At 44.4% G+C, this 144179-nt stretch overlaps 9 protein-coding genes, 1 long non-coding RNA gene and 1 pseudogene across 12 annotated transcripts in view; 2 read left to right on the top strand and 9 right to left on the bottom strand.

The window, feature by feature from the left end:
• The window catches only part of LOC120695179, a 4195-nt gene extending 3762 nt beyond the window's left edge, over positions 1–433 (bottom strand). Inside the window, exons 1-3 of the mRNA XM_039978483.1 lie at positions 417–433; positions 212–284; positions 1–121 (exon numbers count right to left, since the gene is read on the bottom strand). The exon at positions 1–121 is cut by the window's left edge and continues 490 nt beyond it. Coding sequence (XP_039834417.1) covers positions 1–121; positions 212–284; positions 417–433 — 211 coding nt within the window. The remainder of the gene's footprint in view (positions 122–211; positions 285–416) is intronic.
• Positions 366–3147, bottom strand: LOC120670077. 2 transcript variants are annotated; one of them, XR_005673049.1, is made up of 7 exons: positions 1693–3141; positions 1463–1612; positions 1335–1391; positions 1197–1247; positions 924–1133; positions 684–830; positions 476–564 (listed from the first exon to the last, which is right to left on the bottom strand). XR_005673049.1 is itself a non-coding variant. In XM_039950068.1 (6 exons), the coding sequence occupies exons 1-5, from the start codon at positions 1909–1911 to the stop codon at positions 1053–1055; spliced, it is 558 nt and encodes a 185-aa protein (XP_039806002.1). In that variant the 5' UTR covers positions 1912–3147; the 3' UTR covers positions 366–830; positions 924–1052. The 2 variants fall into 2 exon arrangements, 1 of the variants encoding a protein (XP_039806002.1); XM_039950068.1 differs by having other exon boundaries at positions 366–830; positions 1693–3147.
• A 36517-nt stretch (positions 3148–39664) lies between these two features.
• Positions 39665–40321, top strand: LOC120695965 (adenylate isopentenyltransferase 1, chloroplastic-like). Its single transcript, XM_039979155.1, has one exon. It carries the CDS (start codon positions 39665–39667, stop codon positions 40319–40321), a length of 657 nt encoding a protein of 218 aa, XP_039835089.1.
• Positions 40322–47689: 7368 nt separating this feature from the next.
• On the top strand, positions 47690–49072 carry LOC120695964. Of its 2 annotated transcripts, none has more exons than XM_039979153.1 (2): positions 47690–47808; positions 48270–49072. In XM_039979153.1, the coding sequence occupies exon 2, from the start codon at positions 48279–48281 to the stop codon at positions 48840–48842; it is 564 nt and encodes a 187-aa protein (XP_039835087.1). In that variant the 5' UTR covers positions 47690–47808; positions 48270–48278; the 3' UTR covers positions 48843–49072. The 2 variants fall into 2 exon arrangements, with proteins under 2 accessions (XP_039835087.1, XP_039835088.1); XM_039979154.1 differs by having other exon boundaries at positions 47692–47808; positions 48241–49072.
• A 6140-nt stretch (positions 49073–55212) lies between these two features.
• Positions 55213–57417, bottom strand: LOC120695178 (annotated as a pseudogene).
• An 87-nt stretch (positions 57418–57504) lies between these two features.
• On the bottom strand, positions 57505–59100 carry LOC120695177 (ATP-dependent DNA helicase pif1-like). Its single transcript, XM_039978481.1, has one exon. It carries the CDS (start codon positions 59098–59100, stop codon positions 57505–57507), a length of 1596 nt encoding a protein of 531 aa, XP_039834415.1.
• A 7985-nt stretch (positions 59101–67085) lies between these two features.
• LOC120670071 (serine carboxypeptidase-like 7) lies at positions 67086–73164 on the bottom strand. The gene is made up of 14 exons (XM_039950061.1): positions 72828–73164; positions 72597–72739; positions 72159–72235; positions 71209–71331; positions 70974–71076; positions 69075–69109; positions 68858–68959; positions 68634–68717; positions 68312–68485; positions 68115–68186; positions 67884–68005; positions 67657–67770; positions 67499–67544; positions 67086–67403 (listed from the first exon to the last, which is right to left on the bottom strand). The coding sequence occupies exons 1-14, from the start codon at positions 73094–73096 to the stop codon at positions 67320–67322; spliced, it is 1548 nt and encodes a 515-aa protein (XP_039805995.1). The 5' UTR covers positions 73097–73164; the 3' UTR covers positions 67086–67319.
• Positions 73165–78106: 4942 nt separating this feature from the next.
• LOC120670065 (oxidation resistance protein 1-like) lies at positions 78107–82295 on the bottom strand. Its single transcript, XM_039950055.1, has 8 exons — positions 81899–82295; positions 80243–80694; positions 80058–80130; positions 79858–79938; positions 79667–79730; positions 79170–79257; positions 79004–79088; positions 78107–78404 (listed from the first exon to the last, which is right to left on the bottom strand). The coding sequence occupies exons 1-8, from the start codon at positions 82160–82162 to the stop codon at positions 78366–78368; spliced, it is 1146 nt and encodes a 381-aa protein (XP_039805989.1). The 5' UTR covers positions 82163–82295; the 3' UTR covers positions 78107–78365.
• Positions 82296–84549: 2254 nt separating this feature from the next.
• Positions 84550–86548, bottom strand: LOC120695963 (subtilisin-like protease 3). Its single transcript, XM_039979152.1, has 3 exons — positions 86125–86548; positions 85901–85998; positions 84550–85102 (listed from the first exon to the last, which is right to left on the bottom strand). The coding sequence occupies exons 1-3, from the start codon at positions 86517–86519 to the stop codon at positions 85029–85031; spliced, it is 567 nt and encodes a 188-aa protein (XP_039835086.1). The 5' UTR covers positions 86520–86548; the 3' UTR covers positions 84550–85028.
• Positions 86549–86919: 371 nt separating this feature from the next.
• LOC120670059 lies at positions 86920–87474 on the bottom strand. Its single transcript, XR_005673039.1, has 2 exons — positions 87413–87474; positions 86920–87262 (listed from the first exon to the last, which is right to left on the bottom strand). It is a non-coding gene; the product is annotated as an uncharacterized LOC120670059 (long non-coding RNA).
• A 172-nt stretch (positions 87475–87646) lies between these two features.
• LOC120670053 lies at positions 87647–101359 on the bottom strand. Its single transcript, XM_039950035.1, has 10 exons — positions 101102–101359; positions 97468–100333; positions 97300–97380; positions 90112–90264; positions 89625–89788; positions 89402–89549; positions 89175–89297; positions 88666–88753; positions 87946–88144; positions 87647–87914 (listed from the first exon to the last, which is right to left on the bottom strand). The coding sequence occupies exons 2-9, from the start codon at positions 100162–100164 to the stop codon at positions 87966–87968; spliced, it is 3633 nt and encodes a 1210-aa protein (XP_039805969.1). The 5' UTR covers positions 100165–100333; positions 101102–101359; the 3' UTR covers positions 87647–87914; positions 87946–87965.
• Between the last annotated feature and the right edge of the window lie 42820 nt (positions 101360–144179).

Genomic DNA, 144179 nt, shown 5'->3' with positions numbered 1-144179 from the left:
CCCCATCCTCATCTTCATCAACTGTAACAACTTCTTTGACTGGGATGACTGCAGGTATTGTGTTCATCCTATGGAAGCGGAGGTCTATAGAAAGCTTCTTTCGGAACTTCAACACCTCTTTCTGCATCAGGGTTGGCTCCTTAAGCTCATTTTTTCTTAAAAAAATTTGATAAGGATAATAGATCAAAAAACCAAAAGGCTCAATGTTTACCTTGTTGAAGTTATATATCTCCATCTCATGTAACCCTTGGATATATAATAATACATGAAAGCCGTAGTCAAAGCTGCAATAATTGCAATAATCAATCAGTGATTGAGGTACGAAAGAACTGATAAGATAGGTAAATAACTAATACGATAGTTTCAGCGCTAAAAATGTCGAACATCTACCACTATTTAGTTAAATAAACACAAACTATGTTTTAAGCGCCATCCACTTACTTGTTATTTGAGGGTAAACCTTTGCCATTTTTTTAGGATATGCAGCAATGTCCATGTTGTGGTTAGTAATCAAATACATCTTCGTTTTATTTACAAAATCAGCTGCCACTGATGTATGTTTCCCTAGCCAGGAGTCAAGGATATATCCTTTCCGGCGAAGTTGAAACAACAATAAAGGACTCGTGATTAGCATAAACTAAAGGAATGAATATTTGGAAAAAAAAATGTACTGCCAAACTCACTGTCCAGTTGAAACAACAACCAAGGACCAGTACATTAAAATAGAAAGATCTGATAAATAATGCACAAATCTTATTCATACCCTTCACTTTATCTGTTGTAAGCTCTCTGTCCAGATAATAAGAAGTTCCTTTGCTCAGCAACTCTCTCTGGAATAATCAACAAGACAACAATCATAGGTAAACAATAATAACAAAAAAAATACATAATGCATACCAAAAGCATTATGTCTGAGTGCTTACAGCAGCATATGTAGTAAGGATGATTGTGTCATTCTAGTCGTTTGACCACATCTCGCATACTAACTCCATTATGTCTGTGTGCATATGACCGCCTCGTTTGAAGCACTCAACATACACAGACTCAACCACCTAGAGGTTACCAAATTGCAGCACAATTCTGTCGCAGGTTCTCTCATCGACGTGCTTTTGGTCCTCACGCTCTACTTCAATCTGCAAACATAGAATCAGTAATTCTGCAATGCTCTCCCTGACCTTGAAAAGAAAGGCACTTACATCACACACCAATGGAAATCTTGCATAACAAGTATCCTCCAGCCGCATAAACTGAAAAGGAAACAAAGAAATACAAAGTGTCAATAAAAATCAGATGCAGTCATGATTATAGAACGATAGAAGATGATTTGAACTTACATTAAAATCCTCTAGCGGCTTCGCACCCTTCCGACCCCTCTTCTGAGGCCCCTTCGGCTGAAAGGCACAAAAAGAAATAAGAAGTTGCACCAACAACTAGGTGTAGTCTTACAGGTTCCTTTTCATACCTTAGTTATTTTTCTTTTCTTCATCCCATCAACTTGTTGAATTGGTTGTTCGCAGAGAAGTTGCTTGAACAACTTGTCATTATACAAGTTGATTCTACCATCTTGTTCCCTATTCAAATCATTCCGCTCAATGCAGTCCATAAAAACAACCTGTGAACCAATGGTTCTACAGTTAGTCACTTTCGTACCCAAAATGAGAGAAGATTGTTGAAGCAGCTCCTAGTACTCACTAGAAATACAGCCATACAACAATTCATATCTCGACTCTTCACAAACTCATCACACGCTTTCTTTAAGCGTTCATATACCACATATGACCAGTCAATGTTTTTAAATTTTTCTAGGTCTTGCAATGACTCAAGTGTAGCTTTCGTTATATAATTACTTTTTCCTGGCATTAGCATTATGTCAAAAACCACCCCCAAGAAAAGCTTCACCAGCATATCCATGTCAATAAGTTTGGCGATATCCTCATCACAATACTTTGTAGCCAACAACGCAATGTTCGGCGCAGAGAAAAACTGTCATATCTCATTGGCTTTCATTCCAGCCACCTCATCAGTAGAAGCATCAGCAGAATCAAGAGCATCAGTAGAAGCAGCGGCACTTTTCTCAGCATGCTCAGCAGAAGCAGCAGCAGAATCAAGAGCATCAGCAGAAGAACCATCATTTTTGTCAGCATGCTCAACAAAAGCAGTAGCATCAGCATCAGCAGAAGTAGCAGCAATTTTCTCAGCATGCTCAGTAGAAGCAGTAGCATCATAAACAGCAGAAGCAGCAGCATCCTCACCATCTTCATCTTGATTTTCCTTGGGAGCTTTACCCGGAAACTTTTCCTTTACTTTCATCAACGCTTTGAAGATCCTTAAGTATTCTTCTTTATCTTTTGCATCTTTTGTTGCTGTCGGGAGCTCCTTATCCTCACTAATTGGCAAGTCGAGAACATGTTGTATTATCTCCTTTGTGATATACATTGACACTCCATCCCTGATGCAGAGCAATTTGATTTAAGTCCGCATGAACAACTGCTTTTTCTATGAGCCTTCCACAAGTTTTACTATTTAAGTTCATATCGCCCCCCAAGTTCAGTAGGTTACTTAAACCTAGTTGTTTAAGCCTGTCAAGTGCTGGTTGTACAAGGACCTTAGCCACCATGTCCACGGTGTTAGGGGCGCACCGTGTTTTTGGTTGTCTCCGTGTTTTTGGTTCACACTGCCTTTTTGACGTTCAATCCTGCTTGTTCTTGTTTGCCATTTTGAAATTGCAAATTATTCTTCACAAGTCTAGTATGTGAAATGTTATTTGAAGAAAAATGCTATTAGAACATCTGAATTGCTTCTAACAGGGAATGGGAATGAAAGCAACGTATACAAAAATTGACAGTAACATACATTAGGTTAGAACATCTCTGTCAATTGCTTCTAACAGGTAATGGGTAATTGACAATAACATACTAACAAAAGCAAATAGAAAGGAGCAACAGGAGTGCATACAGGGGGGACATTTTCTAGGAGCAACATGACCACATATAGGGGGATCAGTTACTAGGCGCAACATGCGTGCATATAGGGGAACATTTTTTAGGAGCAACAGGACCGCATATAGGGGGATCAGTTAATAGGCGCAACATGCGGGCATATAAGGGGAACAGATTCAAAGCCAACAGAACCAACAACAACATATGGCAAGAGAGTTTATGGTACCTGAGGATTTGACTATCCTGCCAGGGAGGGACGAATCTGCCAGCGGTGTAACATGATCAACAAGGGCATGAGGAAGGGTGCGGATCTTGACTCGCCGTCACAAGGGCTCATTGATGTTGCAGCCGGCCGGCACGCAGATTTTCATCGCCGTCGCCATCGCAGGGGCTCGTTGCTATAGGGCGGCGGCCGGTATAGCTCCTCGTCACCGTCGTGGGGGCTCCTACTCTCCGGCGAGGGTGGAGGTTGGTTGCCGGTGATTCATGGGGGAGGCCGCTACATCGGGAGGTGGAGGCCACTGAACCCTATATGCAATCATGATGCTCGCCACTGGGCGCTTCGGCTGCTCGCCACTGGGCCAGCAAGCAACCAAAAGCCCAAGTCAGGTGAAAAATACAGCCCAAGCCCGTATATGCAACACGAGCAACATACCATGTTGCTCGTAATTAATGTTCTCCATATATCCAATCATTTTGCTCTTAACTATTGTTCCCCGAAAAGGCAATCATGTTGCTTGGAAATAACTGTTCCCCTATACTCAACCATGTTCCCCCGTATATTTAAGAATGTTGCACATATTAACTGTTCCCCATATATTCAATCATGTTCATGTTCCCCCTATACTCAATCATGTTGTTCATATTACCAGTTCTCATATATGAAACCATGTTGCTCATAATTAGTGTTCCCCATATATGCACTCATGTTGCTGGTAATTAGTGTTCCCCATATATGCACTCATGTTGTTGGTATTAACCATCCCCCTATATGCAATCATGTTTTCCGTATTAATTGTTCCCCATATATCCAAGCATGTTTCACATATTCACTGTTCCCCCTATATGAAATCATATTTTCCGTATTAACTGTTCCCCATATGTGCAACCATGTTGCTCGTATTTAATGTTCCCCATATATGCAATCCTATTGCTCGTAATTACTATTCCCCATATATGCAATCCTGTTACTCGTAACTAGTGTTCCCCATATATGCCCTCATGTTGCTGGTATTTAGTGTTCCCCATATATGCACTCATGTTGCTGGTATTTACCGTTCCCTCTATATGCAACCATGTTTTCCATATTAATCCCCATATATCCAAGCATGTTTCGCATAATCACTGTTCCCCATATATGCAATCCTGTTTCTCGTAATTACTTTTTCCCATATATGCAATCATGTTGCTCAAAATTAGTCTTCCCCATATATGCAATCATGTTGCCCAAAATTAGTGTTCCCACCATGTTACTTGTATTAAATGTTTCCCTATATGCAATAATGTTGCTCGTATTACTGTTCCCCATATATGCAAGCATGTTGCTTGTATTAAATATTCCCCTTATATGCAATCATGTTTTCCGTATTAACTGTTCCCCATATATCAAGCATGTTGCAAGTATTCACTGTTCCCCATATATGCAATCCTGTTGCTCATAATTACTTTTCCCCATAGGCTTCTTTTTTTAATGACCAGTTCAATGTCGGAACCCACCCTAGAAATAATCTTGTGGATCCGGGACTATGGACCGACCTTGCCAATGGCTCATTTATTTTTAAGGGTTAGTTGGATCCATGCCACTACAACTTCTTGAAATTGGATTTCATGTTGAAATCCATGCCATTGAGTGGCATGATTTTGAACATGAAACCCAATTTCACGGAGTTGTGGTGGCATGAATCGAATTTTCCCTATTTTTAAAGCTAAGAATGTACGCACACCATTTTGGACAAAACCATTCTGCAGTAGTGGCTACCTCGTGCAGGTGCACGGATGGTTAGCTCCTCAGTATCCTTAATTTTTCCTATCACATAGTAGTAACACAAAATACGGTGTGCTCGGGACAAAGATTACAAAATTACAGAAATATTACGAACCTATCCCAACACATCTCAACACGTAGTAGGTAAGCTGTCATCTTGAACTATTTCGATTCTGGTGTGGGCTAAGACCAGTCTCAGTGGGAGTTTCATGGACACATATATTAGACTGAGAACATGGAACCGTGTCAGATGAGTTTCATGGTGATGAAACTCTCCTCACATCTTATGAAACTATATCATTCTCTCTCCTTGCCATGTCAGCAAAATTAATGGTATTTAATATCATAAAACCCTTCATGAAACCCCCACTGAGACTGGCCTAAAATTGTAGAGACGGTTGGCCTTCCTTGTCCCTATTTCCACCATTTCCAAGACAGCTCAATTATAGAGAGGATTGTCTCAGGTTACAAAAAAAAGGGCTTAACTGTGAAGGAGCAATTACTTGAATCAACGTGGAACGAACTACTGCTGCAAGGGCATTAATTCCTCCCTCACCGAGCCCAATATGCTGCAATAGCCTCATCACGTGACTGGCTTCTTTATAAGTTTAGTATCCTCTTTCCGTCAATAGCTCTAGCTACTAGCCCAGGAACACTCGCTACTATATCTTCATATCCAGCATCCCATGGCAAGCACGTCTGCCCTAATGCTCATATGTGTGTATGGTAGCTAATGGCTATAGCTAGGAATGTAAGGTATAGCATGCATGGTTCCAACCACCACATCGAAGCAACAAATAAACAAGGCTCAAGCCCCTCATGTTAGACGCTCTGCTGGTTACCAATGGAATCATTGCCGAACTCTGGCTCCTTTCACCTGGTTCGAGCGGCGGTGGTCAACTTTCTCGGGTATCAGTTCCTGCTTCTGTGCATGCCTTCGCTCTTTTTCGTCCTCCATATCAGGTCATCGTCTGGCGATACTTTGCTGCCCTTCTTCACTGACGGATGCTTTGACGCCATTGTGGTGTTGGTAGTTGATCGCTTCAGGTGGATGCTTTGCTGCCTTTTAGTTTGGAGACTTTATGCATCCTTGACGGTGTTGGTTGGATGGATGCTTTGCCACCTTTTAGTTTGGAGACCTTATACATCCTTGACGGTGTTATATCTTTCAGCAGGTTCATATGCTTGGTCATGTCTAGGTGTGGGGGGTTTATGTCTGTTTCCTCCCCATTGTTCTTGCTTTGTTTTGGTGTTGGGCTCACTTGACACTTGCTTATTAGTAGTGCTTTTAATCACCTTAATAGTCTCTGCATTTGTATTGGTCTTATTGCTTTTTTTTAATGAAATACATGCTTAGGCACGTTTATAGAAAAAAAAAGCTCAGGCCCTTGCTTCAACGGCTTGATGCCACCGTGCTTGTTACCCTGAAATTAATTCCTTGGCCATTACAAATAAGGATGTGTTCCCCTAAAACTAGGGCCAAGACATCTAGTGAACATATAGGTATGTGGCCTTGGCCATTGGCGGTTCGAGAGTGAACCTGCGTCATGCTTCTAGATCCTGTTGTCTGTCTATCCAGCAATTGGAACTTCTCATCCTGGCCAGATTTTTGGGATCCAGATTGCGAAACCCAAACAGAAGGAAAGCTGAAATGTAAGCAAATGTGATGGATCTATAGAACAATGGTAAATAACATTATATTCCAAAGAATCAACACCTTACAAGGTAAATAGGAGGGGTATTTATACCCTCTGACCATAATTACATGATTTCGGAAATGTCCCTACTTGCCCACATCTATTGAGCATCATTCTGGGTATTTGGTCATTTCCAAAGATTGGAATATACAAATTGTCCACCATTACATGATCATGCTTCTCATAGGGGGATTCTAATTTATGGGTGACTATAGGGAGGGTGTCCTACGGTCGATCTTCCGGCCATCTTTTTTTTCCTTTTTTAGTATTTTCTGTCGATTTTTGATAAAAATTTTATAAGAAACTTTTTAAGAAAAATATTTTGAAGAGAAAAAAGGAAAAACCTTAATGACAAAAATTATGGAAGAGAAAGTTTTGAGAAAAATTGAAAACATTTTGAAGAAAAACTTTTGCATCCAAAATAAAAAAATGGGAAAACAAATTTTGTAAAAAAACTTTTGCATCCAAATTCAAAAAAAAAAGAAAGAAAAAAAATCTACTACCCGGGGAGGACCATGCCGCCACCGCGGCGAGCGCCCTCGCCGCCGCCGTCTCCCCCATCCTCCGCATGAGTCGAGGGGAGGGCCCTGCCGCCGCCACCGGCGGCGAGCGCCAAGTGAGCGAGCCGCCGTACTGCTGCGCTGCGCCGCTCACCAACAAAGTTTGGGAGTCAGATCCAGACCAAAAGAGAAAGAGAGAGAAGAAGAGGAAATGGAATGGGAGAGAGGCTAGCCGCTAGAAGAGAGGATGGGGGAGATAATCACGTAGGTGCGGGACCCACCACGTTTGCAGTTGGCGCGACCATGAGTTCCCTTAGTAGTTCCGATCGACTGTAGAAACATTATTGGGCATCTCATGTGATTTCGTCGGCAACCCTCGGGGTTGAATCCTCGCGCAACCTTTGACGCCACCTTCGCACGAGTAATATGCGCTGCTGCAGATCACATTTTCAAACATAGTTACTGATTCCATCAGATCTGATGACTTTGTGGATCCATCAGATTTATTGGCACATAGTTAAACGTTCAGCTTGCTCATTATTTTCTTACCTCGTAGCCACTGCAATGTTCTCATGTTTATATTAGTGTCAAGCAATGACAATGGCGTACATTTACTACTGATGCATTGAAAGAGTGAGGTTAAAATAAATCACATTCATTGCAGCTGTCGCAGGGAGCTAATATAATAGTTTGCTACCACCCCTTCTTGTCTTTCTCACAACACCGGTTACTGCTTACAGCCTCTATATAAGTTTCTCCTCCTATCTGGCCATCTACATGCTGCTTACAGCCTTCAATTTGTTACAGCCTCTATGTTCGCACGAGTAATTTGCTGATGGATCACGGAATATATATTTTAATTATTTCTTATAAGTCGTGGGCAGCAGATACGTTCTGGCTGCAAGAGCAAAGGTCGATCACTTGAGTACTACTTGACCCAACGAGTAATCAAAATGGCAGCGGCCAATTCAATAATTGGCCCATTCAACCATAAAGCCGTGTGGGCGCACATTAATTCTGTATTTTGCAGTTATCTTCCATTCAGGACTTTATCACCAGGCACCAGCAAACAAGCGAAATTCATTCATGTGACTAGCTTCTATATAAGTTTATCCCATTGCTAGCTATAGCTTGCTGCTAGCCCAAGCACCGCACTACTGGTGGCTATTTTATTAACTCCACTGCCTCCTCTAGCACTTTGTAGTAAGCATACGTATGTCTGCCCATATGTGTGCATATATATCCAGGAATGCAAGGCATCAGCGAGTTTTCAGCAACCAAAGTAAATCAACAGGCCACATTTCAGGTCTTCAGGATCAGTGTTCGAGTGGTGCCATCCATGCTCGATGCAACTGCACAAGGCCCGTGCACACACACAAAACTGATACACCTTCATATCCTGTGTAAGGGCGCTAGCGACTTGCAGCCACCATCGAGCTATGGATATTGTTTGTAGGTCTTTGTGTCAATATCACATACCAGAAACCCATGAATTCAGAAACTGAGAAATCGGATCCCTCTCGCGTAAAAGAAGGCCTCATCTTCTTGGAACATGTTTATATCACACTACTACAGAAAGGATCTTTGATCCTCTATATTTGTCCCGGATGATATTGGACCCCTAGGCTAATAAAGACATTAGTCCCAGTTCTAACGCCTAGGAGACGAAAGAGCTCTTTAATCCCAGTTGTAGCCACCAACCGTGACTGAAAGTCTATATTTAGTCCCGGTTGGTGGCTCCAACCGGGACTCAAAGTCTATATTTAGTCCTGTTTGGTGGCTCAAATTGGGACTAAAGAGCTCAACTCTTTATTCTCGGGAGGTACTACCGATCCGGACTAAAGAGTAACCATTTAGTCCTGATTGGTGACACCACCCGGGACTAAAGAGCCCTTCACGGGTTAGTTCAAAAGGAAGGCATCCCATGTAGAGACACATGTGCTGCGTAGGTGGGGTAGTAAGAAAGTTGTACGCGAGGCAAGAGGTCTACAACTGGGACTAAAAGGGGGTTAGAGACTGACTAATTGGTGTTTCTGTAGTAGTGTCAACTAAAAAGGAGGCCTGATCCCTTGGCAGCGTAAAAGAATTCAGAAATAGGGAAATCGGATCATCAGAGATGAATGAGTCAACAAATCATTATTTTCAAATTAAAGATAGAAGTTCGTCAAAATAGGCAACAAATAATTTTGTTTGTGGATAAGAACACTACAAGCAAGGTTGGTGCCCTAATAATTCATATTTAGTTGTGAGCTTCAGGTGCGAGAATAGTAATATATTTGTCTTCTGCCAGTGCCGCCTCGTACGCCGCCTGTTGCGCTTGCATTTGGTGCTACAATAGTTCAGGATAATGTTACAATGCAAAGCAAATATACGTACAAAACAAATGAACTATGAATAAATAAGAAATAACCTGAAGTTCCTGCACTTGGAGCTGCGACGCGGACAGCCGTGGCCGTATGGCCGGGCTATTGGCCGTGCTCCTCGCTCGAATCTGGGAGAGGGTGGGAGTGCTGGCCGTGTCTAAAAGGCCGTCGCCAATGTAGTAGCGCCCATGTTTTTTGCCTCCTCCCACCCTCATAATGACTTCTCCATCAAGGGGCTGGGTCCTCGGATCCCAGTCTGCCCCATGGACCTGTCTTCCCATCTCTGTGTACGCCTGGATACGACTGTGGACGGACGGGTTGTTGTACGCCGAGGGCGGGTCGTCAGGGTTATAGGTGACGTTGGATGTCGCCTTGCCCTTGCGGGCCAGAGCCCATCCCAGGAACGGGGGGCACTCCTGGCCTTCATGTGAGGACGACTGCAAAAAAGGAAGAAGTTGATTACAAATTATGCTGAATTGAACGTTAGATTAGAGAAATGAGTCTGTGTAGTGTGTACCCATCTAGCCCTGTACTCGTCGTTGTTGAGGCTGCCTTGATGGTGCGCTGGACCTGGCATCAGCAATCGCCGCTGCCGGCCAGCGTCGTGCAAAGCCTGCCACTCGGGGTCGAACCACTTGTCCACTATGCGCTCCCAGCACACGGTGTCATTACGACACCACCACGCAGGAACCTACACGTGATCAAATGCATGACATGTAAGAAAAGAGACATTTAACGATGTTTTTCATCTTATAATAAATTTGAACTTACCTGTAAATATTGCTCTCGAGTCAGCTTCAAATCCCTCGCCTCAGACTTCCCGATCTTCTGCTTTAGGAAATGTGCACAATAGTTGATGACGCACTGGACTTGCGCCTCATAATGCATGTCCTTCATGAGTTTAACGCATCGATTGTGAGCCACAATCGCCGCCCGCTCCTCGTATCCCTCATCACACCTGTAAAAATCCTGCATATAAAGACGATGGATCATGTCATCATTAACCAAATGTTCAATAAATGTGATGTATTCACCATTTTTTGCCGGAAAAACTTACCCAGAGCTCGCCCTTTACCCGCTCCGCCTTGTTCTCAAAGGCTCTGCCGCTCCGATCCAACTGATCGTTGTTGGCGGCGATGTAGTGGTCCCACGTCCAGGCCGGCTCGTACCGTCCTTGATAGTGGACCAGGCCTGGGAAGTGCTCCCTGCACAAAAGACCCAGGATGCCGTTGACCTTGCGTTTGTGAGCACCGCCACTGAGGACAGTCCAACTCCTGCAAAAGTGATTAAGAGAAAATATTAGTTTGTACCGTGATTTTCGAGTTAGAAAATGAAAAGGTAGTAATAACATGTCAAATTACTTACATATCCCCGCACAGTTGAATCAGCGGGCGCAAGGCAACAGGTATCGGCCTATCTGGGAGTCGCGAGGGACCTCACAACCAGACAGCCGGCGTAGAGGTATCCTCGGCTGTGTCCTCCTCCTCAGACGACTCCCCCTCCTCCTCCTGCGCGTCCGCCTACCACTCCTCCTCCCGCTCCTGGGCAGGCTCCTCCTCCTCCTCCTCCTCCTCCTCCTCCTCCTCCTCAGACGGCGGTACAGGCGAAGGCTCTCGACGCCTCCTGCCTCCACCCTTCCCTCCCCCCTCTTGGGTCCACCCTTCCCTCGACCCTTGCCTCGCCCCAACTCGGAACCCCTATCGGAGCCCTCACCAGCATTTGAGTGTGGCATCATTCTTCTGTACAGTGAGGCGACCGATCGTTGAAGTCCGCCGCCCGGCATCTTTCTTCAATCACCTGCAATTAAAAATAGTATTTACCGTGTATTAGAAATAAATGCGACATAATTAAAAAGTAACATAATTAAAGAAAATAAATCAATTAGTACGGATCATACATGTATTAGAAATAATCATCTTCATCGGGATTAGCTGGATCATATGTCTCATCATCACTATCACGCAAGTCGAGAAGTTCAAGCCCGTGCTCTAAAGGTGGAATTTCATCCTCATTATCATCGCCTAATTGTAATCGCTCAAGTAATTCTAGGTCCTTCGCATTATGAACCTCCTCACCAGCGTCCTCGTTATCAACCATTTCATCATCGTGTACTTCCATTTCGATCACTCCAGTTAAGTCTATCTCAAAATGCCCTTCAAGCCCATCTTCTTGAAAGAACTCCCCGTCATATGTGTTTGGGTCTATATTGTAATCCTCATTATTTGGAATAGGTACTTTACCGTGTGGTGATACCTTGTACACAACGTCCCAACCCATAAGATGATCGTCGGTTTTGCACGGATATGAGAGATAATAAACTTGCGTGGCTTGTTGAGCCACAATATAGACATCGTCTCCTGGATACACTGATGACTGACGAATTTCGACTAGGCCGAGATGAGGGGTCCGTCGCACTTCGTTAGGATCAAACCAACGGCATTTAAATATGACAGGCTTAAGAGGTTTGCAACCATGAAATGTGAGTTCATAGATTTCTTCAATTATGCCATAATACTCGACCCCATCAAGGGCTGTCGTACAAACTCCGGAATTTGTTGTTCTTCGATTGGGCCGACTCTGCTCGTGGCTTTTTGTGTGAAAGCGATATCCATTTACATCATATCCGGAGTATGATAAGACCCTATAGGCACAACCATTGGCAACCTGTCTCAACTCGGGACACATAGACGCATCATTTTGGGCCTGCAGGTAGAAGCATGATGGTTTGTCATACTATTCGCATGGAAAAGGAACTTCAAATGCCTAACAAGCATGATGGTTTGTTATACCTTGTGTTTGAACCAAGAAATGAAATCGGTGGCTCTTTGTCCCGCACCGACTTAAGAAGGGCGTCAAGTTCCTGCGGGGTTGGAACTCTTCGGCGACGCCAGAATTGTTGAGTAAATTCCCTATATAAACGAGAGGTAAAGAGGGTTGGATACAGAATAGTTAATACTCGAGGAAATAGTTTGTTGAGGACTTACTGTATGTACGGCTCGACTTCCACTAGGTTCGTCAACACATACATCATGATAGTGCGCAACTCTTCATTGACCAAGGCCTTAGGAGTCGCACCACTTGCACTTCCAAGTTGCCCTTTGAAGAGGCTGAGGTCCGTTTCATTTTCGCCTTCATTGTAACGAGTGGGTGGATTATGCACGCTTGGAAGGGTTTCACCATAGTATTTTGTTGTATAGTTGGAGACCTCATCCAGAATGTATGCTTCTGCAATGGAAGCTTCTATTTTGCATTTATTTTTACATTTGGTTCGAAGGATCTTTTGTTGTCTCTCAATTGAGTAGCACCAACGGCCCTGAACAGGCCCTCCCATCCGTGCCTCATACGGGAGGTGCAAAATCATATGCTGCATCGGATTGAAGAAGCCGGGTGGAAAGATTTTCTCCAACTTACAAAGCAACACAGGGGCCAATTGGCACACGGCGAAGAGTAAGGTTTCCCGTGTGTTTTTTCTTTGCCGTGTGTTCTTCTGGCGACACACGGCAAAGGAGGTCTTCGTCGTGTGCCCGAAATAATGCGCACGGCGAAGATTCTGGCACACGGCAAAATACCGTTTTCCGGTAGTGTCTGCACCAAGACCGTGTACACACACGGCAGTTACCTCACCGCTGCTCACCCAAGAACTGCTACACAACTTCATATCCTTTGTAAGGGCGCTAGCTAGCCACTTGCTGTAGACGTTGAGCTGCTATGGATCCTGTTTAGTAGGTCTTTGTGCCCATATGAAAGACCAGCAACTCATACTGTAAAGTTGCTGGGCGTCCAACAGGGGATAAGAACGCCACAAGAAAGGTCGATATGCCAATAATTCATATTTAGTTGTAAACTCCAGATGCAGGAGTAGTAATGTATTTGTTTTTGAAAGATTTTTTTTTTGAAAGATGTAGTAATGTATTTGTTGACAGGAAGGTTTCTCATATAAAGAATAAAATATGTATTTATAGTCGCAAGCCATTAAAATTGTAAATTGAAAATAGCTATATCTCATTAATGTTCTAATTAAATCATTTTTTAAACAATTTCTCGTGAATATTGGTAGCTTGTGCAAAAGCACAGGGCGATGGCCTACCATCTCTAATATTTCCATCACACATGAATATCGTTCACGATACTACAAAAAATATTTCTAGGTACATCAAATTTTTTCGATGACCAATTGCACGTCAGAACCCTGAAAATGGAACATAATGCCGGTTGTAGCTACTCCTACATGTGTATCTCATGATACATGACGTATCTGATCCAACGAAGAGTATGTATGTGAAGTATGTATTCATAAAATATATATGATGATATATATATGTTGGGTATGTGACCATACATAGAGTATATGGATATACTTATTTCATATACTAATACTAAGGTATAATTATAGTATATTTAAAAAATAGGGTTGCTTTTGAAATTTTTCATGTATATACCTTTGAAGTATCTTAGAATAAGTATATGAACATACTCAAAGTGATAAATGAGTATGCAGACATACACACGATAGTATACTGATGATGAGAGTAGCTACACGCGAATATAGAAAAAACTCGTTCTATATATATCCTTAACTTTCCAATCACATATAGGTAAAACAAAACGTGGTGTACTCGGCACAAAGATTACCAAACTACAGCATTACAAACCAATCCCAACATGTAGTAGTTAAGCTGTGCCATCTGACCACATTTCAATTCTGGTGTGGGCCTAAAATACTAGAGACGGTTGGCTTGGTTGCTTGTCTCTATTTCTAACATCTCCAAGGCGCAGCCAGTGGCAGTGGTGTAGCTCAATTCTAAAGAGGTTTGTCTCAGCGTTAGAAAAAAAGGCTGTGTGGATGAGCAATTACTTTAATAAATATGGAACTACTGCTGCAAGGGCATTATTTCCTCGCTCATGGAACCGAGCCCATATATATGCATATATGGTAAGGCTCATGTGACTAGCTTCTTTTTAAGTTTATTATCCTCTTTCTGTTAATGTTATTAGCTCTAGCTACTAGCCCAAGCACTGCAATACTCGCCACTCTAATTGCAATAATTTTACACATTCATCTCCAACACTCCATAGCAAGCACGTCCATCCATACTTAGACATGGTCATAGTAGCCAACGGCTAGCTAGGAATGTGAGGTATCAGCGAGGTTCCAGCCACTCCATACAACCCACAAACAAGGCTCCACAACTCCAACAGCTTGATGCAACCAAAGCCTATGAACTAGCCATGCATCCCTTACTGAAATTGCTAACTTCATCCGTTTCTCATTGCAAAGATCTGTTCTGCTACAAGAGGGGTAGTCGAGACATCTGGTGGAGATGGCGGTAGCTCCAAAGTGACCACACGTCACACTTCTTGATGTTGCTGTGTGTGTAGCAGTCCTCCGACTATTTTGAGCGTTGGATGGTGGTGGGTGTTTGATGCTTGCTAGAACTGATGTCGGGGTCAGCTGCATTGGGATAATGGGATCAGTTTAAGGCTGAGCATGATGTAATTGTAAGCTTTTGTTAGCTCCTTTCAATACTTATTAATGCTGAAAAATTAGTGATTAGTAAGTCCATTCTGAATTGGATTTGTTATTTTGGGGGGCAAAATTTCTTATTTGCGGTTCAAAATGCAATCGCTTTATTCTCCATTGATGTGTCCATGATACATCTAAGGCCCACATATATAGGTCGACAACAGTACTATAAGATGTGAAAAATAGTGATGGCAGAAAAGAAATTATTGTTGCTTTCCAGATAGCCACTGCACTTGTACGTTCTCAAGTTTATATTAGTATCAAGCAATGAAAATGGATACACCTACCACAGAGCAGTGCAATACTGATGCAATTGAAGAGCAAGGTTAAAATGAAATTACATTCATTGCCGCTGCAGCAGGCGTGCTAGTATAATGGCTTGCTACCATTTCGCCTTGCCTTCTCATATCACCGGTTACACACCCTATAACTTTCTCCTCCTATATCTCCCCATCTACAAGCTGCTCGTGCAATGTGCAACTATTCAATTTATAGGCTCTCCTCCAGCATTATTGCATCGTGCACATGATGCATGAGCGTCTTGAGTACTAATGCAAACCAACTAGGAATAGCAAGTATCAGTGAGTTTCCAGCAACATGGAATGTGCCTGTGGCAAAACTACTGACGCTGCAGAAGATTTTGACGAATGTCTGCCAGACTCCAGGACAGACGATGCAACAACTGCTAAATGGCCACTGGCGACAGCTTCCAAAATTTAGGCTACCCCCGGGCCGGTTGGGGCCAATCAATGAATGAATCAGGTGGGGGATTGTCTCCCCTTCCGTTGACCCTTCAAAAAAAATTAGGCTACCATTGTCAAGATGGCTCATGGAGTTAGCGCTGGCCATCTTTGAGTAGTGCTCGTGGAACAAGCAGCAAGCACTAGCTGCATGCACTGTCCTCTGCGCGATGTCTTGCTCGGTAGGGATGCAATTCGTTCAAGCTGCATGATCCAAACACGGGTCTCAGTTCTTTCAGCATTGAAGTGCCAGCAGATCCCGACAGACATGTTGTACTTAAATGGAACGACAGCATTATTACATGGTAATCAATGAGCAAAGCACCTATATAGTGAATTGGTCTATTCAACCATACGGACCCATATTAATTAGTGATTGTACTGTTTTCCCCTTGAGGACTCTGTATAGCAACTAGTTCCACACTACATATCGCCAACAACCGAGCAATATTCATTGGTACGTGTACTGTTACTGTTATGTCCTCGAGCAGCTCATATGACTAGCTCTCTCTCCATATATAAGTTCAGCTCGTTGCTAGCTAGCTCATCCCCCAAGCACTGCATTGCTAGTGGCTATTTCAACTCTGTTGTGTTGTGCTACGTGATTCAGCTTCTCCGATCCTCTAGCATTTTGTACTAAGCATTGATCATGTCTGCCCGTAGCCCCATATATACATCCGTAACAAACAACTAGCTAGAAATGCAAGGTATCAGCGAGTTTTCAGCCACCTAATGAAGGCTATATAGCAAGTTTAGGTCCCGGGTTTGGGTAGTGCGCTTGAAGAATGGTTGCTACTCTCCATGCAACTGCAGTAGGACCATGTACATGCGGGGCTGTGTTGCCTCACAACTACTTGGGGTAAAATTGCTACACCTCCATCTTATTTGGTCACTGCACCAAATTTCTCTCCTGTCGTTCCCTACGAATGAGCCTCTGGTGCGGGCTCTAGAGCTGCAAAGGATGTGTTTTGTATTATCTATGTGATGGGAAAATGTGTAGTAAGTGCAAATTAAAATAGGCTCATTTTTAGTATCATTAATTTTCCCACCACATATCACATGTAGTGATGTAGATTAAACAAAATGTGGTGTACTCTCAACAAAGATTAGAAAATTGCAGAACTACTAACCAATCCCAAAACATTATATGTCAGACGTAACCTTGACCACATTTCGATTCTGGTGCGAGGCTAAAATCCTAGAGACGGTTGGCCTTGGTTGCCTCCATTTTCACCATCTCCAAGGCAGCCAGTGGCAGTGACACAGCTCAATTGTTCAGAGGATTGTCTCAACATCAGAAACAACACTCTATTGCAAATATGTTAAATAGACAAGATTTTAATTTGAGGAAAATTACACAAAACATCGCTACTGCTATGTAATTCAGATCGAAAAACAGACAGATCAAAATAAGATGAAACAAATTCATGTTAAAATCCATCGCCGTGAAGATCATAATTGAGGCAGTGCAGAATGTAGTCGATCGGCCTCCAGTGGTCCCGTGGTTGCGCTGCCTAGAAACCTTATTTCCGCCCCTCATGTAGGCTTCATGACGGCAACAGTTTGGAGATACCACTCACCCTGCTTCTTGATGCACGCCAAGGAGGAGAGCTGGCGAGATTCAGCAGCTCAGTACCACAGCACAGTTCACCAGATGGAAAAAAAATGAGAGGCAGGGGGGAGAGAGAGAGGTTCGTGCATTTCCTGAACGTCTCCAGGACTTCTTATGGACGAGAAAGCAGCCCACCGCGGACTGTTTTTGTTATAAATTGACCACTAATTAGTGGTGGTAATCACGTCTAATGACTATTATCAAAGAACTAATACACGAATGGCAAAAGGCTTACACGGACCTGGCTGCTTGCTGCGTTGTGCAGTTCATCACGCGAAAACATCGACGCATATGCACGTGTGTTGTGTGTAAACTAGCCCCATTCTTTCCTTTATTGTATATTCAAGCACGGGGGAGTGCTCTCTCATTAAGTTGGCTTGCACCAACTCAAACAAGCAGTATGAGACTAATAAGTGTCATGCACTCTTGCTTTATAATTTTTGAAATGGGCCTCTCATGGGCCTATTTTCCAGCACACTCAACTATGGAAGAGCAATTACTTGATTTAGCATGGCACTGCTGCTGCAAGGGCATTATATATTTCCACCCTAACCTGGATTTTTATATGTGCCTCTTTCTATAATCAGCTGGTGGCTGGTGGCAACTAGATAGCCCAATATAATCACTGCACTGCTGACCACTCGAATTGCAATTGATATGTACCTTCTCCTCTAGCATCAAATAGAAAGCACGTCCGCCCATAATTAGATATGCTCATAAGAGTGTATATTAGCTAGTAACGACTACAACTAGGAATGTGAGGTATCAGCAAGGTTTCAGCCATCGCATCGAAGCCACTAGGATCGCTCACGATCCAACTTCGATGGCTTGATGCAACTGTGCCTACAAACTAGCCATCACTCACCCTTGGAATTGCTAAGTTTGTCCCTAGCTTGGCCATTACAATTATGTGTTCGGCTACAGGAGGGGCCAAGACATCTGGTGGTGGCTCCAGAGTGAGGATGTGTCACACTTCTCATCTTGCTTCTGTTTTGGAACAAAGTTAAAGATATATAAAAGAAGAAGTAAAGCGTGATGACAAATAAATGAAAAAAAATAAAAGAGAATAACATAATAAATAAATAAATGTGTTAAATCCAAACAATATGTTCAAAAATGCTGGATTTTTTTAGGCAACATGAAGTTCGATCCCAGACTTCTATTAAAAGCTTAAAAATAAGGCTGAAAACTTAGGAGGGCGTGTTGAAAGACATGGACAAGTTCTGGCTTATATTTAAAAGAAGGCTTCAAACTTAGTGACTGGCAAGTTATTCGTTATGAATTGATAACGGTACAAAGTCCTTGTATAACTCGATTGTTATTACAAAAGCTATTGCATTGCCACTGTGTTTCTTGATCTCATGTTATATTACTATCAAGTAATGGCAAAAGTTATTTCTGGAGTACAACTGCAACAGTTGCTATAAATTGCATGTATTCATGCTCGAGAGATGCTTCAATTAAAAATGATTTTGATTGCCCAAGCCAGCACTTCGGCATTCTAGTTGCAATTTGTATAGCTTCTCCTCCAACATCCCATAGCAAGCACGTCCGACCATACTTAGATATGCTCATAAGAGTATGTATTAGCTAAAACAGCTAGCTAGGAATGTGAGATATTAGCAAGGTTCCAACCACCGCATCGATGCCACAAACAAAGCTCGCTTAGGCTCCTACCCCTATGGCTTGACGCAACCGTTCCTGTTAACTAGCCATCGCTCGCCCCTGCAATTGGTAACTTCATCCCTTGAACATTACAAAGATGTGTTCCGCTACAAGAGGGTCAGGACATCTGGTGGAAACGGCGGTAGCTCCAGAGTGAACACATGTGACACTTTTGATCTTCTTGTCTATCGAGCAGTGGATGGCAACTCCTCATCATGGCCAGTTCATTCTCCTCCACTAGCCTCCGGCAGCTGGTTCGGACCGATGGATAGTAGCGGGCGAATCTAGCTGGGAATGAATGATGTTGGGATCAGATCCATTGGGACAATATGGGGTCAGCCTAAGGATGAACATTGCTTCATGAAGGAATTGCAAAATATTATCGGGCCAGTTGGTCCCCATTCATGAAAGGACCTAGCTCCGCCTTGAATACCATAATGTGGGACCCAAAGTAAGAGAAACAATGGAACATGTCTGTATCAGCGAAAAAGAAGCTCGTGATCTTGCGACATCAATATTTCAGGCACCTAGACATTGATTCACAAACATAGATCCAATTTTTCCCAAAACTTGAATGCTATCAAAATAATGGTAGCAGTACTCTTACTACTCTTCTCGGAGAGATGACCAACAAGAACAACCGAGCAATATTCATTTGTGTGTGTACTATTATTACTATTTCCTTGAAAGGATCGGGTGCTCTAGCCTAAGAGGGGGAGGGGGGTGAATTAGGCACTAATAAAAACTTTGACCTATGGCTCCAACTAGTTTGCACAAAACTTAAACTAAAACATGCTATCTAGATGTGCAACTAGGTTGTTCTAGTGTGAAACCCCTATCCCAAAAGAGTTTAGCAACCTATAGCCTTTCCTATCAAGAAACTATTCTATGAAAGTAAAGGCACACAAATTGCTAGTATGAAATACGGAAGCTTAATGAGCGGGATAGGAGATAGCAAACTCTTGACGCGGGTGTTTATCCCGTGGTTCGGTTAGCCACAAAGGCACACCTACATCCACGTTGTTGTAGCACTCACTAAGAGTATTGCTACTCGGCCACCAAGTCTCTTCCGTGAACACAATCACGGTCACCTTGGCCCCGGGTTCCACTAAGGAGCTTCTCCACAAAGGATGGGGGTCTCCACGTCCCCCGCACAAAGATGTCGTCGCTGCTCCACACCAAGTCGGAGGGTCGATGACGTTGCCGGCGAGCTTCACGCTCCAAGGTGCCGGCGCACCAAGCTTTTGTTTTGGTTCGCTAATGAACCACAGCACAAAGGCTCGAAGCCTTGCAATCTCACTCACTAAGAGCTAATCCTTTACACAACACTCTCAAGTGTCCTAAGGGCTAAGGATATGATCTTGATGCTCTTGTATGGCTTGGAGATGTTCTTGAGTATGTGTGGGAAGTCTAGCAACTCCAGCAAGCTTCAAATGGCCGGGGTGAGGCGTATATATAGGTCACCAAGTCTTGTAGCCGTTGCTCCAACGGTCAGCAGAAAATCTGCGTATCATCGGATGAACCGATGCCTCTAGCTGGGGTAGCGTCGGTTCATCCGGTCACTCATAACCCGAAGTAGTCGTTGAACAACTGACAGCTGACACAGTGACCACCGGTTGAACCGATGCTTAGCCGTCGGTTAAATCGGTCACTCACAGCACTCAACTCTTCTGTTGACGTCATTACACCAATGGTATGCACCGATGCTTCACCGGTTCAACCGGTGCTGAAGACTTGGCTTTTGCGCGACTTGCATCGTCTCTGGAACACAGTATGCCCAATGCACCGATGCCCCTTTTTGAACCATCGGTTCATCCGGTGCCTATAAGTTGACTTGGCTTCGATTCCCTTCTGCACCAAAAAATCATGGCGTCGGTTCTTCCGACAACCATCGGATGCACCGATGCTCATGCGTCGGTTCTTCCGGTGCAACTGACCGAAGAGCTTTCAGGGCGCTGCCCTGAGACCCGCGAGGGGCGGCTCCCCCTCGACCCCCGTCCGCTAACCGGGTAGTGGAACCCCCGTAGGGGCAGCCCTTCGGCCTAGCTACGCCTATCTTCTCTCTCTTTGTCATCACTTGAACCTAAAAGCCTAAGAATGGTCATCTTAACAATCATATTAGTCCCATTGATTGCGTTGTCATTCGATCACCAAAATCACTCGAAATGGCATAAATGATGCCATGTTCGTTTCATTCCTCAAGCAGCTCATATGACGAGCTTCTATATATAACTTTATCCCTTTGCTAACTAGCTGCTAGCCCAAGCACAACACTGCACACTACCGGTGGCTATTTTAACATTGTACAATATTTTTTAGGGCAACTACATTGTACAATCTTTTTTTAGGGTAACTACATTGTACAATCTGCTACAGGTTCTCCCTAGCATTTTTTTTGTACTAAGCATGTATGTCTACGCATATGTGCATATCCATAAGAAATAACTAGCTAGGAATGCAAGGTATCAGCGAGTTTTCAGCCACCAAATGAATCCATGTAGCAAGCTCAGGATCTGTGAACAAGTGGGGTGCACTTGAAGAATGGTTGCTACCCTCCATGCTCGATACAACTGCGCCAGCACTATGTACACACGCGGCTTTTGCTCACTACCGCTTACAGCCTCTATCTAAGTTTCTCCTATCTAGCCATCTACATGCTGCTTGTGCAATGTGCTGCTACTATCCAATTTGTTTTACATTATTGGTTCTTCTCCAGCATTATTGCATCATGTACATGATGCATGAGCGTTTCGAGTATTAATTCAAACCAGCAGAGGAATAGGAAGTATCAGCAAGTTTCAAGCCATCCACACGAATTCTACCTGTGCCACAACTACTACTGACACTATACAATATTTTAAGGAATGGCTGCAAGACTCCAAGATAGATGTAACAACTCCTGAAAGACCACAGCCGACAACTTCTAAAATGAGTCTTTAGGCTGCTATTGTCATGAGTCATGATGGCTCATGGAGTTATTAGTGCTGGCCATCTCTACAGTGCTCGTGGAACAAGAACTAGCTGCGTGCACTATCCTTTACGGTGTCTTGCTGGGCAGGGGTGCAGTTCAAGCTTCATGATCCAGACACGGGTCCTCGGTTTTTTCAGCAAGTGCCAGATTTGCTTTCCTAGCATATTCCGTCAAAATGAAGAGTGTCCGATTAGTTGGACTAGGTCCTTAAATGGAACGGCAGCACTACATGATAATCAAGGACTGAAGACTTGCTCCTGTCGGGTTCGATAAAAGCCGAAAGGAAAAACTTGAACCATTGTTCAATCTACATTTTTCTAGTGGTGTGTCGTGAATCATGTGGAAACTAAGCACCATACATCATATATATGTATGAGTATGACTGAATGAATAGCATGATCTCAAGTTGTTTTCGATGTCATGATCTCACTAGAAAATTCAATTGGCCCATTCAAGTATTCAACCATACCCATGCTAGCCTACATTAATTGGTAATTGTACTGTTTTTCCTTTCAAGACTCTGTGCAGCAACCAATTCCATAAAGAGATACTGCCAACAACCAAGCAATATATATTATATCTATTCATGTGTGTACTGCTACTATTTCCTCGAGCATCTCATATGACTAGTTTCTCTAAATATAAGTTTGTCTCATTGCTAGCTAGCTGCTAGCCCAAGCAATGCACTACTAGTGGCTATTTTAACTCCACAGTGCAATCTGCTATATAGCTTTTCCTCTTGTACTTTGTAACAAGCATACATGTCTGCCCATATGTGCATATATATCTAGGAATGTGAGGAATCAGTGAGTTTTCAGCAAATGAATTCAATCCACAACCCATGTTCAGGATCAGTCATGCATCGAGTGGAGGAGCCGTCTAGCATGCACCATGCTCAATGCAACTACACCAGGATCATGTCCACACGCGGCAGTTACCACACCGCTGCTCACCGCAAAACAGCTACGCCTTCATATGCTGTGTAGGGGCGCTAGCCACTTTCAGTAGCCTTCGAGCTGCTATATGGATCCTGTTTGTAGGTCTTTGTGTCCATATCAAAGACCAGCAACTCATATTGTAGAGCTGCAGGACGTCCAACATGGGACCCGGTCACAGGTAAACTATGGAACATGTCTGTATCAGCTAAAAAGGAAGCCAGATCCCTTGGCAGCATAAAAGAATTCAGAAACCGAGAAATTGGATCATCCGACGAATGTGGTCAACCAATCCACATATCGAAACTAAGATAGAATTTTATCAAAATAGGCATCGAGTAATTAATTTTATCAGTGGATAAAAATGCCACAAAAAAGGTCAATATGCTATATATTTAATTGTGAACTCTAGATGCAGGAGTAGTAATAATATATTTGTTGACAGGAAGGTTTCTCATACAATGACTAAAATCTATATTCATAGTTGCAAGCCATTGAAATTGTAAATTGAAAATAGCTATATCATTAATCATTTTCGTTTTAAACAGTCTCCCATGAATATTGCTAGCTTGTGCAAACACACAGGGTGATGGCCTACCATCCCTAATATTTCCATCACACATGACTATCATTCACTGTGCCATAAAAAACATTTTTAGGTACATCTATTTTATTTCGATGACCAGTTGCACGTCAGAACCCTGAAAATGGCTCATTTATTTCTAAAGCAGAGAATGTAATGCTGATTGCACACACCATTTCCGACAAAACCATTCTGCAGTTGGGGCTATCTCGTGCAGGTGCGTCCACTGGTTAACCTAGTATCATTAACCTAGTAACAAAAATGCTACTATTCAATTTACACTACTAGAAAACGGCCCAAAGGTCCTGGCCAAAGATACCAACTGCTTTTGCAACCGGTACTGATGCGCATCAGTGCCGGTTGCAAAAGCAGCCGGTACCTTTGGCCAGCGGCGATCAAAGGTAAGGGGTTTGGTACCGGGTTAAAACATTATCCGGTACCAAAACCCAGTATAGGTACCGGTTAGTGCCACCAACCGGTACCAAAAGATCAAGGAGGAATAGGTACCGGTTGGTGGCACCAACCGGTGCCTAAAAGACGGACAATGGCACCGGGTTTTGCCATGACCTGGTGCCGCCACGTGCCCACAACAAAGGCACCGGTTGGTAACTTCAACCGGTGCCTATGTCTATTGTTTGGCACCGATTGTTGAGCATCAATCGGTGCCTTTGAGCCACGTCTATAAATACCCCAACCCCTCCCCCCTCCAAGCTGCCATGAACTCTCTGTTCATAGCAGCTGAGTGAGGGGAAGGGAGACGAATTTTTGTTTTTTTCAAAAAAGGTTAGTTATTTTTCTCCATAACTTAGCAATTGGTTTTTAGAAGCAGTTATCACTTAATTTAGTTTATACATGTGATAATTATTTTTAGTTGTAGCATTTTATTGTAGTTATATGTGTTATCAATTTATTTAATATGTGAATACTATCAAATTATTGTATTTATATGTTTTATCAATTTATTTGATAAGTGAATAGTATCTATTTATTATAGTTATATGCATTATCAATTATATATTTGAATTCAAATTTTGTATGGAAATATTATCAATTACATATGCAAGGGTGCTTTATTTAGTTCCCTTCAAAATTCTAAAACTTTACAAGATTCCACATTCGAGATGCATGCTGCGCCAATTCGAGACCCGCAGCTCAGCTAGGCCAGAAGGCCACATGCGTCGTTTCTTGAACAAAAATATAAAGTTTCATATAGAGAAACAAAGTTTTTACACAGTCATACAGTCAGAAGGTCATATGCATCGTTATAATTTTGTAGTTCAGTTTTATTAATAGCGTATTCAATATTAGTTATAAATTGGTAGTATGAATGAACTATTTATACACTACAATGATGTATATAAATGTATTGTGGACCCAGATGAGTCGGCAATAGATGTACATGGCCGACTGGCGTTCAAAGGAGTTCATTGATGGCGTGCATGAATTCATAGAAGTGGCCGAGAAACACAAGTATGGCGGTTTCGTTCATTGTACATGCAAATTTTGTAAGAATGAGAAGGATTACTCATCATCAAGAACCATCCACAGTCACTTGTTCAATAGTGGTTTCATGCCGAACTACTATGTTTGGACCAAGCATGGCGAAAGAGGAATTATGCTGTATAATAATGTAGAAGAAGAGGACAGGATTCCTGACTTTGCAGTCAATTAAATGCCTTTTTCAAAGACACTGCAATGGGTGAGTCTGAAGAAGTACTAAAGGATACGTTGTAGAAGATGATCTTGGTCAGATGTTGCGCGAAACTGAGGAAGGTTGCGAAACAGAAAAGGAATCGAGAGATCTGAAGTGTATGTTGGAGGACTACAGAACATTGTTGTACCCTGATTGCAAACAAGACCAAAAGAAGTTGGGTACGACATTGGAATTGTTGCAATGGCAGGCATCAAATGGTTTGTCTGACAAGGGATTCGAGGAGTTGCTGAAACTTATAAAAAACTTACTCCCTGAGGGTAACACCTTGCCGGCAACAACATATGAGGCAAAAAAAGTTGTTTGTCCTTTAGGATTAGAGGCACAGAAGATACATGCTTGTCCTAATGACTGCATCCTATATCGAGGTGAGTATGAAAATTTGGATTCATGCCCAGTATGCAACGCATGCCGGCATAAGATCCCTCGAGATGATCCAGGCAACGTTGAGGGGATGCGTGTCAAGAAGAGGGTGCCTGCCAAGGTGATGTGGTATTTCCCTCTTATACCACGTCTGAAACATTTGTTCACGAACAAAACGAATGCTAAATTGATGCGATGGCACAAAGAAGAACGTAAGCAAGACAATATGTTGAGACACCCCACTGATGGGTCGCAGTGGAGAAAAGTGGACAGAACATTCCCAACATTTGCAAATGATGTGAGGAATATAAGGTTCGGCTTAAGTACGGATGGCATGAATCCTTTCGGTGAGCAGAGTCGTGGCCATAGTACCTGGCCTGTGACACTCTGTATATACAACCTTTCACCCTGGTTGTGTATGAAGCGGAAATTCAATATGATGTCCGTGCTTATCCCCGGCCCGAAGCAACCCGGTAACGATATAGATGTGTATTTGAAACCACTGATTGAGGATCTTCTATTGTTGTGGAAAGAGGAGGGTGTTCGTATGTGGGATGCGCACATAGAGGATCATTTTAACCTTCGTGCATTACTTTTCGTAACCACCAATGATTGGCCAGCACTAAGTAACCTCTCCGGACAATCCAATAAGGGTTATAGGGCATGCAGCCATTGTTTAGAAGAAACTGACAGCACGTACCTCAAGCATTGTAGGAAGATCGTGTATATGGGTCATCGTCGATTTCTTCCGATCAAGCACCCATTAAGGAGGAGGCATGCTCACTACGATGGAAAGGCAGATCATCGTACCAAGCCTAGGCACCGTTGTGGGAAAATGGTGCTTGAAATGGTCAAAGATATAAAAGTAGTATTTGGAAAAGGACCCGGCAGCAGATCAGTGCAGAGTGATGACGGACGTGCACCTATGTGGAAGAAGAAGAGTATTTTTTGGGAGTTACCTTATTGGGAAGTCTTAGACGTCCGCCACGCAATTGATGTGATGCACCTAACAAAAAATCTTTGTGTAAACCTTCTAGGCTTCCTTGGTGTCTATGGTAAGCCAAAGGATACATTGGAAGCGCGGCAAGATCTTCAACGTATGAAACAACGGGCCGTCCTACATCCAGAAAAAAGGGATAAAGGACGTCATTATCTAGGTCCTGTGTGCTACACTCTTAGTAAGGAAGAGAAGCAAAGTATGTTCGATTGTTTGAACAGTATCAAGGTCCCATCAGGCTACTCTTCGAATATAAAGAGGCTACTGAACTTGAAAGAGAAGAAATTCGCACACGTAAAGTCCCATGACTGTCACGTGTTGATGACGCAATTGATTCTAGTTGCACTTAGAGGTATTCTACCTACCAGCTAATGTTCGAGCAACAATTATAAAGCTATGCGCCTTTCTCAACATAATTTCTCAGAAGGCAATCGATCCATCGAGTTTAAGCAGTCTACAAGAGGATGTTGTCCAAAGTTTAGTCAGTCTTGAAATGATATTTCCTCCATCACTCTTCAATATTATGACGCATCTTCTAGTTCACCTGGTCAAAGAGATTGGTATTCTCGGTCCTATTTTCCTTCATAATATGTTACCTTTTGAACGATACTTTGCAGTCCTAAAGTAATACGTTCGTAATCGGGCTCGTCCAGAAGGAAGCATTGCGAAGGGTTACGTCACAGAGGAGGTCATTGAGTTTTGTGTTGACTATGTGGAAGAACTTTGCTCAATTGGGATTCCAGTATCACGTCATGAGGGGCGGCTGATTGGAAAGGGCACACTTGGAAGAAAATCAGTAAATGCCACAGATCATGCCACGTTGAGCAAAGCACATCTCACAGTTCTGCAACAATCAGCCTTGGTGGCTCCATACATGGAGGAGCACATGCAAATTGTGTGAAGCATATACCCTTTGAAGTCTGAGACATGGATTACAAAACATCATAACGATACATTCGCCACCTGGTTGCAGAAGGAAGTCATGGCCAACGATCAAATTCATGAGCAGCTAGCTTGGCTGGCCAGGGGTCCAGCAAATTCAATCCTGATGTACCAAGGATATGAAATTAATGGTTACACATTTTATACAAGAGCCCAAGATAACAAGAGCACCAATCAAAATAGTGGTGTCCGTATAGATGCCACCGACTCTAGTGGCCAAACGAACTCATATTTTGGTTACATTGAAGAGATCTGGGAACTCGACTATGGGCCGTTGAAGATACCTCTATTTCGTTGTCAATGGGTTAAACTCACAGGAAAATATGTCGATATCGACGAGTACGAAATGACAACGGTAGACCTCAAAGAGCTTGGCTATCGAGACGAACCATTCGTCCTAACTAAAAATGTCACTCAAGTTTTCTATGTGCAGGACATGTCTAGCAAACCGAGAAAGGACAAGTCTAGAAATAAATCAAGTTTTGTAGGTGCCGGAGATGAGCCAAAGTGCCATATTGTTCTGGCAGGAAAATGGAAAATTGTGGGAGTCGACGATGTCACAGATGAAGAAGAATACAATAAGGTTGAATATATGACTCCGTTCGCAGTGGAGGTTGACATAAGTATTCTTTTAGCCGAAGAGGAGGCTCCGTACGCACGTCATGATCATAATGATGGGACGATTGTAAAGCGAACCATCGTTAATATTTCCTTAGTTGAATGATTATGTCTTGTAATATTTTCTGTGAATATTATCAGATTTCTTATGCAATGAATTGATTTATTGGGCAATTAAATGATTTATTATGCAATTATTTGATCTATTATGATTTATTATGCAATTAAAATGATTTGTTATGCACCTAAATGATTTATCATGTAGTAATTAGAATTATTATGCATTTAAATGATTTATTATGCAATTATTTGATTTATTATGCAATTAAAAAATTAGTTATGCACCTAAATGATTTATTATGTAGTAATTAAAATTATTGGCATTTAAATGATTTATTATGCAATTATTTGATTTATTATGCAATCAAAATGATTACATATGCTACTAAATGATTTATCATGTAGTAATTAGAATTATTGTGCATTTAATTGATTTATTATGCAATTATTTGATTTACTATGATTTATTATGCAATTAAAATGATTTATTATGTCTTTAAATGATTTATTAGGCAATTAGTAGAAAAATATATCATTTATGTGGCAATTAAGAGAAAACTCCTTTGGTACCGGTTGGTAGTTTCAACCGGTACCAAAGGCTTTTTTGTCAAAAAAAAAGGTGCTCTGGGCGGGAGTCGAACCTAGGCTCCCGTGCTCAAAACAAGTTGAGTTACCATTGCGCTATTTAGAGATTTCAAACATTACAGGGCCACCAGTCTAGATAAAGCAAAAGAGGCCTTAGTCACCGGTTTGTTTTCCTCACCCGGTGCAAAAGTGTATTTCATTTCCCGCCTGTTGGGATCCTAAGGCACCGGGTGAAACAGAAACCGGTGCCTAAGGCTTCATAAAGGCACCGGGTGATACAGAAACCGGTGCCTAAGGCAGCCATTGGCACCGGGTGATGTTTTCATCCGGTACTAAAGGCCCTGCCTATATAATCCATCCCCTTCTTCTTCCTCAGCTAAGTCCTCCCCGATCTTGTTCGTTGCCACCACCGCCACTGCGTCGACCCCAATCCTCGTGCTGCCGTCGCCGTCCTTCGCCGCGCACCACCGCATCGTCGTGCCGCCGTCTCCGGTGGCCTCCTCCGCACACGCTCCTCCTCCGCCCTCGCCCGCGCCGGTGGCCCGCCCCTCCTCCGCCCTCGCCCGTGCCGACGTCTTCGTCGACGTCGACTCCGGGTGACTCCACGCGCCCGGTCCGGCTGGGAAACGCCCTCGTGCCGCCGTCCTCGACCTCGCCGGTGCTCGCCCCATCCTTGATCGCCCTCCCGGCCCACCTCGACTATGTATATTAGTATTTAGATAGAATAATGCTTTTAACTATTACTATTAGTATTAGATACAATAATGATTTTTAGAATTTTATTACTTTATGTATAATTTTATTACACTGCATAATGTAATGACGACGACGAGTAATGACAACGACAATGAGTAATGACGACGACGAGTAATGACGACATTTGTGTACTTGTATTCAAAGAATTCAATTTACCAAGTATTGATTATTTTATTTTGTAATTCTTGATTTCATGTATTGCATTTGTAATTTAGATTGATTTAAATTAATTCTCGAGCTCGAACCCGTTCATATTCGCTCTCTAACTCACACACACATTCGCCGTGCCTCGACCCTCGACCCCGTCCCTCGACCCTCGACCTCGACCCTGTTATTCGACCCGGTTTCTCGACCCCGTTCCTTGACCCGGATCCATGACACACACACACACTAACTCTCTCTCACACACACACACTCACTCTCTCTCACACACACCCCCTCACTCTCTCTCTCTCACACACACACACCCTCTCGCTCTCTCAAAGACACACACACTCACACTAACACACACACAGAGAGAGACACACACACACACACTCTAACACACACACAAACACACCCTAACACACTCTAACACATTTATATAAAGTATCGACCCTCGACCCTTGACACACACACTCACTCACACACACTCACACACTAACTCACACACACACTAACTCTCTCTCTCTATTTCTCTATCCCACTAACACACAAACACACAGACACACACACCCACACACACACTGACTCACACACACTCACTAACTCTCTCTCTCTCTCTTTCTCTGTCCCTCTAGCATACGCACACACTCTCTCTCTCAAACATGCATATTTGTTCAAAGAATTTAATTCTCCTACTTCATTTAAGGATGGACACATACTCTAACACATTTTTACGGTTTCAGTTAAGGATGGACCCCTTCGGTGATGACAAGGTCACCAAGCAATACATGTTGGATGCAATAAACGAAGATACGAGGGCCAACACCACCCAGCCAATCGCTGAAGAAGATGCTCGGATAGCTGATTCGTTACTGAATATGTCTGGAGATGCCGATGAAGAAGATGATGACTTTGCGCCGCCGCCCAATCAACAGCAGCATGTTCCAGTACGAATCTTAAAATTATATGCATGGTGACTTCGGTAGATTAGTTTTACGATTAACATATCTTTTCTGTAATTTAGTCGACCTCCGCATCGACTTCGTTGAGCCAGTCAAAAGGGAGACGCCGGCCAACCAAGAAAATGGAGGGAAGATAGGTCGTCACAGAAGTGGACGTAGAGGGCTGTCCAAGTGCTCCAGAGGCTGCTAGCACAAAATTTGTCAACCAATGTGGGGTTATTGTTCGGGCAAGAATTCCGATCACCACAAGACTATGGAAAACGAGCAAACCCGAAGAACAGCAATATGTCGTGCTTGCACATCAGAAGGAAATGCTATGGGCAGAACTCAAGGATATGTTCACTCTTCCTGAAGGAGTTGACCAAGAACTTGTGAAGAAATGTGCCTTGAAAAAGATGGCCCTTGCCTTTGCAACTTTCAAGAAGAAGTTGTACATCAATTACATCAAGAAGGATAAGGAGCCGAACTGGGACGATCTTCCTCAGGTTAAACCATACTGGGAGGAGTTCAAACAATACAAACTATCAGAGGAAGCCCAAGAAAAATCCAAATAGGCCAAGGTGAATGCAGCAAATAAGAAGTACAGCCACCACCTTGGGGCTGCCGGGTACAAGAAGTCAGCTAAAAAATGGCAGAAGATGGAGCAGGACCTTATGGATAGAGGCATCAGGCCGACGACTTGGGATTGGCCGGATAGATCCAAGTGGTGGTTATTTACTAATGGCATGACATTAAACCAGTTGGATGGAAGTTTGGTCGTGCCCGAACATATGCAAGAAGTGTCCCGCGATCTAGTCGCTGCAATAGATGAGACCCAACAAGGAACATTCCAGACTCAAAGGGAGAATGATGAGCTGACAAGGGCATTAAAGAATCCGGAACACCCTGGACGAGCCCGCGGCATCGGCGTGATCCCATGGAAAGTTGCTTGGGCCGGAGATTCCTCTTACAAGACTCACTGAAAGAGCAAAGCCGAACAGGAAGAGAAATTTCAAGCCATACAAGAAGAGATGAACAGGAGGGTTACGTCCTTGGAATCTCAGATGGACGCCAGGGTCAATGAGGCAGTGCAGCTAGCTCTGAGCCAAAGGGGCACGCTGGGTCGCACCCAGATGTTGTGATAAGCCCGGCCTCTCAGCGACGCAGCAACTGTGCATCCACGGCGGCGCCCGACGTACAAGCGGAACAACAACCCCAAATTGAGCCAACGGCGGTAGATGACCAGAGGTATCTAGTGGATGATGTCACCATGCCGACACCGTGCGAGCTTCATGTGCGAGCAAGAAATATATCCATTCATGTCGCATACGGGTCAGCCCTGCCCGTAAATCCTTCTACTACAATTCATGGAAGGCCGATACCCCCTGGATACACCTCCATCACAGTCGAGCAGATAGTTGGAAACAATGAGGATCTTGAGCTCGACTTTGTTGGAGGGGATGGAGAGAAGACATTGGGAGACGCACTGCACGGGGCCGTTCTATGGTGCAAGGCCGACATCAAACTTACTGCAAGCACAACAGCTCCCGTGCAGACCGATGGCCCGTCTCCGCGTCCTCCCTCACTGCCGTCCCCACAACCACCTCGTTCACCACCGTCTCCGCCGGCGCAAAGGGCCACGAGTACTCCAACTCTTCCTGCACCAGAAAAAGGAAAGAAAAAGACAGCATCCCTCCCAGCGGCTGGACCCTCAAAGAAGAAGCAGAAAACGGTCGAAAGAAAATTAACCTACGAGAAAACCGCTGAGGAGTTGGAAGAGGAGACTGCTCGATATATAAAAGAACAATTGAAGCCTAAAGTCCCCCCGCCGAGGGAAAAGGTACCTCTAGAACTAGGGAAAAACCTTCTCGCAAATCTAGACAACCCACCAAAACAGAAAAGCTTACCCTCATACTATGATCGTACTCTGAACACAAGGTGAGAAATCTGAAGAAAAAATGTGGCAAGACAATTCCTCAGCTTGGCACACAACAAAAAGAACTCGAGCCCCTCCAGGTGGCAGGGTTGCCACTCCTACACCCGACGGACGTACAACTCCAGGCGGACCTACAGGCCGCGATATTTCTTTCTGAAACTGGATTAACGCTAGAGGAGGCAACGGGGCAAGTGGAGGCGGAAATCCCTGTCGCTCCCGTTCTTACTCCATTCCAGCATGGAAAACCTTTTGTCACTGAGGAAGAGGAGAAAAGTCTAGGCACGCAGATGTTCCATTTGCATAGATGGTACCTGCGAATGTCGAATGACGAAGGGAAAATGTTTGGAGTCAAGTATCGTGACCATGATTTCTTCCGCGGGGAGGACGACTTCTGGGTGTACTTCGAAAATTTATATCACATTTACCATCGACAAGCCCTCGACGCCTCTATCATCACCATTTGGGTTTTATAAGTATCACTTACCTCTACATTAATACTTTTTGTTAACAAAAACATAATTATATATGTGCATTATAAAATTTCTATTGTATCATTTAGACAGGAGACCCAAAGAAGCTGAAAACATGGATGGCACCATCAGATCGGCTTCATGTCTCCTTTGCTAGTCAACCAGAAAGTGCTCAACGAAAATTACAAGGAAACGTGCCAAAACATGTATGATTCGTTGACTAGGCAAAATTACAAATCCTATATATTCATACCATACAACTTTGGGTAAGTCTTGGTCGACTCAATCCTATGTTATATTACTAAATAAATACTAAGTCGTCTAATGCATGTATGTATATATCCTATCTATATCTGCAGTTATTATTGGATTTTACTCATACTTTCCGTAGAGACCGGCAATCTTATAGTCTTTGACTCAATGAGAAATCCAAAGTCCGCAATCCAACATATCCTAGACCCCTTGAACAGGTAAGTTCAGTTTGCACAATCAAATCCTTTTTCTGTTAATAACAATTCCTGAATATCAAACTTAACTCTGAGCACAGGGTTTGGAAAAAATTTGTGAAAAATAACAAAGGATGTGGTCAATGGAGACCCGAACTGAACGTTAACATGGATTATCCGGTATGTTGATTCATAAAGATTTGTCTAGTTAAGTATATAATCCCAAATTGTTATAAATTGAGTAATTTATTTGTTTCTCCTTAAGTGTGCGAGACAACAACAAGGAACTGATTGGTGCGGGTACTACGTATGCGACTACTTGCACATCATGACTCCATGCGGGAAGGCTACTGATGAAGACACGAGAGTACATCCAAACCGTTCACTAGTATATTTTCATAATTGTATTAACGCACATGATGTTAATATTTTTTTCCTAAATGATAGATGTCTCAAATGGGGGATGAATGTTACTCTACTGATCGGATCAACGTCGTGTGTGAGCAGCTCGCCGGATTCATTTTGAACGAGATCTTGGATCCTAGAGGTGAGTTCTACCACGACGGTCACATCCATAGAGGACTTCCATCAACCTCATGAGGGGACCAGTAGTTGGACTACAAACATGACTTGTACATTTGTAAATATTTTTAAACATTATGCCTTGATTTTTTATAAATTTGTAAATATATTAGTCCATCTAATTAGCTTAATTATATGCTCGCATTTCACTTTTAGTTAGTTTCAAATATTCTCTAAAAACGAACACGAACGACCAATAAACGTATAGTACTGTAGAGCTTGAGTGCGTTTAGCAATTATAAAAGAATAAATAGTAATAAATATAATAAACAAAACTGGATTTGGGGAAAAAAAGAAAAAGGTCATTGGTACCGGTTGGAAAGACCAATCGGTACCAAAGGGGCTGCCACCTTACGTCAGCGTGGCAGCCTCTTTGGTACCGGTTGGTCTTTCCAACCGGTACCAATGGAAGGCTAAGGCACCGATTGAAAAACCCGGTGTCTAAAGGCGAGGCCATTGGTCTCGGTTTGCGGGAACCGGTTGGAAAACCGGTGCCTAAGGGAGTTTCCAACCGGTTCCCATGGCGTGTTTTCTTGTAGTGTTATAGGCTCTCCTCCAGCATTATTGTATTGTGTACATGATGCATAAGCGTCTTGAGTACTAATTCAAACCAACTAGGAATAGGAAGTATCAGCGAGCTTCCAGCAACATGGAATGTGCCTGTGGCAAAACTACTGACGCTTCAGATGATGTTGACGAATGTCTGACGACAGACTCCACGATAGACGCAACAATGGCTAAAAGGCCACTGCCGACAGCTTTCAAAATGAGCTGTTGAATTGTCAGCATTGAAGTGTCATATTATTAGTTTCCAGCATTGAAGTGTCATATTATTAGTTTCCATTGCTGATTCCAAAAAAAATTAAGTGTCAGATCAGTTGAATGAGGTCGTTAAATGGAGCGGCGGCATTACATGATAATCAAGGGACAAAGCACCTATATCGTGAATGAAATTGGGGAAACTAAGCACCTTGTATCATATATCTTTAAGTATGTGTACTGAATGGGTAAAAGAAGTTACACGGTGTAACCAACAGACAATGAAGATGTGCGCTGAATTGGCCAATATGGCGTTACAGAGGAAAACCATAACAAGTGGTTTCAGTCGCGAAATAGTTCAATTTCTTAGGTCGATAAAAAAGCTGTGCGCAGTAAACATGCTAGCTGCAAGAGCAAGGTCGATCACTTGGCCCCAGCGCAACTCATCTTAATTGAATTGGTCTATTCAACAACCATATGGGCCCATATTCATTGGTGATTGTTGTTTTTCCCTTGATGCCCCTGTAGCAACTAGTTCCACAAGATATCGCCAACAACCGAGCAGTATTCATTTGTACTTGTACTGCTAATGTTATGTCCTCGAGCAACTCATATGAATAGCTCTCTCTCCATATATAAGTTCATCCCGTTTCTAGCTAGCTCGTACCCCAAGCACTGCTTTGCTAGTGGCTATTTTAACTCTATTGTGTTGTGCTACATGCATCAGCTTCTCCGATCCTCTGGCACTTTGTACTAAGCATTGATCATGTCTGCCCATAGCCCCATATACACATCCATAACAAACAACTAGCTAGGAATGCAAGGTATCAGCGAGTTTTCAGCCACCAGATGAAACCAATATAGCAAGTTCAGGTACGGGTGGTGTGCACTTGAAAAATGGTTGCTACTCTCCATGCTCGACGCAACTGCAGGCTGCAGCAGGACTATGTACACGCGCACTGTTGTTGCTTCACAACTGCTCGCGGCACAATTGCTACACCTCCATTATCTCTGGTCACTGCACCAAATTTCTCTCCTGTCATTCCCTACGGGGTGGCACGACTGGAATTTCTGCCGCTGCTGGACGGGCTCTTGCTAGTTGGAGAACTTACACATAGATCTGCGAAGGATGTATTTTGTGTTTTGTATCCTGATGGGAAAATGGGTAGGAAGTGCAAATTAAAATAGGCTTTGTATCGTTAATTTTCCCACCACATATAGATAGAACAAAATGTGGTGTACTGAACAAAAGATTAGAAAATTGCAGGATTACTAGCCAATCCCAACATGTTGTATGTGAGCTGTCACCTTGACCGCATTTCAATTCTGGTGCTGTGCGGGCCTAAAATCTTAGAGACGGTCGGCCTTGGTTGCCTTCATTTCCACCATCTCAAAGGCACAACTCAATTGTTTGGAGGATTGTCTCAACGTCAGAAACAACACTCAACTATGGAGGAGCAATTATTTGATTCAGCATGGCACTGCTGCTGCGAGGGCATTATTTATTTCCACCCTCACCGACTGGCTTATTATATGAGCCCCTTTCAATAATCAGCTGGTAGCTGCTATAAATAGCCCAATCACTGCACTGCTCACCACACTCCAATTGCAATTTATGTACCTTCTCCTCTAGCATCCCACAGAAAATAGGTCCGCCCATACTTAGATACTAGCCACTGATGCCTGCGCTTCGCTGCGGGTGACCAATTGGTATACCACAAAACCCTAAAGGTCATATATATATATATATATATATATATAATCTGAACCTATGTTGGAATGCGGTAGGTTTGGCTAACCCGTATAATACACGAAAGCATCAACTGTCATAACGGTTATCCATTAAGCATGAAGTAGGTGTGAGGCTATTACATTATAGGCAGAAAGATCTTGTTCTACATGGGAGCACATATCCCTTACACGAGGGTTTACACAAAAGTGAAGTAATTTTCACTTCCCTTAGTGTAAAGGAGCTAGCTAAAACTAAATCTAGAATTCTAAATTCGGACAGTAGCTTCATTCCCTTGGATCTTCGAGTGCCTAGCTAGATCATTCATCTAAGGATGAAGGGCCTTCTAATGGGATGAGAGGAAGACCAACTTTGCTCTCTGCCGGTGGCTGATTTTGCTGGAGGACTTCTTCCTTGGTAGGCTCCAGGTCTGAAGCCTCCTCAGTGACCTCTGTAGGCGGAGGTGCTGGCGGGGTCTCACCAAACTTCTTTTTGGCGTTATCCATGGCTACAATTGGGATTCCATCTAGCACATCACACTCTTTGCCACCCAATATGAGAGCCCTTCTTTTCACCCGAGTGACTAAGTAGGCATCTTTTAATTCTTGTGCATGGCGGTCATCGGCTTGCTTTAAGGCTTCAATTGTAGTGATCTCACGACTTTCAGATATGGTCACTTGGGCCTTAGACTCAGCAAGCTGCACACGAAGTTTCCTGATCTGCTTCTCAGCTTCTTCTGCCCTGTGGTTGCACTCCTTGAGCTTGGTTGCTTGTTTATCATATTCCTCATCTAAGGTGAGCAAGTACCTTGCCATGAACACTACAGTTGGGTTATCTTCTCTTAATTCACAACCTTCTAGGGTCTTCATCCGAGTAATCCATATTGGGCGGTTCCTTACCAGAGGCGGAAAATACCGCATTGGCGTACGACAGATTGGCTTCTCATATATCTGGCATAGGTACCTCAGAGCCTTACGGGCAATAGCTTGGTAGGTGTCCTCAAACCGGAACCCTGTGGTGGTAACTGACCATGGCTTTATGTCAGGGAAGTCTTTACTTGCTCCGATATAGATAGTCACTTCACATCGTTCTGTGCCGTACTCCTCGTACTCTCTTCCCATGTATTCCGGGTGGTCCAAAATACCAAGCCTTGCCATGGTGTTGTACAGGAGCTTGGGGAAACCTTCTATGTTCAAGCAATGGCTAGTGACCCATCCTTCTCCTTCCATCTACCACAAAAAGGAGGGGGTAATCATTTCTGGACATGAGAGGAAGGTATGAATTTCTAGGTGGTGCTCACAAGCTACTTACCTTGCTAAGGGTGCTGGCGGAGAGGGAGGCCACCTTTTTCACCAGATCAGAGTTCTCCAAGAAGATTAGATGGATGAAGAAAGTGAAGGGTCATGGATCAATGGGAAGGTAGTGGAGCTATGGGAGCATCAGCGTGGGAAAAAGAGTTCTTTGGTGTCATATTTTATAGGTAAGAGGAGGGAGTAGCCAGCAGCTCCTGGCCCATATTTAATGGCACAACTGTGGGCTCATATGCCAGCTGGTCAAAGGGGCAACAGAGCTAGGGTTGTTGAGGTCACAAGCAGTCTGTGGTGGTCGGATGCAAGTACAACATGCCCCGTGTTTCATGGGCACGCATCTACCTGTGTGCAACATGCACAAGTCGAAATGGAATGAGGCAACAAGAGTGAGGTGGAAATAGAATTGGTGGAGGAAGCCGGGCTACCTTATGCCGACATGCTCTCATGCAGACATCCTCTCATGCGAACTGTCAGTGTGACAGCATGCATAAAGGGGTAGCAGCACGCATAAAAGGGTAGCAGAGATAGGTGCGTCATGTAGTGGTGCAGGACTTTTGAGTCGGCAGGGTGGCGTATGGTGGTCAAATCCAAGCCCGGCATGCCCCGTGTTTCACGGGCACGCCTGTGCCTATGCGCAACATGCATAGAAACGAGGCAAGAAGAGGGAGGTGGAACCAAGACTGGTTGGAGGGAACTGGGCTGGCCTAAGTCGACACTCCCTCATCTTGGATACCATTGCGCCGCATGCTATTAACGGCACAAACTGGTTGCCACTATGGTGCAGACTGCAAAAGACAGTAGGCACGGGTAAAGGAGTAGCATAGTTAGGTGCGTCGTGTAGCGGTGTGCAGGTGTCGAGGTGACAGGGTACCAGTGGTGGTGGGATGCGAGCCTGGCGTGCCCGTGTTTCATGGGCACGCGTGTGTCTGTGTATGTGGTGGAATGGGAAGGAGGCAAGAAAAGGGAGTTGGAACAGAATTGGGCAGAGCAGGTTAGCTGTAGTAAAGAGGCTGGGGCTCAATCAATTTTTCAGAGACCATGCATGCTCTACTGATTTTTGGTGTTTTAGGGTCCAACAAATCTACACAGCTATATCTATGAACTCTATTCTTGACTTCCCTATGTTTCAATCCCCACATCCTACGCAGTAAAAATGTAAAAGACTCCATTTCCTCAATAACTGAACGCCGTTCTAGCAAATCGCTCCATACATCGTTAGTAATTTAAAGTTCAAGGGGTTATTTTGTGGTCCTTTTTTAAAATTTTGTGTAGGCAAAGTGCTATCGGTGTCCATGGTTAACTATGGTTATCTGATTGTTCCATCTCCAAGCTCTCGCGTCACTTGATGCCAACATAATTTTTATTTGGTCCAAAACCTATGTTGAAAAGGTTGGCTATAAACGAAAACTTATCGTATTCATGGGATGAAAGTGCACATAAACTATTTTGAGTTAAACATGAGATAAACAAAACATGCAGTATGTGCCTATATTTATTGTACTTATCTACCTGGTTAGGCAACCGTGTATGAAGTATAAATGCCTACGATGGCATCGCATGCAATAAAATCGGTAGATCTAGTGACCTATTACCGTATACCCGGATTTCTATTATTGCTATTACATCTACCGGTAAACTTAAGGTCCATGGGTCCTAAAACACCTTTCTTTTTCTCATTGCACACACCCTTCACTCTTTGTATAACATGGCCTAGTGAACCCATAGGCACTGTGCTAGAAGCACTTTCTCCTTCCTCTCCCCACTCCATCTCGATATCTGTTTCACCATATATTGTATCTTTGATGTCGATGTTGTCGATTAAGCCAGTGGTGATCATGGGTGCTACTGGTACAGGCAAAACCAAGCTATCAATTGATGTATCCAAGGTGATCAGCGGTGAAGTGGTAAACGCCGACAAGATGCAGATCTATTCTGGCCTTGACATCACCACCAACAAGCTCTGCCTAAATGATCGACATGGTATTCCTCATCACCTCATCGGGGCCATTTCGGAAATTACCGATGATGTTTCTATACCTCTCTTCCGATCTGCTGTGACCAAAATTACTGAGTCTATTGTTAGGCGGGGTCACATACCAGTTCTGGTAGGTGGATCGAACTCACTAATCCATGGATTCCTTGTTGACAAGCTTGATGCCTCCCTCATTGACCCTTTTGCAGTAGAGAGTTACCGACCAACTTTAAGGTTCCAAAGCTGCCTTCTATGGATCCAGTGTGATGAGGTAGTCCTCAAGAAATACCTCAGTCGTCGGGTTGATGATATGGTTGATGCTGGTTTGGTCAAGGAACTGAAAGAATATTTTGATTCTGTATCAATTCATGAGTCTGTTGGTTACAGCGGCCTGGCTAGGACAATCGGTGTGCCCGAACTAAGAGAGTATTTTGCGGGATGCAAGAGCCTCTGTGATTCTATAAAAGAGATGAAATCCAATACATAAGCTCTCGCAGAAGCGCAGATCGCAAAGATTAGACATATTGTGGATATTTGGGGTTGGCCTGTCTATTTCTGCTCAGTTTCCATGGTGGTGAGGGCCTCTAGACTTGGTAATATACACAGGTGAGTTTTACCTATTGTATAAATAGTGGGTGACCCGAATTTTGCCAAATTTTTTATTTGGCTTTGGTAAATCGTGCCAATGCTATCTATGCCAACAAATACAGACAGGGTAAGGCATGGCAGTGCTATGTATGCCATTTCTGAATATATACTTTACTCCCTCCGTCCATGAAAGAAGGCAATTCTAGCATGGTTCACTCAGAACAATACATAGATAAAATGACACATGTGTTCCGAGTATATCCTCTGAAACGATGGCTCGAACACCAAAGCGAATGATTTGAAGTTGTGCACTATAATAAAATACTGCACTAAACAATGACTAAATTAATGCTTCTCCGAAGCATATGTTGCTCTACACAACAATACTTTAAAGAGAAGATAAACTCAAACACCAAATCATCACATCACTATGGGAAGCTACTAAAAATATCCACGAAAAAGAGAACGCAAAATTCAAACTCCCATCAGCTTCCCTTCCTTGTTTGGCCTATAAAAGGGTGCTGGCCATAGTTTGCACGCCAGCCTCTTCTTCCATTTAGCACCCGTGGCTTTAGATCTTAGCCAAGCACCTACGTGATCCATTCATTAGTTGATCCCATGCTACCAAGTCGATATGTATGCTAGAGTTGCATTCTTTTGTGGGCAACTTTCAAATCCTAAAATTGCATTCTTTTGTGGACGAAGGAGTAGGTGCATACAGAAATAAAAGTTCGATTCCATAAACCCTAGGTACCTGGTAGGCATAGGCTGGTCGTCAACACAGCACTAGGAGAATAATATAGTACGTGGGTACATTTGATTCAAAGGCTAACTAATTAACTAAGTCCATATACAGCGGCTGCCTAATGTTTAGCTGGGTATTCAGGCGAGGCAGCGGTAGCTTAAGTTCTTATGTGCACAGATCAGGGATTCGGATTAGAGAGGGAGTGTTTTTTTTCTAGAATGTGCTTGCACTAAATTCCTGAAGCGCCCCGACCCCAAAGATGGAGGCTAAACCATGTATTAATAACCAAAGCAAGTCTCTGGTACAATACATGTTACATCAAGTGGAGTCCAAAGTCATACAGAGCTTTATTCAACCCGTACACGAGGAGTAAAGTGACAACACAAAGTTACTGCAAACAACCACAGGATAACGAGTAGCATAACGACATGCAAGACTAGCTCTTCGTCCATCACGACTCCACTCGATCAGCTTGGGTGCGGACACGATCTACTCGTAATCTTCAGGCACAAAGTCAGGATCCTCTGAAAAAAATAATCAACAAGGGTTGAGTACGAAAGTACTCAGCAAGTCCCACCTCACCCTTACGGGGAGGGAGTTACAGATTAATACGCAAAGGTCCATTAATCAACCAGAATAAATAACAAATGTAGTATTAAAGGTAACCCAAACAGCCATCCATCTCAGGGGCTAGGTGGCTCAACTAGTTGAGATGTCCACACCATAACCTGTCCAAACCGAGGACACGGACCATTCGAATGGATTGTACACTCTGCAGAGGTTGTACGCTTTACCCACACGCACTTCACAGTCCAGAGACGGCTCCGTCATAGCCGACACCCAGCCATGGCTCAACCCCGACTAGTCGCCCACAAACCCCTGGGTCTGGACCAATCCAGGTCTAACCCCAAAACATATCCAGCACGGACGACTACCAGGTTAGCCGGTGGGATTAGACTAAGGTTTGCCCATACAAACTCATGTGGTCGTACTGAAAGTAGGTTAGGTGAGATGGCACCACAACACAAGGTCCTTAAGGTTTATCAGGGCAGTCAACAACCATAACCAACCAAACCCGAGGTGTCACCACGACAACGCTCGGTCGCAAGTCTACCACCACGGTAGCGCATGCTCCAACACATTCCACACTGCCCTAGTCTCATTCCCATTCCAGCTTCATCAATTAACAAGGTATGATAATATGCCAGTCTGACAGTAAATCGTTATGCAACATGGCTTCAATCAATGGTTTCTCTCAATCCCTCAGTGTATCGTCTCATGCAATCCCTAAGTCTAGCAAATTTTATATTTAACCTTACTTGGGATCAATCATAGTCAACGTAAGGGATCGATGAGACTTGCCTTCTCTTTCGTACGCATCAGCGGCGGCGGTTTCCTGATCTCCCGGCTCCTCTGGTTTTTCCTCTGGAATCGGTTCTACTTCGTCATACGCGGCGGAAACAGCACAACCGACAAATAACATAAGCAAGCATAAACATAAAATAAAATGAGCTCAAAAAGATATGAAAATTGGAGGAAAAGATAGTACATGATTTTAGAAGAATTTAGGAAGAAGAATCAAGTCAATCGGAGTTTGGATGGAGAAGTTATTGCAGTTATGGGATTGGGAGCTTTATTAATTCCGAAAAAAAAATACTGATTAAGTGCATGACGTGCTTGTGGCCTATCTTAATGTGTGACCGTGTGGGTAGTGCATCTGGGCCGGTTGGCCCAGCAACGATGTCATTGGTCCATAAAGGACTAAACCCGTTCGTGCTTATAGGAGAACAAACAAGGCAGGCAGAACAGCAGCTCGGGTTCTGCCCCCTGCCGCAATGCCATGGTTGGGCAGCTCGAGCTCGAGCCGGCGGCAGCTCCGGCCACCATTCTCGAATCCGAGATCACGGGGAGAGAGGGGAGGGCGAGGGGGTTCTACTTTGGTGACTCCGGGCATGGGAGACGGGGGTTGGCTACGGCGGCCGCGGCAGCCACGGTTGCGGTGGCCGGGAGCTCGTGGGCAGCTCAGCACAGGCTGCACTAGGGAAAAGCTTGGCTTGAAGTATGTATAGGAGGGTATGGGGGTGCTCAGCGTGTATGGAATTGGACCGAGATGGCCTGAGCGAGGAGATCGACGGGGGTATGCTCTTGGGGAAGAAACAGAGGAACCGACGGAATCGGAGTGAGGAAGACGATGGGTGACGGAGCTGGGCGGCTTGTGGTGGTCGAGGGCGGCGCGCCGGCCTATTTATAGGCGCTGGGAGGTGGTGGAGAGGGCGGGGCAGCGGGGCACGCGGCGGCCGGCGGGGCAAGCTCCGAGGGCGGCGTTAATGGTGTGGGGGCGGGTGCTGCCAGAGCGGTCACGTCGCCGGGGTGGTGCAGCGCTGACGCGGTGAGCATGCCGAGGCGGCCTGGTAGGCAGTGGCGTGGTCGTGCTGCACAGCTCGGCTCTGTGCGAGCTCTATTCGAGCAGTGCGGGCTCGAGCGGCGAGGCGGTGGCGCTATGCTGGTCGACGGGCGGCGCGGCGAGCGCAAGTCGGCGGGACGGGTCAGGCCGCGAGGAGGCGGGGCTGTGCAGAGGCGAGCGGCGCGGCGAGCTTTCCGGGCACGTGGAGCGCGTGGGGGCGGGGCGCGCGCGGCGCGTGCGTCGCGTGGACGCAGGGAAGAAGCACGTTAAGGAGGCCCTGGCTTGGTGAGCTGCCACGGAGTTGTTCAAGAAGAGCGGCAAGGACAATGGTTGTGTGTTGCGGCAGCTCGGCGTCAACATGCACAGTGGTGGGCTTGTAGCTGAGACGACGGCGGTATTGACGGTGTGTGCGACGAGGCGGCAAGGCTGAAGTGGCGTGGGTCCGTGGCGAGGCATGGCGTGCGAGTTTCAGGGGGGGTGGGCGCAGCAGTGAGCTGCTCGAGCACGGGTGCGTGCTGTTGCCATGGCTTGCTTGTGTAGTTGTGTTCGTGTGGTGTAGCAAGTTAGAAAGCTAGCAACATGCATGCTTGCTGCTGCTTGCGTGCATGGGCGCATTGATGGGTTTGCTGTTTCTAGTGCTTAGCTTGCCTCTGCACTGTGTGCGCAAAGGTTAGAGGGAGCGAGCAAGAGATTAGAGAAGCAAGGATGATTAGCTTCAACGATGGGTTTGAACGGCAAAAATAATTGGATGGACATATTAGGTATAAGATAAAGATTAGATAATCAAGGAGTTGAGCTCAAAAGATATATTTTACAATAGGTTTTGAAAATGATTTTAAGCGAGTGAATTTGGTTAGTGAATTTTAGGGATGTTACAATTCCTTACCTAGAGGAACTTTCTTGGTAAAATAACACAAGATAGAGTTGCAATAGGTACTCAGGGAACAACGGATTATCTAGTCAGATTTTATAAGTATACAAAAAAACAAATGCTATGAGTTTTGTAGGAACTATGTATAGAGAGATCCGATGAATGATAACCAAAATATAATGGTGGACACTTACAACGAAAAATAGTGTTATCAGTATTCCATCACATGGAACCACGCAATCCACTAATATCAGCCATTCTGCTATTAAATGTACTAGGACCAGCTGTAATAGTGCTTTAAGTATTACCAATAATAATAATAATAATAATAGTAATATTAGTAATAATAATATCAGCGGAGGTAGCAGGAGGAATAATAATTATAGAGCTTGGACGAATAATAGTAGCATAAGCAACAATAACAACACCAATAACAGTACAAGTATTCAGAGGAATACAGTGTTCAACCTTACATGCTCCCAACATAGATAGGGAGCTGATGTTCTACATACTGGTAAGTACCTAGCACATAGGTCATTGTACGGCTATTACAACACCTAAGAAGTGCCTACATTCATCTCTAAGCATTTAAAGCTTTCCCGTAGGGACATTAGCACGCAGGCGAGAATTTGGTGCATGTCATGAGATAGATGGGAGCAGCATAATCAAAGGATATTATTATGATAGTACTTGGCTTCAAAGGCGCCTCCATTGTTATCCTTGGGTGATTAATAAACCCCTGCAAGATATGTTGCACATAAAAATATTTAGTTATTGCACCATTGCGAGGACAAAGCAAGTAACCAAACGCGGCATACCAAACATGCCTACCATTTAGTCAGTAATTGGACATCCATTGGGGGTGTTTTCCTGCACAATATTGAATAATTCGCAGGCAAGCAGCTCGTGACCCGTCTTTGGTGGCTTCGATCCTGTGTATATGACGGGCTCCATAGATATGCTTGCAGGTTGTGGTGGCGAAGCACAAGACACTAAGGGAAGGATATCACCGTATCTAATACAAATAGAGCTCAAACGCTTCAAAAGTTCCATGTGGGCACTGAATAGTCTGTTTTTCTCTATACGCAAAGTTTCATGTTTCATCTGAAGAATCATGGACCAGCTCTTATAGTGGTACAACTGCCTATATGTTTCCAGGAATGGAGCATGATTCACATCATTAATGGTAACATTCATCTTTGATACGAAATGAGAAATTGCCATTTCAGAAACATTTTCTTGAGCTTCATACTCCATAATGCAAGGGATTCCTTGGAAACCTTCAACCTCTACCACGCCTTCGCCGCCTCTGGGGGGGATCCCAACCGTGAGCCAGGCTACCTTTTTATCACTCTTATCTAACTTATACACCCCTTCAGTACGAATGGTCGCCCCCATCTGACTAGTGATCTGTCTGAGGATGCCTTTGCATGAGATGTTAACTACAACCTGACCCTACACGCACAAAAAAAAGTAAATACAGTTTAAGTATGCATGTGTAGGTAGGTAGACTATATATCGGATTAATTCCCGTTCAGGCACATATTCATATATAGGCTAACTAACCAGCAACATGCGCACCATGGCATATATATATAGAACATATGCTGCTGTTGTTGGCTAAAAGAAATACTTGCGCCACAGAGCCATCATCGTGCGAACTCTTGAACGCTGGTTCCTCCATGATGCCCTTTCCCTTGTCCATATTACTTCTACGACAAGTTGGCATATAACGTAAATCAGTGGAAGCATTTTTTTTTTTGCAAATAGAACGTACAGGGAACGTTCCCTCAGATTTGGGCTGTTACTACCATTTAGTCGCAGGAAAAAACTTGATAATTTTCATCCCTAATTTGCTGCAGTACTTCTGACATGGGCATTCAGAGCTTTTAGTGGGAAGAAAGTGTAGCAAAGCAAGAAAGCTAAGGGACGAGTGCTAAAAAGTGCATAGAATATTTGAGTGGGGGATGCAGCAGCACCTATGCTGGGCTACAACACAGTGGCTATGTGAGCATGTGCACCAATAACAATTTAATGACGAGTTCTTTGGCTATGCGAGCACGCGGAACAATAATAATTAATGACAAGATCCTTGAGAACTCGAATTACCTTGCGCTGCTCTATGCCCGACTTGGAAGGAGACCATGCTGGAGGTGCATGTCCAGAACTTTGTTCCATAAATAGGCAGGCACACGCTTGGATACAGCTATAAGGCATTCCCTTCATCCCAAAATAAGTGTAATTTTATGATTCAAAATTTGTCCCAAAATAGTTCTCGCACACTCTACCTTTTTACCTCCCCTCCTCTACCTCTTCTTGTTTCATGTGCACCCTCTACTTTTTTACCTCTCCTCCTCTACCTCCGCTTGTTTCATGTGCACTCTCTACTTTTTTACCTCTCCTTAGGCCAGTCTCAATGGAGTTTCATGGAGAGTTTTATGATATTAAATATCATCAATTTTGCTGGCATGGCAAGTAGAGAGGAGGCTGGAGTTTTATGGCATGCGAAAACAAATTCATCACCATGAAATCCAACTAACACAGTTAGCTAACTTTCAGTCCATCTAACTGTGTCTACAAAACTCCCACTGAGACTGGTTTTCTCATGCCCAACTCCCAAAACTACACTTGTTTTTGGGACAGAGGAGCAGACAGCAAGGATAGAAATCCTAAAAAAATATTGGTGGGGAGAACTGCAAGTTGTGATACGGTGGGGTAGTCCAAATTAAATATTGATGGTGCCAATTGCAAACTGTTATGTCACTTCGCACCGGCACACAACAAGGACAAATGGTAGGTGTTGACGCCAATCTCAATGGAACCATTTATGCTAGAAAATAAGGGCCACTAGATTAATCATGTCACATATTTTGTATTAAATTTATTTGGAGATTTAAATGTTAGTAGTTCTGTAAAAACTTAGTGAAACCTAGAATTGTTTGAGCTCTCAAGAAGCTAGGGCTGGATTGTTTTTCAGGACGGACAAAGCACATACTCCGCCGGGTATCCATATCTACCGCAAAACAGTGGAAAACTGCATAGCAAGTAATAATTAATGTGAGACGATGGAGCAGCTCACCAATATCGGATGGAACAAGTGAAAATGACATAAGGAATGTACACTGTCTGCAACAGCTTGTGGCCGGTGGCCCTACCTTCATCAATGCCCACTACCGATTAGGTCAATTAATGCGATTGGCACGACAAAACTAATTAGGTGCCACCCTCGACATCCGTGCTGCTGTGTCTGCGACAAACATATCATAGGAACCTCCTTAAAATGAAAGATAAAGTTCATGTGGAGCTAGCAAGAGAGATCAGCGCCAGCCTATACCAGTATACCAATAAGGGAGCACATAGGACAAGGTACGTGTAGCCATAACAAGTGTATTTCTGTGCCTATTTTCATAAATTCCTAGTGTTCATACAAAGTTTAGTTTTAATTCCACACTTTCTACTATTGGGTTGCTCGCCGCTGGAATTTTCGTTAGGCACCTATGAAAACACATCATGGAAAGTTTCGGAGAGCTCTCATACCTGCACCTTAGAGATAGATGGATGATAAGGCAACTCCCTGCTAGACATGGGTAACCGAGCTCCGCCGGTCGATAGCGATGGTGGTAGAAGCGTAAAAAAGGAGCACCAGGATGAGTAGATATCCTTATTACACATTTTCAAAGCATAATTAACTTTCTGATTCAGTTAGCCTTTAATTGTTAAGAAATAATGTAGCCTCACGCATCCTAGATTCAAGATTTTCTGTACTCTAAGTCATATGTCTCATATAATGGCATGCAGGCCCTAATTGTTCTTAAATACCATTCCAGGGAGGCCAGATGGCAAAATTGACCATAAGTTATGTGAAGACTCTAGCACAAATCATAGATCATCTTGGATTGGAGGAACCAAAAATAGCGTATGAGAAGGGAGAGAGCGGAACGTTCCATGCTACCATAGAAGTGGACCATGTGAACTGGGTATCCATGGGATACAGAGGCCAACAAGAATTCACAGGCAAGTCATCAGTTTCCGCAAGAAGAGCTGTTGGGAAGGCCGCTCATAAAGTTGTCAATACTCTGGAGAAATATGGTCTCGTCAAGATCAATGATTTCAGCAGGAAACAACTGAAGCTGTGGAAGAAAAGAGTCATGAATATTGCTAAGGTATGCAAGGAACTCATCGACGAAAGAGATGTACTTGAGAGGAACAACGCGTACCTACAAAACAAGCACAATAAATTACTTGCAGAGAATGCTAGGATGGAAGAAGAAATATCGAGGCTGGAGGAAAAGATAGTTGGGCGCACAGAAGGTGAAAAGGAAGATAAGGAGCCCACTAGCAAGAACGACCACTTGGATGGAGATAACACTACAATGGAGGAATTCATGGAAGTTAAGTAGGAAGGCACATAATATAAATTGCTGCGGTACTAGGTTTCCATCTGTGCAAGTACTGGTCAATGTGTTATATATAGTAATTCTGTGTCCTAGGAAGGTACCTGCAGCTCAACTAATGGTGCTGATAGTAGTAATGGTTTCAAGTACCTATTATATATTAGTGTCGCATCTTAAAAAAGAGGACTGGTTGTACGTCTTGATGTTGTCTTTTCGCTATTGAATGCATGGTACTTGGAGGCATGAGCTATTTCCAGAGTTTTGATGTTGTTTTTTGCTATTGAATGCATGGTACTTGGAGGCATAAGCAATTTCTAGAGGCGGTGTAGGTGATAGTGTTAGGTGGCCATTTAAAGAATATGGGCACGGTGGTTGTACTCCCTGTATACCAAAAATAACAAGTAATCATAGTAATTGTTGGGAAAATTAATAATACGGTAAAATAAACATGTTTACTCTATTTTTTACTCATTTTTTGCACTAATTGGTTTTTATGGGAAGATACATTTTGTAAATAGAGTAAAATGAGTCCTTTTTAGGGACAAACTCTAAATTCTAGAATAACTTGTTCTTTGGAACGGAGGGAGCAAATATCAAAAGCATATCTAATTGGTGTTGGTTGTACTCCATCCGCCCACAAAAAAATACAAATCCCGCTAATCGGTGAACCAAACAGTTCATGTTTCGATTGATTTGTACAAGATAATGCTAATGCTTATTGTATAAAATAGGCAACACTTAATTAGTTATTAAATATAATTGTCGTGCCACATCCATTCAAAGGCATACATGAATGTAATTTACTGCACAAGTTTGGTAAAATTTGAACTTGTTGACTGCTCGAAAAGAGAGTTGCATTGTTCTATGGATGGAGTGAGTACATATATAAAAAGCGTGTTGAGCCGATGTTTCTTGTATCCCCTCTTGCGAGCAATCGGTTTAAATCAACTATGGCCATGTTTATTTTTGGAAAAAAAAATTCTGCAGGACGTGCCGCATCGAATCTTGGGACACATGTATAGAATATTAAATGGAGCTGCCAAATAAACTAATTGCACAATATAACTGTTTCATATGAGATTAATCTTTTAAGTCTAGTTAGTCCACGATGGGACATTAGTTGTCAAATAACATCGAGACAGACTACATTATGAAAACCCAACTTTTTCGCGACCTAAACACAGTCTATGCATATGGACTGTATTGATGTGATGCAATGTGACAGAAACAAAACAAGTGAGCAGATTTGACGTGCACAATGTAGACCAACATGAAGTACAGGTCTGGCAAATGAAAGTAAATGCCACTTTTCAGTCTATGGTCTGCCTTGTCTATGTTCCATCAATTGCGTGCACCAAGGAAACACGGAACACTTTTTTTTCTATAAGGGGTTTTCCCATCTAAAAACAGTGCATCCCTTTAAATAGACCATATATATGCTCCTTCGAGGGCATTACCTCCATGCTCTCCACCCCCTCCCCTTCCCACACACCCCGCGCCTATCACCATAAAACCAAGAACCTAGTACAATATTTCTAATATAACCATATACTAGGACCGGTACTTGTACAGAGGATGTTCGGCGAATAGGTGGAAGTACCTAACACCACCCATGAGCAAGCTTTATGCTTCATTCATTTTGTTATACCCCTTTTTAGATCGGGTGGGCTTTTCATTGATTATTGGTGAAGATCAGCAATCGTCTATGAATTTTCAATACAAGTATTACAACTATAGACCACCTGTGCTCGCGAAGCCTAATGTAATTGATTTTTGTTGAAAATTTTATCCACGTGCATCTTTGACTCCAAAGCTCCTCCCTTTTTGGTGTTTGCCTGTTTCTGTATCCAAAAGTTCCCAAAGTTTGTCCCATCACATTTGCCAATTTGCTTGCCAAAGTGGTTATCTGCCTCGTCATACATTTTGACCATCATTTCGATCTACCTTTGTTAGATATTTGGATGGAGGCTGCCGACTGTAATACTGTTGGGCACATTGTTTAGTAGATGTAAGAGGTCCTCCTCCGGCAGATGAAATCTATAAATGTATGCCACCTTTTGCAGTGGGAGCGATGGCTGCTGTAGGCATAGGGGCTGACCGGATGGCCACACTGCTCTGCAGCGAATTTGGCCACCCATGTGCAGTGCACTACGACCTTAGAAAAAACATGTGCGTCTACTTTTGTCTGGACTGCCAAGGGCTGAATGAAGAGGCTATATGTTTTCATTGTCATGTAGACAACACATCTCATCGCATACTCCAGGTTCTTTTATTTGCCACTTTTGTAAAAAAAAATACACTATTCTGTTGTTGTTTGTACCCATTCACACAGGAGGAGCCTAAATAAGCAATCATCGAGCAGGTGCGGAAGGCATCATTAAGTGAAGTGTTGCGAGTAGTAGATCTACCAGGTGTGATAGATATAACAGGAATACAAATATATAGCATCAACGGTATCAGGGTAATCCATCTCATAAAAAGATCATGTGTTGCTTATTCTCCACTGGGTCTCAAGCGTCGCCCCCAAAGGTTCGCATGCGTGGTATGCAACAGGGGCCTAAAGGATGCTGTCAGGTTTTGCTCGGTGCAATGCAAGGTATAAAGACCTGTCTAATTTATCCTCTACAAATAATAAAGTTGCCAAAAAAACTGGCACACCCTATGACTGCTCCTTTCTCTTTTGCATTCAGTTAGAAGGTGAGGCGCACACCAGCACAGGAAATTCTGCAGTGAGCCTCCGATGTCGTCCCTTGCATGATGTGATCCGTGACACTTGTAAAACAAGGAAGAAGGAGGTCACACCATCCAGAGGTTTACTCAAGATGCAAGAAACAGGACCACATAGCCGCTCACTCAAAGAGCAGGAGGTTATGCCACCTCGAAGCCGTAGACGACGCAAGGCCCGACCATCACGTGCACCGTTCCACTGACCTATGCCAATGACACCACTCTTGGTGTGAGAAGTGGTGAGCAGGGCGTTCCATCTAAAACTTGGCAGAGTAAATGACGCGGGTGCCTGTATTGACCATATGCACCAGGGTAGTTGTGGCACTAGGTAAAAATTAGCGGCAACAATGTGTATATATGGCGGTTGGTACTTGCCTAAATCTAAGCAATGTGACGTGCCAGTTGTTTGGATAAACAAGGTTATGGTTGTATCTACGCAAATGATTAGACGGCGAGGACTCTCTTCAAGTATGTCGGTAGAGGGTTCCCATCAATGAGCACTGGCAAGCGTCTGGAAGAGTTCCCATCAAAATACGAGGACCTTGGAAACAATACAAGTTCTAAACTACAAAGGGACTTTTTTTTGTAAGGGCTAGGAAACTAGACTTTTATGTAGAAACATAGTAGTGCACATAGCATTCAATGGAAATGCACATAGTAGCGGTGCATATATATATATATATATATATATATATATATATATATATATATATATATATAGACGTATCATTATGTAAAAAGGTAGGGCCGACCAAGGGAGCCGAGCTCACCTGCTCATTTGCGTAATCCCACGCTCTCGTTATTAGACTCTTCAAAGCCGGCGCCATCGATGGAGGTCAGAGCGGGCAAGCGCCGGGTGGTGCCGGCCACAGGCTCATGCAGCAGAGGCGACCGTCGAGGGCCCAAGGAAAAAGGGGGCCCAACAGTCCATATACGAAGCCTCAGAACACCAAGTGTTGCACCTTTTTGCTTTTAGAGCCGGCCGCAGCATCGGGATTCGGGAAAATGAAGGCACGTAGCGCATCTTTTTGCATCCGGAGGCAGCTGCGTCGCAAACCTGATCGAACCTAAATAGGCGAAACCAAATTGTCAGATCAGAGAACAGGTCGACCAGCTGCCAGTGCCTGGTCATTGCAGCGTCTTGTGTATAGCATGCGTGCAGGTACCCACTACCGTAGTGCTCTAACCTGCCCACCGCATCCAGCACACTTTCATCATCAATTTAGTTAGTTATTTTATTCTATCGACCATGCTAGATCTTCCATTTAAGGTCTAAACTACTTTTATTTTAGGGCCCACACTTTCATCCTCGGCTTAGCAAGCTATTTCACTTTTATTTAGAGTGGGGATCTCCAATTTAAACTGTAACCTAATTTTATTTTTACGGCTCTGTTAGTTTGTACAACCATTATTTTTAAACTAATTATATATATATACAATATACATTACACTTATTATCTCTTTTGCCATTCTATAAATAAAAAAATATTTAGTCCAAAATTCTATAATGGCAAGAATATTTTAGCATTTTTCTTTATTATCCTTTCAACTAAACGTGGATGGCTGGTCGAAGGAGGGCCATACGCAGGCTGCCGCAGGCGGGGAAGAGCTGCATGCGGGCATGGTGGCCAGTCAAAGGAGAGGCACGCGCTGCTTGCCACCGCTGCAGGGAAAGTTCATTCTCAAGTCGCCGCCGCACAGGTGGTGTGCTAGCCGACGTCTAGGCCTCGAGGGAGGGCCGTGCGCCGGCCGTGAAGGAAGGCAGGCTACCGCCGGCGGGCCAGAGGTGGATGCTGACCGCTGATTGAGGTCAAAATTGAAGCAGCCAAGGATGGCCTTCCAGAACAAGGAACAGCGAGATGTACCTGTGTTGGATAAAATGACTGAACAACCCTCGATTAAAATAAAACACTCCTACATACATTAACGCTCCAGATAATTTGGGGAGGGAAGGAACGGTGGTTCCTCTCAAGCACCGCAAGTCTTGTTTTATACGTGGCTGCAAGGACATGTTAATTGCAACTGCCCATTAATTATTGGTTGACCGAACGTCGAAGGACAGCAGATACTGGGCTTCCAGGGTTGTCCACATGATAATATCCGTAATATTTTTGTGGTTCCACCTCATACCACTGTATCAAGTGCATGCGTCGACAAGAAATTATCCGGTGAATTTGATATTGATGCTATTATCACCAACTTCACTCCTAGAAATGTTACGGAAAACCACTCTAGTCAATACATATAATTTTGCACATGAATGTTTTCTGCATGCACAGGTTGTGTCTACGGCAATAACATTCCTAGTCTGATTATTACTACTGAGAAGGCGCTTGACTTTGTCTTGTCCTAGTCCCTAAAATCTTACAGTTGTCCCTGCAATAATGAGACCACGCAGAGTTAGCTTCCATGGAGGCAGGGACGGCAGTGGCCCAAACAGGCATGTGGAAACCGTCGTAGAGTTACGGGGGGCAATCAAGCCGGTCATCCCGACAAACAGTACATACCCGGACCACCTGCAGGTACGCATGGGAGGGGGCCATTGCGCCTTATCGTGGAAAGCTGATCTATGGCACACCGATCGGCGACAGGCCACATAGAAATGAGGTGACAAGGGGAGTGGATCAAGAATGGATTCACGCGGTCTACTTTGGGCTGATGGAAGTGGTAAAATTCTTTACCCAAAAGGGCATGAGTTCCACCTAAAAGCAGTTTTAAGGGAGCATTCCCTGACTAAATATTATTTAGTCGGCAAAATGCGCTCGTGAGAAAATTAGAAATATTATCTCTCCTAGCAAACGATTCGTGTTGGCCTCTGCATAGTGCTAAATTAATATGGATAGAAAAAACAGCATAATGAAAACAATGCTGACATTGTAACATACATTACACATAGCTTGGCATAAGATTATTCAATATACACCTGATGATAACCCAATATCAAATAAGCATCCAAACATCTGTCGCAAAAAAAAAGCATCCAAACAAACGACCAGGAGGCCCTACAAATTATTGATCGATACCTCAATACTTTCCATGGCTACCACCAAGGTGGCACGGAGTCATCAACCCAAAGGGAAAGGGCCCTAATACAAATATTATACTAAAATACTCCTAAACATAAATATTCTTCTACACTAAAATAACAAAGTGGCCTTCGGAATACAGGTAGCACCAAGCCGGAGGCCGACACAACTGCAATACATAGACGAAGCATGCAGGCGAAGCAGCCAACCCTTTATTCCTCGACAAGCTTATAAGGACAGAGTGGTGAACTGGCGATCAGGGCACAGGGCACCAGAACAAGGCATACGCAGCAAGCACTGTTTGGTGGAACCAGAGGAGCAGGAGTCGATAGGTGACGTTGTGGAGCCACAGGCCTAATCGGCACTGTAAAGTTAAAGTATTCAAAGTCAAATTAGATGTACAATGTTAACCAACAGTGCGGCAGGCCAAAACATAAGTTACCTAGCCTTCTCCTTCTTCGAGGTGAATAATTCCTTCCGAGCAGACCGCGAACGTTTACCTAGAGCACTTCTGCACCATAAAAACTACTATTAGGCTGCCGGCACAAGTGCTCCCTGCTTTATTATTTGGTGTTGCCTCTGCACCCCTCAAGGACGTAGGAACTGTGCTATAATAATATATTCTAATAGTGCCACAGCAAACTATCACATAGAGGACAAAGGTACATACCCAGACTCTTCATTAGCTCCAGGGGGACCTCCTTTCCCTTAGTCGATGAGTTCTTGCCATCAGGAGGCGTTGTGGGTCCACCTTCTGGATCTAAGACCACTTCAGTTATGGTAGGACCATCTTCGGTTTTCTTTCCAGAGCTCCCAGCTGCGGACGAACCACCAGGAGGACCACGCACATCGCCACTAGCACATCTAGATTGCTCCCCAGCAACAGTTGGAGCCACGAACACCCTCCTAGCTTGGAAACAGAGCTGCCCAGTTCTAAAGGTTTGCTCACTGATAACCACCTGAAACACATACCTCCGCCCAACAAGGCTGCGGAGGGATGCTGGCAACAAAATTTGGTTGGATGAACTTTCTTCCACGAGGCCAGCGGCAGTCCGCCGCACAACCTGCTCAGCCACACCTCCAAACAGAAATATTTTTGCACGGCCAGTGTTGTCCTCGATAACCACATTTAGATTGTAACTAAGATACCAATATAAGGCACGTCAAAAATAAATTACAAGACGGGGATTTGGAAGGGAATGCAGTATCAAATTATAAGGGCTACCTGGGAATGACTACTGGCTTCATTTCATCACAGTTAGTACATTCAAATCCTTCAAAAGTTGGCTTTAGCCCTCCCTTGCACTTACTGCACCCTTTGTACCACCAACCATTTGTAACATCAATTTCTTTAATCTTTGCATCGCAAGTAAAACGGACATCCTGGTACACAAAACAAGGTAGAATTTGTTACTTTCACATAAAAACTTTACATGGACCTACCCTTAGAAACAGGCTTACATTGTTGTCGTGAGGATCCAAGGAGAGGAGCTCCGATATGCTTTTCCTATTAGATGTTGCATCGTCAATAGCGCCTGCAGCCGCACCACCATCCCCCGGTAGGAGCACGACCTCGGAACCTCTTCCCTCTAAGCTGCAAGCAGAATAAAGTGCACCTTAGAACACATATGCATGCAATACGTGGCAAAGGTAAATAACTGGGTGCACAGTAGGCAACCTAGCACGGAAAGCATTAACTTCAGGGGTATCAATGTTGATATACCACTTCGTTGCAGAACCGCTTGCACAAGTTGTAGCACCTATTTTTGCATTCAGTTTGGTGGGTTAGAACACAGCAAGGTGGGCCTGACACCCATAGTACATAACTGATGATTAGCAAGGGAAGTACTAATACCCACCAAAGAACGTCTTCACCTGCATCCCAGCAAAAATGATAACAACCGGCTCATCATTCCCAATGGTCTCAATAAGGAACTCATCCTCAAAAGATGTTGCGTGTTCCCCCCATAATGTTACGGGCAAAACCCGATCACTGCAACATTATGCTCATTAGAAACACAGGAACCCTAGAAACGTTGTAAATCAGCTTGGAGCAAACCTTAGATCACGTATCTCCACTGATCTCCTAACAGAAGAGCCATTCAAACCACTACTCTACACCACTAGATGGATGGTTGTAAGTTGACCAATAACATCTGTTGCCCAATCATTCAGGGTATCATCATACAATGGAAAATGCCCTGCCTAATGTAGAACCAAAGGCTGGAACATAAATAATTATTGAGGGTGCGTACCTACTAAACCATCTCCTTTCCTTCCCTTGTGATCTAAATCCTCAAAGTCAACGAAGTTAAAAAAGTAATGCGGCATATCTGTGGCCAAGTCAGCAGATAATTCCTCAACAGCCGATGTCAAGAAGATTGATTGTTTGTTGGGAACAGCGTTGAACTTCCTTACTTGCCAACTAACTTGAAAATTTTTTATCATATAAGAGCGACCTTCCACTAGAAGTTTGGCAAATTTGTTCATGTCTTTTTGCCCAATGGAAGCTGTAATGCCTATGCCCTGATGCACCAAAAATTGAAAATCACATAGCAACTACTAAGGAAAATATGTCAGATGCATATGTAAAGTGTCGTACCTCTTCATCAACTAGAACAAGTTCCATACCACTAAAAGACCTCCCCTTAGAGGTCCCAGATACCATCCACATCCTAGCAACTCTAACCCTAATGCACCAATTGTGTCTCGATGGATTTATTTGTGACAATAAGTTGTACTCCATCTGTTACCAGATCAATCAGCAAGGAAACAAATGAAACTGTTGTCAAATGGAGGATTGTGGTATGTGATATTTAAAAAAATATAAGATGCGGATGCACGCTAAGGGCGCTAGACATAAAGATATAGCCTAGATGGCATGGGGTGTGTGGAGATGAGAATGCATAGGAAAATTACCAAAGGGATCGGAGGATTTCTTTGTAGACAATATTTTGGGTAGCATTGGTATTTGGGTCTGTATCATCGTCAATTAGGATCCTAAGGCCCTTCCTAGATGTTACACGTGATATAGCAACATAGAGCTGACCATGGGAGAAAACTGGGCGTGGCAAGTATAGGCCAATATTCTGTAAAGTTTGCCCTTGGCTCTTGTTTATGGTCATTGCATAACACAAACAAACTGGAAATTGCCGCCTACTAAGAACAAATGGCCATTTAGCGCTTGATACATGCAAGGCAATCCGAGGAAGAAGTACCTTGTCACCAATGTGTGATCCAGTTATAATTTGAGCCTCCAATACCCGAGCACCTAACTGTGTTATTATAAGACGTGTACCATTGCAAAGGCCAGCGCTCTGATTTAAATTGTGCAGTAGCATGACAGGGGAGCCAACCTTAAGCATAAGCTTGTGATGAGGGATACCTTTAAATTGGAGCGAATTTAAGAACTCAACAGGGTAAAGCAAGTCTAGATTACCATTCTCCTTTGAGGATTCAACCAATGTATCTGAGCTGAGGTATACCTTTTCATTGCCTGGAACTAAAGAAAGAATACGGCTATTAATTTCGTCGATGGTGTCGTTCTTCGGAGCTATAATAGCCCTTTCCCTCAGGTAGGTTGGGTCTGAATATGATGCCCCCAAGTTGGGATAAGTAGAACTTATAATATCATCGATAGCAGAATCTAGTCTTGGGACTAAGATGTCACTTGGTATCTCAATCAGCTCCGAGTCCCCGTCATCAATCTCAGCGGTACCTTTTGTAGTACCATCACCAACACTCAATACCCAGTCACTGAAGTCTTTCACCTCCTTAGCTGCTAAACCACTCCTCCCCATCCCAAGTATGCGCATGTTGGTTGTAAGTTTTAGTATCTTAACATGGTCCCACAAATAAGAGTTGGTGATTGATGCATCAATTGTGTCTAGCCTATTACCACCCTCAACTACGGGCAGCACTTGCCGGAAATCTCCACCAAGTAACATTGTCTTCCCACCAAACATCCGGTCAGAATTTGAGGAGTCCAATTGACCAAGAATGTCACGCATACTACGATCCAACGACTCAAAACAATGGCGGTGAGTCATAGGAGCCTCATCCCATATTACCAGAGAACTCTGCACTATTAAATCAGCAAGGAAAGTACCCCTTTTAATATCACACATCGACGACTCATCAATAACAATGGGAATTTTAAATCGAGAATGCGCAGTACGGCCTCCAAGGAGCAAGAGCGCAGCAACCCCTGATGAAGCTACAGCAAGAACAATGTGTTTCTCCGATCGCAAGCGGGAAATGATTGCATTCCAAAGAAATGTCTTCCCAGTTCCACCATACCCATATACAAAAAAGCACCGACCAGTTTTCCCATAAACTGACTGTATGACAACATCATATATATGCCTCTGTTCATAGTTTAATTGGTTAATGAGAGTTTCATGCACATGCAAGAGCATTTCACTGTCGTAAGCTAATTCCTCAGCCATCAATCTATTTTTCACCTTGCTGCAAAGGGTTGGATCAGGATTTGGTAGGCCATAATCAGTCATTGAGGCACCATTCTTGACAATCTATCGAGTTCAAGTAGGACATGATTTCTCATATGTTCTTCTGGCACTTTATAACGAGGCAGGCCTACCATCTTTCTAATTTTATGGTGTATATCATCAGTGAAGTACGTATAGAACTCAGAAAATAAAGAAGGTGCATCACAAACAGAGCAAAAAAGTATTATAGTAACAAGCAACTGGTGCATTTGAGAAGCTGTACCCCAAACAGATGCTTCCTTGAGACATTCACGCCACTCATTGTCGTCACCAAGAAGTCCAGCAGCTTGACACGCATCCTTAAATGTTGGGTGCAGGACACCACTAACTATACGAAGGTCCTCATACGATGTAGCACCCTTGGCAACATTCAGAAGCATACGAAGGTAGTAGAGCTCACCACAGCTAGGATTGATATATATAGCCCTGCCGATCTTTCTAGATCCCTTACATGAATGCCATGCCTTAGCCTTTCTATTCCAAACCCATTTTGTTGGGAATTCTATGTATGTTAACTCTCGAGCAGCTGGGAAAATCGTATTAGCAGTAAACCACTCTGTTAATGTTGTCTGCATGTAACAAGGGTCATCTACAATATTGGCCAATGGCTGGTCAGCTGGGTACACAATACTATTCATCAAGGGAAGATGCACAGCTAACCTTTCCACTGCTGGCGTCCTAAAGTGGATATCAAATTCGAACATACGCCAGATAGCCTTGTGGGAGGATAAATAGCGACAATCAATGTATTCCCGGACCTCGTCAACATCATCAGGGTGCTTCTGCGCATTTACTGGCTGGTCACCAAGGCTGCTAATGGCTTCACCATGGGAATCACTACAGGGCGCACCAGCTCCAAAGGTCTCGATGACAGCCCTAGCACGGTCTGGACCTTTTGTAATATACTTAAACAGGTATTTGATTAGATGGGTTTTATTGCACCACTCCACATTTATATGGGCCCTAAACCGTTTCAATAATGCCAAATTATAGGGGACAACCCACCCATTATCAAGCCTGATTCCATATCGCTCAACGAAATTTGCAGCCTCAGGCCCGCGCCTGTACTGCACGAAACCATCCTCACCTACTACTGTGCTTGCTTCGTAACCCTTAGGGAAGAATTTTGAGCACCTATTGTTTTTCATGCACGCGCATTTTTTGTTAAGCTCGCCACAAGGGCCATGCACCATAAATTCATCGACAGTACTATAACCCAAAGGATCAACTGATTTATCCGGTATCTCTGCAGATATTATTGAGTCAATAAAAGAGGGGCGAGGGTCCTTTGTATTACCTTCAAGCCAAACCAAAATATGGACGTGAGGCAGGCCGCGCTTCTGAAATTCCACAGTGTAGAGCACTACGACCAAGAAACAATAGTAGCAATAACTCACGGCAGAGCACATCGTTTCAAAAAAAATGCATGTATGCATGCACATATACACCCAAACAATATATTCAGTGCCTTATTTTCAGCGACCACAGCGCAAGGCAGGTGAACAAAAAAGGTAACAAAGCGCGCGATACCAACAGGCCTACTGCCCACTCTCATACATTGGTGCGTCCTAGCATGGATTGGGGCTTTTGTAATATACTCAAAGATAATGGAGTATTTAATTGCAAAGCACAACAAAATATATGTGCCAAAAAACTGATACTCATACCTGCTTGCGCCTTCCCAAAGTAAGTGCCTTTCTTCAACTCAGAAAACAAGCTCGTCGACCTTTAATTTGAAGACTCGGCTAACTATGTCAGGTCTAGCGTCAGGCCTCTGCCCTGGAATAAATGCAAGAGCATCAGCTATTTCCTGCCACTTTGGATTGCAGGTAAAAGTAATAAACAGGTCTGGGGGCCCATAAAATCGACAGATTGCCATTGCATCCTGATAGTTCTGTATCATGTATCTTTTACTCCCAGTGAAGCTAGCAGGCAAAATAACATTTTTCCCAACATTGTTTCCATCCACATCACCCTTAAGCAGAGCATCCTCAATACCCTTGTACACCTCAGACCTTAGATTTTTGTTATTTTTTACAATGTATCTAAGCATGTTCTCCTCTACAGATGCATAAGCATCAACAATGTACTGCTGAAATAGCCGGTCACCGCGTATCAGTGTTGTTGCCTCGCATCTACGTTGCTGTAATCGGAAAGCATAATATTCAAGCATGGTAACCTCACCCCTAACTCCAACACGCAAAGTTCCTGAACGGTTATATTTAATTCCTAACTTGAACCCTTGCTCCCCATAAGGGAACAGGATTGGGTACTGTAAGGCCATATAGTTTGCATGAAGATTGCTGATTCTTCTAAGCCCACCACCTCTATCCTGAATGATTACGTCAGGACTCTTCTTATCTTCGGAGAAATCCCCTACTATTAAACCAGCTATCTCAGATCCTGCTAGTGCACTATACTGAGGTGCTTCTTTTGACCTATCGTGCAGGAGCCTAAGGCGTAAAGGCTGGACTTGGCTTCCTCCCAAAAGGTCCCTAGCTGCCCTAAATGATTTTACCAGCTCATTCGACTCGTCGAACATCCATACCAAGCCTTCAACAATTTTTTTATCAACTCCATCATCTTTATCGCACTCCCTGTCCCTCTCAAAAATTGACATTCGATTCTGAATCTCATTTTCAGTGTCAAAAATATAGAGTTGTGCATACACTGGGGGTTTACCCTCATCCGGTAGCAAAGAACCAATCCGATGATGGACCTGACCATTAATTTTGAACACATATGGCCCAGGTTCCTTATTTATACCAGTATCAATTTTGTCACCAAGTGATGTGAAAGCAAACATTGAATTATATGATCTTATGGACTTAATGAAGTATTTAGACAAAACATCACCGTGTGGATCCAACAACCCAGCCAGGAACTGAGGAGGATCCCTTTGAAACGGCAAGACAACTTTACCTCCACGACAACAAAGATGGAAACGAATACAGCCTCCTTCACCTGAGTAGGACCTTTTCACGCACTCCTGGTGCCAGAACTGCGCGCCGCAGTACTGGTACGCGTGCGCAGGAGGGCCGTAGTATGAAATCCCAGGTGTAAGGTAAACTGTACAGACATCAGGAGAATAGGTAAGCCACACAAACGATCACTCAAATGGTTCTTTTATGAGTGCCTCTAATAAAATAATCTAGGCTAAATATTCGCACCTTGATTTTCCGCCTGGGCCAGACACTTTCCTGCACCACGAATCAAAACCAGCGTTCACTAATAAATAGGGGAACCTATAAAGTGGACACAAAGAATCATTCAATTCACCTTCTTTCTTTCCCTGTCTTGTGGATCTTCGGCGAGCCTGCCTCCCACGAAATGTACCCTCAGCAGTTGCCACTGATGGAGAAGGGAATAAAAAATCTAGCATAACTATCAGGTCAATAAAATCAAAACTATAATCTTGGGGCATGAGAATGGAAACAGCAAAAGTCCATGGGCAGCTTTTTCGTGTTTCCATAATCACCAAACAAGTGCAGGCAACCTGCATGGATCCCACGCATACTGGTATTTGTGTTTGTAAAATTATTCCTTGCATAATTCGTTCCTTGCAGGGGAAAAAAACTCCTTGCTAGGAGGCCAAACAGGTTCTCTGTGCGGGATCGCTAAGCCCATTTCCATTATCTGGCGGACATCATTATCCCCAATCTTCCCTATTACAGGGCCAGCCTCAGGATTTTGAACATGGTATTCAAATTCTCACAAGGGTAAAAAAAAATTCATGGCTTAAATCCTGGTACCTGGCATCTATAAGTGAGTATAACATCAATTAGTGCAAATGGGCTATATAATATAAGAGGAACAGAATGAGTTATCTAAGTTGGATCAAACGCAACGATCAAACCAAAGTAATTAAAATAGGAGGCTTTGCAATCTCGTCACTAATATTCCAATCGAAGTAGGTAGCTGTATACTTTTAGTACCTATTAGGTACCTCTTATCACTAGTGCTCCATGATACATGACGAACAGGCCACCAGGAGTCAAATCGGAACCAACAAATTAGTACCTCCACCGAGACGCAATTCCTCGCTCGCGGTTCACAGCTTGGCTGCCGCTGGCCACCACGGAGGTGCGGAACCCCTGCGGCGGTGCGGCCTTAGCGGCTAGCGCACGGTGGCCGCTCGCCGCTCGGCTGCCGCCGGCCCTACGAAGACGCAGAGCCCCTGCAGCATGCAGGCCTAGCGCGTATGCGCTGGGACGCTTGAAGCTTGCCGCTCAACTGCCGTCAGCCGCCGCATAGACGGGGCTCCTGTAGGCCCAGCGCTCGCTCGGCCTCCGCCGGACACCCTCGTCGAGCCGAACGGCCGGGCGCTGCCCCCTGTGCAGGCAGCGCTGCTGCGCCAGGGACAAGACGACCGGGCCGGCCGGGCACTAGTTGCGGCAAGGCGGCGCTGGTGGGGATCGGTTGGGCTGGAGGCTGGCCAGGAGCACATTTTTTTGGGCTACTTGAGCCTGTGTGGGCCGGCGGGGGAGGTGGGCTGTTAGATTTTTTGGGCCAAAGTACAGACTGGAACACCAGAAGCCTGTGTTGTCGTATAATTTTCGTTTTCTCCAATCAAATACATAGGATATGCTGTATACATAAATTTGTTGGTAAAAAATCATGGCATCCAGTTGAGTACCCTTGTATTTAATGGGGCCCGCCACTGCCCTATCACCTTCCAGGAGCACCCGTATACAATTTCAGCTCTGTATCTGCTAAACTTTTTCCCCAAAATTCTACCCTCAAAAAATTCTATTCGAAAAGGTGGTAAACGTTGCTCTTTAATTTATTATTCCTATTTTGGGGTGCCCATTATTAATTTCCTGTGATCTCAACGCATAATATCTTGTTCGGTGCATGTGTACTGCACGAACACCTACGTATAGCAAGGGAAAAGATGAAACAACATGACGGTGCCAGCACACCTGATGTGCAGGTAGCTGCTTCTCTACAGCACCGTCTTTTCCTTGTCTGTTTAGACGAAGAAGCAGCATCCATATGGCATTTCTATACCTGTGTCAGAAGGCTGCAAGACCTACCTGCTAAAAAGGACGTCAAGAAGAAGAAGGACACAAATAAAAGGTAACCAAAGCAAATAGTAGAGCAAGGCAAGTCAAATAAAATACATAATTAGCAACGGAATGTATTAAACAACGGTAAATAGTACATAGTCAAAAAAACACGTGAGCTCTCTATAGAGGCCCCCAAAACGCACTTCTTACTCCGTCTCATAATTATTCATAACCCCTATTAGCACGGTAATTATACAAATTTTATTTCTACAAAACTATAGTAGGACCTTTATTATATCTCAGCAGTTGTCTACACAAATCACTTCTCTAGAATATGTCACTTATCTAGGATATTGCCGGTTCGAACTATATATGGCTGTATAGCATGCTATGTTAAGAAACGCACCGTTTAGCTAGACCAAAAGATCTTTGCAGCTGCCAATAATTCTAGTGGCTCAAGCGTGCACTATATCAAGACTGCGGGAGAGGGTGCGCTGAAGGGAGGGGTGCGATGAAAAGAAGGCAGCCCCATGCTTTTATAGCCAGGCGACACACTAGACATCAAGGAAAGTTACAGAGATGAACAGACGGGTGAGAAAATAGATACCTATATGCAATAGTGCACATTCATTAAATGTTGTGTTCTCCCTTGAGAACGGTTCTACCAAGCACACCAAATTTCACTGGCTTGATGGCAGCACCATCAATGCACAAGCTCACGTCGCTTTCAAAGTTTGGAGGAAGGTGGCAGCACCATCAATGCACAAGCTCACATCGCTTTCAAAGTTTGGAGGAAGGACGACATCAACTTGCAGACCAGCCTGACGCAGTACATCAACTTGCACTGGATGAGCACTCCCAACCTTCAGAGAAAGGAGAATGAGTTTATCTGAGTCGCACAAATTACATCGAATGGATCAGCTTCACGAGGCTAACGTGGACACGCTCGGAGGCCGCCGAAACGGCGCGGCCTCATACTTCTAATCACTAGTAGAAAATAAGCCAAAGGTCCACTTTAAAAGTACCGATATGAAAATGAACCGGTACCATAGGTTATGGTACCGGTTCATCTTCATACCGTTACTTTTGGGGTTGATGGAATCTATGGATGAGCCTTAGGTACCGGTTGGTAACACCAACCGGTACCTAAGGCTCACCATAGGTACCGGGTGGTAACTTTTACATTAGTACCGGGTGGTACCATCAACCGGTACCTATGTATGAGCCTTAGGTACCGGTTGGTATAGGTACCGGTTGGTGTTACCAACCGGTACTTAAGGCTCATCCAAGAGTTACTTCAAAAGTAAAATATCTCTCTTCCCATCACAAGTGATGTGTAGGTGAGATGGTAAAAAAAGTGCATGTGACGCAAGAAGTCACGAGTTCAAATCCCAGCCACCACCGCATGCATATTTTTTTAATAAAAATGAATGCCATTGGTACCGGTTGTGTTACCCGGTGCTAAAGCCAAGAGCCTTTGGTCTCGGTTGCGGGATACCGGTTGGAAAAACCGGTACCTAAGGCCCTATTCAACCGGTGCTTAAGGCCCTTTTTCCAGTAGTGAATGCTCATGAGGGTATGTAGAGCACAACGGCTACAGCTAGGAATGTGAGGTATCAGCAAGGTTCAGAGACCGCATATCGAAGCCACGAACAAGGCTGGCTCAGGCCCCAACTCCGATGGTTTGATGCAACTGTGCCTTTTACAAAGATGTGTTCTGCTACAGGAGGGGTCAAGACATTTGGTGGAAGCTCCGGAGTGAGGATGGGTCACCCTTCTTATCTTGCTTCTGTTTTGGAACAAAGTAAAATATATATAAAAGAAGAAGCAAAGTGTGTTAACAAATAAATGGAAAATTTTAAAGAGAACAGAAAAAAAACAAATAAATGTGTCAAATCCAAATAACATGTTCGAAAATGCTGGATTTCCTTTAGGCAACACGAAGTTTGATCCTAGGCTTCTATTCAAAAGGCTTGAAACTTAGGGGGGGGGTAGGGGGTGAAAGACCTGGACGCTTATATTAGGAAAAAAAGGCTGAAAACTTAGTGACCAGTCTGTTATGAATTGATAACAGTACAACGCCTTTGTATTGATAACAGTACAAAGCCTTAGTATAACTCCATTGTTTGCATTGCCACTGATTTTATCGGATCTCGTGTTTATATTAGTATCAAGTAATGGCAACATTATTTCTGGAGTACATATGCTACAGTTGCTAAATTCTACTATTATGCATATTAGTTTCAACATTGTTGCATGTATTCATGCTCCAGGGATGCTTCCATTAAAAAGATTTTGATTGATTTGTGACCTAATGCGTAGTTTAGCATTTTTTATAAGTTATTGTTAATTTTTCTTAAAGGCAATACCATTACAAAGCGACATAATTAAGTGTCTGAGCACCATTAATTATGCGGCTAAATAAAAGACAAAGAATATAATTTTCCCTGCATCTCAGGAAAATCACCGACAACTTAAATGTTTGAAAGTACTTTGTGAGTCACCGGTTCTATGATTTTAATAGTGGGTGAATTTATTACAAAAACATAGAGAGGAATTACACTAATATACTTACACTTGAATTGTAACAGTAACTCTGGTAATATTAGTCCTACACATCGTGAAAATAAGAAAGAAAACACTAAACAATCGTGCATAAAGTTTAAGGACCTTGATGGCGAATTGTTTATGTGTTAGTAGGTGGTTCAGAAAAATCAATGAACACATCTTCCCCACGTGCAGAGAGACAACACATGTACAAGATACGTATGAGCACAGGGCTTCATGTTACATGGAAGCACGCTCACTGAGTTTGAAACTGACGCAAATGTTATTGCTTGAGAATCACACATGTATACCATTCGCGTACGATGTACGGACGCATCATATATATATATATATATATATATATATATATATATATATATATATATATATATATATATATATATATATATTATTCCTATTGTAGAGCAGAGCTTCACCCCTTATGACTTGTATCTATTGCTACCAATGTTAATGAAGTATACCGGAGAGAAGCATTTCAGTCACCGATCACCAAAGAGATTCACACATGAATGAATCACCCATCGATTCATAACAATCATCCATTATTCCTCCCCACCTATGAATTGGATTGGACTCGACATTCCAGTAAAGCCCTGCATGAGCTAGTGCCGTCCACCAAGATATATAGTACGAGTGAGTGGGTCCTTAAAGTGGGCGGTTGAGTATCCAGCGTCTGAACATGGCAAAACACCTCTCCGGCTCGTACTCTGGCGCCGTGTGCCCAGCACCCTGCAATTCCCAAACCAATGCGACAGTCATCAGCAACATGGTATCTGGCGAAACTAAAGCTGAAATCAACAGAACAATCGTGCATGCTCTGCTACCTTGATCGTCGCGAATGTCATGTTGTTTGAATAGCTTATCGTGAATCTGCAAATCAAGAAAGCAAGAAGTGAAGATTTGGTCAGAACGAGTCAGCCCAGCAGTTAAGTACTGAAGTTAGCTGAAACAAGCGGAGGGCGCGCGGAGGAAAAAGACCCACCCGGCGGATTGGCCGCCGAGATGCCACGCCCTCCAGTCGTCAACGATGGAGAAGTTGAGCGACCTGACCCAGGCCTGGGTGCCCAGGTGCGGCACCACCAGGTCATGGTCGCCGCTGCAGCCATGACAGAAAAGAGTCATGCGCCATTCCATGTCATGACACGATTATATATTCAGAGTTTCAGACGACGGCATGGCACTCCTTAACGGGAGCAGAGATAGTATCACCTGTAGACCAGCGCGCGGTAGCCTCTGGACGTCAGGTTCCGGTGGTACTTGATGGCACTGCCGAGGTCGTTCGTGTAGGGCAGATCTTTGTCGTGGCATCTCACCCACTCTTCCACAGTTCCCTGATCAGTTCGCGGTACCTCACTATCTCAGTACTCACATCGAAATGAATTCTACTTTTATTGGAAATGTCACCTTGATCGGAGTAACTAGCGTAGGTATGTAGCTCACCTTCTTGATCCCGAGAGCTTCTTGGGTGCGTTTATCATTCGCCCAAAAATACGACAGATAATAGCCGTAAGTCTGCATACGGAACAGACAAGAATGACAGATATGAAGACACATACAGATAGAACGAATGCACAGAATAGAAACAGATGTCTTTTTTGCTGCACTGAGGCAGGGGTGCTTCGGATATGCGGACTCACAATGCAGCCAAATGGGGGTCGAGCTGGTGGGTGATTCAGCTTCCCTGTTCCCACCTCCTCCCCAAGGATCCTTCTACCATCTGAGGCGTCTGTCTTGCTGTCAACATTTGGTACAGCCGATGCGTAGACGCACTTGTCCAGCAGAACCTGGGCCTTCTCAACTTCGTTGATGAGCTGCATGAGGGCAGTTCAATCAGTAGTTCATCTGGAACTATCGGTAACCGGCAACCGAAGTCACTTGAAGCATGTATGTGCCTCCTCATCTCAGAGGAATTCAGAGGTACGAAACATACATTTCCAAGAAGTGAAGAATTGTTCTTACATCATTGAAAGTATTCATAGCCTGAGCACAGAGCGCATTTCCAGGGTCAATGTAGTCCTGTCCTTGGCAATGCGTCACTATTGTCTACATACAGATAAAAGAACTACACCGAGTTACAAAAACAGAAATGCATTACGACTTGTATCAATGTGGTGTCACAATTAAACTACAATAAAATTGTATGCAGATGGTAGCGGCTGAACTAGATGAGATTGGTTAATTACCTCGTAGAGTTGATCTGAAATAATACCAAATCCGTGAGCATAAGGTACTCTAGAGCTAAAATCAACAATTTCTCCTGTGCCCGGGTTGCCCGCTAGATAGCCCTAAGAGGATCGACACAAAATCAACCAGCAGCATATAAGGCAATGTCAGTGTGCAGAATATAAAATAGTCTGATATAGCATTTTCTTTTTTTGGAAAAAAAAATCTGATGGATACCTTCAGATTTGGAAGGGTCCTTCCTGCTTCAATACCTAAATAGGATGAGGTGCAGGTAGCTGATTACTTGGATTTTGCTTAACGAACGGCAAAAAATAATGACAAATTCATTGAAAAAATTAGAAGGAATTAGTACTTAGATTATTCCACAAAGTAGCGCACCCTATATGGTATGAGCAATTGAAAATTGAATTGCCAGCTATGAGGAATGAGCAGTACTCACTCCTGGCTGTGATGAGTGAATTGTCAACCGTGCGGTGTGATCGTGTGCTTGGTCTTTGGTTGTAGGTACACGGGCGTCAAGTGTCGACGGAGAGTTGCCGTGGAGGAGCTCAGGCCGGGCGGTAGCTGTGGCGTCCACTCCTGGATCGAGGGCGCAAGCAGAGACGGATGACGGGTTTCTTGGTTTGCGCCACAAAACCAACCAGGCGGACGGCGGTTGAAGATGCCAAGTCGTGGAGGCACGGGCGTCGGTCTCAGGACTGGCGAAGGAACGAGCGTCGACGGCGTCTAGGGCCTCGCTGCGGGCGAGGAGGTGACGGGCGTCGGGCGGCGTCTAGGGCCGTCAGAAGGCCGAGGCGGGAACGGCGTCTAGGGCCACGGCGTGGAGGCGGGAATCTTCCCGCGCATGGAGTTTTTGCGGTTTTCTCAAAACCGGCCACCTACCCGGGTTTCACGGACCTTCCAAAACCGCGAACCGGATCTTCATCGACGTGGCGGCATCGCGGAGAAGGCTTCGAGTCGAAGAAAGAAACTCCGCCGTCGGATGAGATCTTATACCCTTTCCGGTTTTGCCCCTACGGGCATTTTAGTGTACGAGTCAGGGTGGAGGTCATTTCTGGGAAGGGACCGGTCTGACCGGTCGCCCCCGAGGTCGTATAAATACATCTCACCTGCCCCCTTGGACAGGTGAGCCTCCAAGCCACTAGTCCTTTTCTGTTTTTCCTTGCTCCTCTCTCTGTTCTAGGGTTAGCCCGAGGTCTCCATGGCAAAGTGGTCAAGATTATAGCTAGGTCCACAAATTTGAGAAGGTGGATGAATGGGTGGAGGTCGAGCTCTTGTATAGGTGAATTCCTCTGTAAATCACGATGAATTTGAATGAAATTGAGGACCCTTTTGAGCAGCTCTCTTGTGTTCCCGCTCATCTTTTGTTCTTGGATTGATTTCCTCTCTTTTGGTGGTTTTTGGGATCAAAGCTTTCTCTTAGTGGGTTTAGGGACTCTGTGATTTGCATCTCGACCATCTAGCTTAGAGCTAAACCCCCGAGAATCACGAGTCCCTCTGATTGAGGTTTTTGGAGTTTTTGGAAAAACCCTCTTTTGCCTCTTTCCCCCTCGAAATTCTAGTGATCCTTTGCGTTTTGGGTTAATTCTTTTTGTGGAGAGGTTCGTCTCTCTCCCAGGAACCTCCCTGCAAATTTTGAGACCATTTGGTGATGATTTGAACGAGTAATCTTGAAATCACCTCGAGTTCACGGGCTGGAATTCTGTTCTGGGCAGAAGCGGTCTGACCGGTCGCAGAAACCGGTCTGACCGGTCGCAGAAACCGGTCTGACCGGTCGGAGCAACCGGTCTGACCGGTCTGGAATTTCAAATCCAGCCCGACCAGTCTGACCGCCCAGAGCGAGCGGTCTGACCGGTCCCTGACTGCTAGATCTGCAGTTTTTTTCGATCACTTCCGTGCTTTCTCTCGCTCATTCCTAGGGGTGATTTGTGTTTGTTTAGCTCTTCTATAGCTACTCCACACCTCATCTAGGATTTGAGGGTTTGTGGTGATTTTCGGGATATAGGCCGGCGGATCGATTTCGAAAGAAATTTTGATCGGCTCCCATTCACCCCCCTCTGGTCGTCAGTTTCGGTCCCTCAAGCTATTATATAGCAAAAGAGTGATAATCAATACCTTCTGAAATAATTTGCGCAAGAAATGGCACAATTTTTCCGGCGTAGGAGTCTCCACCAATATAGAAAGGATTCGTGAGGAACTGAGGGTGGTCATTAAACCACTGCATGCCGGTAGAACATACCAAAAAAAATAGCACAAACATCAAGAGAATACAATTAATTTTGTTAATATGTATTACACCATGATATATGTGCTAATATTATTGACGTAAAGCAAGGAGTCTAAACTGTACCTTGATGAGGAAGTCATATAGTTGTAGTGTGGATGAGATGTCTCCAACATCATAGCCTTTAGGTTCTCTAGAAAAGGAAAACCCAGCCCCAACCGGCGAATCGACAAATAGGATATGTGACACCTAGTGGGTGAGCAGAGTGAACGGCATAACAATCAGATAATGGTTCTCTCCATTGCACTGAAGATGAACAAGTATGTAGCCAGAAAATGTAGTAACCTGATTCACCGGCTACAATTTGAAAATGGATATGACTAAGATTTTAAACGCGATATATGGATACAATTTTAAATAAACCAGATAAATACTTGAGATTTTTGGCTCAAAGAATAAAATGCTCTGGATATTCAGATAGATGGTGCAGCCATTAGCTCCTTGATAATGTGCAACATTCATGTGGCTAAGGTGAATGGCTGGGCCGTGCTTCCGAGATGAAAATATGCCAAGAAAACAAGAAGCAAATCAAGGAAAAAATTCTCAGAAAGGGACACGTGCATCATCAGATAAAAGTTGTATGGACAATTTTATCCGTGTGGATGTCTAGACCCAACGGCCCCCTCATTTTTTTTTTGCGATCTACAGTATTCAGTTTTGAAAGTCCCCAATCTTTATAACCAGTTTTTGTGCTCTCTCGAATTCTAACTTAAGGCAGGACATCCATGGATGGCCAAGCCTTTCTTTTTTTCTTTTTGAAAAACAACCAAGCTTTATGCAAATAATAATAGGACTGTACAAAACAATAGAGAATTCGAGAGGATAAGGACATAAGGTGAGCACATCACCTCATTTTAGTTTGTCAGTATATTTTAAAGACAGGATGAGAATCATGTCACTATCATTCTGTCCTTTTGCACTAGTACCAAGATCTTTTTGAAAACAACTCCTGGAACTGAGAAGCGAATTCGAAAGTGAAGCGAGTAGTAGCTGAAAGGGGCGGAGGAGCCGAGCACCTTGGCCCACGAGTTTTGATTGTACTGCAGGCGCGGCAACGTGCCGTCGTAGGGCTCTACGACGAACCTGACGGGACCTGCTTGAGCAATCATCAGTCAGTTGCATCGATCCAGGCACGGATTGATAATTCTAATAGTGTGTTTAGTTCCGGAGTGTAAAGTTTTTAAAGTACACCGACACACATTTATAATATTCTATCTGTAAGTCTATCTGTAAGCTGCCAGCAGAATTTATTAAACCTAATTAATTCATCATTAGTAAATGTTTACTGTAGCATCAAATTGTCGGTGCAATTCAGTTTAAAAGATTCGTTGCGCAATTTACAATTATTTTTTATTTTATTCACATTTAATATTCTATATATCTAAATATTTGATGTGATGTATTTGGCAAAAAAAAATTAGAACCTATTCAGGGGCGTGGTGTCGTGTGCCTACCGATCTCGAAGGCGAGGCCGCTGAAGACGGAGCAGCGGTCGCCGCCCGTGAGCCAGAGGAGGAAAGGCGCGGAGGCGCCGGACTCGGACTGGACGAAGTAGTAGAAGAGCGCGGCGCCGTTCTGCGCGTCCACCTCCACGTACCTTATTGCAGAGATGGCAGCTTCAGAGCAGCGATAGGAGGAGGAGGAGGAGGAGGAGGAAGAAGAAGAAGAAGAAGAATGGTGCGCACCCTGTTTCGAGGTGGAAGGGGAGGGGCCCGTCGAAGCCCGGGAGGCTGGTCACCACCCGCCCGGAGCCGGAGGAGGCGCAGGCGGCGAGCAGGAAGACGACGAGGGCGCAACGGGAGCAGAGGCGGTCGCCGGGTCCGGCTGGCCGGAGGCGGTCGCCGGGTCCGGCTGGCCGGAGGCGGCGCTGCCGCGGCCCTGCCGCCGCCGGCGGCGTCATCATCGATAAGTCGCGGCTGCGGGGATAAGATCGAGCAGCCGGCGGCGTCATCATCGATAAGTCGCGGCTGCGGGGATAAGATCGAGCAGCAAGGGTGGGTCATGGATCGACGGGGCTCCTCCAGGCTATTTAATTTGTTGCCGCCACGTGCACGTACGGGAGCAAGAAGAAGATGGATGGTTAGATGAACGACGTTGACGCCGGTTACCAGTCAAACCGGTCCGGTCCGGTTCCGGTTCCGGTTCCGGCCGGTACCCAACCGGCCAAAATTCAAATTTTAAATTTGAATTCAAAAAATGAAAAATTCCCAAAAAATTCCTAAAAATACTTCAATGTGTGATGAATCTAATGGTGTCAAATTTTCTCAAAAATTCATTCATTTAGTATAGTTTGTGGGAATTTAAAGTTAAATCAAAAAAGAAAAAGAAAAAAAATGGGCCGGCCCATGAAGGCCCACCGATCAAACCGGTCAAACCGGCCGGTAAACCGGTTGCACGGGAGCTTTTGAATTTCAAACCGGTCAAACCGACCGGTAAACCGGTAAAACCGGCCGGTAAACCGGTCAAACCGGTCGGTAAACTGGTCGGAACCGGTTGCACGGAAAAATTTGAATTTAGATTTGAATTTAACCGGTTTCCACCGGTTACCGGCCTAACCGGTCCGATAAACCGGTACCGGAGGGCGGCGGTAACCGGCACGGCAGCGCGCGGTGCGCCGGATGTTTGGTGGATCGAGCTCGAGTTTCCCCGGCTTGGCTAGCACCGAGCGCCAGCCATCCGTCGGAACAATAAAGTATCCATTACCAAAGGCCGGGATACGTAGAGGTAACAGACGGAGGTAGGTGGCACCGGCCGCCGCCGCCGCCGTCGCCGTCTATAGGAAATTTAACACGTTCTTTAATTTAGTGCTACTAAAATTTAGTCCATTCCTCCGGTGCTATTGAAAGTTTAGAGACTGTTCGGCTTGCTGTTTTGGATGGGCTTATTCCTGTAGCGGCTGATTTATGTGAGAGGCTAGGTACTGCAGCGGCTGATTAATGTAGCAACTACACGTGGTATAGGCTCGAAAACACGCGGGAGTGCGTACAGTGAATCAGCCGAAATAAGATCAGTGCAGCCGAACAGGCGTTAATCTCAACCCTTCCATTGCTTTGTCTGGAACGCGCGGCGCGGACCGGCCGGGCGCCGTACGCAACTTGGGGATGGTCTGCTAGCCCGGCGCCACTGGCGGCGTTCGCGGGACGGGGAGCGCGGAGGTGCAGTCGCTGTGCATGGGGATTGGGGAGGCTGGCTGGGAGCGGGGTCGGCACCATAAAGCAAGAGGATTTAGACCCGGTTTGGTACTGTAGCGCACTGTGCGGCTACTGTAGCGCTCCGGAGTCGGAGCCGGTGGGGCTAAGTTTTTTTGGGCCGTAGAGAGCAGCAATTTAGATATTATTCATCGTTTGAATGCTGAAATATAAGCACATATGCTTAAACTTGTGACTCTAATTTGGCGATGGACAATTCCCATTTATACATATCAGCATTAGGCTTGACTAGTCAGGTTCTTCTGAATATATATGGAGTAGAATTGAAATGTAACATCCCTAGAATAATTATAGGTTCACCATGACATCATATGCATCATCAAATATTTTCAAGAAAGGGTTATCTGGATAAACCCGGAGTTTCCGGGCTAGCAACCTAAACCCGAAGTTTCCGGGCTTATATCCGGAGTTTCCGGATTTGGCAAGATGGGTGCGTGTCAAACTCGCAGAACTTCGACGCCACGTACCCCACTTGGGCCCACGCGTCAGCCCGAGCCTCACCAACACCAGGGCACCCTCCCAGCTCTCTCTCTCACTCCCATTCACTCCACAACTCTCTGTCACCCTCTCCCTCTCTACTCCAAGCCATGGAGGAGCTTCACCCTCTCATCCACCATTGAAGCCCCTCCACCTCGCCGGAGCATCGTCGGAGGATGCCGGAGATCGACGCCAACGAGCTGCATCGCCTCGACTTCATTTTCTTCCTTGGAGCTAGGAGCTTCCCCAAACTTCACCTCCATCTTCTTCCTCCTCTTCCTCAAGCTTCAAGTAAGAAGAACGACCTCGAGCTTCACCAAGCCCTCTACACCATCTTGAAGCCCTTGCCGGTGTTCCACTCATCGCCGGTGAGCTTATCCCATCCCCGATCTACTCCCATTGCCATTTGGAAGCCATGAAGCTCTCTAGAGCATTTTCACCATAGATGACCTAGATCTTTGAAACCCTAATGCATGCATATTTTAGATACCAAGATAGACTCCCCACACTCCCAAGAACCTCTAGAAACAAACCCCACCTCAAACCATGGCCGGAATCACCGGCAATGGTTATTTTTCCCTTTTCTACACAAAGAAACGCAGAAAAACCTGGAGTATCCGGGGCTATACCTGAAGTATCCGGGTAACCCGGAGTTTCCGAGTTTTAGCTGTCCGGACTATCCGGACACATATCCAGAGTATCCGGGCACCCATAGAACACATCCCACTTTTAATTGTTTAATTACATTGCACTTACCTATGCCTAATACATATGTGTACTATATGTCTAGCCTCTTTTAGCATGGTTTTGCAATGTTAACACAAATTTTCTCATATCATTTGCATATCATTACAATCATTCATGGCATAGTTATTTATCAAGCATCATTGCACTCGTGTTGAGACCGTGACACCGGAGCAAGAGGAGGTTGAGCCGGAGATTGTTGGAGACGATACTTCTGTTGTGAATCAAGGCAGGCACCTATGCATCTCTTACACCCTATTTTGGATCAATGAAGTATATGTGTCTTGTTTGTGCATAGTTACTATATGTACCCTTATTTGCTTAGAACCTAATTGATGCATTACCAACCTTGCTTAGGATATTCCCTCATAGTTGAGTATGTTTGTTAGGTGTCACGAATTATATGCTTAGCCATGCTTAGCTTTGGTACAAGACGAGAGGTGGCAAGGGCACCACCACTCGCGAGCTATAGGGTGTATATTTAATTTCACATGATTCGTCAAGAATGGATAAAAGTTGAGCAACTATGAAGGATGATTCGGACTTGGGCAAGTATGGTAGGGCCATTTTGGGATGGAGCTTAATTGGTTAGACTTGCTTGAGTTGATTAAGGACTAATGCATAATCGCTTTGATACTTGATCACCTTTCCGTACAAACCACATACTTTATAATGGGACGGTAAGCCAACTAGCATGAGTCACACCTTGCTTCGATCGGATTTGGTGCGAGTTGTGATGGAGTGTGATCGGCGAATCCGGTGCACTTGTCCTTCCCGACCGTTCGTTCATAGTCGGTTGTGTTTGTGTGAAAGGTTGAGGTATGAATCAACACTTATCCTTGGCCATGGGTATGGTCGTTGGTCTTGTTCTCGTGTGGGAAAAATTGTACACCCCTGCAGGGTTTTTAATCTATTGCAATAGCCGCGCTCTCGGTCATTGAGTATGCTCTTGTACTTTGACTTTAACGTAGAGTTACCGAGGAAGTTCATGGAAGATTGAGCTTATGATTCATGATCACTTTACTTATACAATTGTATTGATGTATGTTGTAGAGATCATAGATGCTATGTCTTTTGCTTATTATAACTTGATCAAAGTAGATACTTTTTATGCAAAATTAATTACCATGGCCTATCCTTGCTACTAACCAAATGCATTCTCCTTTAGGTCGGGCTAATATATACCTATATCGGATAAGATCTGCGAGTACCTTTTATACTCATGGTGCTCTCGTTAAAGTTATTGCAGGTGAGACGCAGCCAGAGGCCGTCTTTGGGTACTTCTACCCCGCGGACGGAGGTGCGGATGAGGAGTAGATGGCCGGTGGCTATTAGAAGGTCACTATCGACATATAGTGTTAACCTTCTTATTATGTACTATGTATGGAATGAGAGCGATGTAGAACTTTCCGGTGCAAAACTCTAAGACTTGATGTTCTTGTACTTGAACCTTTTTTATGTAATCTAAACTCGGTGTACGGTTGTGCTTGTGTGATGATGTCGATATGTTGTGCTAGTGGAGTGTGTTTAAATCCTAGGCGGTGCTCATGACACATTTCAAGGACTACCGGAATTGGTCCTTTTTAATCTAGTTGATCAATGAATGATGATTTGATTAAACGGGATCAACTTTTACTGGTTCCTCACATGAAAAATCTGATATTATAAGTTATCGATATTATAAACTTTTGTATTTTGAATTCGAAATACCCAACTCTAAGATACTCGGCCAAGGTGCTGCGGGATGACCCATGTCGTCATCCTCACCACCACCAATGTCAAACGCAATAATGGTACCCGCCACAACCGCAATGCAAATGGATGTGATGGATCCAGCCCCTGCTCCTGCTCTGTTCATTCAGGCTCCGTTTGGGAGGGGCTCCCGGAGGGGCGGAGCTGGAGCTCGAGCACGTAGAACTGTGGAAAGCGGATGGAGCAACAAGAGCACTAAAAAAAGCTTCGGTTCTCACGAAACTCCTCCGCTGGTCGCCGGAGCCGGCGATGGAGCCACCCGTTTGTTGCGGCTCCGGATGCACCAAACGGGCCCTCACTAGGTTCCAGAGAGGCCAGGACAAGGAGAGACGGACGGATGGTGCCTGGCGCGAGGAGCTGGAGCACAGCAGTTAAGGCACGAGAGACGACAGCGACTGGAGGTGTTCCCACAGCTCTGACCGACGGTGTCCCAGCTTGTTTTGGTTAGTAGCTACAGTACCATCACATTACCACTAGTTCGCTGCATTCAGCGAGTGTTTTCCTTTCATACCAAATCAGCACTAGCTAGCTAACAATATTTTTCTCTCACAACAAATCAGCACCAGCCACCAGTCACAGTGAATAGAGGCAAACTATAAGTAATCGAATCTCTACTTGAAGTATCTGCTACAGTAACAGGCCGATGCAGTATATATCCTCTCACAAAACTAGTAGCTACAGGGAATCAGCCGGCGCTTATATCGTTCACGAGAAAAAAAATGCCTATTTCGGCTGACCACATTTCATCACGGCTTTCACGCGCGTGACTTGAGAATTGCTAGTGAGCAAAAAAAACATTTTTGATAAATGTGAAAGAAACGAAACGATGTTAAATATGGGGAAGAATACTGGCATCACAACGAACAAGTACACTGTATCTTTTTTTTCTTTTTCCCTTTTTATACTAGACTGGATTAACCACAGCTGACGGTCGTGTGGAGTACACTGTATCTTTCTTTTTTCTTTTTTTTAGACAATTATACACCGGATTGAAGTATTGAATACAGCTGACGGTCGTAGTATGGGGACAACTAGCATCAGCTACTTCGAACGGCTCCACGAGTGCGTGAACCCCCACAGCTGCACCAAAGAAATGCCAGTGAGGTCAACAATAAGGCAGGCCAAATCACGTGCAGAAATGAAAATAATGCCTTCGTTGTGCTGTGGCTGGTGCTGATTTATTGTGAGAGAAAAGTATTACTGGCTGGCTGGTGGCTGCTGGCTGGTGCTGGTTCGGTGTGAAAGAAAAACACTGTTGGCTAGATGAAGCGAACAGAGTGAATGTGTGTCGGCGCTTGCAAAATGGAAATCAAGCATGTCGAATTTCCCATCTGAATAGTGGTTTTCTCACAGTTCGCTAATTCAAACTAGATGGAAGAGAAATGTGAAGGTGGTTCGCTACTTCCATTTCTGACCCGTAACATCTTCAAATATCTACATTGGTCACCTCTAATGATGTGCAAACATTTACAGTTTGATTGTATTTTACTACACGGATGTACACACGCATTGCAATAATAAACTTGTGGCCAAAGTATGAACTTTTAACTCAAGCATTTTTTTGTAAAACACCCTTTAATTTCTGCTGCATTTCTTACATGTAATATTAATGAGTAGAAGACTAGTATGACTATCACATCCGAACCTTTTTGGTGTAACTCAAATTAAAAATACCTTACCTCAACATTCTTTAGTTCAAACTCTGGAGTATACGCCAAGCATGAATTTCCAAATGTATCGCATGATCCACTGCTTCCATGTAACCTATTCAAACAGGATTTAGATACCATAAGGATACATTTCTCCACGAACCGAGCAAAAGTATGCCAACATAAGATAACTTACAAATCTTCATCAACACACAATGCGAAGCTTCCACCACCTCCAAACGCCAAAGCATCATTCAAGCACAAATAGTAGAATCTGTTTTTACCTGGATATGCATTCAAATAAGCTCTTTGAACCAATAAAAATATTTTTATATATTATTCTAGTGTAAAAATTCTGAAAAAGGGTGGAGGCATATACAAAGTTGACAGTTCATTAAATAGTAAATGTCAAGTTACATTGAAACATATAAATTTGTGTGATACTGGATCAGATTGCCTCATTATCTTGAAAGCTCTGTTAGCATGCATTTTAATCTTCCTATCCCACTAAGCAGTGGCTCGAGTGAACTGGTATTGTGCAAGATGTCTAGGGACAGACTATGTTGAGAGTAATGTTGACAGACACTAGACACAACAAGAAACAGCTGCTGGCCTGTGAAATAACTCAATATTTTTTTGAATACTCTTCACAAGCTGCTCATTACACATGTTTTTCCCATAAATTCTTATTACCAGTTGGTCTGAAAAGTCTAGGTTCACCATGTATTGTTGTGAAAACAAACGTCTGGTTTGTTCCCTGGTCCACAAGAGCAACAACAATAGTTACTATCCAAGATGGATGAAACTTAGCAATCTTCATGCACATGCAGCATGACTTGTATTTATTATGCACGAGTACAGTGTGCAATTTCTTTATGGCTGACCTGGTATTTCCTTTTCTCTGTAGGCCGCAAAGGACTGTTCAATAAGCCACCAAACACAGCCCCTTGCATATCCCCAACAATCTAATGAAAGAGGAAATATGGGAAACATCGTTAAAAAAAGAAACATGGATTCCACAAAAAAGTATCGCATGAGTAACAAACCCTTGAAATGGCAAATACAAGTAGATAGTTGGACATACCAATAGGCATGGACCCTGAATATTCTCAGTTTTACGAAGAAGTGTTCTTAGAGATATCCCATGCTTGCAGGTGCTGCACTTCATTTGTTAAAACAAGAAAGAATTACAAAGTGCGCGGATAAGCATTAAAAAAGGTATTTTCCGAGAGAAAACTGCAAAGCATGACAGGCTGATTAATATTTTACCTATATAGCAATACCCAGTGGCACCCCTTTAAGGTCCCAGGGAGAGAAGAATCAAAGAAGGCAAACAGTTTTGGAGATACAAACATAGACTTTTCAGTTAGATAATGTAGAGTGCCTGCACAGTCTGAAGTTGATGTTTCCTCATTTACATTTGAGTTTCCCACAGATCTGTATGACTGGTGGACCTGGTTCTTACTAGACTCTCCATGCCTTTCATCTCTCTCACTTTCGGACCCAGACTCCTCACTCAATTCCTGTGGCAGATCTTGCCATGTGAATTCACTCCCTCTCCATCTCTTAGGAAGTGATTCAGGAGGTAATGGTCTCAATGTCCCTGAACAAGGTGAATTCTGCTCAGGCCCCGTGTTTGAGGTTGGTAGAAGGGAAAATACATAAGAAGATAACGACGACTTCTTTGGGGAAGTAAAATGTTCTGCTGGGAGAGATATTGCCTGAAACAAATTCAGGTTATTATAATGTCCAAAAAGAAAAAAGTAAAAGATGTGTTATTGAAACTAAAACAGATAAGTGCTTAATGAAAAATTCATCGACATCTGCAAACTAAAAGTATCAAAATTACAGATGATCCACATAAGCTATAGGGCGTACCCAGTGCCGTAGGCTTCCCGCACTATACATTCAGGTTAATTTCGTTCTCCCAACAAATATTGACAAATCATTTGATGTAGCATGGAATGCAATGTTGTACACATAACTGCTGACAAATGATAGTTGATAAAGATAATAGATCTACTAACTACTTAAAATAACTTAAACTAGGAAACAAACTGGCATATCAACATGGGACGGCTAACATGGGTTTTGTATATTTAACGGCCCTGTGCAACTTTGTCAAAGAAAACTTTCAGGCATTTGAATGATACATTTAAAGTTCAAGGGGTCTGATTTCAGATCAATGCATGGTTCATATGTTCTTTCACTGAACACAAACTTACAAACTTATTCAAATGGATCGAACATTGAAAATCTGATAAGTGCAGTATCTGAGCTAATCCATCCAGGCATCGAGGACTTTTCAGTCGAACTCATGTGGGCCACAAAGATCTCATCCTCATCCATAGGGAGAGGACTTAAGAGATCACACATGAATTATTGAGAAAAATGTTAGCATGGTTACCCTGAGCGGTGAACTTTCAAGCATCGGAGTGAAGACAAGACAATGCACAACAATGCAGTAGTAAAAGAGGCAATCGCTCTGCACCCCTCGCGTTGCAGCATTGTGCAAATGCACATCCAAATCTGCACAGGCAGGCGGCAGCAAAACAACATGGTTTGTCTTAGCTTATCACACGGCGCGGTTCCAAGGAGCCTCATTTCGCCCAGGAAACCCACACCCCAACTCCGAACGTAGTAACAAGCCCAGGAGATCACTAATCGCCGACGCAACAGCCACGGAGCTACATCATCCGCAACGCCCGCAATTCGTGACGGGGGAAGATGAAAAATCGATTCTTTGGGCCTGATTCGACAGCACGGGTCCTCCAAGATCCCACCTTCCGCGAGATCCCAACTCCCCCCGCACCAACCACCGTCCACCGATCGACCCCGCAGAAAAAGGAAATACAGGGATGGCACCGGCGCAATGCGATTGGCCGGGCGCGGGAGGGGGTAGGGGGCGAGGGGGGCAGATCTCACCTCCGGCAGCTGGACGGCGGCGGGGCCCGGGGAAGGGGAGACGGGGGAGTCGGCGAGGAGGCGGGAGAGGCGGTCCGCCACCTTCTCCTTCCACGCGAGCATCGCCTCGCTCCGCCCAGCCTCACGCCCGCCCACCTGCCCGCGAGACGCGCGCGGCTCGTGGACGGAGGGCGACAGGCGACCGCGCGAGCTAGAGCGGCGGGAGGACGAAGCAAAAGGAAGGAAGGTAGGATGGAAAAGGGGGGCGGAGGGAGTTTGAAGCATCAAGCCTGGGTCGATCGATGGCGCACGCCGCACGCGTGGAGCAAGTTAGGCCTGGCGCCGCACCACGCCGGCCGTCGCCGCGACCGCACGCGGTTCACGGCACGGCACCGGCGGGAGGGGGAAGCGGGGTGGTGGGCCGGCGCGCGGTCGGGGAGACGCGTCAGCGGTCAGCGGCCGTCCAAGCGCGTGCATCGCCAACGGGTGAGATGGGGTCAGCGTCCGTCAGCGATCGATCCCGCGAGCTACTTGCCTGCCCCCACCAGTCAAACAATGCGAAATGTTAAATGCCATTTCCAATTATTTGTTCTTCGTTCTGAAATATAAGACATTTAAATTTATTCTAAATCGAACTGTCGAAGAAAAGAGTAATCATATTTTAAATGTCGAATGAGAAATCTATAATCATATATATATTTATAATTTACTTATTTGATGTGTTAGATGTTGATATTTTTCTCTATGAATTTGATCAAACTTATATCGCTTTGACTTAAGACCAAACAAAATGTCTTACATTTTAAGATGGAGTATATTGTAGATTTTTTTGTATGAAATATGTGGAGAAGTTCCATTTTGGGAATTACTATTTACCATCGTCCAAAGGGAGTATTTGCGAAATTGAGAGTGGTTTTAAATCATTATTTTTACAAGGCTACCACTAAGATTGCTATTCGTAATTTTTCATGGCAACTGTTGGGAAAGCTACCTTCCCTATGCATTGACCGAAGGTTGGATGTTAAATTATTGGAATGCCAAAACATAAGCATGCTAATTTTTTACGAAAATCTTGGTAAATTTAGAATAACACTTGATTAGGTGGGCTGCTTTTTTGACCTTCAATTAAATGAGTATCAAAATTTATAGATTTACTCATGATTATATTCATCTCGCAAATTAGACTAGGAATTCTGCAATTAGTTCTGTGATCATATTTTTAAATTTTATTAAATATTTATAAATAATAAGATTTTTTTATGTGTTTAGCCCTCCGAAACCAAACTCCTTGTTTATTAGCTATGGCTCATAGTCCTTTGTTTGTCCCAAAGCACCACACACATATACAACAAAATGGACATAGGCAGGATTCAAATTACTACGACACTCTCTACACTCCCTTGTTCCGAAGTGGCATGCCGCTTTTTAATTGCCACCTTTAGCGTTTAGCCCCCTTTATCCGTACCGCTGATGCCCTCGGCGTGCCGAAAGGAGTAGAGACGGCTGCTGGATTTCGTTTAGAATCACCACTACTGAATTAGGTCTGGCCCTCTGCTGCTCCCAACCCCAAGCCTGAATGGAAAACGTTATCTCCCTCGCCAACCTAGCGTTCTCGCTCCTCGCGACTTGTTCAGGTTCAGGCATGGCAAGAAGAGAGCAGTTCGTCAGGCAAGCATAACGACAAGGCCTCGTTCAGGTTGTGTCGTCGGATTCAGAGCAACCTTGTTTCATATTTGCCTCGTAGCTTCTTTACCGTTGCGGTCGGTGCGTGAGCAGGCAGGACATCTAGTGGGACGGTTCAACGAATGCGCACGCCCGATTAAACAAAAATGCATGGTGCCTCGTCTTAGATTAATATTAACCATGTTGCTCTTGATGGTTCTGAAATCTGTAATATAAAAGATTGCACACAAATGTTTGCCTAATCTCTGACGGATGGCGAGCAACCGATGGACAGTGGTTGGGCAATGTGATTGATGACTGAGGCTGCTTCGTTCGTGGCACTTGTGACGGCAGTTGCAGCCTATAGAATGCATGTAGCTCGGCTGGGTGGGAGTAGAGTTAAAAATATCAGCTGAAATTTGACCATATACCCGATATCTCAATTTTATCGGTAGGGTCTGAATTTTTTTACCTGCAGAAATTAATTTTATAATTTTGTTTTCCATTAAAAATAAAAAAATAAAAAACCCGAAATTTCTGATATTTTTCCATGAAGGCGATAATGTATCTTTGTGCCCCAAAAGTACGGAGAAACAAAAATCTATCACTTCATCGCTAACCTATGATAAAGCAGCCTCAGGCCTCAGCTCGTCTGCTCGTGAAAATTCACATCAGCTTTCAGTGAGTGTTCATCAGCTAGACAGCTATAAGCCTATAACTAACCAACTCTACTGATTGCAGAAATTCAGTCTCCCGCTGTGCTTGCTCTCTGCAAATTGGGGTTGGTTGATCACACTTTGGACCTTCCTCGGACTAAAATTCCTTCCTTCCAGGTACAGAGAAACTATACAAATCTTATCATTACTATACACACACGCACATCGTTTTCCTTACTGGAAAACAATAGTACGTCGCTACTGGTTTCCAGAAATGAAAAATGAAAGGACAATCATCAATACGTAGCACGTTTTGCAAGCCTTGAAATGTGCCATTGGTTGGTTCTCGTCGTACACAAACCACACATGTGGCCGAAATCTTGTCAGTCCCCTCATGTGCAGCCTCGTGCACATCCGCAGTGTTATCAATGCAAACACAGCAGGAATTACAGGTAGGAAAATCTGGTGCCAAATGCCTTCCAATCACTATGCCAAAGTTTTTTGGTGACAAATATGCTTCTTGGCCACCAGATTGTATCTATGTATAGGGCACTTGATGATTGGGCTTACAGTTACAACATTCAGCAGTTATAAAAGAGGCGACTAAATTACCCTCGGCAGTACACAAGACGTATACTTTGGCGTGTGTAGTGAACATCGTATAACAATGACACCAAATCCTCTGGTGGTGTAAACTAGCTTGTTCTACTGTCAGACACCTAGGCTGTGCACACGCGCGCGTAAATATTACGGGGTAATGCTTGGTGAAGCACAGATCACAGTACTGAACTGAACTATGTGTCTTAATTGTCTTGTTTGAAGAGCTGAAACACTCAGTTGAGGTGGTTGCTGTCGGTCTGAAGGGTGTACTTCACGTCAGGCAGCGCCTGGAGAACGTCAGGATGCTCTGGTCAAGAAACAGGCACAAAAGTCAGTATATAATAAGTTCCCAGTGTCCCCTGTTTGGAAGCTAGCAAACAAATTTTCATGAATTTTGTTGGAACATACACAAGGAAAAAAAAGTTTGGAGGCCTTATGAATTAGCATGTTCATGCACGCCCAAAGAAAAAAATTAGCATGTTCATGCAACCAGAGGGCATTCAAGGATAACGTTATTAACTATGTTGTTTGCTTAGTGGTGGTCCCTTCTTTTCCTTCTTTTCACCTCGAGAGACTTGCAGAGTTGGAAACCGAAAGTATGCTTGTCTTCTCGACAAGAAAGGCGCAAGAAAAAAAGAGAAGCTTTCAAGGAAGGTTTCATCAGGTTCAGTTTTTACTACTCAAGTTAACACTTTTCAGCACATCGAGTTTGTTTAAGTTACCACGAAGACGCCCCCTTCTTCCATGAGTTTTAAAGTTTAGCTACGGAACCACACATACTATGCGTGTCTGAAAATGGTTTGCACTTTCAGCTGCGCGTTGCATTGACCTCGGAATCCGCCAAGAGGATTCCCCTCCCCTTTGACTAAGATCTGTTGACAGGGCTTACTGAAACATCTTCTACGCATTAGTTAACTGTCAAACAGGGATTGGCACGATCATGTGCTGACCATGTGGTAGATTTTCTAGTAATGCAACCATTTGCCGAAGATTCTATCGCACGCTAACCGAGAGGCTCCCATCGTCACCGACACCATGAATCCGCACAATAAAGTAACCAGGCAGAGATCAGAGCGCGTCGTCATGAATGCAGAGATGAACTCACTCTGCAACGCGGCGGCCTGCGCCGGCGTGAGCTTGGCGGCGAACCCGCTGACGACCGTCTTGTAGCTGTAGACCAGCGCCGCCTTGGCTCTCGCCTCGCTTCCAAATTCGCAACAAATTAAAGAGACCAATAATCAAATAAAACCACAAGAAGAAGAAGAAGAAGAAGAAAATAAAGGCTGGGTTTGATGCCATAATAATTAGCTTGCGCCTTGCGATCCCTACCTGCCGAGCGCGGTGGCGAGGATGCCCATCTGGTAGGCCTCGCAGTCGACGCCCTGGGCGGGGGGTTTCACCATCACCATGTACACGCTGGCCTGCTGCTGGCCGTGCTTGCCCTTCCTGCCGCCGCCGGCCGTGGCCGTGGCCGTGGTCAGGGACACGGCGGCGGATGTGAGGAGGACCAGCAGGAAGGCTGCCGCGGCGCGCGGGCGCGTCATCGCCGTCGGCGATCGAGAGGGGCTGGCCGGGGGCAGATGGACAGGGGTTGGCGGTGAGCGGTGGCGCGCCGTGCGCAGTGGGATCGGATCGTATGACGCGCTGGTTTCTTGCTGCTGATGGGCGTGGCGGGAAGGGAAGCGAAGCGAGGGAGCCGGTGGCCGCTTATATAACCGCGGCATCTTGTTCGGGCGCTCCTTTTCTTTGTCTGAGTCGCTGAGATGACAGATGACAGATGACGAAGCCACGCACTACAGTGCTAATTCTGTGATGAAAATAAAAATAATAAATGGGCTGTCTAGGGTTCGAAAAATGAGACGGGGAGCAGGTAACCGGCCGAAGCAATCCTGGTCACTCTTAAAGTTCTTAATGCGTTTTCTCAGTTTTAATTAGTCTCTAAGCATCGTTTGGAACAGTTTTTAGCCCGTCAGTGTATGCCTTCATCATAATTTTCTACTGTACTAAAATATGTTTTATAAAATTTGATAAATTTATGACATGAACTGGATTAATTCTACAAGTTGCTGATGGTCAAAAGTCTCGCATGAACTGCAGATGTGAGTAGAAAATATGCATCAGATATTAGGTAAACTTTACATTTAAGGTTTTTGTGGAATATGATCCCATGACCTCTTATCGGCATTAATCATCAAGAATTAAATGTTGGGTGACAACTACTGGACCGTATCACTGGAAGCAATTGCACATGTGAGTGCAAAGCTTTTTCTTTGTTAAGTGAGATTAGATAGATACTCCAAATAACTTCATGATCCACATCACATATTAGGCAACCGTACCGTTCGCCTAATTTCAATTAAACCAAGAGACCAGCTGAAAGTTTCGCCATTCCTTGCTTCCTCCCGGACGCATAGCTCGGAACAAAGTCACTAGGGTGTCCTGTTCTTGCTCTTGCGCACGGCCAACCCTACACAGACGAGCTGCTGATTCACGCACCGCACGTGCACCTAACCATTGTTCGGCACGCATGTGCCGTGCCCAAGTAAAATTGTAGCCCATTGCATGCTTCAGTTTACAAGAAAGAGAAAGAACACGATTCTGCACGGTCACAACTTACCTATTTTCTGCAAGTGTATAAAGTGCAGCACATGTACAAGAATCACGGGCCGGCATGGGTAGAGCAAGATAAGATTCATCATTTATGAGTCACCTCGGTCTCCGAAAAGAAACGGTCAGCATTGACTTTTCATAGACTCAAGAATATATGAGGTGATTTCGGTAAGACTGCACAGCAGGACCAATCGTGTAATAAAGAAGCTTTCTATACACTCTTTTGTAAAGGAACACTTAATTCAGATCAAAGGCGATGTATGGAGCTTGTTATTCACAGTTTCGATTATATTACAACAAACACTGATTTCTGTTTATGAGGGAGGGCATGCCAATAACCATTCAACAAATTCCAGTTAAAACTTTACACATCACAACCTTCAAACCGAGTCCAGTATATTGTCGGATACAGTCCAGCCCATGAGATGGTATAAATGATGGACTAATGTTTACAGCACTCTATAACATACATGTATATGTATTACTCTCCAGCCAAAAAAAAAAAAAAAAAAAAAAAAAGAGGAGAACCCCCAACATATTGGAGAACCCCCACCTGCATCTCATTTGTTTGCCTTGGCCTGATTCGCTGCAACCGACATGGCCCGAAGCCTGCCAGCAATCTCTGTGAAAGCTGGGCGCTGTGCCGGATCTGGGGCCCAACACTGCTCCATGAGCCTTCTCCACTCTGGATCACATGACGCTGGCACAGGTGGCCTCAGTGTGTTGTTTACAATGCCCCCTGCAAAAGGAATTCCAAAAGTTATTCCTGTGCTAACCGCCTGAAGGAACAAAAAAAGCTAGGATCTGGGAAAAGGGATAAATTCACACATGGAGGAGCTTCATCAGACGACACGATGAAGTTTAAGAATAAATCAGAATAATCTGGGCAACCAGGGTGAAAGACGGAAGGTGGCAGACAAAGCGGTGCATTCAATCCATGTTTTATATAATCCCATCAACAGTTTGACTAATGAGCAAATGAACAAAAATACTGAAGGAAAAATGATGAAGATCCTAATGGTCAAGTAGTCCTCTTTTTAACAGGGCTAGTGCCATGGAAACAGTTTCAGCAATGGCTAGTACAACATAGGATTTAAGCTGGCCCAAACCCAACTCCAAAAGTGAAATGAGGCGGGGTTGATGACTCAGGTAAGACCATTTTCTCAAACTTAACAGAAAAAAAAACATAGGAACCACCAGGAACATTCTCAAGTTTAAAGAAACAATTCATGGACTAAGTGTAGGTGATGAACTGTATACCTATAATTGCGCCATAGTGCATATTGGCATATGGTTCTTCGCCGGTGAGGATTTCCCACATAACAATACCAAAGGAAAATACATCAACCTGTACCAGTGGAAACAAACAGCACCTTAAATGTAACGTTTCTATATATACAAAACTGAAGCAGATATGGATATTATAGCTTCTCAAGTAAATGAATATAGAAAGATAAAGGATCACCATATGTGGATGGCAAATATCATGAACCACTTTGGAACAGTAATGGTGTTAGATTTGAGGAATCACCTCATCCTAGATTGGATGATTAACCATGAGTTGATCCCCTAAATTTTGGTAGGATGATTCCATTTCCCATGTTTATACTAATCATGTGCATATGAAAATATGATGAATGAGTGATAGATCAACCCATTCCATTCCTCAAACCAAACAAAAATCTGAGTGAGATAATCATAGATAACCTCATTCCTCAAACCAAATACCCCTTAACTGCGGATGGAAAACCAAGGAATTATGTTTTTACCTTCTCCGACACCTTATTGCTGCTTCCATTGAGTAATTCTGGAGCCATCCATGGGAGAGTCCCTCTCACACCACCTGAAACCAGGGTATTTCTTTTTATTTTGGACAAGCCAAAGTCACCAACCTGTACAGAAATAATAAATTCACCGTAAGAGTAGCATTAAAGTAATTGGAGAAATATGCACAAAACAGATATGCAATAACACTATAGATGGACGTGATGCTCACTTTACATATGGGACGTGATTGATCTTTAAGATTTACGAGCAAGTTATCACACTTCAAATCGAAGTGCACAATGTTTTTCGAGTGCAAATACTCCAGGCCAAATGCAGCATCCATTGCTATGATAAGCCTCTTACGACGGTCGAGATATCTGTCCGATAAGATATCACTTTGTTACTCGCAGTAAAGAATAATTGGAATCAAAATAATCACAGGAAGCAATTACTTGTCCTTGCGTTGCAAAACATGCCGAAGTGAGCCATTAACCATGAACTCAGTCACAGTTGCCAATGTACCTCCTGGCCCATCTTTCACAACACCATAAAACGCCACAACATTTGGATGATGAAGCTTTGAAAGAATTTCAGCTTCTCGCCAGAACTCATGTGCCTAAACAACCAAACAAGGAAAGTAAATTTTGATGAACCAGGTGTCAGCCAAAGGTTAGTGGGCTAGTTTGAGCCATGGTGGAAGTGGGGGCATATCAATCAGCATTTGGCCATGTGGTAACATGACTAGTTTTGTAGCAATTGTGAACACATAACATTGCCAAATAGCATCCATAATAAGATCCTAATGTGGTCAAAGAGTTGTTATGTTGCAACAGAGCTGCAACCTCTCATCCAATCTATTGCCACAGTTTCCATTACTACCAAAATAATAGCTATAAATCTGAAATTGCAGATCTGCAGAAGTGGTGCTTGGGAGCTTACTAGTCTTTCTAGTTCTGAAGACCGTCCTGTGAAGCAGCTTTTTTTAATTCTCTTAATGGCTACATCACTTCCCCTCCATTTTCCGTGGTACACAGTTCCAAATGTACCTGAACCAAGTTCCCTAAGCTCTTCAAGGTCTTCATTCTTGATGATCTGTGAAGAGTTCCTATGTTTAGTACTCCAATAAGATAGTTCATAAAGAAATTAATCAAATGAGTGTACAGCACATCAATATACCAGGCACAACCATTGGACTTCTAAATACAAAATATGGCATTCATTGTGAGTAGTTTAACAAACAAAAATTCAGAAAACAAAGAAATAATTACACTATAAATCCTGGAACAGTAACAAAAGGGGATAGTATCTCATCAAGATTACTAAATGCTCAAATACTCATTATAGTCCACTGAATTTACCAGTTTGGTGTGTGAGAAACCAAGAAAATGTTTCAGCAATGCAACTCGTCACATGGATTTTTTCGAAACAGATCAAAACAGTAATACCAAATAAGAAAATATAAATTAATTTTCTCTAGCAACACAAGAGAACCATGTATCATTTTATTAAGTGTTATGTACAAAGAAAGATCAAAGAGGCATCTGCCTAACCCACCCAGCACACACACCCAGAAAGAACGTTACATTAGCGCAGCTGCTAGGAATTAGGCGACCACGATCATTAATTTGAATCTTGCCTCAGCAAAATCAAATTAAGGAACCCATATGTGTATGCTTAATCTCATTGCGCCAGGTTATCTAACTAATGCGCACAATTAAACTGCAACTACATACTGTACTTTATAGTGACTTTACTTCCACGCATGTAATGAAAATCAAAGATAATTTATTCTTTAAATATAAATACAATAAAGTTCAAAAGACAAAACGAAATTTTACATGAATTATAGCACATACAACTGGTTTGTTCACATACAACTTCACATTCATAGATTATCTTGGAAAAACAATAGTGATATTTTACTTGTTTTACCTTTCTAGTTGAACTTTATTTGTCCTTTTAATCAATGTGCAATTCCCGAACTTTAGCAATACTATAACTCAACACTACAAAAAGCAAAGCAACTAATGTTGTTGTCGCTACAGTAGGGAATGATGATGCTAGTAAATTTCAGAAAACAGCAACTATTTGTGCCCCCTAATAACATGAACCTACAACTTTTGAACATCCTATCGGAATGGGTGCTTAGTCCTGGATGCTATTTGATTGAAACCGCATCTACTATCAATATTTTATTTTCCATTAGGGTTGAAATTGGACTATCAAATGGTATCCAGTATCAGTCTTATATTTTCAGCTAGGGTACAAAACACAAAAGCTAGTGTCAGGCTTTTAGCTCAACGATGTCTAGAAAAAGAAGAAATCATCCAAAACCCATATATTCAATAGTTATGAGACAACTCCCCTTCAATCATACTGTCTCAAGTGCATCACACATTCACTTTACTCTCATGGATTCTGCTGAAGCACCTTTTCAATATTACTGCCAACAGCGTGGCATGATTATTTTTCCCTCGAACACGCAGGTGAGCTGGTGTCATTGCTTTATAGAAGAAAAAACAAAAAACACTCCACATAATGCCACAGCCACACTACACCATGCTTCTCCTAGATTGGTGTCTATTTATTATTTCCATTTCCATTTTAAAAAAGATGGCGTATTTAGAAAGAAAAGGTAGTTGTTTATAACAAAAAAGTTCCAGTATTAATACATTTGAGTGCGATGAAGCTTAGAAAGAAGAGGAGACTCCATTAATTATTGCTTAGTCAGATTTACACAACCTCCTCTAAGATAGACTGTATCTAAAAAATCAACACATATAAATGACAATCTAAACAAACACTATCTACAGTTACTAATGAATCACCAAAATAGGGTTAATAAAATTATAGCTGCCCACCTCTCTGCATAACGTGTGGTACTGTTAAAGCAAAGTAGCATTAGCTTGGCGTGGGTTCAAGGGTAAAAGGCTGCGGAGCGATCTGTGAATAGGGTGAAGCAATTGACCACCATCCTAGCCACATCTAGACTTGCTCCTAACTGTGACAGCATGCTCTGGTACATGCCTCTTTCGAAGGGGTGTTTTTGTCTGGATTTGTTCTAAGTGCATAAAAGGCAGCCATTATAGGTGCCACTAATTGAACTACTAGAACTTAACTTATATGGAAATGACAATAAAAAAACTAAATCTCTTCTCCCCTTGATGTGCTTGCTTCAGAGGCAACATGGGAACATACTTTCCAAATTACTCTGAGCTTAACAAACTTGTCACCCTTCATTTGCTTGGGCTGGTAGGGTACTACAGTTTAGTGATCTTGCCCAAAAACAACCTGAAATGGCATCACGTGAAGAGTAGTTTGGAATGAAGAGTTGTAGAATTCTCCCCTTGAAGCTACTATAGTTGATGCATTGGCTGGTCTCTGCACAATCGGCGAAAGCACATGCAAATGGTGCAAATGTCGACCTAGAAGTTGTCTAGAGGACTTACGTGAATCATGGGTTCATGATCCTCTATGAAGTTGCTAGTGAGCACGGATCTAAATCACACACAATGGAGTACCAAAGAGATGAAAAAGAACACTGCAGCTTAAAATATTGAGGGCAACTAAATTAGTGATGTTGGAGGTGCACGAAAGCAATGAAGTGAGCACGCTTGGGGATACGTCAATAAACACCATGTCACAACCTTTAGAAAAATCCATTGTAAAAGGAAAAAGTCTATATCACCCCCCCCCAACCTATTGGGGGTGGACTACATAACCCCCTAACCTATGAAATGGTCTATATCACCCCCTGAATTTTTCAAAATAGATCAAATTACCCCCTAAAGCAGTTTCAAAAAATCATAGTATATCACAAAAAAATCATAAAATAAAAAAATCAATTGTGTTGGACTCCAAATGAGTAGATCTACACAGTGAACATATAATATGGTATGATTTAGTACATTTTTTTACAGCTATAAAGAAAAGCATAGATCTAAAGCTACAACAAAAATAATATACTAAAGCATACCATATTATATGTTCATTGTGTAGATCTACTCATTTGGAGTCTAACACAATTGGATTTTCCATTTTATGATTTTTCTGTGATTTACTATGATTTTTCAAAACTGCTTTAGGGGGTAATTTGACCGGTTTTGAAAAGTTCAGGGGGTGATATAGACTGTTTCATAAGTTGGGGGTTATGTAGTCTACCCCCATAGGTGGGGCTGATATAGACTTTTTCCATTATAAAACATAGGATGTTTTCCACCCAAACAACCAACATGGTTTCAAGGATCGGAGAAGACTTTTCAATCTAGTTGCGTTAGCAAAGGGTTGTGGAAGTGCGACTAGAAATAATAAAGGTTCTTTTCCACGCCTTCACGCCAGGGGTCATGTCCTTCAATGATTTTATAACCACAACAGGGCACATGCGGCATAAACATTTCATTGCTATTCAACATCATGTCATCCCTCTTGGGCCTAGCCTTATTGGCCTCCCCTGCCATCTTTGGTTCCAACGATGATGATTTCGAGGTCCGCAAGTTATGAGTGGCTACGAAAGCCCACCTAAGCAACTTCATTTCTTTGAAGTGAGATTACACGATAAGCAAACCATCCTCGTAGTCGAGGACGGTTATCAAGGTACAAGTTAAAAGGAGTAGGAAGTTACAAGGGATTACAATCACAGCATAGACACACACCACACGAAAATGAACAACCATATTAGATGTACACAGAACATAAAGGGGGTGAATCATGCTCCTTAGAGGAGTAACTCCATCAATCATTAGGTTGAGCCACCATGCTTGCTATTTTTGCATCGAGGGAGCACCCAAGTGTGCATCGAGCACAAAGACACCCTCTTCGCAAACAGACACCAAGCACCTAGGTAACCAAATCCATGGCAAGAGAGGATGGCACAGGTAAGGATTAACCTCGACCTTGAAACAGTCCTCGCCATGAACTAGGTGACGGACTGACAGGAAATGCCTATCACCCATGGTTAGCCATGGTCACCCGCAACATGACACAAGCTTCTCAGCGAGCCAGCCAATTTAGCGAACATTGACATGCTCCGACATCGACAACCAATCAAAGAAGGCAAAACTAAGTGAGAGCTAGCAATGGCGAATACTTGGCTAAGGTCCAAGGCGAGATAAAAGATGCTGGCACTCTCGTCGCATGGAAAATTTCACAATGCAAAGGTCGTCGAGGGCTGATGACAACTCAAGGCTCCAGCTAGGGAAGAGTCAGCCCCTCCCATAGATCACAGCATGGCCATACAAACCATGAGACATGGTCAAGAACAGGGGAGAGCAAAGGGTTCAACAGAGAGCGCGGATTCTGCAGCTAGGGGACACCGGGCACCTAGGCAGCTAGATCCAGTGGCTAGTAGCAGTACCAGGCAGGTACAAGCGCTGAGTTGCTGCCCATGGTGGAGTCCAGCTCGCCGGCCAGCTAGATCTTGAGGAAGAGGAGCACCAAAACTAGATGGAGAAAGAGAGAGATGGGTGCATGGGGTGGTGCTTATGTGGCTCGAAGCACACTGCCACCGGAGCCAAAGTCGACCACAATGACGGCAAGGGAGCAAAAAGGGGCGGAGGTAGGAGGTCCACAACAATGTCACAAGCATCAATGATGCCGAAGTCGGGAGGAGTTTAAGGTTTACAGCCTAAAAAAAGTGATAATTTTGAAACATGCAGCATAACATTTTTTTTTGTGCCACATCATGTCATCCACATTAGCTCGAGACTTGCCAACTCTCCCTCATCATCTTGGCACGCACAATTAATTATTTCTAGGTCTAGCTATTCGGCATAAAAACATAAAAATTTGCTAACTTGGGAGCAATTTTGGGTTTAAATCACAAAAGTAAGTGATAGCAAAAGCTAAAGGACCATCGCCGTCTTGGCCGCAGCAAAACTTTTCCCGGTTCATGCCAAACGGTTTTGTTTTTTTTTTCCAAATTTGGTGAAATGGGGAGGGTTCTACCTTATTTTACCCCCTTAGCACACAATTGGATATCTTTGTGGGTTTAGATACCACTAGTTGACCTACCAAGTTTAACAAATTTAACTTTAAAGCCAACAATACTAAATACCTTATCTCTAACTTACTAAATTTGTCTCCCCTTGATCTTCGACTCCTATTTTTTAAGATGTCGTATCTCGTTTTTGGAAAATGTCGGAAAAGGATGTCGTATTTGTGTAAGGTTGCGAAACTCTTCGGCAGACGAGCGTAGTAGTTAAGGAGCGATCGCCTCGTTCCTACATCCAGCGCGCAGCGTCTGCGAGTGGGCAAGCGTTAGCGCGGGTGGTTGATGGATTTGCATGCAGGGAGCCCGACCTGACGGGATTTGCATGCCGGCATGCAGAATTTAGCCAGAGTATTAATCTAGGCCAGAATTAATGGGGGAGAGGATTTAATCACCTCATTGGTCTGTGTAGCCAAGGCAAATACGACATCTAAAAAGACCGGAGGACTAGTTTCAAGCCAATTTCTTTTAGGCTATATAAGCTTGGACCAACGCATGTGGTGGTACTCTTCAATAAATACGTCTAACATCTATACATGACCACTTCTCTATTCTTTGCATGAAAGCTCACTCTAGAGACATGATAAAGCATGGATGAACAAGTCCTGGGGGTTAGGGGCTGTTTGATTGCCTGGTTCCAGCCTGGCCAGGCTCTCGGCATGCGATTTCTGTGTGTTTGGTTGCCTGCACCAACGGTTGAGCCAGGCTCCCGCAGTGCAAGATGTGCCTCCCGGCTAGGCCCGTAGGAAACGTAGGAATCGAGCATTTCTGGAGGGCCAGGCCGGCGCAATGCAGGCTTTGCATGAGAGGAGAGAGCAGCGGTGCAAGGACAACTCGATTTCCCTGCTCGGCCATGCTACATGCACCTAGGCAACCAAACGGTGAGCAATTGCATGGCAACAGCCTAGCTAAGGAGGGCCTGGCTAGGCCGGTGCGATGCAGGCTGGGGCATGCAGGAAACCAAACAGACCTTTAATAACTTAACACTAGGTAGCATGAATATATAGTGGAATGGGGATATCATACCCTACATGATGAGATTAGAGAGGCTATGGTGCATGGCTAAGGAAATTATGCCTATTTGGCATTTTTAGATGACGAAGATAACATGATTGACTGGAACAAGAAACCACCCAAAGGGAGCAAATGAGATATTCCACCCATGACATGCCACACATTTGCTAGGCACAAAATAGTCATGATCCAATGTATGGTACCATTTGTGCTCCACGGTATGGATCTCAAAGCCATTATCAACGATGCAAAAAGGAGAACAAAAACATTGTGCAATCACATTGCCACATTCGCTGCAGCTAACACAATGACACTGCATTCATATTTCAACTTTTTCTTTAAAGCATCATGCTTACCATGATGAACTTCCTCTTATCAAGCAAGAAATCTGGGGTTACTTTGGCAAAAGAGGTTATGGTATTGGATCTCACAGCAAATGCGATGAACCATCCAAGGACTTTACAAGAAGGGACTTTACTTAACAGTTTCCTAATATAATGAAATGGCAGGTAACCTAACCAAACAAACATGTTTGACCAGCAAATTTGTTCAGAAAACCATCTATTATCCCTATAAGCATATTGAGACATTTTGGGCTAGAATTGTTCTGAAAAGTTCTTTTCTGAGGGAAAAAAAACATTAAACGTTAATGAATGCTGCCAGTGTGAAGATCATTAGCCAATTTATGAGCCATAAATGTCATATATTGAGTCACATGTATAACAAAAATCATCACAAAGTTTAAAAAATAGAAATGAATTCTATAAAAGAGTATTGTACAAACAAGATGGAATTTATTCTTCGCGAGAATCGAATTTTTTCTATTTATATAGTTGGATTTAGCAAATTACATATTATAAGCGGCAAGTCACCAGATCCATTGTTTTAGCTAAATTTTTCAAACTTTTCTTCTGCCTTACTTTCTACATTTCAATTAGTTTTGGAGTTCACTCAAGCCAAAAAAAAACATGCTTGTTTGCCCACATACAGATCTATGTCAAATACAAACACAAGCATGACTGCTGCAGATAGTACTTCTAGAATACAACCAAGCGCTCCTAATATGTAGAAGGACATCACAACAAGGAAAGTGCATAAACTTCTCTGCAATAAAAAACCACTTATACCTGCAAGTATTCAAAATCAGTGTCCTTAAAGGAAGCATCCATGACTGGACCAACAGCTTTAGCCTCTTCAGTCTTCTGTTCCTGAAACCATGTAAACAATCTCATAGTTAACGATTATCAACATCACAGAATAAAGAACAGTTCAGACTTATTTCCAGACATGCATACCTCAAAATCAGGATGAGATGGCATCATTTCATGCATATTTGTGAAAGGATTATCAACTTGGAACCCTTCAACATTCTTCATTGCTGCTGGATTGTCAATCTGTGATGAGATAAAACCTGGTGGTGAAATGTTTGGATCAACATTGATGCGGGAAGCTACTGGAGGCCCCTCCACATGAATATCATTCTGAGGAGCTGAATTCTTCACATTAGTTGTATCATGCTCCAAGCTATCAAAGGGATAAGCTCCCTCCTCAATCTTTGCCAGATCTTGTGTCTCATCCTTTTGTGGAAACTCATTTTGTGCAAGATTTCTGAAGAATGACCACCGCTGGGGTTCATAATTAGGCATGTTTAAGCTATGGACAGGATCAATGAAAGGATTGGATGATTGTGCTGCGGAGTTAGCATTTGCAAAGAAATCAGAAAGAATGTCAGGGGAGGTCCTTTGTGTAGCATCAGGAATGTCTCTATTCTGTGTGCTGGAGATAATAGGTTCCTTGTGGGAAACATCCACAGAGCTGGTGGATGGTACAACAGGATCACATTCAACATCAGTTGGGAGTGTTGGCTTTGGAGCATCCCTACTAATATGATGTGGCATAGCAGAACGAGATCCTGGCTGATTATGTGACTCTACATCTTGAGAGGTTTCCTCATTGTGTCTACCTCCTAGAACCTGTTCAGCTGCATGGGCAACTTTCTCCACATTTCTACTAGTGTCATCTGAGGACCTCTTTTCACCAAGCAGCTGCTCACTAAACGGCGAAGTTTGTTGTACAGTATTGGTAAATTCTTTCTCAAACTGTATCAGACTATCATCTACAGCTGGATCATTCAAATTTATTGCATGGGCAACTACATTTGGTTTTTCAGTCCCCTCAAAAGCAGAGTCAGTATTTTCTGCAATGTATTCACTTGCAACACCAGACTGTGATTGACGAATTAGAAATTCAGGATTAAGTGAATCCTCAGATTTAGATAGCCGGTTCAGAAATCCTGCTTGCTCCCTTGGAATCCGCTCAGAATGAAAAACTCGCCCAGGGTGAGGAGGCGGATTCTTATAGCTGTGATCTATCATGTCAGCATGAAAGTCAGAACAGCCGGATGCAAAAGCTCCACCAGAGTGCCGATCATCTTCACTGATATCTGAACCCTGTGTTGTCGACCTAGCTCTTGGTGCGTTACAAGTCTCTAGGCTCTTCATACTGTCACTTGGTTGAAGAGATGTTACACCTTCTTGAACAGAAGCAGTAGGGGGGACTCCTGAAGCAGATGAATCATTATGCGCCATATGACCACTCAGATTTTCAAGCGATTGAAAGTAATCTAGCTCATTATTTTGATGAGGCGTGTTACCAGAAACCCGTTTTTCCTCCTTCGTTGATGTTTCCTTCTCAGCATCCTGATAAACTTGTTGATCAAAAGATCGCTGTGAAGCAGTTCCAGAGAAAGGAGCATACTGGGATGTATATCTATAATCAGGAGGTGTAGATAGAGGAATCGATATCTGGCCCTCAATGTCATAAAATCCTTCACTGGTAGCAGTATTAGCATAATTACCCTTCAGATTCTGCATCCCATGGCTATAGTAAGAGTGCAATTTTTCACTATTGTCGCCAGATACAGCAGATGGGATTGGTCTTGAGAGCATATCTGAAGGCACAAAAGTCGATGCGTTCACTGCATGCAAATTTGAACTATCTCTGCTTGAGTTTACCGGCCTACTATCAATATTGAGATTAATGAACTGATCGAACTCATTAATGGACGGATTTACTAAACCCTGCCCACTTGATGAATTCGCACCTATTCCATCCATCCCGTTGATGGCAGCAACATACTGGATCCCAGAATCACTATCCATACTGCCCAGGCTGAAACTCATATCATCATATTCAATAGATGATACTAGGAATATCCTAAGCTTCTGGGACCCATCCCCATTATCAAGGAAACCACATTCTTCCATCATGTTTCTCAAATCTTCATCATTTGAAACTGAGATCAAGGCATCAAGATCTTCACCGGGTAACTGATACTTGATAACATGAGGTTGATTATAGATGGCTGTTGTCTTCTGTTTAAGCTCCTGCCAGAAAATGTTCCTACTAATCCGAATTATGTGTGTCTCACCACCAACATATCTAAGCTTTCCATCACTTGGTCGGGGTAATACTTTACCCCCGAAGCTGCAGAAAATTTTAATTGTTCTGGAAGTTTCTGAGGTCTCAGAAGAAGCATAGCCACGAGACAATCCCTGACTACTTCCACCACCGGATAGAACTCGTGAAACTGACGTACCTGACATGTGCCTTCTTCTGTTTTCATTTTCAGAAAAAGGTTTTCTTTCAATCTCATTTGTTTGATGAGTATCTGATGTCAAAAATATTGATGCATCAAATCTAGTCTCTGGTCCTGTTCGATGGGCACCAAGGCCTACTCTAGAATCTTTGTGACCAGCACCAGAAGTGACATTCTGATTATGAGGCATACCAGGAACAGGATGCTTCTTGGGTATAGCTCTCATAAATTCAAGAGAGAACTCCTCCCCGGTCTGAATTGAGTAATTAAGGACAGGCTTAACATTGCCTGCGACAGGGTATTCTGGAACGGGATAACTGGTGCATGCTGAGCTTGAGGATCCACGCACCGAACCTTGGGCTGCAGAGCGAATATCATCTTTTCTAGGTTCCATCAAGCTTTCTTGTCTAAAGTATATGGATGAAACAGGATACACAGTTCATTGCCATGCTATCCATTTTGCTGATAACAGTCCATTTCCCTCTATCCTTTTTTTATCAGGCAAAGCGAAGCAACGTGCCAGTAGTTGGAGAGCACAGAGCACCTAGTAAAAGTAGTTGAACCTACAGCAAAAGAAAAGCACACAAGGTTATTGTTAGCAAGGATCATGAGACATAAATACCAGTCTAAGTGTCTAGGTCACAAACAAACACCGCATTGTGTGTGGCAGCAGACTGAGTACTCTGGTAGAGCATGAATTGCAGGGGGGTTAATGGTGATAAAAGACTACTCAGCCAAAAACTACAGCAGCACGACAAACTTGCAAGCTCTAGAGCTCCCCCATGTACTAGCGACTGACACATGAACAAACGTTGCTGGTGAGAATATGCTGATGACTAGAAGCTCCACCCACAGATTGGTTGAGGGTTTATGATAAGACTATCTTAAACTGAACGGTGCAACAGAAAACCGCGGTAGTGCAGTAACGAGGTACTGGTCGACAAAACCAACTAGATACCATTTATCCCGTGAGTTGGAGTGCGAAAATCAGACGGTCCGTAGCACAGACACTAAGATTCCAGCACGCCCAGCGCGGCGGCGCTGACCGTACCAACCGGCGAGAACCGTGCTCCCTCAGCTTCCCCGCGGAAGATTTCGTCAGTAAACCTCACCGAGCACCCTGCTCGCTGCCCCCGAATTTTAAAATCCCTCCCACGCGACATTCATCAGGTCCCCGAGAGAAGCAATCGCGCCAGACCGGGGGACCCGGCAAGCTCTCCCCCCCGAGCTACGGAAATGGTAAATTTGTCTCACGATTGAAACCGCTGACAGCAATAGCAGCCAATCCGCTACCGCGGGATAATCGATCGAGGCTTGGGAGAAGGACTGACCGGCGGGCGGGAGGACGAGGCGAGGCGGGCCCGGATTCGCGGCTCCAGCGGCGGAAGAAGACCGGGCCGGCGCGGCGACGGGAGCAGCGGCGGGCGGGATGAGGCGGAACGGGCCCGGGTGCGGGAGCGGGTAGGGTTCCGATCGGAGCGGCGGGGACAGGGGCTCGGCCGGATGAAGCGGCGGCGACGGGGCGCGGGGTTGGGGCTGGGAGGGAGCGTGAAGAGAAGGGAGGGGAGGTGGGGGTTTCAGATTGCAGCGGGGCAGGGGAGGAGAAAGAGAGAGAGGAGAAAGGGAAGGATGCTGACTTCACGCGGGCGGCGGGGGAGCACTGTGGGACGCGATAGGGGGGCGGGGTGGGCCCCACCTGAATGATGTGGCGTGCCCGCCGCGTCACCGCCGTCGGGTGCGGGGTGGGGACGTGGCGGGGGCGTTTAGGCTATCTCCAACAATTCTCTCTCCAACTCGCCAAACGTACTATTTACTATATTTTATTATAGTCCTCCAAAAATTTTCTTCTCCTATAACTTTTTCTTTCCAACCATTCCATCCATATCTATTCCCCTATATACTATCACTCATTAACAAATTATTTATTTATCATTTTTAAATTTAAAAAAATCATACAGTATTTGTACTGTCATAATACGCATTATCATTATGTTACAGGGCTCAAACAGAATTAATATCGTGAAGAAACGGTGTGATTAAAATATAGAGGAGTTGAAACTCACCTTATATATAAGAGGAATCGTATATAAGGGTAGCTTTGGGGAATCATTAGAGAGAATTTCCGGTGGGGGCGGTTCCAGGGAACCGTTGGAGATCGCCTTATCTGGAGCGTGGGGCACTGGGGCGGAGGAGTTTTTTTTGGAGAGTTGGGGCGGAGGAGTTGGTAGAGAACACTGGAGGCGGATGGGCCCCGGCAACCCGAAGCGGAGAGGTAAGAGCAACTCCAACAGATTGATTATCCCCTTTTCTCTTTCCACTTTTTAGCCATAAAGGGGATTTAGGGGAAAAATTTTAGTTTCAACAGATTGATTTTCTCTTTTCCCCTTTCCCCTATATTTCCCTCCCCTCTCCCCTTTTTAAAGGGGAATTCCACCTTATCCCTTTCCTTCTCCCTTTCTATCCATTCTTTCCTAGCCATAAGATCCACATGTATGAGAAGATCCTGGCCACTCATGAATTAAAGGGGAAAGGGAAAAATCAATTTGCTAGAGCACATCTCTCCAATAAACTAAAATTGTGATGGGAGATTTCCATATAAGATGAGAAAAAGAAAAGCGAAAAATCAATCTGTTGGAGCAGCGGTGTGGTTGGGTTGGCGGCGCGTCACCAGTCTCGATGGTTTTGTTACGGGCTTTTTTATTTTTTTTGTCACGTACCGCTTGTTTCAAGGGCTTTTTTATTTTTTTGTCACGTACCGCTTGTTTCAAGGTCGCCCAGATGCTTTTATTACTTTTTCTGTTATAAGAGATGAGACCGTGTACGGCTGCTCCGTTGTTTGATTTGATAAATGTAATCCTCAAAGAAATTTAACAGATTTGTTTCTTTAGTCTACCAACCAAATGATATGATATGGATAGCAATTAACAACCAAATGATGTAACTCATCTACTTTTTTTCACAAAGGAGGTGGATAGCCAAAGAGGGCTCTTTCGATAAGGTTAGGAGCCGGTAAAAGATCCAACCAGAGACGATAGCGGTTCGGTTCGCTTCACGGACCGTCTATGCAATCGGATCGGTAAAACTGATTGGATCGGCCGGTTTTTTCCGGAACCGGTGAATCGGTCGGTTTCAATTGAACTGGACAGTTTTTCATATGGGCTTCATATGGGCTCCAAATTAGACAAGTAATATATCCATTTTAATTATTTCGACGAGCTTTTTACAATAGTGAACTTCATTTTAGCATTTCAGGTTGTTTTATAATGGCAAATATCTAAATTAAGCATTTTTTTAGTTCATAAATGTTACATATATTATCATTTCATGCATATTTATTTTTGTTATGTCCCGTAAAACTGGGGGTGTCAATGGATGACCCTTATAGGCACCTCCAACCCACTTTAGTTTAAAATATTGTAGTAGTTTTTTAAAATAAAATATAATTTTGGAGAAGTAGTATAAAATTTTGAACTGCCCCTAAGGGTCACACATTGGCACCCCTACGTAAAACAACTCTAGAGCACCAAAACTTATGAAATTTATTATATTATTATATGTTGGTCATCATATTATTTGAGATAACAACCACAAACACACAAAATGTTAATTTTTGAGTATCCTTTGTGGACTTGTGGCTAGATTAGTTGGAATTTGTTTATATAATTATATTGTTTAATAGTCTATCTATATATGTGGTCAACTCTATATTTCTAATTATCTATTATATATTATGATATCACACCAGTTTGAAAGTATATGTGGGCTTTAATTCTCCTGCCCGAAACTATCGAACCTGCTGTTCAACCAGCTCTTTACGGTTGGACCAGTGAACCAGCGAACCAGCGAACCGATAGTCTCCCCGGTTTGATCTCCGGTCCAGTCCTAATAACTATGGTTAGGAGGAGAGCCCCTCCTGCCCTTCCCCCTCTCATGAAAGAAAAACAACGTGCATAGCTCGTCTTCCTCCTCGCAAGCTCTCCACCATCAGCTCCGCATCGTCTTCCTCATCCTCGCCTCGCCCCACCCCACTGCACGTAGCCCCGCCCCGCCACCAATCTCCCCTCGACAGCGTCGCCTTCAACGCCGGCGACCACCGCCCTCTCCCCCCCCCACATCCTCCTTATCTCCTCCGGTCAAATCTGCATGAGTGCCCCCACCCCCGCCGCCAGCCCCCACCTCGCCGGTGTTGCGACGCCGGGGAGGGCCGCCCTCTCCACCTCAATCTCGTATTCAATCTTGTTATCCCGAGTGTTTTTCTTTTCATTATTTTTGAGTGATTTTTGGATTATTTTTGTTCCTCATATTTGGCCATGATTTGAGCCGGATTTCTTGAAATGATTTGTTGCTAGGATACATGTGAGAAATTTTGGTTCGATCCTCCTTCAAATATTTCTCGCGAATCGGCTCGAATTTTGAGTGTTCCCCAAATCGTGTTCTGGGGAGAGGCACCCGGTCTTTCTTGCGCATACTTTCTTTTCTTGATCTTTTTCCTAAATTTATTAGATCTTGTGGCGGCACATCTGTTGCCAAAATTTCATTTGGATCTGCCGAGTGTTGAAAGAGCAATTTGGATTTGAAGCTGTGGGATGGTTTGCTCTTTTGTTTTTCCATCTATCTGTTCGTGCGCAGGATTCGTTAGTGCGTGGTTGGAGCAATCTGGCTCACGCACGGCAGCGTAGGAGCGAGAGCGACCGAGTGCTGCGCGACGGTGTGCAGCTATTTGGCGGGGGCAAGCGCCTGGGCTGCTCCTATATATCTTGTGGAAGATGGTTAAGCAATTCATCTATAAAGCCCACTAAGACCTATCTATCGAAAAAATGTTGAGCCAACCTCTGAAAAATGTTGAATCAACATTTTGAATGTTGAACCAATGTTGAATCCTTATCTTCTCTCGCGATGGCTCATGGTGCGGGCGCGGTTTGCTCACACGGGGCAGCCGGCCGGCGAGGCGCGCGCAGCGCCTGCAGCGGTGGCGCTCGCTGCAGGAGCAATGCTCGAGCGCCTGCTACATGAGGCAGCAGGGCGTACTGCCTAGTAGCCAGCGAGGCTCCGCTCCATGCGCGCAGCAGCGGCCAAGCGGTCCAGCCTGGCGAGGACTGTGGCTTGGCGAAGCGCATGGGAGCAGCTCAAAGAGGGGCACGGCGGGCGGGTGACCAGCGGCGGCGGCAGGGTAGGGGATAGAGGAATGTGAGGGAGGAAGCTAGCGTTTGGGTGTATACAAGAACTGAGATTGTTTGTACGAATCTCAAACATTGGAATGTGGGGAAAAAACTTTCAGAACTTGGCTACTTTATGAACTTGGCTGCACAAGCAGAGCCTATTCCAATTTGTTTGGTTGGCAGCTGTAGCTGGATCATCCCACCACATGCACAGGTTCGGTTAATTTACCCCCTCCTCCACCGTTGGTCTGCCCCGGTGAAATTACATCACATCTGTCGTCACCCATTCGTTCACCCTTCTATCCTTTTTCTTCCCCTCGTCTCTTCTACTGCTAACCCTTGGTCTCCTACTATCCTCTGTCTAGGCGAGATTTTGGTGCATAGCTCCGGGTAGAAGGCGCTCAGCCACCAAATAGATGGCATCTTCGCATGGACGCCGCACCTACCGCCGCCCACAGTGCAACAACAGCTTGCCGGCAACGCAGAGGATGTGCACTCCTGCTGCTTTGAGGCCTCCCCGCGCGGTGCTTGTCGCCTCCTCCCCGGCGTCCCTAGGCCTGGAGCCGTCCCGCGGGTCCTGCGGTGGTGTTGACGCACAAGGTGCGGCGGCGACAGTAGCGCGACTAGGGAGCAGCGATGGTAAGCGCAACCTCATGGGGGCATTTTCCCTGCACAAGGTGGGCTGCGGTGGCCAGCGTGGGCCCACCAAACTTGGCCTCATGGGGCGCTATGCAGGCTGCAAAGTGGGAGACGAGAGGCTCATCTGTGTTCGCCAATGTTAACAGTCACGCGCGTTACTGTGATTCGTTCCGTCACAGAAGCATTATTCCGTGCTCGGCCCGCTCGCTTTCTTCTATCTTGTCGGCCCAAAGTTTTGGCCCAGTTCCTCAGTTCTCGGTGTGTTTCGTGCCGTCGACGGGTTTCTTCTTCTCGACAGTGCTTCTTAGGTTCCACTGGCGAGCAGGATTCACCGGCGATTCCAAGGGTCGGCGCCCGGTTCTTCGTTGCAGCGCCTCCTGGCTTTTCGCCGTCGCGGGTGAGCGTCGTGCCAACGGAAGAGCAAGTCACCACGCCTCCGTCGCCGGATATCGGGAAGCTCAGTGTGATGGAGACAACAGTCCCCACTCCCTTGACACCTCCTTGATGCATCCTCGTTTGCAAGCTGTAGGAACTTTGGTATACACAGGCATCACCAAACACACATATCAGCCATCGAGGATGAGAAGCAGAAGGAACTTCGCTTAAAGATAAGTACACTAATTTGATTTTAATTTCATCAAACTTATTTAATTCTTAATTTATTCTACAATTTTTAAAATTGAAAATTTGTTTCATTGGAACAAATGTAATAATTCGTTCCTAAGTAATTATCTTCTACATCGTTAATGTGCACAATTTGTTCTAAATCAACAATGTGTTCGACTGGAACAATTTTTGTATTTCTGTTCTACATGAGCAAATAGAATAATCTGTTCCTAAGCAATTATGTTTCTACATCATAAATGCGATTTAATTTATTATTTGTTCCTTAATCAACAATGTGTTCCATTGGAACATTTATCGTAATTTGTTCCAAAGGAATTATTTTCCACATGATTAACCATCAAACTTATTTAATTCATAATTTGTTCTACAATTCAAGTATTTTGACCTACAGTTTTTATGAATTAGAATTATTGTTCCATTGGAACAATTCTAGTATGTTGTTCCAAAGAAATTATGTTCCACATAATTAATTTATTTTTTGTTCTGTAGGAACAAATGAAATAGATTATGTTCCATTTCGAACAATTCATGTATTTTTTCAAAAGGAATTATGTTCCACATAACAAATTTAAATTTGTGTCCAGAAGAACAAATAAAATAATTTGTTTCTAATGAATTATGTTCCATTGGAACAATTCTAGTATTTTGTTCCACAGGAATTATTCCAACAAGTTTTTTAGTTCAAAATTTAGTTCTGTTGGAACAAATATAATAATTTGTTCCTCAGCAACATCATTGTTTTTAATTCAAAAAAACTCGCTGCATGCAAATCGTCGGAATGAACGCGAGAAGAAAAAGACTCGTTCCCAAAACTCGTTCCGAACGAACGAATAACCTTCGTGGGTCCGAATCCCACTATCAAGCCCACGATCGGGAACAAATCAACCGAATAAGAGCCCATGAAACAAAAACAGCCCACGATCGCATGCAACGAGTCCATCCATCAGTATGACCCGTTCCGCGAAATTGGCCCAACAAAAAAATCGGTGGGGCAGCGAATTCACTTCTGCGATGGAATACATCGCAGTCACATATGTGACCCCTAGTACTTAAATAAATAAGACACTTGTGTTCTCCATATTGCATCTTTTTCAGTTGTTTGTTACAGTTTTTTCTAGAAGATGTTTTACAGGTTCTCGTTGGATGACACGTTCTCTCACGCAATTCAAAACACATACCATCTCGGTTTGATCTTGGGCCAATTTATGTTCTGGGCTGGGCTAGGTCTAAGTTTGGGTTGGACTAGCATGATTAGATTGGTCCCTTCGGTTACATATAATAAGGTTTATACTAATAAAAATTATAGGTCCTCTCCCCCCTCTATAAAATTGTCCAGTTTCATTTATTATTGATCCCGCTTCAAGAAATTGTTTAAGCAAAATGTTGTAGGCAGTGAAATTGCTTAAGTTCGAAAATAATGTTACTGTTGCCATGAGCAACAGTAAACGTGTGACTACTAGCTGCATGATCACCGACACGTAAGTTAAAAGATGATAGATAGTTAATGAAGTCTGCAACTGATTTTCATTAGTGGCTACCTGCTACCCCACTAAAGAATGCAATTCTATATATACCTGGATGGAGGGAGTATGTTATTTTTTTATATAGGTCGAAACGTTTCAAATATTGCTGATAAAGTGAAAAGTTTTAGATTAATAATCCTATTATTTGCTAGCTTTCATCGGGCAGCTGCCTCCTCATGCCCTAAATATGTAGCATTTGATGGTTATTCCTCCATACCTAGTATTAGACTAACAATTGTTCTGGTGAAGGACCAAACACTTGTGGTCGGATAGATTCAATAATTCCATCTTTTTGGACCATTCAAGGCATCTTTTTGAATCTTGGACCCTAAATACCCTAACTCCTCAAGGTCCATTTTGTATCCACACAACCATTCATCTTTATTCTTCTTCGCGTACATTATTTTGAACAGAAGTCCTTGAGTTTTTATCCCCACCATCTCTACAGAGCCCTAAAAACTACGAATGTATGGCACCTCTTGACTGTTACATTTGACGGACGAGCCTGGCATCCACAGTGTATGGAACCTGAGGTGGCGCCAAGATCAGGCCATGTCATAGTTGTTAGCTTAACCAAATTCGGTCCAATATATTGCACCACTTTGCAGCTCGCCATGGATTGAGGTGGGACCCACAACCGCATCTTTTCCACCCCTCCCTCCTCTCCCCTCTCCCTGGTTCCTCCCCTCTCTCTCCTCTAGCACCAGGTGCTAGAAGTTGCCACCGGTGCTAGTATAGCACCTCCACTCCAATGTATGGCACCTCAAATTTTCTTTTCTCTCTCTTCCTGGCACCTCATTAGCCACAACGTTGGAGCTGCCCTAGTCAGATGCGACTCCAGTAGCAATCCTCATGTCATTCAATCCCATGGAACGAATTTCAAACTAGGGTTAAAAAATGCCCCTTTGTTAAAGTCTCTGCTCTTGGCCTTTGCCAATGAAGACTGAGGCTCAGTATGGATTCATTGCCTCTATGGATCAGAGTTCACCGCAACCCAACCCTGCCCGAGTGGGGATCTTCGCTTTTTTTAGATAATGGAAAAGAATATCCGGCTTCACCCTCATTGAGGGGGCTCAGACCAACCTTATTACACGTAGTAGCAACCACACCATATTCTCACAATGAGTTTAAAGCATACAACATTGATATTAAAAGTCAATCCGTAAATTAAAAGGTTATCCATGGGATGCGAAGAAACAAAGAGCTGACATCTCCAGCAAACGACATGCCTAAATTATCCTCTCCTTTTGATCCTCACTGCGCTGCAGCTGCGCCCAATGGTGTAGCCAATGTGCTCCCCTGAATAAAACCTGCAAAAAAGTTTTTTTGTTGACATTTGTTAAAAACATCATTCCTAGAAAGCCAAATCACCCAACACATAGCTAATATGCCTGTCAATAAATGTAACTTTGATTTATGACCCCCTTTGTTTTAACCAAGTGGGGATCTTCGCTATCGAGCTTTGCTTCAAGACCCACCGAGAGTCTTTGTCCTCGTGATTTGCCTCAAGAGTCTTCGCTCCTATATTCGTCTTCAGCCTCTAGCTCTAACGCAGGCTTCTTATTTCCGAGGGTTGACCGCATCAATCTGCAATGAAAGAAAAAAGTTAAAGTCTTCGTTCAAGGCAGTAAACAGGTCCCGAAGGCCAACTCCTAACAAAAGGCAAGGACATTCATGGAATGACACAGACAAAAAAAATGTTAGAATAAATACTTTTGTTCTTATTCTTGTCCTTGTATTTCTCTTTCATTTTACCATGACATTATGTTTGTCTAGGCCCTGTTTAGATGCGTAAATTTTTGGGTGTAAAATATTGTAGCACTTTCATTTGTATTTGGTAATTATTATCCCGTCATGGGTTAATTAGGCTCAAAAGATTCGTCTCACAAATTATAGACAAACTGTGTAATTAGTTATTTTATTTAGCTACATGTAATACTTCATGCATGCGTTGAAACATTCGATGTGACGGGGAATTTATAAAGTTTTGGAATTTTGAAGATAGTCGCTGAGAGTTGAGATTTTGGAACCTCCTCAACCTCAATTACAGAACACGGAAGTTGTTGAATGGAACCCTTGACCAGGGGCCAAGGAGGCCCTATGTCGTAGAGTTGGCAAGTTAGATTATTGTATTTAGTTATTCTCTCTAGGTTAGGCAAATTGGCATGTGGTGGTATATATCCAGTATAGTACCACACAGGACCTATCACAGTGCCACATGGAATGCCTTTTTTAGCTTGGGTGGCCAAGAGTAACCGAAGGCAAGATAGGTCTCTGCTTTTCCAATGCTTTTCACCATTGACACAAACCAAACTCCTAACAACCTAGTAATCGTCGGGTTGGCAATATACGAGCTAAACACCTAGGCATCTTTGCATCTTATATATGAACGTTATTTGTAACTCAGAAAAAGTAGTGGTTGCATTGGATGCCTACTGCTTTTTTTTTTTTGTCCTTCTGCACACATGCTCGACTTTTGGCCAAGAGACTCCAGATTAGTATGGCATGATTTAAACTAGGACCAAAATTCCTTGGGTGAAAAATGAGACGCATGGCAACAGAAAGAATTTGTATAATGTCGCATGATCGATCACATATTCGCTCATTGCATTGCTTTCACATGATTTTTCGATGAGGGACGACCTGGCTGTGCATGGCACATGAAACCACTTACAAACACTACTCCAGTGCTCTCATCACTGCTTGTTCAAAATGGCTATCACCGCCTGTACAAATGCCTACTGCTTTTTTTTGTCCTTCTGCACACATGCCCGACTTTGGCCATGAGACTCTAGATTAGTATGGCATGATTTAAACTAGGACCAAAATTCCTTGGGTGAAAAATGAGACGCATGGCAACAGAAAGAATTTGTATAATGTCGCATGATCGATCGCATATTCGCTCATTGCATTGCTTTCACATGATTTTTCGATGAGGGACGACCTAGCTGCGCATGGCACATGAAACCACTTACAAACACTACTCCAGTGCTCCCATCACTGCTTGTTCAAAATGGCTATCACCGCCGGTTCGCATTACGAACCGGCGGTGATGAGACACATCACTGCCGGTTCCAACGGCCACCAACTTTGGAACCGGCAGTGATGAGGCATCACCCCCGATTCGTTTTGAACCAGCGGTGATATCCCATTTGCAAATGCTATTAGTTCTCTAGTAGTGAAAGCCAATGCAAGCAAGTCTATATTTATTTACTGCTCTTTACTTTTGGATCCACCAAGAGATGTTTCAAGGCAATTGATCAGTAATTGCTTAATCCAGCAGTTGCTACTAGTCTGTTATTTTGGTTCTTGAGCAGTTTTCCCTTGGCAGATCTGGCAAAGAGGATATTGACACCCAAATCGATCAGGTCACCAGATTCTTCTATAGTTTCATTATTCTACAGAATTTTGCACGAGGAAGGAAGGTGAGAGGCACATTGCAACCCTTTATTGTAGAGCTCATTAGGAAACGATTTGCTACTTCATCCATCACAATTTTCACTTTTCTGTCTATATGCTGCTTACAACATGTTGCACCGCAGCCCTGTAGGTTTGTGTCAATACCATTTTGTTCCTCATGTTGTGACTTGTGAAGTAGTGCAATGCTGCCATTTACAAGCATATTGTGATTCCTATCTTTTTACATCCCTTTTTGCTGTAGAAAATACTTCATCACACTAGCACCTGTTTGGCTGACCTTAACATAGAAGTTTGCCTTCCTGAAGCCAAAACTATGTGACAGCTTTTTCTAGCTTTGGTTAAAAAAAAGGCAAACCAAATGGGGTCCATATAAACTCAGCCGTGAATATGGGGGATGACTTTCCAACTTGCAACCACATGAAGCTAAACTTCTCCTTTAGACCACACTTAGCAAGACTTGAACTGAAGGTCATTAATCATTCTGATGGTGCGGCCCTAGCTAATGGCACTATAGCCAGATAGCTTTCTGGAATCAACTTTATTTATCAGTACGAATGATTACGTGCATGGCCACATGGCTTTTGCAAGTACGATAGATAGAAAGAGAAGGATCATTGAAATGATTGTTGGAACATGCATGCACTCCCACAGCAAAAGGTGAATTGGCCCTACACGTTCTCTCTTAGCACTAAAAGACTATATATCCTGGTACCTGTTGGATCTTGCACTTCACGCACACTACTGTATTAGAAGATACTATCGTCAAAAGCAGTAGGCGGTGACCGTATTCTTACAATAGGATGGTCCGCAGGCATACTTGTATTCAGGCTTGCGAGTCTGAGTTCAAATTAATTTCAGAATATCATAGTGAACATTCGACAAAGATACCGTAGGATGGTCCTGCAAGGATACTTGTATTCAGGTAAGGAAGATGCGACGTTTTATTCCAGATTTGCATTCATATTAATTTCGGAATATCATATTGAAATTTCCACAAAGATACATTAGGATTGGCAACCCAATCTTGCCTATGCAGAAAGAAAAAAAACATTAAGTCGATAAAGTTTTGGTAGGCTGGTAGCATAAATTTTAATTTTAAAAGTGTCAAATTTGCAATATTTTCTAATCAAAAGTTCCATAAGAGTGGCACGAAGTATGCACTGAATTTCGTATCACCAAGCCCACATCGGGGTTAGATAAATCAGCAGTAGCATGCGACAGCTTCAGTGTTACTTCATTTAAACAAACATGCATTTCTTGTCAGTTGTATGTAGCTGTTCATGCATTTCAACAATCCAAATAAGAATCCATGTGCAAAGTGATCTAGAGGGCTACACCTCACAAGTAGACAGACTCCTACTAAATTGACCTTATTTATTGGGTATTATAATAGACCGATCGAAGTGAGCTAGTGGGAGCGCAATGACAGAATATAGACCATATCCTCTTCCTTTCAGAAACAGAAGTTCACAAAGTCAAAAGTCGCCGCTGCCAAATTGTTTTCTTATCCATGAATAAGTTTCTTGACTGAAATAGAATTCCTAAATATTTGCTATTTCCATGCATATTCCTTGAATGGATTCTTCAAGAGGAAAGCTAAGCCTCAAACGTTGACAAGACATGGAGTCACTGTTCTGGTCACGTGGACTAAAATTAAAGCAGTATGGTCATCAAATCAAGTGAGTCACGGTTTGTACTCCATAAATAGCACCCTTCTCTTGAGAGTTTAGCAGTCGAACTTGACCTTGAAAGCGCCCTTGTCTCCACTGATTTTGCAGGATCCCTCAGTCGTTGACGCTGTCGAGACAGCCACCACAATGCATCAAGATCAACAATTCATTTAATGGTAGAAAATTACCTCAATACAATCTTTATCAATTGACTAGAATCGCCGTCTCCCCTATCTTATAAAATCCGGCGATTTTGTTCTTAAATCTTGGAGGAGGCTGACCCGTTTCTAGTTATCAGTAGCTTTTAATTTATCCGAAAAACTCACGTCCTTCTTCAGAAATTTTTTCTCTCTATTCTTCAAATAATTAAGGTCTAGTGAGTAATAAAGAGTACATTACACAAAATTGAAAACCAAGTCTTCAACATTTATAGCCCCAATTTTTTTCTGTAGATAATGGAATGACGACATATTTCTGTGTTTTAGCTTGTCATATTAGTTGGAACATTTTCAGGATTATTTAATTTGAAATTTTGAATTGCTGCTGCCAACACAATCTTGGCCGCAACACTTTGTTCTTGAACCCGAAGGAAGAGGGAGTAGGACAGTGACATTTTAGTAGGCACACCGCCAGAAGCGCATCCGATCAAAGTAAGTGTCTAAGCCCATATCTGGTCAACATCCGAGACACAAATTTTATTAGACTTGCTTGGGAGCTCATCTTGGCAGGTCAAAATCTTTTACGCTGCTGTCAACTTCCAGACAAATTTAGGCCGCAAGGCAGGCAGATACCATTTCCACAACTGCCATTTCCCAGACAATTTGGTCTCAAACTTGTTAACATGTCGCTTTTTACGTGATGAGGGTGTAATAATGTTCAGTGCCACTAGCTATTTGCTGATCACCAAGTTGAGAAAATACCATCCCAATTATGGATGCCATGTGGTCCCAGCTCCACATGGCATCTCCATACTGGAAGAACTTGCACACATCTTTCGCGACGGTGTTAATCGGCCAAGTTTCTTAATTACCCAACACATGGCTGGATCGGAACTCCCGCGAAAGCACATCAATCCCTATTAGGAGCATGGTGCAATACCACTGTCGCAGTAAGTTCACTTTGGAGAGGTGAGATTCGTTCATAGTGATTTGCATCTGTAAACCACAAAAAGGCCGGTGATTGCCATGATCATTTCTTGATCTTGTTGAATAGCTAGGATTTTCAAGTGATTGAAGTTAAGCTTTTGGGTAAAGTCCACAGCATGCATATGGTTAGGGGCGTAACTTTATTAATCCGTATTGTTAATTCCTGATCAGTGGTCAATGTTGGAAATGCAAAATGCTCGATTAAAGCACATGCCATGATGACACACTAGTTTATAAACTATCACATCAAGGCCTGCACACTGCTTTGGTTGGTGGCTTCGTGCCACGCCCAGCATTTTCAGATGAGTATCTCTGTTCGCTGAAAGGATTCATGCTGACTCCTGATGAGGTATCGTCTATTGTTGTTAGCAAATCATTGCAGATCTCACCTCTCATGTTTCAAGTCTTCAATCATAGCCTTTGAGACCATGCTAGCTGTAAGCATCTGTATTCTTCTTGTTTGTTCTTCTAAGGACCCGATCATGTCACTGTAACAATCAAATACTATCCCCAACTATAAATTAAAGAGGAAACTGGAAATAGTTTCTATTCAGAGATAAAAAAATATAAGAATAGTTTCTATTCAGAGATAAAAAAAATATATTATGTATATATGTTCCAGAAATTCAACACTTGAAAATTGACTAAAAATATGTTGGCACACATCGTTTTCCAAGCTGCAAGCAACATAACTTATGTATATATGCATCTTTCCCCTTGCTACAGTAAGGAGCTTAGGCGACGGGCGATTTCGGTGCCCCCGGTCTCGATTCGCCGCTTCCCCCTCCTCTCCGGCGCCCTCGTCGGTGCCGGAGAGGGAGGGGAAGCTCAATCGGCCGGTGGGTTTGTATAGTTTCCCTGTCTTAGCGTAGTTAGCAGCTAGGGTTAGGGTTAGGGTGGAGTGGCTCCTCGGCGATGTGCGCTACTTCTTTTGCTGCTCTGGGGCGCCGGCGGAGTTGAAGGCCATGGTGGAGCTGGCAGACGCGTTGGCGACACTTGCTTCTTCCTCTTCGCTGGCGGTCCATGGAGCTTTTGGTGTCTTCGCTGTTTCTTCTCCGGCTCCGGCGATGACAGCGTGAGTTTGTATCTCCTGGTCTTTTGCGAACGGGTGGGAGCTCCGGTCACCCCTCTGGGTGTGTGGCTTGTCCCCGTTGTTGGGTTCCCTGGCGGCGGTGGACTTTTATTCCGGTCGTCGGTCATCTGGTTGGCGACGGCGGATTTCTTCTTCCTTCCCCTTTCTGTCAAGGTGATGGCCGATACTCGTTCATCAGATTTGATTCACTTGGCGGAGTTCTGGGCGATGTCTCTTGCGGCGTTTCCAAGGCTTGGAGTCCCTTGCCGGGAGGGGAGGTGGATCTGGACCGATGCGGTGGTGGTGACGGCGAACTGGAGACCAGAGATGAGGAAGATGACGCGGTGGTGGTGACGGCGAACTGGAGACCAGATATGAGGAAGATGACGATGTGTCCTGAGGACTCATTTGTAATTTTTCTTTTCTTTGGGGGGCCAGTTTGTAAAAGGGGGGTGTATTATGCTGATGTTTATCTTTAATATATCTTTCCTTTCACAAAAAAAAACTTCGTTCCCCCACCGTGTCCACGGGATAGCTTGTTTGCTGTGGGCTTGAAAAGGACATGGTACATGGACAGCCAATAGCAAGCAGCCACAGAATAAACGAATTATTGAAATACCAAGTGTGGATGTATGTTGGTGGATAATACCGATGATTTATGCTGAAAGAGGAATGTCCCATTGCCATTTGTACGCTTGGTCGCGGCTGTGTGCAGTGCAGTGGAGAGCTGCACATTGAAGCCGGGGCGACACGGGTTGGCGGATGTGGATATCTCAAAGGATCTGAAAAACCGCGGAGAACCGACCGACAAAACTCAAACTTGGGCAGGCATGGTTCTAGTTTTGTAAAACCGATAAAATATCCTGTGATCAGCTTAGTGCCTAGCTATAGTTAATTATTTCTGTTAACTACAGCATGCTAGTTGCATTTAGAAATTTGAAAATTTGAATATAAAATATCCAGTTTTGAAATTTGCATTTAGAAATTTGCTATTTGCACATGCTGCCATATATAGCACCCATGCATGCTGAAGTGAGCAACTGAAATTTTCAGACCATCAATATCATGGTTCACATCAAGATGGCTACACCCCCTCCAATCTCTCAGCGTGATCAAATCTAGTTTTCAAAGGCTCTAGCTATGAATCCAAGTTGCAAGCATAATCGATCCACAGGCGCTGGTGTAGTGTTGAAGTTTCAAATCAATTCTCCTTGAATTACAGCAGTGAGAAGCAACACACATGTTGACAATTTTCTGGCGGAGGCGGCGAAAACCCCGAACATACATCGGGTTAGAAATTTCTACAAATTAACTGATCAAATAATGAAACTTTGCCGAATTGATCGAGACGTTTAATAATAATGCATGTTTATTTTATTCGACTCGAGCTGAAATTAGTCCTGCGAAAATCGAGTAGCTAGCTAGCCAGGAAGATCATTGTCCCGGGAGCACACCTAATTCCCATTGCCCCCCAATGATCCGAAAACGACCAGTCGGATGGATCGGCCCATGGAGCTAGCCTTGAATCATCCCGATCGCAGCTAGCTCCGTCGCCGTCATCTCGATTGAATGCACTGTTGATAGCTAGCTAGCTAGCCCTCTTGGCGTGTTGCAGTTGCCAATAATGCTCCATTGCATTTGATAAAGATCATCGATCATGACGACTGACACGCAGGGTGTGGATGTGTGTTAGGCCGGCGGCCGGCCGGTCAAGCTATAGCGCTCCACGCTGGCATGCAGCGAAGGCAATTTGGCACTGTTTCTCCGTGACGCGTGATCGCTCGTGGGTGCAATGATCCCTGCCGGCGGCGCAGGTCAAAAAATCTGTTTGCGTTGGGTGTGTGTGTGTGTCCGATCCATGGGTTCTCGTCTCGTCCAAGGGGTTGACTGTTGGGGCACCGTACCAATCCATCATGTTGCGAAACATGGGGTGTCATCGTTCGGCACTGTGGTGTGCGTGCCCCGGCCCAGCGAGGATCGATGCCCGGGTACGTCAGGCACCGGCACAATCGACCGGACACTATTGGTCACACCACACCTAGCATGCACCGACTGACCGACGACTTGCAGCTCCATCGTCTACACCGTACGTACCTGTGAACTTCATCTTGGTGTCTTAGTTTTTTGGTCCTGCTCTTGAGCCCCTTCCAGCTATAGGCAGCCATAGAGGCTGGGCACGACGACGAACCAACAATACTGTACCACACCGCGCACCACGAATAAAAAAACCTGACCATCTAGAGCAAGTATAATAGCAGACTGAATGTTGAGGTGGAGGAGGAGAAAAATTAAATGAGAGAGAGGAGAAGTGGGCTATAACCTCTAAGCTTTAATTTACAACTGGCTTCAACACAAGAACCAAAAAACTTTGTGTGAGAGACAAATGGTCCATATATATTACTGGTGAAGAGCTACTATACGAGTGGGATGAGAGATAGCTAGGTTGCAAAGATTCTTACATTACAGGTTTACAGCTAGCAGCCAGCTGTATTATTAACCTTGCTCTTAAAAGGATTGGAATGGGAAACTTTAGTTTCGACAAACGCAAGCTATCTAGCAAACTTGTAGTAAGTGTCCAACTAATTCTCTATTGCATACAAGTAGTGAATACTCTTTTTTTACACTAGTCTCAGTGCACAGTTTCATGGTACAATTAAAAAAACTAAAAACTACGTAATTGTGCTGGCTGAATTTCATGAGGATGAAACTCCTCTCCCATCCTATGAAACTCTCTCTTTCTCTTTCCTCACCATATCAGCAAAATTGATGATGTAGCATAGAATCTAATGCTATGAAAGTTTTCATGAAACTCCATTACGATTGGCCTCAGTAGTACATTTGGAACGAAGCACCCCCTGATGAAAAGTGAGAGAGGGAGCTGAGAGTTCCAATATAATGCATAGACGACGTACTTTGGCCGAAGGATGGATCCATTACCAGAAAGCTAGCGCAGCCGACTTTTCTATAGCACGACCTTTTTTTTTGTTGCAATGCCGGGTAGGCTTTCCGCCTGCAATTAGTAGGCGGAATGGCCGATCGATCCCTTTCTCTTCGATCCAAAGGAAACGCGCCGGCGCCGGCCGCCGTACACCATAATCTATTTGCTAGTGCTGATGTGCCTTTCGGAAAGGTTAAGTTGGTGTATGTGCACGCCGGCCCCTGATCGATCGGCTGTAACTTAATTACCTCTCACTACTCACCAATAAACTACTGTTTTACCACAACGACGTAGATCTAGCTTAGCTTGCATCTTCTGTTTTAAACTAGCTAGGTATAGCTAGCTAGGGTAAAAGTGGAAAAAAAACAGCCAAGCAAATGCCAGTGCGCCCCAGTAATTATGGGATTCTTCCATGCTTCTGTAAAAGCCTGCCTTTCACTCACTACTCTCGGTTACTCTTAAATATCAGTAGCTCGACAAAACTAGGCCACTGCAAAATATAGTTGCGTTGGATCGGAGCACTAACGATTATTTAGCTTCTAGAAGCAATGAATTGATCGATGGCGCTTGATAGGAAAATTTGTAGAGTTAGAAAATATAAAAAAATGGTACGGCGTGTAGCACTCCTTCTGCCAACCTTCAATTCCCTTCAAACCTGTCCAATTTGAGGAGACACAATCTGAAAAATGAAGGCTTAAGTTCAAACAGTACGTACCTACCAACCGGCAAGAATCCCCTAATAACTTGCTTGAGGTGCTGAATTGCATGCCTTCAGCATGCTAGCTTCAAGTCGCAGGCAGGCGTACGTGTTTGAACTTAACTGTTCAACGGGACGAAACGTGTTTCATTGACCGCGTAGAAAGTTTTAAATTACTTGATTATAATTGTTATAGTTAATTACTTGAGACGATTATTCTAGGGTCAGTCTCAATGAGAATTTTATGGAGGGTTTCATGACATTAAATAACATCAATTTAGCTGACGTGACAAAGAGAGAGAAGGATGAAGTTTCATAAGATGTGAGGAGAGTTTCATCACTATAAAACTCATATGGCACAGTTATCTAGTTTTGTGCCCATGAAACTCCCATTGGGATCAACATACATGTATGCGTGTAGTTAGGGATGCAAGGTTTTGGCGAAGGGGCATTTAGCCCAGTGGTTAGAAGAGCTTTAGTAACACATCAGGTTCTGGGTTTGACTTCCCGTAGGAGCGACTATTCCATGATTTAAGAGCATTGTACTTTCAGTGGTAGGCGACGTTCCAGTCGACAGCGAGACACCTATGGCGACTTCGTCAATCTTGAGGAATTGCCAGCTCTGTTTTCGAAGATGCTCATAGTAGGGGTAGAGCTTGCGTACATGCGTTTATAGAGGTGAGTATACGTGTGTTGTGAGTTATGTAATACTGTGTAATCGCAAAAAAAATGATGCAAGGTTTTGTTTTCTAGGTTATTCGATCGATCCAAATTCACTCTTTTGAATGAGCTAGCTAATTCTACCTTTTTTGTGGTGTAGGTGTAGATAATATATAACCTAAAGTGGTGACCTGGAACTAGCCATCGGTGTCACCACTTGCATCCCCTTGTGTAATAATGAAGTGTAGATTATTATTATTTCACTTAAGATTGGATAGGATGATATAGATAGCATCATGCAAGTTAACTCGCTTGCAGCCTGAGCTGTTGAGCTAGCTGGAGAGAGAGAATCAGCCGCCATACTGGGAATCAATACCCTGGAATGAAGGATTATGGCATGCATGACGCACGTAGCATTAGCTTTCCAGATCAAGTGGTTCGGATGGAAGCTCATATTCTCCATCTCAATTTAGTATAGCCTCCTCATCCGTGTTGCTAAGATACCTAATTCCTTTTGATGGAAGAATGCGCCCATATAACGACGAGTAGTCCACACATGCTGAGGGAGCACTTAGTGCAAGTGCATGCATAAAACCGGATTAAAAAAAAGGAAATGTCCTTCCACTCCAGCAGAACATCACAATGTATCAAATTCAATAATCACACTTAGCTTTATGTACGGCGATGATGCCGCCTCAACCATTTCTTAAGATTAATGCCAGATCATCTAAGCGATAAGATGAGGGAATGTAGCTTGTCTCTTTATTAGCCAAGTGGTACTGAAGAAATGACTCGAGAAACCAAAAAATTAGGCCTCGTTTGATTTTTTAAGTTGTTGTCACATTAAATATTCGGATGTCAATTCAGATGTCAACTTAATATAAAACTAATTGCATAAGTTGCAATGAGCGGCTCTAAAAGAATCTATTAAGTATAATTAGCGCACGATTATAGACTAATTACTGTAGCAGCTCTAGACGATTAGCGCAGATAGTTACTATAGCAATTAGTGGTCAGATTATAGACTAATTAGGCGTAATAGATTCGTCTCGTGATTAAGTCACGGCTTATGAAATTAGTTTTGTAATAAGTCTATGTTTAGTACACCTAATTGGTGTGTAAACATGTGATGTGACGGGACCTTATGACTCAACCTGAAAAAAAACCAAACGAGCCCTTAAAGAAAAAAAAAGCTCAATAGGCCATTTGAAAATCTTATATTCTTAAAATGACAACTTATCCGTAGACAATAATGCATTGTAGAAATCATGTCGTAAGTACGGTCTCTTCAGGCTTACATTAATATTTAATTTATAAGAAGTGGTACCAAAAATTGCAACTTCAGTTTGCCGCAGCACTTGATGTGCCCAAATTTATTAGTGCTCTCAAATTATAATAAGGACCCGGCCGGGGCTCCTACTATATATACTCCATTATATATATTCGTCCACAAGTGTAAGCACATTTAGATTTATCCGATCCTGTTGACTGTCAATAGCAGAAAAATCATGAAGATCCATCGTGAAACAAACTATCATAAAAGAGAAATTTTATAATGATTGAAAAAAATAGGAGCCGTCCATCTGGTAAAATTCTACGGTGGTGATGGTAGGAAGTACCCAGAAGTACGTAGTGTAAAGTACTTGGTACTTCCAAAATGTGAGACCAAGTACCAAAAATGGTGGGACCAAGTACTGATTTAATTTAATTTTTATAGATCAATGGCCAGAAAAAATTCAAGGGAATAAGTACCTGAAAGTATCCTTTGGTACTTTACAATCATTGTAAAAAAAGCTTATCATAAAAATATATGGTATTGCTGGATTCATCGTGAAACAAACTACCACAATATATATATGTGCCTCTTTACGTTTAAAAATGATTTATTTTGTACAGAAATCATCGGTCAAAATATAGCAAATTGGAGGCGGCATCAACAATGTGCGAAGAAGATGCTCATTATACATTTGTGGATGGAGGGAGTACATGGTACAAGATCAACATTGATCGAGAAACGTACATGGCATAAGTGATGGTAAGAGATACTCCCTCCGTTTCAAATTGTAGGTCGTTTGGCTTTTTTGACCTTAAATTTGACTAATCGTCTTATTGAAAAAATTTGTGCAAATATAGTCAAATTTAAGTTATTATTGAAGAACTTGTATTGATAAAACAAGCTACAACAAAATAAGTGATATTTTGCATAAATTTTTGAATAATACGAGTGGTAAAACTTGAGGTTGAAAAAAAAACAAACGACCTACAATTTGAAACAGATTGACGGAGGGAGTAGCAATTAAGCTCTGGTGACGCTGTGAGGCGGGAAACATGCATCGAGCATGAAAGCAGCAATAGCATGCTGCGAACTGGGTGTCGAGTTTCAGGTATTTGTGGAGAATATCGATCGATCCACTTGCAATTGTTTACAATTATATTAGTCGGAATTTCCATGTCAAACTATATATATAACTATATATGTACATGTATATATATATAATATAATATAATAGTTTAGAAGTCTTGGAAACTTCGACGGCAATTTCGCACCGGCGTCGCTCGTATATAATGTCGAACAAAGGCGTGTGCATGCATTGCATACATGAATGCAAAGACGACAGGAGGCCAGCCGTGCTCATACTCCCCCTGACCAGCACTACTGTATCTGCACGTACGCGTATATGTCAGCGCACTGGTAAACAATTGCTGCGTGCCAGCAGGCCGGCCTGGACGGGACCCTCCACCCCATCACCGACACGAGAGTTAGCAAAGCATAGCCCTCGCCTAGCGGATCGCCACCGCCAGAGCCCTGCTGCAGCAGACATCGAGACGCTGGGCTAGCTGCTGGCAGGACGCCGCGTGCAGCGCTGCTAGCTTAGCTAGCTAGCTCTCGGAAAGACGAGGAATAATTCATGACTGTGTTTAGATTCGTAAAATAGTGGTAAAAAAAGTCACATTGGACGATGTGGAACACTGTAGCATTTTTCGTTTGTTTGTGCTAATTGTTGTCTTACCATGACCTAACTAGGCTCAAAAGATTCGTCTCGTCGTGTACATCAAAACTATACAATTAATTTTTTTATTTATCTATATTTAATACTCCATGCATGAAGTAAAAAATTTGATGTGATAGATGAATAGTGAAATTTGTACAGAAATTTTTGAAGTGAACACAGGAGCGAGGAAACGCAGGGATCGACGACGATGAACACACAAGCCCCGGCCGCCAGCGAGAGGAGTCAACAATACTATACACCCATGCACAGGCTTGCGTAGCGCCCATGCATGCAACCGCTTTATTTGGACTACTGCTTGCACACGCCCCATGCCATCCCTTCACAATTTGGTTTCTTGCTTAATAATATATACAGAAGTTTTATTGAGTTGCATGCACCAACCAGCAATTCAATCCAAAAGCATAAAGTAGTAGGGTCTCATTTGACATAGCTTCAGCTTCTCTTAAAACAGCTGATCAAGCTAAAAGAGCTTCTTCCTGTCGAAGCCAGTCCAAACTACGTGTTCTGGCACATATGAGCTTCATGGATGACTTCAAAACTAAAGCCAATCCCAAAATACCCGTTTGGCACAGCTTCACGTGAAGCTACCCATGAAGTTGTGCTAAAGGGGGCTTACACTCCAACAGTTGTAGCTGGCGATTGATGGAGTTAATATGTTCAAAGTTTGTTGAGTCATTTGTTATTATGCTCGGAAGACCATTGAGACCTCATAATAAGAGGTTTGACAGCAAGTAAGGTTTTACAAATTAAATGAATATTATTTGCATCAAGAAGACGCAAGCATGGCCATCCATGACGCTGCGGATCTGATAGCTAATCTACAAATGAGTATGTCCAAACCCGATAACTCTCTATCAACCCATCATGAGCGCATAACCGAACCGCGACGTTTTACCACCGTATACCCAAAGAATATGATCGAGCCCGGTGCTGCCATTTACATACCAATTTGACTGTTAATAATAACCAGGTCTCATTTCACATGTGAACCAATTTTTCAAAACTTTCATAGCCTTTTCTCATAAATTATCACATCCGTACCTATCATTAATTTCCCCTAAATATTTTTTTAAAAAAATACTTACTGTCTAATTTTGATGCCTCTAAAATTTTTTTTATCAGGATGGCATCGTGATCACGATTGGTCATCATAGGAACCCAAAGATCTAACAACCAATCTAGAAATGGCTCCGTCCATCTGATTCGGGGCGGCGCGACCGGATTGGATGCAAATAAGTTCAGGTTCTCGGCGCGTCGCCTTCGTCGCGATTACTGCTGGGATGGACGCGCGGAAGCAAAAAATGGAGCTCGCTGGCTTGGGCGTGTCGGCGTGTCCACCGCGACTAGCCCCGGTGGCTGGATGGATGCGCGAACGGACGGGTGGGTCATGGGTGACCGTGATGTTTTCGGATGGGACGGGTAGGCAACGGCCAACGGGGACGGCACAGGGTAGTATCTGGGTATGGGTCAGGTGTCCGTGTCGCTGCTGAGATATTTCCTTTCTGGTTTGCCAGGGCCGAACTTGAAAGAAGATTGGAAGAAGATGTAGCCCCTCGAAGAGGAAACAAGGCAGGGGCCAGGGGCCAATCTGCTTGCACGGTTCCAGGGCTTGAACCTGCCGAGATGGATATCCTATCCAGCCATCCAGGTGGTTACCCAGGGTTTAGTGCACGGTCTCGGTCTGCGTTCGGCGCGATCCTTTTGCTCTCATTTTTTTTTCTTCAAAGGGTCCCTTCGTTTTCCTTTTCCTGTTGTCTAATCGCACTTATCCTAGACCACCCATCATCAGCCAGCGGGCACCCAGGACAGGACACCTAGCGCGCTGGCCCAATCCAAGGCGTGCCGGCTTGGACTGGCCGTCATGTGTTTGGACTTCTGCGATTTTCCGTCATGTGTTTATAGACTTCTTCTACGATTTTCCGGTACTGGTGTGGCCGTCAGCTGCTAGGTACGGAGTAGCTGACAATCAAATACCGTATGATTGGTTGGGTCAAGTGAGCTACTGGAACCCACGCCGTACACACATGTACGTACCAACACTACTGGAACAATACTACTGGAAGGAACAGTGGCCCTGGGAGCCTATTAGTACCAGCTGGTGGCTCCAGCTGGTACTAAATTCCGCCACCGACAGGCTCTGACATCCGCCACCGACAGCTAGTGACAGTTTAGTACCGGCCGGAACCACCAGCCGGTACTAAACTGCAACGAGGAAATTTAGTACCGGCTGGTGGCTCCAGCCGGTACTAAATGTGGCGCGTTAGTACCGGCTGGAGCCACCAGTCGATACTAATGCGCCCACTATAAATTGGCACCCTTCTTCCTCCCCGAGCCCGAGCCAGTGTCATTTCACCAGAAAAGCTCGAGCTCGGGGTTGTTCTTCCCTTAGAGAGTTGCCGCCATTTGTTCTAGTTTTAGTGAGTGTTCTAGTTATCCAAGTACGCCAAAGATTTGCAACTTCATCCTCTCTTCATTGATAGTCTTTATTCTTCGTTTTATGCTCTATAGTTAGAGAAATTTGTGACTTTTAGAAATAGTGAGGATGAGTATGATTTCTTTGATTTATGCAATGATTTGAGATATATAGAACCGATGACTTGAATGTGGGAGTAGGTTTATTGGCTAGGTTGAATATGAAAAATTTATAGACATATTTTTCAATCATTTTATATATATTACAAATGACCGTAGCACATTTTTTATTTTTAGATTCAGATGAGCATGTGGATAGTAGAAATTTTTAGAATGAGTGTAGACAAAACATGTGATTGTAGTAGATATAACCATAATGTGGATAATTAATTTTTTTATAATGAACTAATGAAAGAATTATAATAGCTTTTTTTATTATGAATTGATTATTTTGACACTCTAGTGATGTATTTATTCTGGCTCACATTGAAACTATCTATAAGCTAAAAAAATCTTTATTTCGAAACAAGTATACGTCGTTAATCTCCATCCAATAGTGATGACACTACCTTTCGGGTAAACACTATGCGCTATATGGACATCGCGAATCGGCTGGTCGCATCACTAGCACTTCCGATTGATACGAAGACAGCATTTGACGCAGTCAGCGTGGCCGTTGTTGCACTGAGAGCATATCAACGAGCACGCTGCCTGTGCCAAGTGTTGTGTTCCTATTAACCGGAAATGTTGGTGCTGCGACTGGACGATTAGTGACATCCTTGTACCGCACCGTGTCCCCCCGAAAGGCATTGTCATCACCGCAGGGTCGAGGTTACCGACATATACATTTTCCGAAATAAAGTTTTTTTTTTCTAGATGGTTTCTGGATATTGAAAAGAGTGTTTTCTTGGAACTGAAGGGTGTCAAAATAATTAGGAGTTATAGAGATTTATTTCAATTAATTAGATATTTCTCTCAATTAATTTATTCAGGTTTTTTTGATTGAGAATTAATGTGATTTTGCATTGTAGTTCAAAGACACTTACCAGCAAGTGTGAAATGTAAATGAAGTAGTGTTGCTATTGGGGCATTAGTCACATTGTGCCTGCTCTGTCACAGCTCTTTCTAGACCCTTCATTATGTAGATAGGGTGAGGTTAAGACCGACGAAGAATAAGGGCTTAGAGAGAGCTGTGACATAGCACGGCACACAATGATGATTAATACCTCAATAGCAACTCTAATTTCATTACATTTCAGACTTCATTGTAAGTGCCTGTGCAATTCGAATATGAGGATATAATGATGTACATATTTACATTGTAATTGTAAGAGTTTTTTCAATCAATTTGAAAATTAATGTGATTTATTTTAATTAATTTATTCAGATTTTATTGTAATTGTAAGAATTTATAATGTTGTAAAAAATAATAGTGTTTTCTAGTAAAATATGGCTTCAGCAGCTGGAGGGAGTGGCACCGGTGGGGGTGATCGTTGTGGAATGTATGTGTCGTGGAATAAAATGTGTATGTGTTGTGGAATCTATGTATGTGTTGTGGAATGCATCATTTGGTATTTGTTATGCATTTAGTTGCATTATTTTGGCACTGTAATGATGTATTTATTGGGGCTCATATGGAAACCATCGAGAAGTTTAAAAAATGTATGTTTCAGATCATGAATATGTCGTTAACCTTGATCCTTCGGTGAAAACTCTGATATTTGGGGCTAGAATCGATATCCACGATGCGGTGCGGTATATATGAGGACGCGATAAAGGAGTACGGTCTTGGTCCCAATAATGAAATCCTCGATGGTTTTAGAGGAAGTGACCCTGAAACAAAGCCTTTGCAATATGTATTTATTAATTTGGACTTCTATTAATTTTGTATTTCAATGTTAAATTCGCAAAAATGGCTTTTGTATTTCATTATGTTATGTGCCAATTTAAATGATATGAATACAAGTAAAATAATATTGTTACTTAATTCAAAATTGTAGATCGATGGACCGACAATGGATGTACGGTGACCGGTGCACCATGGCGTGGATTAATGGTCTAAAGTCTTTTCTCGATGCGGCGGAGGCCCACAAGTCATCGAAAGGTTTTATGTGTTGTCCGTGCCGCGTTTGCCAAAATAAAAAGGAATACTCTAAGAGGAGCACTCTACACGCCCACATTTATGAAAAGGGTTTCATGGATAACTATACTCTTTGGACCAAGCACGGTGAACCTGGAGTTGTGATGCAAGATGGTGAAGAAGATGATGATCATAATATTGCAGACTGGGCTCATCTATATGAAGCGGGAGCCTTTGAAGATGAACCCATGGACGATGCTAAAGAAATGGACGAGGCTGGAGAAAATGCAGCAGAAGACCAACCACCTGATGAATTAGGTCAGGTTCTAGTGGATTCGCAAAGAGACTGTGAAACTTTAAAGGAGTCAAAGAAGTTTGAGAAGATGTTGGAGGATCACAAAAAAATATTGTATCCAGATTGCAAGCAGGGGCTTAAAAAGTTGGGTACCACACTTGAAGTGCTGCAGTGGAAGGCAGCTAATGGTGTCACCGATAAGTGATTTGAGGAGCTACTTGGAATCGTAAAGAACATGCTTCCAGAGGGAAATGAATTGCCCTCTACAACATACGAAGCAAAGAAGGTTGTTTGCCCTCTTGGATTGGAGGTACAAAAAATTCACGCATGTCCTAACGATTGTATTCTCTATCGAGGCAAAGAATATGAGAAAGTGGATGCTTGTCCTGTCTGTGATGCAAAACGGTACAAGATCAGACAAAATGATCCTGGTGAGGTCAACGGGGAGCCCGTCAAGAAAAAAGTTCCCGCTAAGGTGATGTGGTATTTCCCAGTAATACCATGTTTGAAGCACTTTTTCAGAAATAAATCCAATGCTAAATTGATGCGGTGGCACAAAGAAGAGCGTAAGCAAGATCAGATGCTGAGACACCCTACGGATGGGTCTCAGTGGAGAAACGTGGATATAGATTTCCCAGATTTTGATAATGACCCAAGGAACATAAGGTTCGGTTTAAGTACGGACGGAATGAATCCATTCGGCGAGTGGGGCAGCAGTCACAGTACATGGCCTGTGACCCTCTGTATGTTCAATCTTCCTTCTTGGCTATGCATGAAGCGGAAGTACATGATGATGCCGGTGCTTATCCAAGGCCCAAAACAACTGGGCAATGATATTGACGTGTACCTAAGACCGTTGGTTGATGAACTTTTGCTACTGTTGAGGGAGGAAGGTGTACGTGTTTGGGACGAGTACAAACAGGAGAATTTTCACCTGCGAGCATTGCTTTTTGTTACCATCAACGATTGGCCTGCACTTAGCAATCTGTCCGGACAGTCGAATAAGGGATACCAGGCATGCACTCATTGTCTAGAAGAAACCGACAGCTTGTATCTAAAAAATTGTAGGAAGGTCGTGTACATGGGTCATCGTCGATTCCTTCCCCTCAACCACCCCTTAAGAAGAAAAGGAAAACATTTCAAAGGGGAACCAGAAACTCGTGCTAAGCCTATATTCCGAAATGGGAAGCGTGTTTTCTCGATGGTGAAGGATCTCCATGTCGTGTTTGGAAAGGGCCGTGGAAGCAAACAAGTTCCGAATGATGAAAACGGTCATGCCCCAATGTGGAAGAAGAAGTCCATACTATGGGAGCTCCCATATTGGGATGCCCTGGAGGTCCGCAACGCAATAGATGTGATGCACTTGACGAAGAATCTTTGCGTGAACCTGCTAGGATTCCTTGGTACGTATGGACAGTCAAAAGATACACTAGAAGCAAGACGCGATTTGAAAGAAACAAAACAACGAGAAAACCTACGTCCTGAGAAGAGAGAAAATGGACAACACTACTTACGTCCTGCTAGCTACACTCTCAGCAAATAGGAGAAGGAAAGCATGTTTGATTGCTTGAACAGTATGAAGGTACCGTCCGGTTACTCCTCGAATATGCAGGGAAGAATTAATATGAAAGAGAAAAAGTTCACAAACCTAATGTCTCATGATTGCCATATTTTGATGACCCAATTGCTTCCAGTCGCGTTGAGGGGTATTCTACCAGAAAATTTAAGATTAGCAGTGGTGAAGCTATGTGCCTTTCTTAATGAAATTTCGCAGAAGGCAATCGATCCAAATAAGCTCACAAGGCTACAGAATGATGTGATCCAAAGTCTTGTCAGTTTTGAGATGGTCTTTCCGCCTTCGTTCTTTAATATTATGACCCACCTCCTGGTTCATATTGTGAAAGAGAAACATTTTAGGCCCTGTATTCCTACACAATATGTTCCCTTTTGAGAGATACATGGCAGTCTTAAAGAAGTACGTTCGGAATCGTTCTCGGCCAGAAGGATGTATCGCCAAGGGCTATGGAACAGAGGAGGTCATTGAGTTTTTGTTGATTTCATTGATGAACTTAGTCCGACTAGGGTCCCATTGTCACGCTATGATGGGCGATTGGAAGGAAAGGGCACACTAGGTAAGAAATCTAATATGCACATCCCTGAAAGTGAAATCCGCAAAGCAAATTTCACCGTTCTACAGAATTCATCCCTCGTGGCCCCATATATGGATGAGCACATCAATATTGTCCTATATGAAAACATAGGGAAGTCTGAGGCATGGATTACACGTCATCACATAGATAGCTTTGCGATTTGGCTGAGAAGAAAACTCATAGGTGACAGCACGATTGATGTACACCTACAATGGCTTGCTAGGGGACCATCAGCCACAATCATGCAATACCAAGGATACGAGATCAATGGATATACGTTTTACACAAGAGCCCAAGATGAAAAGAGCATGAACCAAAATAGTGGTGTGCGTATTGATGCAATAGGCCATGATGGAAATAAGGACAGCTACTTTGGTGTCATAGAGGAAATATGGGAGCTTGACTATGGCCCCTTGAAGATTCCTTTGTTTCGATGCCAATGGGTGAACCGAGCAGGTGGCGGTGTAACGATAGACTGGTATGGAATGACAATAGTGGACTTCAAAAAGATTGGATATAAAGACGAACCATTCGTCCTCGCCAAGGATGTGACGCATGTTTTCTATGTGAAGGACATGGCTAGCAAACATAAGAAAAATCAAGGCAAGTCCGACGACGAGCCAAAACGCCACATAGTTCTTCCAGGAAAAAGAAAAATCGTTGGAGTGGAAGACATTTCGGATAAGTCAGAAGACTTTGATCAGTTTTACGACCGTCCTCCATTCTCTGTCGATGTTGACCCTAGCATCCTGTTGTCCAAAGAGGACGCTCCTTACTTACGCCTCGATCATGATCAAGGGACATTCGTAAAAAGAAAGGTTGTCAACGTTCCATTAAACAATGATGTGTAATCATTATGTTATACTTTCATGTTCATGTAACCAAGTGATTGATGTAATATATGGTGTATGAAATAACTTATATTTTAATTTTTATGCATTTATACATTTGACACACTAATATAACAAATTTTGAACTCAATATGATAAATTAAGTGCTTAAATAGCAAATTTATCTATTTTATAGGCTTTTATTGAATTTATTGCACATAAAACATATTTAAACGAATTGAAATACTTTGAATTTAGTGCAAAAACTAATATTTATTAAGATTAACATGTGTTTAATAATAATAATATAATTTTGCATGGTGAAAATAGTACATATATCTATTTTTTAATCGTTTATTGAATTTTATTGCACATAAAACATATTTAGACGAATTACAAAATAATTACAAAACTGAAAAAGGCAGAATCATTTTGGGCATTTAGTACCGGGCCATGGTTGCAGCCAGTACTAAACAGCCTCCCAAAATTTTCCCGCCTATTGGGGACGTTTAGTACCAGCTGGGGCCACGACCCGGTACTAAACGGGGCAGTTTAGTACCGGGCCGTAGCACCAGCCGGTACTAAACTGTGCAGAAGGCAGTTTAGTACCGGGCGCAGCCATGGCCCGGTACTAAACTGCCTCCTCTATATAATCGGGGGGACTTAGCGTTCGTCGCCATCCCCCCCCCCCGACGAGATCGATCGAAGCTGGCCGCCGCCTGTCGCCGACGCCGCCACCGCCGTCCGGCCCCCTTCGCGCGCGTCGCCCGAGGCCCGCTTGTAACATCCCGAAAATTGACTAAAATAAATCATGCGCTAATGTTTTGTTTCGTCGTTGAGCTCGATCCCCTTCCTGAATCATCTCCCGCCTGATTTCCTGATACCCCGAGGAACCGAGCCGATATCCAAATCTCCCGCTGTTCCATCTCCCTGTTTGGCCCTCGGCCTGCGCGTCGCACGCGGCCGACACCACGCGTGGCCAACCACGGCCGCGATCAGCGCCGACGCGCTCGCCCTCTCTCTCCCTCTTTCTCTCTTTATTTCTCTCTCCCTCCCTTTTTTTTCTTTTCTTTTCCCATTTTCTTTTCTTTCTTTTCTCTCTCTCTCTCTCTCCTTCCTCCCTACCCCGCGCGCTCGGCCCCCTCCTTCCTCTCTGCTCCCGTGCGCCGCCCGGCCTGCCCAGCCCCGCTCCCCCTCGCGCGCGCACGCACGCTCGGCCGCAGCAGCTGCTCGGCGCACCAGCCCGAGCGCCGCGCCGCTCGCCACCACCTTGCTCCCTGCCCCACGCTCCGCGCCCCCCTCCAAGCAACCGCGCACACGGCGCGCCGACCGCGCCCGCCACGCCACGGCCGCCTAACCGCACCTGCGCGCGCAGCGCCCCGCCGTCCGGCCCCGCTCGCCCGCGCGTCGTGCCCCACCCCGGTCCGTGCACGCCGCACGAGCCGACCGCCGTTGACGTTGCACAGCGGCGGCGACTCTGGCACAGAGCTGCCTGCCGCGCGCGCACCGCCGCCGTACGAAGCTCGCCTGCGCCGGTCGACCGCCGCCCGTCGCGTCCCGTCCTGCCCCGTGCACGCGCCTCGCCCACTGCTGCCGTTGACGCCTCGCCAGGGCTGCTCAGCGTCGTTCCGTCGCGTCGCCCCGCCGCCCCCACACCATTAACACCGCTCAGAGCTGCCTCGCCGGCCGCCGCCCCGCTCTCACCTCCCCTCCACCGCCTTAGCCGCCTATAAAAGGGGCCGCGGAGCGTCCCCGAGTGCCACATCCACCACCAAGAGCCGCAGCCGCCGCCCTAGCTACTCCTTGCTCCCCTAGCGCCGCCGCCGCCTACCTTGTAGCTCCGCCGCCGCTGGCCGCAGTAGCCAGGCCGCCACGCGCCACCACTGCTCGAGGTGAGGCCGGGGATCAATCCACCGCGGCTCCCTCTCTCTTTCCCCCTCAGTCCCGGCCGCTGCCTCGGCCCAGGGGGCCCGAATCGGTCGCCGCCGGCGCCGCTCGGCCCCTCCCCTGTTCTCCCGTGGAGAGAGGAGGAAGAAAGGGGACATTTAGCCCAAAACCCCCCTCCCCTTTCCTATATTCGGAAAAGAAACCCCCCACTCCTTGCTATTTTTGTAAAAGAAACCCTGTCCTTTATCTTATTTTAAAATCAGACCCCCACCTCATGAAAACATTTATAAATAGGCCCCTGACTCTTTTAGATTAACCCAAGAAACTTCTAAAATGCAAACCAAGCCCCTGCCCTCATAAACTTAATTACAATTAGGTCCCTGGACCCCTGTTTAGGGCCTAAACACTCCTTTGACCTATCATTTTATGCGCCTAACGACCCCGGATTAACCTAAAATTTTACCACGCCTCTCTTAACTCAGTTTTGGCCATACCATTCAGAAACCATTCAAAAATAATACTCTATGCTCTATATTTCATGTGTTTCCAAACCGAGCTCGACGACAGATCTTTACTTTTTCTGTGTATTGATTGTGTGTTTCTTTGTGTGCGCTGTAGACCACGGAGTGACCGAAGGAGAGCCCGTCAACGAGCCGTACTATGAGCAGGAGAACGAAGACCAGTTCCGCGACCCCGAGCCCGAAGGACAGGACTTCCCCGAAGGCTTTGAAGACGGCAAGTTCAATCCCATCCTTTGATGCATGTTTCTGTCCTAGCTTTCTATAAACGCAACCCAAGGGCCTGTTTTAAAAAGTTGCATATGTTTTACTTGCATGAAAACATGGTTGGATAGCCACCCCTTGATTTGTGATGACCATTCCTTGACCACCTAGATTAATGTCTGATTTTGCTTGGACGTTAATCGATATTAGAACGCTTAGGACTTTACTCATAACATAATTTATTTGATAAAGAAAATGTGTGCGTGTGGGAAGGGATAAAACGTGGATTTTCGAAAGATGAGTATGGACGGGATGGACGGCATTTCTGTGTGAATTGCCGATTGGTGTGCTTATGCCTGTGTGGCAGGGCAAAGAAGGGAGTTATCCATCTTGTCGTGTCTAAGGACTGAGTTGGTGTGTCATCTCACCTAACTCCTTTATCGTGCAAACCACTCGACCGTTGAATGGGCAACGGCGTAGCATAAATCCCACTAGTTGGTGTGGTAGCCATCAGGAGAGCTGAGAGCAACGGGTAACTAAGGAAAAGGGATAAGCCCCGAGTGGCTTATGCCCGGTTATACCTAAGTGAATGGTCAATGACCCCTTGGTGCATCCCGTGATGGCTAGTCAGGCTTAGCTATGGTGGGTAATGGCTATGTTGGGATCTACACCGACACGACGGTGTTCGAGTTGTGGTATCCTACTTGTGGGTAAAGTTGCACACCTCTGCAGAGTTAAGAATCTATTCGAATAGTCCGTGCCCACGGTATTGGGCGAGTTATGGTGTGGTCACATAACTAGTGTTTCTTTGGGATGGGCTGGTGTGAGTTGTTTTGGAATTGGTTCCGGCAGTTGTGCCGTGTGCTACGACGGACGGGGAGTCCGGTAGCAGTTTTAAAACCTGAACTCTGTGTTACTGCAAAAACTGATTTTTAAAAGGGTTTTTCGTAAAATAAACCCCTGCATAAAGTGTCGTTTTTCTGCAAATTAAACCGTAACCTTATCCTTGATTTACCTATGCATATTATTCTGTTATAACCCCCCCTCCGTGGGTGTGGTTGGACTTGCTGAGTACGTTTGTACTCACCCCACTCTTACTTTTTACAGAAGAAGACCCGGACTTCGTACCAGACGACGCCGAGTAGGGTTATCGTTCTACACCCAACCTTGCCTGTGGAACCGGCCCTGTTGAGATGCCTCCGCTGTCGCGGTACTCTGAGCCCGTAGTAGACCCTATGTGGTTCGCGGTCTGGTGTTATGTCGTAGCCTGGTTAATTATTATTATCATCTGTATCGATTGTCCTCGAAGGTTTGTATGGTTTTGAACCATCTGATGTAATAAATGTGGCATCAGCCTCCTGGGACTGGTGTTTTGTATCACATTTAAGTTCTCTCTTATGAGGGGACGCTTCAGGTGGTATCAGAGCCGTAGGTTGGCCGTAGGACGTGACCCTAGGAGCAAAACCCGTTTTCAGGACCAATCACCTCATGACTTCTCTATTCTTTCCTCACACAAACACTTACCTTTGGTTCTTGCCCTGTTCCAGATGGCTGACGATGGATGGATCGGCGGAATCTGTTTCGCAGAGCCCGGCCTTCCTAAGTTGTTGATACTCAGCCTGGAATGCATTGGAGTTGTGGATCCGCCAGAATTTCTTTACCGGGAGTACGACTCCAAGGGCACTCTTCGGTGTGACCTGATGATCTTCATAGCAAGGAGCACCCGCTACCCTGATGTGGACCCTTGGTTCATCTCCATCACTGGGTTCCGTTTCCCGGATACCTATCGGAAAGCCGCCCGTAAGGCCCTGCGACGGCTCCGAGTGATCTACAGGCATCACCTCCAGCGGACTCCTATGGGATTTTTCCCGCCGACTGAAGGAAGGGGACGCACATGGATTGCTAGGATGAGAGGACTTGGAAGAGAAGAAGAAGACCTAGAAGACACGGTCTCTCACCTATCCATCTATCTCACCGGCCTGGATGAGCTCTATCGAGAGCAAGCAGCACAACTGAAGCAGCAAGTCCATAGAGCAGAAAAGGCAACCCAGGAGCTGGATGAACAACGGTCGAGGACCGTACATGCCGAGTATTCCCTAGCCGCCCTCCAAGTCCAAATGGATGAAAAAGAGGAAGAACTGGAAGAACAGCGGGCAAGAGCCACACGCGCCGAGGACTCGCTAGCCGCTCTCCAAGCTCGAATGCGGAGGTACGAGGCTCGCTGGGGAATAGGCGGATGGATAGAAGAAGACGCAGAAGAAGAACCCGAAGAGGCTCAATGGGATGTAGGCATTCAGGCCGAAGAGGAAGAGCCCATGGAAACCCATTGGGATGTTGGAACTCAAACTGAAGAAGAAGAACCTGAGGAAACCCACTGGGATAAAGGAACTCAGACCGAGGATGACATGATGGATCAGTATCTCCCACTGAAGAAGCGCCCTCTTAGGATCGAGGAAGAGTCTCCATGATAGGAGTTGTCTCCAAGCTAGAACCTTTAATAATAATCATGTACCCATGAAGTTGTACCCCCCATGATGCCATAAATAAAAACCATCTACCCCTTTGTGTACCTCAAATAATTGTGCAAGTTTTTCACCATATCTTTATTTTCAGATGGCTGAGGAAGGATGGACCCAGGGCGACTGCCAAGCTGCACCTGGTTTCCCCAGCCTCTTGATCAACACCCTGGAAAGCCTTGGAGTCACGGAACGCCCAAGATACTACAGCAGAGAGTACGAGCATCATGGCACTCTCCGCTGCCGGGTGATCCTAGTCGTCGCCAGAAGTAACCGCTACCCCGACATCCAGTCATGGCGAGTGACTGCTACAGGGTTTAGGCACCAGGACACCTATCCCCTAGCCGTCAGAAAAGCACTTCGTTATCTGTGCCGGATTTTCGAAGGACACCTCACCCCCACACCAATGAGGTTCTTCCCACCAGCCATCAGGACACCAGTTTGGGAAGCTCGAATGAGAAGCCTGGAACGGCGCCGTCATGAAGAAGTCCTCCTGTACCAAGTAGCTACCTACCTAGCCTCCTTGGATCAGATCTTTGACGAGCAAGCCAACTTGATGAGGGAACAGACCCATCGAGCCGAGCAAGCAGAGCTCGCGCTAAGACTGCAGCAGATCCGAGCAGTCCAAGCCGAGGCAAGAGCCGCAGCAGTGGTCAGCAGTGAAGCAGTTGCTCAGGAGAGCCTCAGGCAAGCCCGAGACCGGCGTATGCAAGAATGGGCTAGTAGTGGAACCCCAGTCCCGGCAATAGGAGAAGACCATGTTCTGCTCGGAACGCCCGTCATAGGATGGGGACCACTCGTTGGAAACCCACTAGCCCCACCCGAGAATCCTGGAAGGTCTACGGCCGCCACCGCAAGAGAAGCCGTGACACAACCCCGGGAAAACGGAGGTCTAGAGGACGGCGAGCCAGGACCACTCATTTCCCCGGAGGACGTGAGTTCCCTTCCGAGGGAGGAACCCACACAAGCCAATGAGTCTGCCTGAAGCGCGAGCAACCGACAAGGAATGAAGCCATGTGGTCCGAAGGAGATTTGTGCCCCCTTTTCTTTTGAAGTTGTGTACCCGGACGTGTAGTACGCGTTCTAGTCGTGTCCCCGTGTTGTACCCCCCCTGCAGTAATAAAGTTGCTTGTGCTTGTTGTTTGTGATGATTGCTTGTTGATTGTGTGCTTGCCGGCAGTAAATAGATACTGCCTTTTCAAAAATACGACTTAAACAACTTAAACATCACCTAATCTTAGTCCCAATCCACTCGTTCTGTAGATGGTTTCCCGGAGCATCACAAGGGCCTCTCGCGTCAGGGACCCTGCAGCCGCTGATGCAGGAGTACACCCTGACGGGCAAAACCATCCTCAGGAAGAACAAGAAGTGAGTCAGGGCAGAGGAGAAAATCATGGTGCACAGCAGCCACCACCACCACCACCACCTTTCACGGATCTGGCACAAATAATCCATAACCAGACTCTCATACTAGAGACACTGGCCAATGCTCTAGTGAACAGGTAGCCACGAGAGCAGACCTTTAATGACAAACTGACAGCCTTTCTGAGGGCCAAGCCACCCACTTTTGCCGGATCCAGCAATCCCTTGGATGCAGACGACTGGCTCCGCGTGATCCAGAGGAAGCTCGAGCCGTCTAGGTGCCAGGATCGAGATAAAGTCCTTCTGGCAGCACATCAACTCACCGGGACCGCCTTAGCCTGGTGGGAAAATTACTGCGCTGCTGCCAGAGATGCCTCCACCATCACCTGGAATGAATTCATGAGGGAGTTCCGCCGTTATCACATCCCCTCGGCCACCATGAAGCGCAAGGCAGATGAGTTCCGCGCACTTCAGCAGGGGAGTATGTCGGTGGAAGAATATACTCACCAGTTTATGGAGCTGTCTCGATATGCACCAGATGAAGTGAACGACGATGAGAAGAAGCAGGATCTGTTCAAGAAGGGACTAAGCCCAGAGCTCAGGACCCTGCTCACTCCTCAGATCTACCCTGATTTCAACACCTTGATGAACAAGGCAATCCTCACCGAGAGGGCTAAGATTGAGGAAAGAAAAGAGAACAAGCGCAAGTACCTGGAGAGTAAGTCACGCCAGCAAGATCGTTTTCAGAAGCCCAGAAGCTTCAGCTACAACGCACCAAGGTCCCAAGCGTCAATGCAGTACAAAACTCAGTCTCAAGTGACAGGACCACGGGCCCCTAACACCCAGCCCAGAAGCCAGAACACCATGAGGGCCCCTCAGAGTAATGCAAGCCAGGTCACCAATAACAACAGCAATGTTAGGGCCTGCTTCAACTGCCGTGAGACGGGTCACTTCATTGCCGACTGCCCCTATGCCAAGAACAAGCCGGCTACTTCAGCCTTCTCCAACACAGTGAACGGACCCAAACCAGTTCTGACCGGTGCCAACCGAGTGCCCCTCCGCGGCAACAGCAACAACAACAACAACCAGCAGAGGCAACCCCAGCAGTCTTTTGGACGAGCCCGCGTCAACCACATCGACGCACAGGAAGCTCAAGGAGCCCAGGGCGTTGTACTCGGTGAGTACCTTGTCAGCTCAACTCTTGCAACAGTACTGTTTGACTCTGGAGCATCACACTCATTTATATCCTCGAGTTTTGTGGAGAAACATAAAATACCTACAGTACTACTAAAAACACCCCTATTAACCCGGACGCCCGGAGGAGACATCAGGTGTCAGCTGGGTTGTCTACGGGTAAGGATCAATTTAAGTGGGGTAGAATTTCTAGCGGACCTAGTAGTACTTAAGTCAGAAGGGATAGATGTGATCCTCGGAATGGACTGGCTAAGCAAACACAATGGCCTCATAGGATGTACTGACAAGGTAGTACACCTTACGAACCCGGAAGGAGTCCGAGTGACCTGTCATACCCGGGAAAGTGGAGCAAACCCGATGGTGTTTAGCATGGAAGCCAAGTCCTTGGAAGAAGTCCCAGTAGTGAATGAGTACCCCGATGTCTTTCCCGAAGAACTTCCCGGTATGCCACCAGATAGGGACATAGAATTTGTCATTGATCTTGTTCCTGGAACCGCCCCCATAGCCAAAAGACCTTATAGGATGGCAGCCTCAGAATTAGCAGAATTAAAGAAACAGCTGGAAGAACTACAACGAATTGGCTTTATCAGGCCAAGCTCGTCTCCTTGGGGAGCCCCGGTTCTATTTGTTAAAAAGAAGGACGGAAGTATGAGGTTGTGTGTAGATTACCGGGCACTAAACGAAGTCACCATCAAGAACAAGTACCCCCTTCCTAGGATCGATGACCTTTTCGATCAATTAAAAGGAGCCAAGTACTTCTCAAAGATTGATCTCAGGTCCGGATATTTTCAGCTCAAGATCAGGGAAAGCGACATCCCGAAAACAGCTTTTGTCACCAGGTATGGTCAGTTTGAGTTTACGGTGATGTCTTTTGGACTGACAAATGCACCTGCCTTTTTCATGAACCTCATGAACAAAGTGTTTATGGACGAGCTAGATAAGTTTGTCATAGTCTTCATTGACGACATACTTATTTACTCAAAGAGTATTCAGGAGCACGAGCAACACCTGAGGGTAGTTCTAGAGAAGCTGAGAATGCATAGGCTATACGCCAAATTCAGCAAGTGTGAGTTCTGGCTGGAGAAAGTAGCTTTCCTTGGTCATATCTTGACCGCGGAAGGAGTAGCAGTGGATCCCGAGAAGGTCGAAGCAGTCTCCAATTGGCAGCAACCAACTAATGTCAGTGAGATCAGAAGTTTCCTCGGATTGGCTGGGTATTATCGGAGATTCATTGAGGGATTTTCTAAGATAGCCCGGCCCATGACAGAACTGCTCAAGAAAGAGAAGAAGTTCACCTGGACGGAGTCGTGTGAAAGGAGCTTCCAGGAGTTGAAGCGGAAATTGACAACAGCCCCAGTGCTAACCCTGCCGGATATTCATCGGGATTTTGTCATCTATTGTGATGCGTCCCGACAAGGATTGGGTTGTGTGCTGATGCAAGATGGGAAAGTCGTGGAATATGCTTCCCGTCAGCTCAGGACTCATGAGCAAAATTACCCGACTCATGATTTGGAGCTTGCAGCCGTAGTGCACGCACTTAAGATCTGGAGGCACTATTTGATTGGAAATAAGTGCGAAATCTTTACCGATCATAAAAGTCTGAAGTATATCTTCACCCAACCAGACCTAAACCTGAGGCAGAGAAGATGGCTGGAATTAGTCAAAGATTATAATTTGGAAGTTCATTATCATCCAGGTAAAGCCAATGTAGTAGCCGATGCCCTAAGTCGGAAATCCTACGGGCCCAAGAATGACCATTTACGAGAGGAAATGGCACGATTAAATGTGCACATTGTCCCTCGAGGCTCCAGCCAAGTGCTGAACGTTCAATCCACTCTAGAAGAAAGAATCAGGAAAGCCCAAAAATCGGACAAGGAACTGATGGAAATCTGGAGGCAAACCGGAGAAAATAAGGCCCTAGACTTTCGAGTTGATAATAAGGGAACGTTGTGGTATAAAGACAGAATTTGTGTGCCCCAGAAAGGAGATTTCAGGCAGATAATCATGGATGAAGCCCACAACTCAGCTTACTCCATTCACCCAGGATCCACTAAAATGTATATGGACTTAAAACAAAAATATTGGTGGAATGAGATGAAGGCAGATATTGCACGATTCGTCGCCCATTGTGATATCTGCCAGAGAATCAAAGCTGAACACCAGAAGCCGGCAGGATTGTTGCAACCCCTACCTATCCCGGTTTGGAAGTGGGACGAGATAGGAATGGATTTCGTGGTGGGTCTGCCTAGGACCCCGAAAGGACACGATTCCATATGGGTAATAGTGGATCGACTTACTAAATCAGCTCATTTCATACCCGTACGAACCAATTACGGCGGAGAGAAGCTAGCCAAGCTTTATGTGGAAAACATAGTGAAGTTGCATGGTGTGCCCAGCCGAATTGTTTCAGATAGAGGAACCCAGTTCACCTCTAGATTTTGGAAAAGTTTGCATAAAGCCATGGGCACCAAGCTGGACTTTAGTTCCGCTTATCACCCGCAGACTGATGGTTAGACAGAAAGGGTAAATTAGATTTTGGAAGATATGTTGAGAGCGTGTGTCCTCACTTATGGCAAGGATTGGGAACAGAGTTTACCCTATGCCGAGTTCTCATACAACAACGGGTACCAAGCAAGCTTGGGCATGTCACCGTTTGAAGCTCTCTACGGAAGAAAATGCAGGACCCCTCTGATGTGGTCAGAAGTTGGAGAACGTGCCCTAGTCGGGCCCGCACTCATAAAAGAAGCGGAAGAAAGAGTCGCCGAGATTAGAGAAAAGATAAAGACGGCCCAGTCTCGACAGAAGAGTTACGCCGACAAGAAAAGACAGGAAATAAATTTCAACCCAGGAGATTTCGTGTATCTCAAGGTGTCACCCATTCGAGGAACCCGAAGATTTCAGGTACAGGGAAAGTTGGCTCCCCGATACATTGGACCATACCAAGTTCTAAAGAAAGTTGGGACAGTAGCATATCGCCTAGAGCTACCGGAGGAAATGTCAGATATCCACCCCGTCTTTCATATCTCGCAATTAAGAAGGTGTTTGAGGGTACCCGAGGCAGAGCACGTGCCAGTAGAAACGATAGATTTACAGCCAGATCTCCAGTACCAGGAAATACCGATCAAGATTCTAGATACTGTCACCAGAAGAACCAGAAACTCCGAAGTGCGAATCTGCAGAGTCCAATGGAGCAGACACGGTGTAGAAGAAGCGACATGGGAACGCGAAGACGCTCTAAAGAAGGAATTTCCCCACCTGTTTAGGCACCAGTCGAATCTCGAGGACGAGATTCATTTTAAGTGGGGTAGGTTTGTAACATCCCGAAAATTGACTAAAATAAATCATGCGCTAATGTTTTGTTTCGTCGTTGAGCTCGATCCCCTTCCTGAATCATCTCCCGCCTGATTTCCTGATACCCCGAGGAACCGAGCCGATATCCAAATCTCCCGCTGTTCCATCTCCCTGTTTGGCCCTCGGCATGCGCGTCGCACGCGGCCGACACCACGCGTGGCCGACCGCGGCCGCGATCAGCGCCGATGCGCTCGCCCTCTCTCTCCCTCTTTCTCTCTTTATTTCTCTCTCCCTCCCTTTTTTTCTTTTCTTTTCCCATTTTCTTTTCTTTCTTTTCTCTCTCTCTCTCCTTCCTCCCTACCCCGCGCGCTCGGCCCCCTCCTTCCTCTCTGCTCCCGTGCGCCGCCCGGCCTGCCCTGCCCCGCTCCCCCTCGCGCGCGCACGCACGCTCGGCCGCAGTAGCTGCTCGGCGCACCAGCCCGAGCGCCGCGCCGCTCGCCACCACCTTGCTCCCTGCCCCACGCTCCGCGCCCCCCCTCCAAGCAACCGCGCACACGGCGCGCCGACCGCGCCCGCCACGCCACGGCCGCCTAACCGCACCTGCGCGCGCAGCGCCCCGCCGTCCGGCCCCGCTCGCCCGCGCGCCGTGCCCCACCCCGGTCCGTGCACGCCGCACGAGCCGACCGCCGTTGACGTTGCACAGCGGCGGCGACTCTGGCACAGAGCTGCCTGCCGCGCGCGCACCGCCGCCGTACGAAGCTCGCCTGCGCCGGTCGACCGCCGCCCGTCGCGTCCCGTCCTGCCCCGTGCACGCGCCTCGCCCACTGCCGCCGTTGACGCCTCGCCAGTGCTGCTCAGCGCCGTGCCGTCGCGTCGCCCCGCCGCCCCCACACCATTAACACCGCTCAGAGCTGCCTCGCCGGCCGCTGCCCCGCTCTCACCTCCCCTCCACCGCCTTAGCCGCCTATAAAAGGGGCCGCGGAGCGTCCCCGAGTGCCACATCCACCACCAAGAGCCGCAGCCGCCGCCCTAGCTACTCCTTGCTCCCCTAGCGCCGCCGCCGCCTACCTTGTAGCTCCGCCGCCGCTGGCCGCAGTAGCCAGGCCGCCACGCGCCACCACTGCTCGAGGTGAGGCCGGGGATCAATCCACCGCGGCTCCCTCTCTCTTTCCCCCTCAGTCCCAGCCGCTGCCTCGGCCCAGGGGGCCCGAATCGGTCGCCGCCGGCGCCGCTCGGCCCCTCCCCTGTTCTCCCGTGGAGAGAGGAGGAAGAAAGGGGCCATTTAGCCCAAAACCCCCTCCCCTTTCCTATATTCGGAAAAGAAACCCCCCACTCCTTGCTATTTTTGTAAAAGAAACCCTGTCCTTTATCTTATTTTAAAATCAGACCCCCACCTCATGAAAACATTTATAAATAGGCCCCTGACTCTTTTAGATTAACCCAAGAAACTTCTAAAATGCAAACCAAGCCCCTGCCCTCATAAACTTAATTACAATTAGGTCCCTGGACCCCTGTTTAGGGCCTAAACACTCCTTTGACCTATCATTTTATGCGCCTAACGACCCCGGATTAACCTAAAATTTTACCACGCCTCTCTTAACTCAGTTTTGGCCATACCATTCAGAAACCATTCAAAAATAATACTCTATGCTCTATATTTCATGTGTTTCCAAACCGAGCTCGACGACAGATCTTTACTTTTTCTGTGTATTGATTGTGTGTTTCTTTGTGTGCGCTGTAGACCACGGAGTGACCGAAGGAGAGCCCGTCAACGAGCCGTACTATGAGCAGGAGAACGAAGACCAGTTCCGCGACCCCGAGCCCGAAGGACAGGACTTCCCCGAAGGCTTTGAAGACGGCAAGTTCAATCCCATCCTTTGATGCATGTTTCTGTCCTAGCTTTCTATAAACGCAACCCAAGGGCCTGTTTTAAAAAGTTGCATATGTTTTACTTGCATGAAAACACGGTTGGATAGCCACATCTTGATTTGTGATGACCATTCCTTGACCACCTAGATTAATGTCTGATTTTGCTTGGACGTTAATCGATATTAGAACGCTTAGTACTTTACTCATAACATAATTTATTTGATAAAGAAAATGTGTGCGTGTGGGAAGGGATAAAACGTGGATTTTCGAAAGATGAGTATGGACGGGATGGACGGCATTTCTGTGTGAATTGCCGATTGGTGTGCTTATGCCTGTGTGGCAGGGCAAAGAAGGGAGTTATCCATCTTGTCGTGTCTAAGGACTGAGTTGGTGTGTCATCTCACCTAACTCCTTTATCGTGCAAACCACTCGACCGTTGAATGGGCAACGGCGTAGCATAAATCCCACTAGTTGGTGTGGTAGCCATCAGGAGAGCTGAGAGCAACGGGTAACTAAGGAAAAGGGATAAGCCCCGAGTGGCTTATGCCCGGTTATACCTAAGTGAATGGTCAATGACCCCTTGGTGCATCCCGTGATGGCTAGTCAGGCTTAGCTATGGTGGGTAATGGCTATGTTGGGATCTACACCGACACGACGGTGTTCGAGTTGTGGTATCCTACTTGTGGGTAAAGTTGCACACCTCTGCAGAGTTAAGAATCTATTCGAATAGTCCGTGCCCACGGTATTGGGCGAGTTATGGTGTGGTCACATAACTAGTGTTTCTTTGGGATGGGCTGGTGTGAGTTGTTTTGGAATTGGTTCCGGCAGTTGTGCCGTGTGCTACGACGGACGGGGAGTCCGGTAGCAGTTTTAAAACCTGAACTCTGTGTTACTGCAAAAACTGATTTTTAAAAGGGTTTTTCGTAAAATAAACCCCTGCATAAAGTGTCGTTTTTCTGCAAATTAAACCGTAACCTTATCCTTGATTTACCTATGCATATTATTCTGTTATAACCCCCCCTCCATGGGTGTGGTTGGACTTGCTGAGTACGTTTGTAGTCACCCCACTCTTACTTTTTACAGAAGAAGACCCGGACTTCGTACCAGACGACGCCGAGTAGGGTTATCATTCTACACCCAACCTTGCCTGTGGAACCGGCCCTGTTGAGATGCCTCCGCTGTCGCAGTACTCTGAGCCCGTAGTAGACCCTATGTGGTTCGCGGTCTGGTGTTATGT

Source organism: Panicum virgatum, chromosome 2K (assembly GCF_016808335.1).
Source record: "Panicum virgatum strain AP13 chromosome 2K, P.virgatum_v5, whole genome shotgun sequence".
Classification (NCBI taxonomy): Eukaryota; Viridiplantae; Streptophyta; class Magnoliopsida; order Poales; family Poaceae; genus Panicum; species Panicum virgatum.
This window is presented reverse-complemented; position numbering and strand designations above follow the sequence as displayed.

What these genes read in the sequence shown, in the direction of transcription:
- LOC120695965 (XM_039979155.1), top strand. Translation starts at nt 39,665, where the DNA reads ATGTCGATGTTGTCGATTAAGCCAGTGGTGATCATGGGTGCTACTGGT.
- LOC120670053 (XM_039950035.1), bottom strand. Translation starts at nt 100,164, where the DNA reads ATGGAACCTAGAAAAGATGATATTCGCTCTGCAGCCCAAGGTTCGGTG. An exon ending in CTGATTTTGAATACTTGCAG is followed by an intron (nt 90,265 to 97,299) that starts GTATAAGTGGTT and finishes AACTCTTCACAG; the next exon opens with ATCATCAAGAATGAAGACCT. An exon ending in GTTTTGCAACGCAAGGACAA is followed by an intron (nt 89,550 to 89,624) that starts GTAATTGCTTCC and finishes CTTATCGGACAG; the next exon opens with ATATCTCGACCGTCGTAAGA.
- LOC120695963 (XM_039979152.1), bottom strand. Translation starts at nt 86,519, where the DNA reads ATGCCGCGGTTATATAAGCGGCCACCGGCTCCCTCGCTTCGCTTCCCT. An exon ending in CTCGCCACCGCGCTCGGCAG is followed by an intron (nt 85,999 to 86,124) that starts GTAGGGATCGCA and finishes CGAATTTGGAAG; the next exon opens with CGAGGCGAGAGCCAAGGCGG. An exon ending in GCAGGCCGCCGCGTTGCAGA is followed by an intron (nt 85,103 to 85,900) that starts GTGAGTTCATCT and finishes TTTCTTGACCAG; the next exon opens with AGCATCCTGACGTTCTCCAG.
- LOC120670077 (XM_039950068.1), bottom strand. Translation starts at nt 1,911, where the DNA reads ATGGATATGCTGGTGAAGCTTTTCTTGGGGGTGGTTTTTGACATAATG. An exon ending in AGAAAAGAAAAATAACTAAG is followed by an intron (nt 1,392 to 1,462) that starts GTATGAAAAGGA and finishes TGTGCCTTTCAG; the next exon opens with CCGAAGGGGCCTCAGAAGAG. An exon ending in AGCCGCTAGAGGATTTTAAT is followed by an intron (nt 1,248 to 1,334) that starts GTAAGTTCAAAT and finishes TTTCCTTTTCAG; the next exon opens with TTTATGCGGCTGGAGGATAC.
- LOC120695964 (XM_039979153.1), top strand. Translation starts at nt 48,279, where the DNA reads ATGGCAAAATTGACCATAAGTTATGTGAAGACTCTAGCACAAATCATA.
- LOC120670065 (XM_039950055.1), bottom strand. Translation starts at nt 82,162, where the DNA reads ATGCTTCAAACTCCCTCCGCCCCCCTTTTCCATCCTACCTTCCTTCCT. An exon ending in TTGTGTGTTGATGAAGATTT is followed by an intron (nt 79,089 to 79,169) that starts GTAAGTTATCTT and finishes CTGTTTGAATAG; the next exon opens with GTTACATGGAAGCAGTGGAT. An exon ending in TTGAACTAAAGAATGTTGAG is followed by an intron (nt 78,405 to 79,003) that starts GTAAGGTATTTT and finishes TCTTTGGTGCAG; the next exon opens with CTGTGGGGGTTCACGCACTC.
- LOC120670071 (XM_039950061.1), bottom strand. Translation starts at nt 73,096, where the DNA reads ATGATGACGCCGCCGGCTGCTCGATCTTATCCCCGCAGCCGCGACTTA. An exon ending in TTTCAGATCAACTCTACGAG is followed by an intron (nt 68,718 to 68,857) that starts GTAATTAACCAA and finishes ATCTGTATGTAG; the next exon opens with ACAATAGTGACGCATTGCCA. An exon ending in GACCCCCATTTGGCTGCATT is followed by an intron (nt 68,187 to 68,311) that starts GTGAGTCCGCAT and finishes TTCCGTATGCAG; the next exon opens with ACTTACGGCTATTATCTGTC.
- LOC120695177 (XM_039978481.1), bottom strand. Translation starts at nt 59,100, where the DNA reads ATGACTGATTATGGCCTACCAAATCCTGATCCAACCCTTTGCAGCAAG.